Here is a 136,844-nt window from a genome sequence, read left to right as displayed (position 1 = left end):
TCTGTATTCTTCCTCCATTGCGCTTTTCCATAATTCAGCTTAAGGACCATTCTGCTATAGCAAGATTTGATGCATTATTTGCATAACAGACTGGAACTTTACGAATTCTTGTAGATCTTCTTAAGTTTTCATTTAGCACATCAGAATTTACAACATTTTCATTTTCTTCCAATGTTTCATCATTACTTACGGTAGGTGTATCTGTATTGTTAATTATTATGGCTTCTTCTGATGGTACATCATCACTAACAATACATTCACTTAATGAAACTGCAGGAGTATTTTTTGAACTACCAACTGTTATAACTTCATCCTCTGAATAGTAACATTCTGAATCAGAATCATTTTCTTCGATACCAAAATTATCATTTTCTTCGGTTGAGCTAATAAAATTGTTCGGGTTTTCATCGAATGGAATATAATAGACATTGTTGTTGTCTTCACACACATCTTTGAGAAATTTGTCTTCCAAAAATATTGCATTTCTACTAATTGTAATTTTCTTCGTTTTGTAATCAAGAAATCTATATGCTTTAGATGTAGCACAATATCAAGCAAATAACAATTCTTTACCTTTAGGATCAAGCTTCTTTCGTTTTTCTTTTGGAACCTGTACAATAGACATACAACCATTTACTTTTAAATGTTTCAAAGTTGGCTTACGTCCTGTCCAAACTTCTTCAGGTGTAGAATTTTCATTACCTTTACAGGGTAAACGATTTATAAGATATACAGATTTATTTACTGTTCCTTAACAAACTTACTCGGCGTGTGAAAGGCATTAATGAAATTGTCCCAAATTTGCTTTGCTGTTGAAGCGTCTTGAATATGAACAAACAATAAAGTATCCACCAGTAAAATTAGTTTTGATCGAGCCATAATGATTTTCTTAACATCCTCTTCTGTTCCTAATACGGATTTCCACAAGCCTTCCATTTCCAGATAAGCCCTCACAGCAAACTTCCATTGCTCCCAGTTATCACGACCTTTCAACCGTTCAATTTGCGGTAAGCCAGATAACATAAAAATTAAAAATAAATGATATTTTTCTCAAAATTTAAAAATTTGATTATTTATTCGACAATTCAACAAATAATATAAACTTCAAGTCTTCACACTAACATTTTGTTATTGTACGCTTGTTTATAAAAACAAAACAGATCAAGAGCGAGAGCAGCACTAGTGTGTTGTTATTGTCTAGAAACATGAAATTAAGTATGTGGAGCCTGGCTTAAGTTATACTATACACATATCCATGTTTTTAACGTGTTTTTGGAAAAACTCAATGAGTTTAAATACAGCCGTTCACATATTAAATTATCCTGTTTTTTGCTTCGAAATGTTTTTCCTACTTAAACATTTTGTTTTAAAAATCTTATATACCCTTCACCATAATGTTTTAAAAAACAGTCATTACGAATTTTATTACAAAAAATCATAAATTGCCAATTGTAGCCCATTTTATACGATCTAAATTAATCCGGGCTCCACATGCTTAACTTCACATTTCTAGGTTCAATATTATAGAAATTTTAAAAAGTACCTTTTGAAGAACGAAAAAGTACCAAAAACTTCCCTTTTATGGGTTCCCACTTAATCCAGGCTCTACATAATGTTTCTAGGTTCAATATTATAGAAAATTCAAAAAGTCCCTTTGGAAGGTTATTACCTAGTCAAGGCTCTACATGCAAAATTTCATGTTTCTAGGTTCAATATTATACAATATTCAAAAAGTACCTTTTGTAGAACGAAAAAGTACCAAAACGTCAACTTTTATGTGTTGTGGACTAATCCGGGCTCTACATACTTAATATCATGTTTCTATGTTCAATATTGTAGAAAATTCAAAAAGTACCTTTTGTAGAGAGAAAAAGTACCAAAAAGTCTCTTTTTGAAAGTTCTTAAATAGACAAGGCCCAACATACTTAATTTCATGTTTCTAGGTTCAATATTATAGAAAATTCAAAAAGTAATTTTGTAGGACGAAAAAGTACCAAAAAGTCCCTTTTTATAGGTTCTTACCTAGTCAAGGTCCTACATGCTAAATTTCATGTTTCTAGGTTCAATATTATAAAAAATTCAAAAAGTACATTTTGTAGAACGAAAAAGTACCAAAAAAAGTCCCCCTTTATAGGTTCTTACCCAGTCAAGGCCATAAATGCTAATTTCATGTTTCTAGGTTAAAATATTGTAGAACACAACGTAACATCATATTCATTCTTTGATTTGTGTTTATAAACAAGAAACCACAATAACAAAAAATTTACCGTTTGATACTGTGTTTTGTTTTTGTTTGTTTATTGTTTTGTATAAGCATGCTCAAAAAATATAAATTTTTTCATGAAATTTTCAGAGGTGGTCTCGGATTTATACTCATATGAACCGATTGGGCTGATTTTAAATAGCGTTCTATTCGATCGTATTTCCAAAAGAATTATTGAAAATTCGGATCTCGCAGATATCTGGGGTCTTCTGAAAACTGATTTCAACATACACACAGACAGAAAGACGGACATGGCTAAATCGACTCTGCTATCTATAAGGATCCAGAATATATATACTTTATAGGATCGAAAATATATTATAGAAATTACAAACGGAATGACAAACTTATCTCACGAAGGTGAAGGGTATAATTAAGATTTTCACTTAAATTACATTAAATTTAATATTTAAACACAATTATTTATTAAATTAAAACAAATTAAAAATCTATTCAACAACAATATTAATATTTTTGTAATTTCAATTTTTATTTTTGACATTACTTTTTGTTCTAGCTGTGTTCAATTAACTAAAGTACAAAAAAAGTCATTCCTGTTCTAAAAACATTATGTGATTTATAATTAAACATGTCGAATTAAGATGTTTTTGAGCTTAAAAACAAATATATGGGAAAACGAGTAAAATATGAAGTGTTTTTTGAAAAAACAAGATGTGTTTCAAAAAACACGAAGGTATGAACGCAGTATTAGAAGCCAAAAAATAAACTTTTTGGTACTTTTTCATTTTTCAAGAGTTACTTCTTGAATTTTCTATAATATTAAACCTAGAAACATGAAATTAAGTCGGATTTAGGTAAGAACTCAAAAAAAGTAAAATTTTTTGTACTTTTTTTATACCCTTCTCACGAAGGTGAATAAGTTTGTCATTCCGTTTGTAATTTCTATAATATAATTTTCCGACCCTATAAAGTATATATATTCTGGATCCTTATAGATAGCGGAGTCTGTTGAAATCAGTTTTTAGAGGACCCCAGATATCGGCGAGATCCGAATCTTCAATAATTCTGTTAGACATGCTTTCGAGAAGATCGCAATTTAAAATCAGCAAAATCGGTCGGTAAATAACGGATATATGAGCAAAAATCCGAGACAACCTCTGAAAATTTCATCAAAAAATGTAATATTTTTTCATGCTTTGTTAAATAAGCAACAACAACACTGTATATTAGAAAAAGATGTACACGTGTGTGTAGATGTATTTGGTTTTATTCATCTGTGTATTTTGTTTTGTATGTTTGGATGCTGTGGCGTCATTGAGTTGTGTATTTTTTTTTAGTTTTTTTTTTGTGAATTCTGTTCGTATATTTGGATGTAGGTTGGTTTGTGTATTTTGTTTTTTATTTCGTTTAGCGTTATTGTTGTTCATTTTTTGGTTTTGCTTTTGGTGTAATAATAATGTAGTCGGAAAAAATTTATAAAACTAATATGTTTAAAATACACTATGGTGGTGGGTATATAAGATTCGGCACAGCCGATTATAGCACTCTTACTTGTTGTTTTTCAAAAGGTACTTTTTGAATTTTTCATAATATTGAACCTGGAAATATTAAATTAAGTATGTAGATTCTGAATTAGGTGAGAACCGACGGAACTTATAGGTACTTTTTCGTTTTTCAAAAAGTACTTTTTGAATATTCCATAATATTAAACCCAGGAACATGAATTTATGGGTATAGATTCAGAATGAGGTGAGTACCCATAAAAGGGAACTTTTTAGTTTCGAAATTAGGTGAGAACCCAAAAAGGGAACTTTTAATGCTTTTTCGTTTTTAAAAAAGTACTTTTGAGTTTCCCACAATAATGAACCCAGAAACATGAAATTTAGTATGTAGTGCCCGAATTAGACAAGAACATATTAAAGGGGCTTTTTGGTACACTTTTGTACCAACACATTGTGTTTTTAGTTTTAAATAATAATGAACCAATAAACATAAAATAAAGTATGTAAAGCCCGGATTAGAAGAGAACACATCAAAACGAATTTTTGGTACATTTTCATTCTACAAAAGGTTCTTTTTGAATTTTTTTAATATTGAACCTAGAAACATGAAATTAAATATGGGCATTTCCACCGAAAAGTCCACCATGGCTCAAAAACTAAAAGTCATCAACTTCTATTATTTTAGAAAAAGATTAAAATTTTATTATATTAAAGACCCCAAAGCTTTTCTTAACCACTATGATGAAAAATCGGAACTAAAAGTTACAATAATATTTCAGGCATATTTTTGCACCTTTAGTAGCATTTGCTTTTAATAGTTTTTATTATTTTAAAGGCTAGTATTTAAATGGACTTTTATCGGAAAACATTTGTTGAAACAATAGTTATCTTAAAACATACAAATATAAAAAGATAAAGATCCTTAAAAGGCAAATTTTCGGTTTTCTTTCCTAGACTTTTAAATGTCACGTTCGTCACGTTGAAACAGTATTTATCCCAATAACTTTTTAGTTGGCATTCAAAAGTATTCAAAACTTTGAATCTAAATAAAGTTTAGTATATAGAACTCAATTTAAAAGAAAAAAATAATTCTAATTCAATTTTTTATAGAATTTCAAAGTCTATCACGTCACGTCACATTACATAAATTTTCTCAAGTGCAACCTTCGAATTGTGAAATATTGTTATTTAAAAAGATGTGATATTTATGCAATTTATTCAGTTAGGTGATAGTTATGATTTTTTAGTTGTTAAGTGGAAGAAAAATCACAGAAATTCAACAAATTATATTTTTAAAAAATGTATGGAAAAAAGTGATTTTTTGTGTGTTTGTATTATAAGGATGGCGAAATTTTAGTTATATACCCAAGTTTATGAGTATATCAAATGTGCTATGCCCAATTTTTAAAAAAAAATTAGGATGAACGATTTTGTGTATGTCAAAATTATTTGTGTTGAATTTTATGGTAATACAAGCATTTTTAAAAGTTTTATGTTAATTAATGTTAATTCTTATATGTTTCTTATAAGGGAGCTATTTTCAACTAAAATGTTATTAAATAGTCGAAATATTTCTCCGATTCCAAAAACTTTTAACAATGTCCATCCAAAATAAATCTATGGACTAATTAATTTTCAATAATATTGCAAATTTCATCATTGGCAATTTTTTGTCACATCACGCCACGTCACACATAACGGCTTGTACAAAAAAATCTGAAAACAATTTTTAGTTCTAAAAGCTGAAAAATAATCAATGAATACTCCAAATTACAATAAAAAGGGTTTTTACCAAATAGCCAGGTGAAACTCGAAAATTTTTACATTTTTGTCAAAAAAGAAATAAACAACTTCTATTTCTGTCACTTCGCGTCACGCACTTTAACTACTTATATCTTAAGGCCATTGAGATCATTCAATTTCTTCTTCCTACCAGTTATAGAGCTACTGAAGCCCTATATAAAAATAAAGAATTTTTAAAAAATATATATGTGACGTCACGTTCGTCACGATGGAAATGCCCATATGTAGAATAGGAATTATATGATAACCAAAAAAATTACTTTTTGGTACTTTTATGTATTTTAAAGGTACATTTTGAACCTAAAAATATTAAATTTAGTATGTAGAGTTTGAATTATGTAAGAACCCATAAAAGGGAACTTTTTCGTTTTTCAAAAGGTACTTTTTAAATATTCTAAAATATTGAACCTGGGAACATGAAATTAAGTATGTAGATTTGGAATTATGTAAGAACCCATAAAAGGGAACTTTTTGGTACTTTTTCGTTTTTAAAAATATACTTTTTGAGTTTCCTACAATAATGAACCCAGAAACATGAAATAAAGTATGTACAGCCCGGATTAGACGAGAACACATTAAAGGAGTTTTTTGGTACTCTTTTGTTATAAAAGGTACATTTTGAATTTTCTATAATATTGAACCTAGAAACATGAAATTAAGTATGTAGTGTCGGAATTAGGTGAGAACCCAAAAAAGTAAACTTTTTGTTTTTTTAAAAGGTAATTTTGAATTTTCTATAATATTTAACACAGACATATGAAATTAAGTATGTAGAGTCTGAATTAGGTGAGAACCCATAAAATGGATCTTTTGGGTACTTTTTCGTTTTTCTAAAGGCACTTTTTTAACTTTCTATAATATTGAATATAGAGACATTAAATTAAGCATGTTGAACCCGAAGTAAGTGATGTAGAATTTAGCATGTACTAGTGCTATAGTGGTATACGGTGATGACCCCATGCATGGAAAAAATAAGTACTAAGTAATCTCAAAGCTCTGAAAGACAATGGTGTAAGCTTTCTTTTAAGCAAAAAATAACTGCAACAAAAAAGTCAAGTTTGAAAATAGGGGAAAATTAATTGCCAAATATTAAAAAAATGTTATTCTCTTGTTAGAACCAATACATAAAAAGTTACACTCATTGAAATGTTACACTCACTGTATTACCAAAATGTCCCCTCTAAGTCCTGCAGTTCTTAACCGATAAAGTTGAAAATTTGTGTCTGACCTACTATCCAATAGTGCTTACCTTAGTGCAAATTAAGTCAAAATCGAATTTTTGAGTTGGGTCACATCACATGAAATTTTCCAATGTATATATACAGTATGGGCTCGTTTTGCGCAACCGAATGAAAATCCGGGTTGTTGCAATTTGCGAAATGTTGCAGTGACTGACCACTAAAATCCCATACAATCATGCCATTAAATTCTATTAACATGAAATCTATCTAAAAAAGCCTGCATGACCAAAGACTATCCATCCCCAGTTCCTATTCCCTGTTTAATCCTCACCTTTCCCCATCCCTTTCCCCACTTGTAAGGTTGAGGTGGTTGGTAGCAGTGCCGAGAACCTGAATGGCAAACAAGTGGCAAAAGAAGATTATCACTAACAGATCCCCTCCGGTGCCACGACATGATCCTGATGCTACTAACTCTCTGCTTACCGAGATGAAAGTCTCTGAATCCCCTCCTAAACTAACCTGAAGCACCCAAATGTGCTACGAAAAATTTACGGGTACTACTAGCTGAGGAAGACCTCGATATTGGCCTGGTAAAAGAAGCCTGGGTCTCGGACTCTGAAGTCAAGGGGATCCCAGCCTCCACATACAATATTCTATATGAAAGAAATAATGGTAAGCGTTGGTCATGTCTAATTGGTAAATGGTAAAATTAATCTCATAAAAAACTGAACTTGAGAATCGATGAATGAGTATCATGCTGATAATTTCAAAATCCTGCAATAATTGTGGCATGTTAGAATATCTTCGTCCTACTTGAAATTTTTTATTTACTGTAAAGTTGCATTAATTCAATGTATCCGAGACAACCTCTGAAAATTTCATCAAAAAAGACATATTATTTCCATGCTTTGTTAAAAAAGCAACAACAATGCTGTGAATAGGAAAAATATGTACATGTGCATGTGTAGATGTATTTGGTTTTATTCAGCTGTGTATTTTGTTTTGTATGTTTGGATGTCGTTGGCTTCATTGAGTTATGTATTTTGTTTTTTTTTTTTTTTTTTTTTGAATTCTGTTCGTATATTTTGTTTTTCTGTTTTTCGTTATGTATGTATGCTTAGATGTCTGTTGGTTTAGATGCCTTGTGTATTTTGTTTTTTTTTTCGTGTTTAAAATACACTATGGTGAAGGCTATATAAGATTCGGCACAGCCGAATATAGCACTCTTACCTGTTTTAATTTAATATTAATTCGTAAGGTTTTAAATATTAATATATTGCATATTCACAGAAAATTTTTTTCGGCATAAATATTATGAACTCCTTTTATTGAAAAAAGAAAATAATAGGTTTGTTTGAATATATTTCTAGTAATAGAAGTATAACACGGGAAAAATAAAAAATATTCTCAAAAATATAAAAAGTCAACGAACAAAATTCAAGAAAATTTTGTATCATTGTCATTATATTGCAAAATTGAAATCTAATTATATTATTTTTTTTTTTTCAAACAAATCAATACAGAACAAATTTTGTTTTAATACTTATTACTGTACAAAAATAGTAAAAGAGAAAAATATTTTTTTTCAAAGAGCTTACTATATTTTAGATTTTTTTTGTAAACGAACAGAATACGTATTTAAACGGAATCTAGAAGCATTGACTTAAAATATTTCAAATTTATTTTTCTATTTGTTAAAAAAATGTTTGATTTTTTAATTCTTTATGATTTTTAGATTAAAATCGATGAATTTTTCATGTAATTTGATAGCCCTTTTGAAGAATGAATGTTAACTATGGTTGCTGATAATTTCCTGTTTTAGATTTTGTTTTTCAACATTTTAATTTCTATTTTTTTATATAAAATTCGCAAATTTTTGCGATTTTCAGGTTAACTGCCTCGAGCTCGCTTCCCTTTAAAGCTCTTTCGTTACCGACTACTCCCGAATTGGCTGTTACCCATATGATATGAACCTTACCTCTGGAAGAATATTCAGTTAAAGCTTTCTTAAAATTCAATACGGTCTTAGATTTAGTTCTATCTCCTGATATAGCCCTAATTGCGTTCTGGCTGTCGGTAAATATATTAAGCGCTGTGGGTGCAATATTTATTCTAATCCAATTTACGCATTCCGTTATTGCTCGTACTTCTGCCTGGAAGCTTGTGTTATGATTTGGTAAACGGTGGTATATTTCTGCTCTGGATTTTCAATATAGAATCCCAGCCCCACTTTATCCCCCAATTTAGAGACACCCATGTAACAACGGATTCCTACTAGTATTTGCTCTAATGTTCCGCTTGACCAAGACATTCTATCTGGGATCAGCGTGTCTGGTGTTCGATCAGGCACATCCGATGATTGTGTATAACCTTCCAATGTGTCCAGTATACATTGATGACGTGTCCTATAACCGCTTTTGGCCAATTCACCTAAAGTAAAGAGCCGTTCGGCTGTAAGCGCCGCCTCATATCTTAAATATGTTTCAATGGGTGGAATATCTAGCAACGTTTCCAGAGCCTTGGTTGAAGTAGTACACATGGCATCACTTATACCCAAGCAGCATATACGCTGAACTCTCTGTAGTAGTTTGATATTGCACTTTTTGTCTAAAGCAGTCCACCAGATTATTGAAGCATAAGCTAGAATTGGTCTAATTACACTTTTATAAAGCCAATGTGTCATAGTAGGACTAAGACCCCATTTCATGCCTATAGTTCTCTTACATATCGCCCATCACCGATGTGCTTTGTTGATCCTATCCTCTATGTATTATCTCCATTTTAATTTTCGGTCGAGGATTACACCTAAGTATTTAACTTTGTATGTCACTGGTATTTTCTTGCCCAGGAAGCAAGGTTCGGTATACGTAGAAATTTTTGTCTTTGTTGTGAAAAGACAGATTCCCGGTTAGGGTCCTTAGGAGGCTATTAACCGTGGTAACCCAGAGTAAAGGTGACAAAATGGCACCCTGAGGTATACCGCGAAATACCTTTTTCTGATAATTATATCGTACATCTCGCAGCTTATCCATCTATTTCTTAGCATGTTGTTGATCTAGTTACGGAGCACCCGGTCAACATAAAACTAGTCTAGGGATTGGATAAGAGTATCAGTGTGCACGTTATTTAAGGCGCCTTCGATGTCAATACATACCGCCAGTGTATATAGTTTGCTATCAAATACTGCACCACCGATCGTCCCTTTACATAAGCATGCTGCTTGAATTTTAGGTCCTTTTCGGGTAAACAGCTTTTTTTAACCATACTATAGACTATCCGTACCAAGTTTTTTTAAGTAGGAAGGACGTAAGACTTATAGGTCGAAAAGTCTTGCACGCAGTAAAATTCTGAGACATATGTACGGAAACCAGTACCGCTTCCATTTGTAAGAGTGCCGGGAAAATGCCATCCGGCCCTGCAACTTTATAGGGAGCGAAGCTCTTGATTGCCCCTTTAACCATATCAGATGTATCTACAATTTCCGTGTTAGCCTCCCCTTCCTCCAATATCGGTTCATCTATGTTATTCGATATGCCGGGTGGGAAATGGGAGTCCATTAGGAGATTCATTGTCTCCTCCATAACCTCCAGCCTCGTGCCCGTGACATCGACTAGATTTTCTTCTACCGAGTCGTTGGATTTATGGCACTGCAGGGTGCTCATCAGGCATATGAAGTGTAGTCGTTTTCATCGACACTTTCCTTATTTTGGACAGCATTGCTGTTCTGTCTTTTGGCGAGTGAGTGATTTCCTCCTCACTTTTAGTATTTGACTCCTGCAAATTACCAGTACTGCTAATGTTGCTTTGGGTATCGTCTTAGGTGTTTAAGTGTTCTTATAGGGGCCGGTTTTGACTGCCCTTTCAATCGGCGCTTCGCCAATTTTGGAAAGGGCAGCGGCACTTTCTTTTGGCGAGTCCATGGTACCTTCTGAGGTATTTTAGTGCCCTTTATTCTTGGCAAGACTAGCCATAGATTTCTGGTCGATACCTATTACAAATAAAGTTCCCTCAGGTTCTTCTTTCCTGTAAAAGACGTCCCATTTTTCCACGGCCAGCTCAGCATTTTGACCACCAAGAATTTCCAGTATACGTTTATTACCCAGTTTACTGCACCATCCTTTTATGTAGACAGTGGACTTTAAGAGCACCGGAAACTCGCTCTTCTTTGCCTGTCCTAGATTAGCGCTGTCCCAGGGAGAATGAATACTTTCCACCAAGTTCTTTAGGGTGCTAACACATTGGTGAGATGCCATCCTCATCAACATTATGCCCATGCTGAAATCGCTCTCAATTGGTTGTTTGCCCTTGTTCAACAGATCTTCTACCTTACTCTGTTGGTCTATTGGAATATTGCCTGTCGGATTACCAGCATCGTAAACTGCATAGCAGAGATCGTCCCGGAGACTTCTTCTGGCAACTTTGGCGTATGATGGCGGCTCTTTTCCTTTTCCACTGTCTAGCCTCTCTTTCCTCGCATTTCGGGTTTTCTTTTGAGGTGCCCGTACCTTCGAGAATATCTTTCTTGGCGTTGTCACCCTTACTCTCAGGATTCTGACTTGAGGTTCCCTTGAGTGAAGTATGGCTTGGCTTCGAATGTGTATTGGAAGACGGGGAGCTCTTTTCCTTCTTAGGTTTATTTTCAGTTGTGAACTCTTCGGGAGACTTGATCCTCTTTGCCTTAGATCTTGTGATAAAGTCCTATTTTTCCTTTGGAGTGTCATTATCATTGACTAACTATGATTTCCTGAACATCTTTTTCAACTTCCTCCTCTGTGCTCCAGATAGTTATAGGTAATTTAGCTATGCTATCACTCACCTGTTTCACTTGACGCATTGTCCGCCATAGAGGCCAAGGTACCCACCCCCGTAGTAGTATTTTGCTCACGATTGCAGGATGACGGCGACACGTGACTCGCGAGCGAATCAACACTTGCCGCCGGTACTGGGTTATTTAGGCCCTGCACCGTAACTTTCATCTTTTTATTTTCCATGTTGTTTTTTTCCAGTTTTTTTTGGTCTGCGGGGAATATAATATTCCCAGGTGGTGGACAATCTGCCCTCCCTAAGCTTGAGTAAACTCAAACTGGGGGAGGACAGATGGTCCATCACCACCCCTATCCGCCACCCAGGGACGCGCTCGATAGGAAAAACAGGAAAACTCCCCCGAGTTTTCCCGTTTGCACGTACTATTTTTTGGCATTCAGGAACATTACATTCTTTTCTAATATTTCTTGAAATTATGTTTGATAAAAAAATAAGAAGGAAAAATTGAATTCTTATTAATATTTTATTTATAATAAAAAATAGATATTGAAATATAACATTACCTTTTATTTTAAATAAAGTTTTTATTCATGTTGACATCTTAATTTTTGTTTCCTCTTTTTAGTATTATTAATTTTTAGTATTATTAAAAAAACAGAGTTGCATCACTAAAAACTATTAGATTCTGAGTAGATTTTGACGAAATCTATTTACAAAGTAGTTTTATTTGTATGGGAAATCTAGTTAAAATTAATTAGATTTGGCTCGAAATCTTATAAGTAGGGTAGAGATTATACGCCATAGGGGCACATCGGCCAATAGCGAATTACTTGAAAACTGAGTAATCGATTTTGTCCTATTATCAAATTTTGTTTTCGTTTATGGATTATCTATCATCCCTGAACATTTGAAACATTAACTTTACATATGATGGGAGGCAGACATGATTGTTTTTCAAAGGGCTGTAAAAATATTTCACTGAGTGAATTTTTTGTGCTAACTTTTTTAGTTTTTGTGATAGAAAAAATATATTGGTCAGTATTAGAACGTCATTAATAGAAAACAATAAGACATAATATTTTTGATAACATAATTTGAAGCCCGAAAAAAATTGAAACTAAACCCCAGAACTGCCCATGGGGAACATGAGCCAAATATATGTAATGCTTGTGATGTAGAACAAAATTTGGTTAAAATATACAAAAAATCAGTAATAATTTGTTTTAATTTGTAATGCTTGAAATGTAGAACAAAATTTAGTTAAAATATAAAAAAATTAGTAATAATTTGTTTTAATTTTTTGTTAAGTTTTGTGAAAAAAACAATAAATATCAGGTTTATTATACTTTGTTTAATAAATTAAAGTATTATACAGCAAAATAAGTTTTTATTTTTGTAATTTTTTGCTTTATTTTACTAATGACAAATCTGCCCCATCCCCTTGGTGCATTTACCACATGGATGAGGCGGTGTCGCCGTTTTTGGTCAGTGCGGAAAAGTTAAAAAATATGTACATGAGGATAACTTAGGAAAGATTGAAAGGAATAAAACTAAAGCCTACATATCTAAGTATCCAAACCAAGAAAAAAATTAAGAATATGTATTGTGGTTTTAATTTGAGGTCGCCTCAAAAAAAGTGGCTACGTTCCCCCCTCTACCCTACTGGATTTTGTGTATGTGAAAATGGGGTATAAGCACTATAAAAATATAAAAAAATGGCGTTTGTATTCTTCATAAATCTTGGAATTGTAATAGATTTAAATCTTGGGATCAAATGTCTCAAATGGAAACATTTGAGACATTAGAAAACTTATTTCTACAAATATTTGATCAATTAGAAATGTATTAATATAAAAGTAGCTGGTGGAGGGAATTTAAGATTCGGCTCAGCCGAATATAGCACTCTCTCTATCATAAAGTTCCTGGATATTTTTACTGGAAAGAACACACCTATTATTTCACGGTTTTACCATTTAACACAATCTCAATTATAAATTGGAAAACATAAATTTGCTCTTTATCTGTCTTTTTTTCGAATTTTATTTATAAACAAAAAACAAAATTTCATTTAAAAAATGTAAGCAAAAAACTTAGTTGATTCACTGTATGTAAAATTTTACTATCATACATACATACAGTGAATCAATTAAGTAATTTGCCTATGTAAAATTATATAAATTTAAAGAAAAAACTTTATCTGAACAATTATTTTTAGAAAATAAAGCAATTTGTTTTTTATTTTTATTTTTTAATAAAATGTGAACGTATTGTTAATTTTTTAGGTCAATAAAGTATGCTTTTTAGTTTTTTTTTTGTTAATTTTTTAATATTGCTGCTTTCTTTTATAAAATTTAATATTTTCATTACTCTTATATATTAGAATAAAATTTTTTAGATATTTTAGTAGTGAAACGACTAAATTTGGACATTTTTTAACCTATTTATTATCCTATATACCTAAAGAATTTGTCAATATTTGTCTTAACATGAAATGTATCGTTTCTTTGATTAAATTTCGAAAATAATAACTAATTTTGAATAATCTAAAGATTTGGACCTAGAAAAAATTTTTAGTGAGGTATAAATTTATAAATTATAACAAAAATAATCTGGGTTTTCATTTCATTTTGTCATCATTTTGAATTGATAAACCAAAACTACATTACGGATCTATTCGGGGAGTACTGTCAAAAAATATACAGAGATGTCACTTTTAACATTTGAAAAAGTCTAAAATAAGTTTTTGTTTGATTTTGAAATTGTTTGGTGAGAAGAGGTATATAAAATACAGCTGAATTCGATTTGTGCGAAAGAGAGGAAAATAGCGTTTTGCTCGTGACGTCTCTGTATACCCGTGGTACTATGTAAATTTTATTTAGAATTGTAGAATATTGATTCTTATTCAATAAATCTAACACTAAGTACCATCCTAGCCATTCTAAGGACTATTACATGCTAAAATATTGATTTTCAACCTCAGATTTTAAATGCTTTATTTTATGAATATGATACAGTAGGCATATTTGGATCTGGATAGTTATTCTTGATTTGGGTTCTAAATATATGTATATAAGTGTATGTATTAGCTGAAATATATTGCTTTTGTTGACCTTAGGGTATGATAACCACCTCTATTTTAAAATATCTAAACTAGGTATTTTTCTGTACAAGAAATCTAAGGTCTGTTTAGAGGTCTAAATTTAAACATAGTGTTCCTCCTAGTTCGTATAAAACTAAACCCAACCCTTTTACAAAATCTCTATTTTTAATTGGAAAACAAAATTCTCTTAAAAAAAGGTAAGCAAAAAACTTATTTGAATCACTATATATTGATATTAATATGATCGTTAAGGTAATATTTGGAAGAGTGTCTTTACTGAAGGGACCATGTATGGGGGTGGTCAGTTATGAGCCGATGCTCATAAAATTTGGTAGAACGATTTTGGTTCAAACGAAACTTGTTTATGTCAAATATCATAGCTGCACTCGTATTTTTAAGCCAGTAATAAGCGTTAAAGTAATTTTGTGAAGGGATCTTATAAAAGTTTAGAAAGCGATAAAATATATTTATATAAATTATGTTCATGTTGAATATTATCGCAATAGATGCTTCTTTTAGACAGTTATGACAGTAATTTTATTAATAATTTTCAGAAGGGCACCTTATATAGGAGGTAGGGTAAATTATATTTTTACAAGATATTGAGGTTCCTATTAAATATGTTCATGTCGAATCTCATTACTATAGATGCTTCTTTTAGACAGTTATGAGCGTTAAAGCCATTTTCTGAAGAGGACCTTATAGAGGGGCTATGCGAAAACGTTCACCAACATTGGCCATTTCCACTTCCATTTAGACTCTATCGTGTTTTAAACAGACAGACTGAAGGACATAGTTAGATCGTTTTAGAACTTTATAAATGCTTGGCTGTTTTCAATTTTTAAGGGTAATGTTTGTTCCATGAATACTTACATAATTACTCAATTCGCACTCTGAATGACGATAGCCAATTACCCCGTTTCTACGATGGTTAGGTTAGGTTATTATTTTGCCATTTTTTTGGAATATTAGTATTTGTGTATGATACAAAATACGTTTGTTATACTTTTTAAGAAATTAAATTATATATTTTCTATTTATTTGCATTTTTTGTAATTTTATTTGTATACAACCATTGAAAACAAACAACTAATTTTGATAAATACTCGATAAAAATTAGAGATGACATTAATTTTGTACTTTTAATTATAAAAAAGTACTAATTTTGTTTAGATTAGTAGTTTAAAAAAATTAAATTTCCACGTCTGGTAAATTGCCGTCGTTAACAATTTCGGTCGGCACAGTTCTCTTTACATTGCACGTTTTTACCTTTCTTTGCAAAAAACATTAATTTATTTTTGTATTGAATATATATTTTAAAAAAGAATTTGTTGATATATATACATATATGTAAATAAAATTTATTGAATGAGATATAATAAAATATTTAAACTTTTGTATATAATTAGAAAAAACATAAATTTGTGTGTGATAATTGTGTATAGAAAAATAAAAAATTCATGTGTCTTGTCAATTCAAAATATTGTAGTAATATACAATTTTCCAATGTAGAATTGGAAAAAAATAGTTTGAGTGTATTTTGTGAATAAATTTCTTGGCCAATTTCTTTTCCTAGAACTGCCTTTGATTCCAAGAATATCTGTATAACTACATCTATAGTTATTGTTGTGATTGATGTGTGTCGAGTGCAAAAATTTACCACTAGCAATTTAATAAGGTCAGTTAAGCATGGATACATAATATTCTCTCTAACAGTATATAGATTCATTGAAAAAAGAAAAAGGTTCTAAAAATTGGAACAGAACTACCTCATTTAGGAATTGCAAGAACATTAATGTACTATCTACATTAGTACATACATGCATACATACGTACATACATATGTTGTATGTGCATACATATGTAATTCAATGTCATTGCCATGGCACATGTTCACACGCATGTTGCTTTTCGTGTATATTTTTATAGTGCATGAACAATAATAATAAAGGAAGTAACACAAATAATATTGACCTGTTTAAAATATCCTAATATTGCATCAACAACCAAATCATTCGGAATGTTATTCTTTAAAATAGATTTTAATAACTTAGAAATATAGATCTCTAAAGATAAATATCATCCGTAATAACGATTGCTAATAATCTGAACATAATTTCGTTATTAGTTTCATATTTCATTAGTTTCATATTTAATTATATTACATCAAAAGAAATGCCACCAAAAATTAGACACCTCCAACCAAAATTATCGATTTTATAGCAAAAAACAAAAGGCCCTTTCTACACAAACATTAAAATATTTTTTAATTATTTAAAATTCATTTTTACAATCGAGCCTATTTAATTGGCCATATATGTATGATTGCTTAGTCTAACAATTAATAATTATTATTTTAATTATAGAAATTTTGGAAAGATGAGAACAAAAATATTAAAGATATTATGAACAGCATTAACGTTGTGAGACTAAAGTCGCAATTTGCGACTTTGAAGCGACTTTTTTCGCTTCTTGCCACTTTTTGCCCCTTTTTTGAATAAGACACATTTTGATATTATATACGATTATATACTATATAAACTTACAATATTTTTTTTATTCGTTATAAAAGTGCGGATGACAATGAAATTATGTAAACAATTTTAAGGAACCAAAATGTTTTTGTAATAATAATGGATTCTACCTCCCATATAAAGATTCCACCTGACAATGACTTTAACGTACATAACTTGCTTAAAAAAACAGTATAGAAACTAAATTTTACATAAAGACTTTACAATTCGTAAACAACCTTCTTACATTGTATAAGCGGTTGTATCATGTATGCCTTGCTTTACTTATTTAAAAAATCCATAGAATTACTGCAAAATTTAAATTTTTGTAAATTTTCAAAAAGTAGTAAATGATTTTTTTAATAATAAGAGATCTTTTGATTTAGTATTCCTTAAAAAAAAATATGTAATTCATTGTTCAATATTATTATAAAATATGGGTAAAAAATAACATAAAAATTGTTCGAATTATTTTTTATTCTAAACCGGAAGAATAATAGAGGAAAAACTTTTGTCTATTGGCTTGAAAAACATGTTTAAACATGTTTAAACTTTAAAAATGTATAATCCCCAGAAAAACAAGTACTGCATTGGAATTCGACAAAAAATCATTTTATATTAACCGAAATTTGTTTTATCAAATTTTGTGATTATCTGTTTTTAAATTGACACCTTTTTCTCCAATAGAAAATGAAATTTACGATAAGTACATTTTAAAGAAACTAAAACAGATGAGCCAAAATTTATAAATTATCTAAGAATTTGCGGCTAAGCCATGGGCTCATAAATTTTCTAAAAATTTTATGTTTTTACAAGTAAAAGATGTTCAACGAGTTTATTTAGGCTTTTATACAAATTTATTTTTGTCTATTTCTTTGTTATAGGAATGAAAGAGCCCATGTATAGTAAGCAATGGAGGTGCAATTTTTCAAACATATTCTGAGTTGGTCAGTATTTGATATTCAAAATTGGCGAATCGTCTAACTAGAAAAATATTTTAAGAATGTACTTGATATGCTGAAACCTTAAAGGTTGGTTTATTAAAAATTTATTTCTCTTCTCAGCCTACGTTTATTCTATTTCGAAAAGATATTGTGACGATAATTACAGGGGTACAACAACAAATTTTGGGTCTTCAAATCTTTTCCAAAAAGAACAACGGAAAATGAAAGTTGACAATTAATAGGCCCAATTTGCCCAAAGGGTTTTCAATTTGTTAGGTTAGGTTAGGTTTTCACAGGTAGTCAATTTCGGCTTTACTTGGGTCCATATTGATCCCTTTGTAAAAAAGGGAAGTAGAGATAGGGAAGAGTGGAGGAGCAGAGGCAGTTGTAAAGAAGGAGATGATGTGAAACGAGAAAGCCAGGGCAGATGCCGTGGATGAATAGTGTGAGTAATAGGATTCACACCCATTTTGACAAATTAATGAACTCTAGAAGACGTTTCAAATGAACGTTTGACAATTCGGATAGATCACCAAAATAGGTCGATCCAAGCGTCCGAAAACGGGCCTCCGCCAAAGCAGGACAATCGCAGAGAAGATGAGTAATAGTCTCTTCTTCACTCTCGTTTTGACAACTTCTACAGTAATCGTTGAACGGGAGACCAATGCGTTTAGCATGGTTCCCAAATTTACAGTGGCCAGTGATTATCGATATCAGCCTACTTAACTGCGGTCTTTGGAGACCAAGAAGATATTTAGACCTGTGAGGATCCATTTGTGGCCACAGTTGATCTATATCCATTCTACTAAGCATAGTTCCAGCTCTTGCCAAGGTGTCAGCAATACCATTGCCATACGAAATCCCATGTCCCTTTACCCAAATTAGGGAGATGTTCGAATGTCTCGCCATCTCATTGAGAGACGTCCGGCATTCATGGACAATTTTGGATGTGGAGAACACACCAGTTAGGGATTTAATGGCAGCTTGACTATCGGTATAAATTCTGATATCCCTGTTGGATATGCGATAGTACCTTAGCCATTTTACCGCCCACCTTATCGCCGATATTTCAGCCTGAAGGATACTACATTCATCATTAAGTCGGAAGGAGATCTTCCTTCCAAATTCCTCAATGAAAATACCACCACCAACTCCTTTCGTCGTCTTGGATCCGTCTGCATACACTCGGAAGCAATTATTCAGACTCCAAAGAGATATAATATTGGAATTTTCTCACAAGAGACGGTACCGGAATACAATAATCAACAATAAACTGATTATTCGGTATAAGATCTATGATCCTAGCATGGCCTATGGAGCATTGTTTCCACTTGTCAGTTACACTCAACCTGGCAGCAGTTGACATAGCCAATTTCCTTGCAAGGAGATCGACGGAGAGCCAGTTGAGCATAGTGAACAACGCCTTCGAAGGAGTTGTTCTGAAAGCGCCTGTGATAAAAAGCGCAGTTGATCTCATTACTTTTTCCAGTTGTTGTCTGACTGAAGCCTTTTCAAGCGTCTGCCACCAGACAACAACCCCGTAAAGCATAATAGGTTTAATAACTGTCTCAAAGAGCCAGTGAACATTCATTGGATTTATGCCCCAGCATGTTCCTATGGCCTTCCTACAAACATATATCTTTTTATCAAGGATAACGCGCTGTCCGAGAGATTTAATACTTCGCCGTTTAGGCAAGGAAGAGGAAATAAAGAAATCTTGTATTTGTTAGAGAATAGAATAGAATTAGAGAATAGCACAAGTTCCGTTTTACTAGGATTTACACTAAGACCACATTCGACGCTCCACGAGCTGATGATCCTTAGTTCTTGTTCTAGCCTATGAGATATGGTTTCGAGATGATCGCCTGACACCGATACCGCAACGTCATCAGCATAGGCGACTGTTTTATAGCCAAGAGAGTCTAGTTTAACCGGAATATCATTTATAGCCATGTTCCATAAGAGTGGAGATACCTCTTGAAGCTTTTATAGAGACTACTGTATCACCTAGGGAGGATTCAATGATCCTATTTGAGAGAAGATTCTCGACAAAGCCCACGAACCTACCAAGCCCTGCCCGAGATAGAGATTGGCAGATAGAAGCAGGATTTACGTTATTAAAAGCGCCTTCTATGTCAAGAAAGGCAACCAGTGAATAATTTCCATACCCCATGGATTTTTCAATATGACCAACTAGAGTATGAAGAGCCGTCTCAACAGATTTGCCCTTCGTATAAGCATGTTGAGAGGCAGAGAGGAAGGATTTATCTACCGAGGTCCTTATGTGGATATCGATTATCCTTTCCAATGTTTTCAGCATAAATGATGCCAGACATACAGTGAATCAATTAAGTAATTTGCCTATGTAAAATTTTATAAATTTTAAGAAAAAACTTTATCTGAACTATTATTTTTAGCAAAATAAAGCAATTTGTTTGTTGTATTTTTTAAAGAATATCTTATATTTTAATTTTCTACCATAAAAAGTAAAAACGTTATATTAATTAACGAGATTTTTGATAAAATGTTAACGTATTGTTAATTTAATGGGTCAATAAAGTATTTTGCTTTTTTATGTTTTTTGTTCATTTTTTTAATATTGCTGCAAAAGTCCACCGAGGCTCAAAAACTAAAAGTCATCAAAAATAAAATTTCAACTTCTATTATTATAGAAAAAGATTCAAATTTTATTATATTAAAGACCCCAAAGCTTTTCTTAACCACTATAGTGAGAAATCGGAATTAAAAGTTACAATAATATTTCAGGCATATTTTTCCACCTTTAGTAGCATTTGCTTTTGATAGTTTTTATTATTTTAAAGGCTAATATTTAAATGGACTTTTATCGGAAAACATTTGTTGAGTTAATAGTTATCTTAAAACATACAAATATAAAAAGATAAAAAAATCACATTCTTTGCCGGGCACTCGCCGTGTCAACATCGTTTTCATTATTATCGGTGTGTTAAAACGGGTGATTGCATACTTTTTATTGGAAGGCCGCTGGGACGCTTTATTTTTGCTTAATTTTGATTGATAAATTTTTTATTTTTATTTATTGATTTGGACTTGTTGATAAAATCTTAAAAGAGTGAAGAGACTTTCGGATTTCAACATGAATGGGGTTGACCCCCCAATCATAATCGGTTCAGGGAATTTGATCCCTCATATGGAAAACCTAAACCTAGTAGAATGAAGAGATTGAAAGCTGACGACTTTATACCTTTGCCTAGTTTTATTCCAAAAGATGACCATATTCCAAGATATCTAGTTGCTTCTGCGTTAGCACAATCGGACAACTCGGAAACTAAGCCATTAGCTGCTTATAATGTCTTTCAAATTGAAAAAGGCTTATCTCAACAGATTTGCCCTTCGTATAAGCATGTTGAGAGGCAGAGAGGAAGGATTTATCTACCGAGGTCCTTATGTGGATATCGATTATCCTTTCCAATGTTTTCAGCATAAATGATGCCAGACATACAGTGAATCAATTAAGTAATTTGCCTATGTAAAATTTTATAAATTTTAAGAAAAAACTTTATCTGAACTATTATTTTTAGCAAAATAAAGCAATTTGTTTGTTGTATTTTTTAAAGAATATCTTATATTTTAATTTTCTACCATAAAAAGTAAAAACGTTATATTAATTAACGAGATTTTTGATAAAATGTTAACGTATTGTTAATTTAATGGGTCAATAAAGTATTTTGCTTTTTTATGTTTTTTGTTCATTTTTTTAATATTGCTGCAAAAGTCCACCGAGGCTCAAAAACTAAAAGTCATCAAAAATAAAATTTCAACTTCTATTATTATAGAAAAAGATTCAAATTTTATTATATTAAAGACCCCAAAGCTTTTCTTAACCACTATAGTGAGAAATCGGAATTAAAAGTTACAATAATATTTCAGGCATATTTTTCCACCTTTAGTAGCATTTGCTTTTGATAGTTTTTATTATTTTAAAGGCTAATATTTAAATGGACTTTTATCGGAAAACATTTGTTGAGTTAATAGTTATCTTAAAACATACAAATATAAAAAGATAAAAAAATCACATTCTTTGCCGGGCACTCGCCGTGTCAACATCGTTTTCATTATTATCGGTGTGTTAAAACGGGTGATTGCATACTTTTTATTGGAAGGCCGCTGGGACGCTTTATTTTTGCTTAATTTTGATTGATAAATTTTTTATTTTTATTTATTGATTTGGACTTGTTGATAAAATCTTAAAAGAGTGAAGAGACTTTCGGATTTCAACATGAATGGGGTTGACCCCCCAATCATAATCGGTTCAGGGAATTTGATCCCTCATATGGAAAACCTAAACCTAGTAGAATGAAGAGATTGAAAGCTGACGACTTTATACCTTTGCCTAGTTTTATTCCAAAAGATGACCATATTCCAAGATATCTAGTTGCTTCTGCGTTAGCACAATCGGACAACTCGGAAACTAAGCCATTAGCTGCTTATAATGTCTTTCAAATTGAAAAAGGCTTAAATTTTATTTCACGTGATTACTTGGAAATGCGAAGTGGTGATCTAATGATTAAGCCAGCAGATATGAAATCAGCTAAAAAGTTCCTGAAAGCAAAATATATTGATGTTGTACCAGTAACAATAACTATGCATAAAGGTCTTAACTCTACTCAAGGACGAATTTTTTCAAGGAAGATCATTGATATTTCTGAAGAGGATCTTTTAAAATCCCTTGAAGATCAGAAGGTGATTGAAATTCGCAAATTATCAAGAAGAGAAGGCGAGAAGTACATTCCAACGGGAGCAGCTATATTAACGTTTGACTTAATACGCCGACCAGAAACATTGAAACTTGGATGGGAACGAGTGCGAGTTGATGAACATGTGCCTAATCCAATGAGATGTGCAAATTGTCAAAGATTAGGTCACACAAAGAAGAGATGTAAGAATATTGAATTGTGTAAAGTTTGTGGGTTTACTCCACCACATGATCCGTGTACCAGAAAATACTGTGTTAATTGTAACAATGAAACTCACACATCATTTGACTCGTCTTGCCCCTCCTTTTTAAAACATAAATCTATCAATAAAATTAAAGCTGACAAAAGGTGCACCATACGTGAGGCTTGGACAATATTTAATGACAACCCTACAATTCATACCCTGAAACCTTACAATAAGAGAGCTCCAACTTATTCTGAAATTTTGGCCAATGGAACAATAGTTACGAATAATCAAAATTTATGCAAAGACAACAATGACGCCTATTCATCTAACGGTATACAAAAGACAGCAACAACCATCAATGCAAATTCTTCCAATAAAATTAACAATTCAGAAACCAACTCTTTATTTTCCAATGATAACAACATCACTGATACAAATGCATCAATTTCCAACATGAACAATAATGACATTAAGGCAACAAATCAATCAACTTCCAAGGGCGAAAATAAAATTCCCGTTACAAATTCCTCAACTTCCAACAATGATAATAAGATAAAAACAATCAACAATAACAACAACAGCAACATTACCAACAACAACAACATCACCAACAACAACAATGGCACATTAAACCCAATTACTTCAAAAGAAGACAGCACTTCAACAAATATGATTACCACTAATATTGATTTGACAACAGAGGACTTAACTCATCAATGGCAGTTATCTTCAACATTCGGAAATGTCGGCATATCGATAAATGATGATAAGGATAGTGCTAGTGCTGGTAATGTATTGGCTACTATCGAAGATGATAATGGAATTACTACAAATGAATGTCAATTAGGAACTCCACCTAATGGGACTTCAAATGTTACCAAATTAACACCATGTAGTAGTATTTTTGGAAAATTTACAGATCTAAACGTATTAATAACACCCGGAACATATAAGAGAACTTTGCCAAAGAATAAAGAGGAGAACAAGAATGAAAGTTGCGAATAATTAATTTTTTTAACCGTCAAAATGGATATTGGACTGAACATTATAGTTTTACAGTGGAACATCCAAGGATTTATAACAAATAAATACGCTCTGGAAAATCTAGTTTCTAAACATAAGCCTACAATTATCGCACTTCAGGAAACACACATTGTGACAAGAAATTTGAAATTTTTACACCTTCCCGGCTATAGAATTTTTCACCACAACAAGGCTCGCGAATATGCTAAAGCAGGTATTGCTCTTTTAGTTTTGAACAATTTTCACGTTACCCAGCATATTAAATCTTCTGGCGAACTTTTGTTTCAAACGATTATGATTAAGGGTAGTACCAATTTATACATTACCAACATTTATAAGGAATGTGAAATAGTATTGACAGACCAAATGATTAACTCTATAGGAAATTTTAATGATGGACACCATTTACTTATTGGGGATTTAAATTCACAGAATCCCATTTGGGGTTCTCAGAATTTGTCACCTAGTGGAGCTCTCTGGGAGAATTTTGCTGATGACTCTGGTCTTGTGATTCTTAATGATGGCTCTCTCACAATTCTTAATACGAGGAACACATTGACTGCTATTGATGTTTCAATGGCAAGTTCTGATTTCGCTCCCTATCTATCTTGGACAACATTAAGTACACCGGAAACTGGGGATCATTTTCCCATAAAGATAAGCAACAATGACCAGACATACAGGAAACGCTTTCATCCAAGATTTCTAGATGATAAGGCTGACTGGTTTCGATGAGGGTAAATAGTATTATGATGGAATTCCCTGAATCTCCGAATGTTAATAAGGAAGCAGCTCAAATTAAGAGAATTATTCGGAAATCCGCAAACGAGACAATACCACAGAGTAAAATTCCTCGTTTAAATAATTCCCCAGCTTGGTTCAATTCCTCTATTGCAAAATTGATCAAGGATAAGAATAATGCATTTAATCTCTTTAAAACGCATAGAAGTCAACAGAATGCTATACAGTTTAGAAGATTGTGTGCTTTAGTTAAACGGGAGTCGAAAATGGCAAAGCGCCGAACATGGAGTAATTTTTTAAACTCTCTCAACCCGATGTTGGATGTTAAGACTCTATGGTCTAGAATAAGGGGTATTAGAACAGAGAAAAGATGCAATTTTTCATCGTTGATCAATAATGACGCTGTTATTTCTAATCCAGTTGACATTGCGGATAAATTTGCTCAAGTTTGGTGTGCAATTGGTTCAGACGACAATTTTGATACTAATACCATAATGAGAAAACGTACTTATATGAATGAATTTGAAGAGTACATATGCCACCAGAATACTTTTCTTTCTGATGAAATTTCCAGGGATGAACTTGGACAGGCACTTAGCAATGTTAAAGGAACTACACCATCTATCGATAGGATCACATATTCGATGATAAAAAATGCTCCTGAATCCCTGCAATTTCGAATTGTTAAACTGTATAATGAAATTTTGCAAAATAGAATATATCCACATGATTGGAAGGTTGCGCTGTTGTCACCTATACCGAAACCAGGGAAAAACCCAAATGGAACAGAAGGTTATCGACCAATATCATTAATTCCTGTATTATCGAAATTATTGGAAAAGATAATGGCTAGAAGGTTTTGGCGGCATACTAGAGGTAAAATTTCACAAATTCAACATGCATTCTTACCCAAATATGGTGTCCATTCATTGACACATGAACTGGAGAACAAATTACATCAGAATTTATCGAAAGGAAAGCACAGTATGGTACTATCTGAGGACATTGAAAAGGCGTTTGATCGTGTGGTTTCAATATTTGTTCTTGATGAGTTGCGTGATTGGGGTGTACCACTACCAGTCATTAGGTTTATCTATTCGTTTTTGTGTAATCGTCAAATTAGGGTGAAAATTGATGGACACTTATCACAACCATATAATCTGCATAATGGCGTACCCCAAGGGTCACCACTATCCGTGGTTCTTTTTAACATATATGTGAATTCTTTGGCCAGATCTGTTCAGAGTATGCCTGGAATAGATTTTATTGGTATATATGCAGATAATATTTTTGCTTTGGCATCAGGAAATCATGATACTGTTTCTAATAATATTAGATTATTGAATGTGAATATACAAAACTGGGCTTCTTTTCGTGGTGCAGTCGTACCAGAACGAAAATCAGATTTGCTGCATATATGTAGAAGAAGGAATTGTTCTCCACCAGCTATACAATTTGGAGATATTCAATTACAGTGCAAAGATGAACTAAGAATCCTTGGTATAATGTTTACGAGTAATCTATTGTGGAACTGTCATATTAAATATTTAATTGCCAAACTGGGTAAGATTAATAACATCCTGAAATTAATATGTTCTAAGAAGAAAGGCCCCCATATTGAAACAGCTATAGACATCTGCAGATCTTTGGCACATGGTTTAGTCCAGCATGGTATAACGGTATATGGATGGACTTCGAAAACTAATATCGGAAAATTGAATGCTGCCTTGAATAATTGTTTTCGAACAGCTACCGGTCTTTTGAGAGTAACACCTCTACCATGCCTTCGAATTGAATCAAAATCACCAGATTTTTACACATTGCTTCATAGAAGATCAGTGAATATGGCGGCTAGATCTATTACAGATCCAAATGATGGTCTGCATGAAATATTCTGGCAAAAAATTGATTCTGGTCAGAAAAGAAATATTTGTGGAATAGATAAGATAATTTTTTTATTTAAAGGACTTGGAATACCTTTACCATCTAGGCCAAAGGCAGATTTTGCAGAAAACCGTCAGCTAAGAATAGACTTTAGTTTATCCTCTCACAGAAAATCTAACACCAGTCCGGACATTTTTAAGAAAATGGCAATGGAAAAGATTTATAATTTTTCTGCTAATGTTGAACTGTATACGGATGGATCCTTTCAAGATGGAAGAACATCGTACTCAGTGGTTTAACGCCAACCCGATTCTAATTGGGTGGTGGTCAAACAGAGCCAATTACCTCCATATTCTAGTATTTTTTCAGCTGAGCTTGCTGCAATCATTGCAGCAATCGATCATGCTGTAGAAAATAACCAGAAGGCTGTGATTTGTACTGACAGCTTAAGTGCAGTAAGAGCTCTATATAACGGCAAGAATGGGTCTTATTGTAACATTCTAAACAATCCTAATATACATCAACCATTGCTTATTCTGTGGGTGCCTTCACATTTGGGTATAATTGGAAATGAACGTGCAGATAAAGCTGCAAAGGAAGCGATTAATATGCCACTGATAACGGAAATGCCATGTTTCAAAGTTTGTATTACCAATATCTATAAACATACCCAATTGGATTTATTAGAACGGGAATGGATAAATTGCAGCATAATCCGTGTATTTCTAGGCCCATTTACCATCATGAGTATTCCAGGCTGCAGTGTATCCTGCTCGCCCGGATTAGAGTAGGAAAGTGTTTATTAAACTCCCGCCATTATTTTGAAAATTGTAGTCCTTTAAGTTGCTGTCATTGTGAAGTGGTTATCAATGTCCCTCACATTCTTGTGGATTGTCCTGTATCCAGATTGTCGGAGCCACTTGAACTTATTTTGGATTGTTCTAAACCTCGGCAAATTAATAGAATTTTAAAATCTTTGGCTAAACATAATATAATGGATATATGATTTTTTTCTCATTTTTAGTTTTAATTGAAATTGTAATAATATACTTTTAACTTTTGTATTTCAGATAACTTTCTTCATAACTATATAAAATGAACCTTCTATTTATTTGTATTATTTTAATGAATTGTAATATCAATTTTAGTATTATTCTTTTCCCATTATGATTAAATGTACATATCTTGATAGAACGCGCAATATGGTCTTGATACCCTGCGCTTTTTTTATATATTTAATATATTTATGTATTAAGTATATTTTTGATAGATAAATAAATAAAAAGATAAGGATCCTTAAAAGGCACATTTTTGGTTTTCTTTCATAGACTTTTAAATGTCACGTTCGTCACGTTGAAACAGGATTTATCCCCATAACTTTTTAGTTGGTATTCAGAAGTATTCAAAACTTTTAATCTATATCAAGTTTAGTATATAGAACTAAATTTTAAAGAAAAGAAAAATAATTCTAAGCGGGGTTATTTTTTATAGAATTTCAAAGTCTGTCACGTCACATTACATAAATTTTCTCAAGTGCAACCTTGAAATTGTGAAATATTGTTGTTTAAAAAGATGTGATATTATTATTAAAAAGTCGAAATATTTCTCCGATTCCAAAAACTTTCAACAATGTCCGTCCAAAATAATATATGGACTAATTAATTTGCATTAATATTGCAAATTTTGTCACATCACGTCATGTCACGTCACGTCACGTCACACATAACGGCTTGTACAAAAAAATCTGAAAACTATTTTTTAGTTCTAAAAGCTCGAAAATAATCAATAAATATTCCAAATTACAATAAAAAAGGTTTTAACCAAATAACCAGGTGAAACTCGCAGATTTTTACATTTTTGTCAAAAAAGAAATAAGCAAGTTCTATTTCTGTCACATCACGTCACGCCCTTTAACTAGTTATATCTTAGGGCCATTAAGATCATTCAATTTCTTCTTCCGACCAGTTATAGAGCTATTGAAGCCCTAAATAAAAATACAAGAATTTTTAAAAAATATATATGTATATATATATTTTTTTTTATCTCTTTAAAACGTACGACCGTCACGTTCGTCACAATGAAAATGCCCATATTCGAATAACATTTTTTAGATATTTTAGTAGTGGAACGACTAAATTTGGACATTTCTTAACCGATTTATTATCCTATATACCTATCAGAATTTATCAATATTTGACTTAACATGAAATCTATCGTTTCTTTCATTAAATTTCGAAAATAATAAGTAATTTTGAATTGGATACATGATATATTAGATAATCAATGGATTTGGACCTAAAACAAATGTTTTGTGAGGTATAAATCGATATATTATAATAAAAATAATCCGGGTTTTTTGTCATTTTGTATTGATAAACAAAAACTGCATTACGGAAACTCCATCTATTTGGGGAGTATTGTGTAAATTTTATTTAGAATTGTATAATATTGATTCTTTTTCAATAAATTTAACACTAAGTACCATCCTAGCCACTCTAAGTATGGGGACATCACCATATACCACTATAGAACTATTACATTCTATTATTACATTCTCTCTATTACATTCCCCGACAGCCGGTTCTACGTACCGGAATGACCCGAAATTCTTCGGCCAAGGGCTGTCAACCTCAGCAACAACAACACATTTTTATCAACGGAGCAACATCTTCCGGCATTGCTGCTCCGTATCCTATTGGTCCGTGCCGGAATCGAACTAAATCCCGGACCATGGTTCTGTACAGTTTGCCAGAACCGGTTGCACCATATGTCCACCCAATTACGGTGCAACGCTTGTTTGGGCTGGTGTCACCTCAGAAACTGCTCTGGACTAAATCATCATCGGGAGTGATCGGAGACTTTTGTCGCCCCATGCTGCCAACAACAGCGACGAAATTCATTGTCATCATCGACTTCGTCATCGTCGTCATCATACGCCACATCGCCGTCAGTCGTTCGTTGAGTTTAGAGACAAATGTCCAAAAACCCGTAGAGTTAACAGGGGTACCACAGGGCGGTGTCTTATCCCCCTATTTTTTAATTTCTACCTCTCTAAACTCCCCACACTTCCACAAGGTATGGAAGTGATATCTTATGCGGACGACTGTACCATTATGGCGACGGGCCAAAACGTTGATGAGCTATGCGATCGAGTGAATGGTTATCTCGGAGAAATACACAACTTCTTCACTGGACGTAACCTGAAACTATCACCAGCGAAATCTTCAGCTACACTTTTCACCACCTGGACGAAGGAGGTAAACTTGAAAATAGGCGTCGTAATCGATGGAAACCAAATTCAGACTGTGAACCACCCAAAGATTTTGGGGGTCACCTTTGACAGCCTGTTTACTTCCTCAGCTCATGCCACTGCAATTACGCACAAATTGCGAAGTAGAAACAAGGTCCTCAAAGCGCTAGCCGGCAGCACCTGGGGAAAGGACAAAGAAACCTTGTTGGCTACCTATAAAACAATTGGCCGATCAGTGGTCAATTATGCTGCTCCAGTGTGGTCTCCATCGCTGAGTGATACCCAGTGGAGAAATATTCAAAGCTGCCAAAATGCCGCCCTAAGGACTGTAACGGGCTGCATGCAAATAACCTCAGAACACCATCTACATGAGGAAACGAAGGTTCTCCCAGTCAAGGAACATAATGTCATGCTGACTAAACAGTTCCTCCTGGGATGTCACCGGTGGAGTCATCCCAACTTTAACATCACACCGTTGGATGCTCCCCCCAGGCATGTCAGGAAGGACCTTCGTGTATACGAAGAGAGCATAGGAAGTTATGTTCAGGATCCCTTAGATCGGACTTCGTATACAGCTGCTTTGAACGACATTCATAGAGACGCCATCAATACCGCGGTTTCAGGTTACCTCATGAATGTCGTTCTTGGAGGTCGCCCACCGCCCATAGCAGAAATAGAGAAGAACCTGCCGCGGAAAACAAGAGTTGCTCTGGCACAACTGAGATCGGAATGGAGCAACAGGCTCAACGCCTACTGGTCCCGCATAGACCGTGCCGTCCCCAATATATGCCCATCTTGTGGACAGGGTCCCCATGATACCCACCACATATTCAACTGTCCAGCCCACCCTACTTCACTTAGCCCAATGGATTTATGGACTAACCCCATTGAAGTAGCCCAATTTCTTGGCTTGGACCTAAATACAGAACCCCCGGATTAAAATTGTATAGTTTAAGCTGTTACAACAACAACAACATAGAACTATTAAATGCTAAAATCCTGATTTTCAACCTCATATTTGAAATGCTTTATTTTACAAATAAGATACAGTAGGCGTATTTGGATATGGATAGTTATTCTTGATTTGGGTTCTAAATATATATAAGTGTATGTATTAGGTGAAAAATATTGCTTTTGTTGACGTTACGGTATGATAACCACATCTATTTTAAAATATCTAAATCAGGTATTTTTCCTGTACTACACGACAGTTCACTTTACATTGGTTCAAAGCAATCTAAGGTCTGTTTAGAGGTCTAAATTTAAACATAGTGTTCCTCCTAGTTCGTATATAGATTTTTAAAAAGATAAATCAGGAGTCCAATAGTTTTCCTTGGATACAAGTCTCCCCTCTTTGGCAGTTAAAGTTTTTGAAAGAGCACTCAGTGCGTTTTTTCTAATAATTCTTTGGATCATTTCATCTATTACTCTATTTTATATTTTTTAATGTTATTGATTAAATATTTCATAATTATATTTTATTGATTTACACTTGTTCTAGAAATCTAAACTAATTTTTTATAACGAATTTCCTTTAAACATTTGAAGGCAAATAACATCACAATTTCACCCAATGTGCATATGATTTTTGCAAATCGCAATTGAAAAATACTTAACACTCTTCCTTTTAACAATAAAAGAATAAATTAAAAAAATAATTAAAAAATAATTTGAAAATCCCAATGAAATTAACAGGAATTCTCAATATGCAAAATACTTTATTGACATGCAAATTCTGATGAAAAATAATAAAATGCAACAACAAATGCACCAAAATTTGTATTTTAATATTTTTTCTAATTTTTCCCATTTTACACAATCTCTATTTTTAATTGGAAAACATATATTAATATATAGGCATTTTAAACTAAGCATTTTTCAGGAAAAATTTGTGATATATAACAAAGAAAATTTGGAGCAGACCTTCTCTGATTTTGATGAAATTCGGTACAAATTTCTTTTCATTCATACAAAATTAAAAGTTCTCCAAATAGAACCCTGCGGAAATCCAGTTATAAGATTTTTAATATTGCTCAAGTTTTTATTGCAGTCCACGTACTAGGCCCGTTCCAATAGAAATTAGTATAGAAGTTTACAAGCTTTTGAAGAAAATGAAAATGAATTTATATTAAATATTAATATTATTATTAAATATTAAAGGTAAAAAGTCAACTATAATAGCAAATAGTACGTTTCACTATTAAAAAATTTGTTTATTTTACAAAAATAAATGGTGCTGATAGAAATAACACAGAAAAAGTTCAATATTGTTCTTAAAACAACTAGTTCTAGAACGGTTTCAGATTCTTTGGTCCAAATTTCGAGCAATATTTAATTTTTTTGCAATTTAATGCGTTCCAGCAGGTGTTAACGTAACTTAAATATCAAAGTAATTTGACCAACAGGAAAAATAATTTAAAGCTAAGTTAAATTTAACACAAAAAGTTTTGGAGACAATACGATCTAACCCAAAAAAAGAAAGTTTCAAAATAACTAAATATATATTTTTATTTTTTACCTTTTTATATGTTTATTTTGTGAAAAAATACGAAAAAGTGTTTTTCAACATTTTAATATTATAGGCCACATTTTGACTAAACATACTTTTAATTTCCAAATAATAACCTATCTAAAAATCAAGATGAATTTTAAAAATTTTTATTTTTTTTTAACTTTTTGTGTTTAATTTCAATACTATTTTACCAGTTTGTCAAAATACTTAAAAACTAAAAAAGTCAACAATGTAAAGTATTTTTTTTTTTGTTTTCATTATCTGTATATTTTATTTAAGTGGTAGAGTCTATTTATTTACCTGTTGATTTTTATAATTTTTTGGCGATAGACTTTTTATTCATATTTTAAATATACATATAAATTTCATGGATGAAAGAACATTTTTTACGGATCAATACGGATAAAACCAAGGTAATGTGCTTTGGTATTAAGGATACTACGCTTTTTAATATTACAATTGAAACTATTCAAATTGATATTTTACACGATATGCGTTGTCTAGGTAATATCCTAGATAACAAATTTTCTTTCAATAAACATATTAATTTATTAGGCTCTAAAATGAATTGTGTATTAAGAAAATTATATAGTTAAATTACAATTCCCTGCAAAAATTAAGATTTCAATAACACATGCATTTCTTTTCTAGCTAATTATGGTATTGAGATATTTTCGGCTACTAATAGAACAAATTTTGGGAATGTAATCAGAATTGTAAATAGGATAATTATATATGTATATAGTTTGAGAGTGTATGATCAAATTACTTTACACATTAGATTGTTTTTTGGACTCTTTTTTCAACATATGTTTGTTTTAGATTACTTTATTTATTTTATAAAATAATTTCAACAAAAATACCACCAAATTTTTATAAAATGTTTACGTTTTCAAGATCTACTCGTTTACCTATAATTATTATACCTAGAATCTGTCGGTATTTGAAAAGTCCTTCCTAGTCAGAATTACTAGAATATGGAATACACTTCCTGCACATCTAAAAACATTTACTTATGCTATAAATAAAGCTAAAATATTTTTATTGAACACTTGTCATAACTTTTTAAATATTGTTCCTTTTTAATTTTAGTACTAAATTATATATAAACAAACTGTACATATGTTTATAATCTATTGTATTGTACTTTTAACCATATATGGCCCATTAGGGATCGGTTAAATATTGAATAAACAATAAAAAAATTATAATGGAAATTCCTGTCGAGGCACAAGTTTAGGTTATAATAAATTTTTAATTGGGTATATGGGCATCGAAATGGGGAAAATTAAAATAAAGAATAGTCCACAGTTTTAAAAATTACTAAATCATACGGAAACTTAAAAATAGGGTCAAAATAAGTCAAAAACATATGACTTATAAATTGGATGATCATTTAATTTTTAAAAATAAACCCCATCAAAAAATATAGTTATGAGAATACAATTCAAACCTAATCTCTTTGTATTTCGACAAATTTTAAAACAATACTGAGACAGGCGAAACAAATGAGCCATTGTACTGCTTTGTGCCTAAATCCTCTGAAAAGATGGATATCATTTTTTTTCAAATATTATATTAAATTTAAAAGGTGACTTGTAGGTCCTTTTCTTTAAACTCCTCAGACTTTTTGATATAATCCATGTCAAAGTGTGGTACTTTTGCTTTATATTTTTATACCCTTCACCTTCGTGAGAAGGGTATATATATAAGTTTGTCATTCCGTTTGTAATTTCGATAATAAAATTTATGACCCTATAAAGTATTTATATTCTGGATCCTTATAGATAGCGGAGTCGATTAAGCCATGTCCGTCTGTCTGTCTGTCTGTCTGTCTGTCTGTATGTTTGTTGAACTCAGATTTTAGAGGACCCCAGATATCGGCGAGATCCGGATTTTCAATAATTCTGTTAGACATGCTTTCGGGAAGATCGCTATTTAAAATCAGCAAAATCGGTTCATAAATAACGGAGATATGAGCAAAAATCCGAGACAACCTCTGAAAATTTCATCAAAATCTGAGATATTTTACTCATGCTCAAACAGAAATTGCAAAAACAAAGTACATAATCATACGGTAAATTTTGTTATTGTACTCTGTTTATAAAAACAAGGCAGAGCGAGAGCAGCAGAGCAAGAGCAGCACTAGTGTGTTGTTATTGGCTAGAAACTTTGATTAAGTATGTGGAGCCTTAAGTTAGAAGCCATAAAATGGAACTTTTTGGTACTTTTTCATTTTTCAAAAGGTAATTTTTGAATTTTCTGTAATATTGAACCTAGAAATATGAAATTAAGTATGTATTGTCTGAATTAAGTGAAAATTCATAAAAGGCAACTTTTTGGAACATTTTCATTTTTAAAAAGTACTTTTTAAGTATTTTATAATATTGAACCTAGGAACATGAAATTAATTATGTAAATTCGGTATTAGATGAGAACCCAAAAAGGGAACTTTTTGTTGCTTTTTCGTTTTTAAAAATGTATTTTTTTGAGTTTTCTATAATATTGAACCTAGTAACATAAAATTAAGTATGTAAAGTTCGGAATTAGACGAGAACCGGAAAATGTGAACTTTTTGTACTTTTTTGTTTTTTTAAAAGGTACTTTTTGAATTTTCTATAATATTGAACCTAGAAATATGAAATTAAGTATGTGGAATATGAATTAGGTGAGAACCCATAAAGGGGAACCTTTTGGTACTTTTTCGTTTTTCAAAAAGTATTTTTTAAATATTCTATAATATTGAACCTAGGAACATAAAATTATGTATGTAGATTCGGAATTAGGTGAGAACATATAAAATGGAAGTTTTTAGTAGTTTTTCGTTTTTCAAAAGGTACTATTTGAGTTTTCTATAATAATGAACTTAGAAACATGAAACTAAGTATGTGGAGACCGGATTAGACGAAAACAAATCTATGGGAAAATTTTGAATAGTCTCGGGACCTATTTTTAGAAATATTTTGAAGAATTTAATAATCATCCATTTTAAATGTCAAATTTTTTGACTAATTTTGCCCTATTTTTTATGTTTCCGTATGAATCAGTAAAAAATCCTAAAAAGGCAGCAGTTCTTTACATTTTCGCTTCTTTTGTGTCATGTCTGACAGACTTTCAACTCCAAGCGCCCGGGAAATGTTGCATCAAATGGTGGTCACCTGCCCTGCCTGACATAAAAATCCTCATAATACAGTGTATTTAATCAATTGTCCCGATAGGTCACCTATTTCACCTAGCCCCAATACAACTGTACACAAATAGGGCTTTTGAGCCCATAATTATGTTAAATGTCTATCTTTATAAAATTTGCACATCTTAGTTTTGTGCAAGTTTATATGTTACTAGTGATTTTCGAAATGATCTAGCTTCATTTGACACTAGCCCCAAACAAAGTCCCCTTCAGAGAATGATTTAAACATCAATAAACGCAAGTAGCACCATAAAATTGTGCCTTAATAACTTTAATGTGAACATAAATACCTCTGCCAATATTTATAATGATAGTCTCACAATGAATCCTTCTTTTAGAAAATAATTTTTTGTCAACTGTTTTAAGCGCTTAAAAAATGCAGTTAAAAAACTCAAAATATGGTATAAGACAATTGGTCGCTCTCTTCTTAATTATACTGCCCGACGGACATCTGACGCTTTTGTAGCAACATTCAACACCTTATACTATCAGGCGTCAACAGACTATCAACTGCAAGCGCCCGAAAAATGTTGAATCAAATGATGGTCACCTGCCCTGCTTGTCATCAAAGTCCTCTTAATACAGTGTATTTCATCAATTGTCCCGATAGCTCTACAAATTTTCGCCCCATAGGCTTAGCTCACTTTTCCACCCACAGACAAAAACTCAAATAATAAGGTATTATTCTAATCTTAGAAAGAACTATCGGCAACAGTCGAACTGTTACGAACTATCAAGTTCACCACGTCTATTCGCAAACCCAAATACATACCAATAGAGTATCTGCAAGTGTAAATTTGTGCATTCCTGTATATTTGCGGTCGAGGAAGGTCCCTAGATACTAAGTTCCTTCTAATAAATTCAGTCCAACGCCGTTTAATTTCACCAATATAAAACTAACCACTATAAATGCATGGGTTCGTATTTGAAATAATAGCACGTCATTAAAATAAGTGCTTTGTACACAATATTTATTTTAAAATGCATTATTGATAGTATTATGAATTAATTTTATATATATTTAAATAAATGTTTTTAGTGTGATATTGTTAAAAAAATATATATGATAACACAATAAAACATGTATAACTTTTTTCGAATACTTTAAAATTTATAGTAAAAATACCCAATATACATAATCATTCAGCCAACTTGGTATTTTCTTTTCTAATTAATCAAGATGTTAAAATGAACTTAATATTACTACTTTTAACAAATATTAAATACACAAATCTAATAAAATTAATGGTATTTTTAATATTTTTTATCTTTTGAATCCTAAGAGGATACCAAATTATAGTGAATTTTACAATTCTTATAACAGGATTTTACATAAGTGAATTGTGTGCAATTTTTTATGACTTGACACTTATGACAAATTTATAAGAATTTTGGCATGTATTTAAAAAGCATTAACAAGAATATGTAGAAAAGAAATCATGATCATATCCCTTCTTCTTGAACAACTTCAACTTTATTTGGGTCTATGAGACGTTGTATGGTCTTTAATAAAAAAGACGACAGGCTGATTGGCCTGAAATCCTTAAGTTTCCAGTGGAATGCTTTAACGTCCATAGGGATAAAGGTTACCCTGACCTTCCTCCACCTTCTTGGAAGATATACACTAAAACCTGGTTTTATGCGATTAATTCGTTTCGCATAATTTTACGCATTAATTCGAATACGCACAAAACGATACACTAGCTCCATACAAAATTTATTCCCTATAAAATCAAAGAAAATCGCATAAAAAATGACCAATAATTTAATTCTTTACTGAAACCATTAAAAAATTACGAAAAATAATTGTTACAAACAATAAAACATTACAAATTCCAAATAATAAAGTATATGTACAAAAGTCATTTAAAATAAAAAATGATATTTCTTCATGTACCAAGGGTTTGAACCATACTTTATAAATATATCCGAACCGGAACTGGTAAAAAATTTGTTGAGAATTTTTTTTTTGGATGTATGTGGACCAAAATTTTTCTCAAAATTATTTTTGCAAAGAAAAATTTTAGAATTTTGTAACCGCACTAATTCAAATTCGCATAAAATAAATACGCATAAAATGAGGTTTGAGTGTATATTTTTCGTTTTAATTTTTACTTTTCTATGCGTAATTTTTTTAAATTTAAATAATCAAAATTCACCTCAGAAACAGTTTTAACGTTAAAATGCAATATCTCTCGATGCTATTAGATTCTGCGACTGAAAATTAAGTATACGTATTTCGGCAAAAAACTACCATTGGTTTGTAAGGAGATAACAGTTCTGCTTCGCCAATACCGCCAGTATGGTGTTCACCTGTCTTATGACCGATTATTTGCAGATATTAATCCAAAGATTAGTATATAAATTTAATTTTTTCTTTAAAAATACCGCAGAATTTATCTTTTTTTTTAAATTTTAATAAGATAATGTATTTTATGTTAATGTTCTTTCAAATATTTGCGAATATGTTTACAATTTGAGAATAAGTTACTGCCCTAATATTCATAATATTCACTTGTACATATTTTACAGCATGCACTTAAACTGCAACGCTGAGCATTTGAGACAAATCGGAAAACATTAACCCGCTCCGAACAGTCTTTTAACCTTGAAATGTATTTCGCGAAATTACAAAATAAAACAGTTTTTTTGCTTTCCTTAAAACCTAATAAATAACACATAACTATTTTTGTCCGAGCAACGACGTTATTACTAACAAACATGTTTTCTGTAAAAAAAATATACTGGTTGGTATGGTAGTGTTCTAATCTTTCAATAAATGTAGGATTCATTTTATATAGATAATAGCTGTGTATTATAGGCTATCAAATTCAAATTGATTTGATTTTCTGATATTAGCAAATTTTTAACAGATACAAAAGTAGGTAAAAATTTTAAGAACCAATTTTGAACATTATTGTAGCCATGTTTTGAAACGAATTCTAATGTAAATAAATGAATATAAAAAACTATGTAAGTTTGAAATTATGTTCATGAATATGTGTTATTTATTATATATTTTCTGTAGAAGAAGCTGAATCAAAAAGAAAAAAATCATACGTAATATACAAAAACTGTTTATCAAATTTAATGAACAAACCAAGAAAAGGTGATATGTATTCAAAATACAACACAGAAAGTGAATTTCATCAACGTCGTAGTTTTCAAGTTACGGAGAATGATTCATATTATGTTCTCAATGGAAAAAACATAGTAAACGATAGTTCATTTTCTCAATCATTAAACGCTAGTATTGGAAAGGATGAAAATGTTATGAAAATGCCAAAACGATTTCAACAAGAAGTATTTAATCAACAAATGACATATGATTATGAGAACGATCGTGGGCTAGAAGATGACTTTGATTTGCTTCCGAAGTCTCCAGTTTCTAGATACAGGACTTATAAGCTAAGTTATCAGCATCACAATGATCATCATAGAGTGAGCGAATATCAGCAACATCAAAAACAAGAGCATCAATACCGTCAAGGTCAACAGAGTTTACAACGTGATAATCAAAATGATCAAAGTTACCACTATCATTATGCGAAAAAAAGTGCTTATGAAGATGTTTATGGTAGCCAAAGTATACCACCGTTCTGTGTTCATCAGAGTTCTGTTAACAAACTCTTCAATAACAATAACAATGATAATAATTATTACAAAAAATATGGTGACCGTTTTATTGGAGAAAAACATGATCATCAACCACTGCCAACAACAGAATGTCTTCAACTGAAATCGTAATATTTAAAATTGATTTAATTTTCTATATACATACGTACATACATATGTAGTACATATTTTGTTTACCACAATTTTTTGTTTTATAAACATATTACAATACAATTAAAATACCATACAAATATACATACATGCAATACAAACATACATACTAACAACAATATTTATGATTTGATATTTAACTTTAGATATTTTATTTATTTATTTATTTATTTATTTATTTATTTATGTATTAATATTATTATGGTATTATACAAATGCTACTATCCACAAACTAACACAATTATTCCAAAGATATTTGATTTAATAATAACCTATGAAATTTTCGATGTATTCAAATTGTTTGGACGATTCAATTAAATAAATTTAATTAAGCATTTTTTTTATTTTTTGTAGTTCGGATAAATCCTTCCCTAAATTTGCGGGTGAACAACACTACCAGCACTACTACTCTTATTTCTATAATCAAAATAGTCCTAGTTCTAAATTAGTGAGTAGTGTGGGGCGTGGCAGGAAATTGCCTATCACATCAAGAATGCCATTTTCAAAGAAGAATGTACATTCTGCCGAAAGTCAATTAATAGCCAAATATGACTTAATATCTGTCGAAGCCAACAATTTGGTGCCGAACAATAATGATTGTGAGAATACGCCCCGTGCGAATTATAATTATGTTCTTAGAGAAAAAACTGCGAACAATAACAATGAAATTGATGCGTTTGAGAATGGAAATTGGCATTTTGAGTCCAATGATGTGGCGCAGGTTAAAAATGCTGGAGGGGATTATTTAGACCTAAAACCGTTTGATGTTCATGAATATAATTCTAATAGTTTTTGTAAAGAGGATTCTAAAACAACCTTGTTTTTAGAACAGCTAAAAAATAAACGTAAATTACGAACCAACTCTGGAGAGAATGGAGCAAATTTTGGTTATAATAGTCAAATTTCAATTGAAGAAATGGATAACGTTGTAGAAAATGAAAATGCTTCAAATGTATACGAATCAGCAAAAAGACAGCAGAACCAACAATCTATAAATGTAAAAGATGAGACCACTCATAGACACGTCAAATTACCTGTGACTCCAACAAAATCAAAGGGTAATTTTAGACATCTAATTTATATAACGAGTAAAAAAACATTTTTTGCTCGGATCAACTTTTTATAGTGAAATTATGATACATTTTAACGTCAAGTATAAGTATTTAAAATATTATTAAACTATTTTTAGTGTAAGACACCGCGCATCATCGCCAAAATTTGAAAATTGTTAAAAAAATAGTCTAACCCCCATTTTCACCAAGTTCAGTTGTAAATAACCTGTTACTTTTTCTTTTAACCAAAGTATCAAATTTAACTAAAAATTTTAAGTTATATTTAACTGAAAAAGTGTTTCAGTTACTCAAGTACATGCTGACAGAAATTATTATTATTATTATTATATGTTAGTAAAATTGAAGCAGACTTTTAGGAAATATATTTACAATCCACTTAAATATGGTTTTCTATTAAAAACTCGCTAGGACTTAGTCAAAAGTACCTTGAGGAGATATAAATTACCACAAGTACCAATGTACCAAAAAACCGAAAAAGTGCTAAACTGGTCAGCCATTTGACTAAGAAGTAGAGTCTGACCGAACTCAAAATTTCGTTCGGTACCGAACTCAAACTTCGGTAAGTTTGAAAGTTCAGCCGAACCCGAACTTTTTTCTTAAATGAAAAACGCATTTATGATTCAAAAGTAATAAATTTATAACATTTAAAACCAAAATATGAACATCCGAAAGATTTTTTGAAAAAGGTCTTTATTAGCAATTGGGCCAATTATCAACTAATTTCGAATCCCAGAGAGTGATAAATTTCTAATAACAAACTATTTTTGTGAAATGCATATATCTTTTTTAACGATTCTTTGACAATGATATAATTCTCTGTAAGAGCACGCAGAGAAAAACATGGCTGCGGTTAAAATAATGATTGTAGTATAAACATATTATCGTTATTGTAACAATTTTAAAATATCATATAATGATTAAATACCGTCAAAATATTGTATCACGATATTTTTGTATTTATCATAATATTGTTATACATTATCATATTATGACCCAATGTGATCACAATTTCGTTTTTAATGTGTATCGAAATCAAAATAAATTTTATCTCTAGTTACAAGCAGCTAATTTTCCCTTCTTTCGGTTTCATTGAATGAGTGAGCTCTTTAATATCTTGTAGTTCAGTGGAATGCAAAAATGAACATTTGAACGCGTTTTCTATTTCGAAAAAAAAAGTTTATAAATTTTTAATTTTTTTTAAATTTTTTTAATTGATTCCATGAACAAGTTCTAACATTTTTCCTGGGAAGTTACATCAAAAAAGTTAATTTATAACAGTTATTTTGTGACTGTTAAAATAAAAATCCATCTGAAAAAGTTATTTTTCAACCTAAAAATAAAAATTCAAATGAAACTTTAAAAAAAGAGTTTTATTTTCCGTCATAAAAATATATAAAAATTTCAGAATAATATAAATTGAATAATAACAGTTACAACCAACGTTTATTTTTTTATGTTGCCTATAACAGATCTGGTGTAACTTTTAATGATATTTCTTATAAGACGGCAATTTTTTCGATTTCTATAAATTTGATAACAGTTATTTTAGGTCCTTGCTAATGCACGCTGAATACTACTATTGTTGAAAAGTAATATTTAGAGAATGGCCGTACCCTACGTCATCCTCAAATAGGAGGAGTTATTAAAATCAATAAGATGTGCGGATCAACGCCGTTTACTAAAATATCAATGTCATCGGCAGGGTATTATTACGACCAAATATCTACTAATTTAGAACTTTATGCGTGAGCTAAACAGCGCAAAAAGGAGATTTCCATACTCTTAAACTTTAGTTTAACTGGCTGAGACGAATAGGTGATTTCATGATGTAAAAAGTAAGGTGGGAGCATTTCGGCAACAAACACAACAAACACAATAATTTTTTGTTGTCTAGAGTTGGGTTTTGTCAAAATGAAATTTCTAAAATTGAAAAATAATAAATATTGGAAAGAAATAGTTCTTGTGTATTTCACAATATTACCTACAAAACCGTCGTTACATTTAGCTTGTATCTGCAGCAGGACAATGTTTTAAAGCTTCTTCATTTGAATTTTCTTATTTGAAAACTTTTTATGAACATTTTAATTCATAATTTTAAATTTAATTTTTTTCGTTTGAAAACACAAATTTAATTTTTATGTTAGAATAAAAATAAATAAATTATTTTTGACAAAACCCAAGCACTTTTACAATAAACAAATAAAAATCAGCTGCCTTGATGATTTCACCTTACTTAGTGCATCCTGGGTGATTTTAAGAGTTAGCTAAAGTTAAAATTAAGACAAAATCCAATTAGGCTCACAAAACAGCGCTAATGTCTTCCATTGTGCTAAAAAATTAATTTCTTCGCTTTTTTAATATTGGCAGAATTAGTTCTTGTTCTAATATGGCAATTGCTTTTATTTTTTATTGATTGTACACAACAATTAAAAATAGTTTCATTTATTTAATAACTGACGTTTTATTTCAAAATATTCAATCCAACTGAAGTATGATAAAAAGGAAAATTATAACATAAAGTTGAATAGTAGTCATTACAATACTTCTTATTAATATCAGAGTTTCATTGTCCAAATGTATTGTACAATTCATGTATTATGAAAGCTATTATTTGGTTTATTTTTAATTTTAAATGGGCTACGAAGAAAATTACAAATTACAAATAAAAATTCAAAAGAAAACTAAAAAATAATTGGGTTTTTTGTAAAAAAAAGTTTTAAACAAATTTTTAAAAGCTCAATACATTTCAAACTACAATTAATTTTAAAATAATACTTTGTATTAAGTATTTTCATATAAATGCATTTTTAATCTGTGGTGGCGATGCGCAGAGTCTCTGTCTATCGTGTAATACAATGAATGATAGCATGTTTAAGATGTATAATTTATACAAATGTGGCTTTGATATCCTAAAAGTAATTTAAATAAATACCTACTTAATAATTTTGAAGATTCTAACTGTAATAGTTTTCAGATATTCAATTTGTTGCAATTAGCCAATTAATCCGAACGTTAATAAATATTTGAATGTAATCGATGAAAATTTTTAAAAATAACTCCTGAACTACACAAATCTCTATCGTAAAAATTTCACTAGAACGGAGGAACTAGAACCTTATTCCTCACACCATGAATTGTTATAATTTTTAACACGGGGCTGTCTGACCCATTTGACATTGAAATATACACTATGACAGTTGACTACATTTTGGAAGTAAAATATTCAATTTACAAGATTTTAAAGACAATATCTTTGGCTTTATTATGAAACCAAACATTTTGTTACACTTTAAATAGTTTCAGAGTTATGGGCAATTATGTGTATCTACTTTTATGAAACTTTAACTTATTTTTCAATTTTCAAATCGCGAATAGAACATATTATATATGTGTGGAAGGTTTCATTAAAATCGGAGCTTCATTCTCCCAATAGTTTCCCAGATTTGTATACGAAATTTTGTATTTAATTCATACAGAATGTGGCAAGCCCTATTGAATGTCAAAGTTCTTCATTAATTTGAAGATTCTAGCTTTAATAGTTTCTCACATAAGTGAATTTTTCTATTTAATTCATATGGGGACTCATAGCACCTAGATAAAAGTCCGCCTTTTTCCTTCAAAATGTTGAGATGTATAATAAACTTTTTCTTGCAAAATATGAAAATCTTATTTTATTAGTTTCCCAGATAAACGAAATTTTGTATTTATTTCATATGGGAGGTGCCAAGCCCCCATTGAAAGTCACATGTTCCAAGGTTTCATTTACAATTTATGTTTACATGGATGTTAAAGTTACTCGTGCAAATTTTTAAGATTCTAACTGTAAAAGCTTCAAATATAGACGAATTTTTGTATTTTATTTAAAAGTGGGCGGATTAATGATAATCCTTGAAATTTCAACATAAAAAGTAGTCTATATAATTGTTTTTTTTTTTTTGGTTGTAAATCTATGCCACACAAAAAATTATGATGATAGAATAACGTTAACAGGTGCCACAACGGCTCTGAATTTTCCAATTGCATTAAAAAGAGGAAAATTTCGATTCCTTTCAGTTTTTGCTCAAATTTGGCCATGTAGTAATACATTTTGCACCTTTTAGTAAAGGAATTATCTGGACTATATATAATACTTGGAAAATACTTTATTTAAGATGTAGAACAGTAGATAAATAATACTTATTCCAAAATGTGATTTTCCCGAAATCCGCTGAATTCAAATCGCAGGTACGGCTAATCCGTAAGAAATATTGATTTAGTTTTTTACCGTTTAATATCCTTATCTATTTTACATAAATAAAATGTAGAAATTTGTGTTATAAACTGAAAAAAAACCCTGTTAGCGATATCCTCTCAGCCTAATTTTTTGCATGACATAGTTTTACCACCCAAAGAATTGTTCTAGAGGACGGGACGGGCAAAATTCGCAACTTAGTTTTTGGAGCACTCTAATGTACATACATATATTTTAGGTAATACTTCAGCAAAAAAATGTTCACCTCCACCAAAAAATCGCCGAGTCTTAATTTACAATATTCAAAGTCCACGTCTATCTCGTTTATCAACATCTAATACTCGATTACAACGATCTAAATTTAAAATTCACAATGAGACAAAGGACTATAACAAAACTGCAACAGGTGCAACATCGTGCGAAAACAAAAATGATGCTGATTTTATTCAAGTACTTAATTCTGTAAGTCATAAAAAAAACTGTGATAGCAGCAAGCAAAGTGATGGGAATAAAAATGATGATCACCTTAATGGAAATAACGACGATGACAACAGTGATGTAGACGATGATGATGATTTTGATAATGGTACATGAAATATAAAAAAATTCGTTATGCAATGTATGATTAGGTTTCTGATCCTTCTTTAGTTTCAGATTTTGGTACCAGTAGTGACTCAGACATTTCTTCAGATTCTGAAGAGGGCTATAGGTCGTACGCTTATAAATTAACGCATTCATTGGATGTCGTGTCTACTTCGCCATCGGTAGAATCTTCAATAAATTCTGAATCTGAAAGTTTAGATAACCCTGATGCTCTTTTAGTACCCAGTTTGTTTCCGAACGTACCACCGTATTTAGCGTTTTCTTCGAACACCAAAAAGGGTCCCGAGGTTCCCAGTGATCTCTATAGAATACTTAAATGGAGAGTCACAAATGTTATGCCGCGTGTAGTACGCTCGATTTTAGCGAATAGTGGGATGCGTTTATTAAAAAGTAATTACTATTTTGTAATTGTGGTTACATATTTATGTATATTGCAATCCTTTTTAGAAACAAATGACTGGATGGGTGTCTGGGGAAAGCATATGAAATCGCCGTGTTTTAAAACAATCCGGCCATACCAAAAAATCAATCACTTGCCAGGATCTTTCAAAATAGGACGAAAGGATTCTTGTTGGAAAAATTTAGTCAAATTAATGGCGAAGCATGGAAAGAAGGACTTTGGATTTATGCCCAAGTAAGTAATGCGCACACGTAATAGTAATATAAAATTTAAACTATTGAAACACATTTGTATCGCATAACAGAACCTACATTATACCAAATGATTTAAAACAGTTACGAAAAAGCTGGCCAAAATATGCTCAAAAAAATGTTAAATGGATAATAAAACCACCTGCGAGTGCAAGGGGTACAGGAATTCGGGTAGTCGATAGATGGGCACAAATACCTAAACGAAAACCTCTCATAGTGCAGAAATACATTGAACGCCCGTTGCTAATAAATGGAAGTAAATTTGATTTACGTTTGTATGTTTTAGTAACATCTATTAACCCATTGCGAGTTTACATGTATCATAATGGCTTAGCCCGATTTGCATCAGGTATGTAATTAATTTATTTAAATGATTCATTGTTTGTTGGTACATATGTATAAGGAAATCCTGGAACTATTTTTAGTTTTATTAATAATTCATCACAAGATCCTTAATCTCCTAGTAATGTTGTATAGCCAAATGTTGTACGGCAAATAAAATATTGAAATATTTTCAAAAAATAAACATATTTTCCAATTGTTAAAATAAAAATGTCAAATTGAAAAAATATAACATACCGTTCCAATTTTTGTTTATTTCGTAGTTAAATTCTCTCAACTATAGTTAATTAAGTAAAGAACAAAGTATAACAAGTAGTCCGACTCTTTGACAGCAGTACCTTACCCTAAGTGAAAAAGTACCTAACTCTAAATATGTGTTGTAACAAAAATTTATATGTGTTTGTGCATTCTGATTGTGCAGTTCGACGGTACAGTCCCAAACTGACCACTTCCCCTACCACTTGTGGTGGCCCCTAGCCACCTGACTACCCAGGTGACCGACATTTTTAACATGGTCTTGTCCTACGAGGAAGTCAATCGTCACTCTACACCCTACAAAGAGACAGTAAAGAGACGATTGCCTCCGCTCTCGCTTATAAAGGGGACACTAAAGTGACGACTGTCTTTCGATTCTCGATTAAAAAGGGTAAATTCGTGACGAATACTATCATCCAGGTGGTTAACTATTAGTGGAAATTACTGTCTTTTTCGTATGCATTGACTCTTTGTCGAACTGCTGGGAACACACAGAGTTTTATAAAAAAATTACAATTTTAAATTTGTTTGAATTTTTAATATCAAAAATTAAAAATCTGTTTGTAAATTAAAATTCAACAACAACAAAAATGAAATGTCAATAAATAGAAAAAAATATTTTTCTACTTTAAAAAAATATATGTAGATTTTTCTGGATAGCTGAAATTTTGAGTACGAACCTTGTTGATAGGTTAATAATTTCATCATATGAACGGGATATAAGATGTGACATATGTCACCACATGCGACTAGAATTATGCACGAATTAACATACATAGTATTTTTTAATGCAAATTAGCTTACATCAGTTCATGTACTTCATGATAACATAACAGGGCATAAAATTTTTGTAAAAGACATTTTTTTTAACAAATTATTGCCATGTGTCTTTAGTATGTATGTATATCTTTTATGACATGTTACGAATGTGCAGTATTTGAAATGGTTTAAACTAAATAAGAACTAACCCAATCATGAAAATATATCAACATGATTTAATAAAAAGTGCTAAATAAGCTCAATAATATATTGGAAATTAGGTTGCTAGTTGGCTTGTGTTTCACTAGAGAGATTGTTATACATATAGTAGTATCAATGACGTATATACCATTAATAACATATTTGTTTTAATTTTATTGCAGTTAAATACAGTGACAAATCAGATACATTAAACGACCGTTGTATGCATTTAACCAATTATAGCATAAACAAATTCTCATCTAACTATTCTAAGAATGAAGATGTCAACGCCTGCCATGGCCACAAGTGGACGATAAAATCGTTGTGGACATATTTGGGAAGCCGTGGTGTTCGTACGGATCTGTTATGGTCAGCTTTAAAAAGTTTAGTTCTGCGTACAATTTTAGCTGGCGAAAATTCAATTAATAATATGATAAGAGCAAATGTCGAGTCAAAGTACAGTTGCTTTGAATTATTTGGTTTTGATGTTCTCTTAGATGCAGATTTAGTTCCTTGGCTATTAGAAGTCAATATTTCACCGTCATTGCATTCTGAGCTACCGCTAGATTCACATGTAAAGGCACCACTTGTCCAAAGTGTTTTAAATACTGCTCTATATAATGTAAGAATTTATTTCATATGTGCGTAAATATGCGAGTATGTATCGTATTATATACATATGTATGTATGTATGTATTTATGTATGTATGTATGTATGTATGTATGTATGTATGTATGTATGTATTTATGTATGTATGTATGTATGTATGTATGTATGTATGTATGTATGTATGTATGTATGTATGTATGTATGTATGTATGTATGTATGAGTTAAATAGTTCAAAGCTTAAAAATATATTTTTAGATACCACCTAAAATTCCTATCGAGCGACAAAGAGAAATTGCTATGGAAATGTCATTGCCACCAGGACCTATTTGTTACGATAAACGGATGTATATTAATTATTTATCGCGAGCTGAAAAAATTAAGCATAATACTTTCACACGTAAAAGTATGGAGGATCGTGATGAGGTATTTATCATAAATAAATTAATTTTATCATTTTATGCAATTACCAATCGAGAAAAACTTATGAAGATATTATAAATCCATTTGTTTTTAATACAAGTTTAAAATCTCAAATGGAATTAAAAAACGACTTCTTTAAAACTATTTAATCCCAAATTGACATATAACAATTTCAAAACTACTTTTTTTAAAAATCATATTTATAATAAAAACAAATTCTATTTTATTTTTCAAAAGTACGTTAATGGTATTTTGGAACATTTAACGCCGGATGATGTACGATGCCTCGTAATTGCGGAAGACGAGTTGGCACGCTGTTCTCCATTGGAACGCATTTTCCCTACCATTGACACTTACAAATATTTAAAATATACTGAAGCACCTCGGTACTACAATCGTTTGCTAGATGCATGGGAATCACGTTATGCCAATAATCGAACTGAAGGTATTCATCTATTACGCCAATACTGTGAAGATCAATATCATCTTCAAGTGCCTCAAATACCAACTAAAAAGGTAAATATATAAACAGCGTTTACTTATTAGATTATTTTATTAATATAAGTATATAAACATCAGGAAAACACTTAACTAAATATACCCAAATAACTATACATTCACAATTGAGGTTATATACTTATGTATGTATATATTCACTCACTTATTAACATTGTTTCATACATATGTTTAAGAAATACTTAGTTATTATTTTAATTTTACATACACAACAACATCTGCATTTATACTTGCTATCTAATTGAAAAATATGTATATTCAATTCTATGTATGTATATTTATTCATTTTTGAGGGATGTTGGCGTGCTATTCTGTCTTTATTTTGGCGCTGTCGTGCCTTATATTATCGTAAGTTATTTCTTCCGCCTTAGATAGAGTTTATAAAAGCCGATGACAGTGGATTTATGAATGTATTAACACATTTGCGTTATAATATTGTACGATTGAATTTTCCAAATAACCACAAACACAAATACTTATCGCAAATGTAAAAATGTATTTAAAATATTAAATATTAAACAGAAATTTTTTAATTTATATATGATTTCTAGTAAACGGCGATATTAATACTATTTCTAAATTTAAATTAAGATAAATAAGTAATTTTTACTTGTAGATTATGAACTCGTATTTTCAAATCGTTTCAATTTTTTGTGGTTGTTAAACATGTAATTAAATAAGTATATCAAGTCTGTAGAAACAGAAAACAAGGATAAAATAATTATCCTATTCGGTAATAATTTTGTACATTTATGTACGTACTTTAGAAAACTCTATAGCATGTCTTAATTGTACTATCGGCCATAGCCATAACATGTTGCTTTTACGACTAATACATACAATATGAATATTAAAAATAAATTAATTTAATGTATAGAAAAAAATTACTATTAATTTTTTTAAATGTAATCGTGTTTTATGTAGGTTGTCAGTAATTTTATATGTATTTTAAATATATAATTATAGTTATTTATATATCTTTGTGTGTTGCAATAATATTTTTAACATATATAATTATGATATTATTTATGTGACTTATGATATATACAGACAAAAATTCTTTATTAAAAATTCAGGAATAACTATGAATGTATGTTGAGTTTCAACAATGCACTTTGGTTCAAAATGGCTCTTTATTTGGTCAAAACGATTTATTTTGATGTCTCATATTAATCAATTTTCTAATGCTGTCTTATAGGTCATACTTCGGATCTACAAAAAATGTTTTTGATTTTTATCAACATAAAGATACTCTTTAATAACAAGCTACTAAAAATAAAAATAATGCAAAAATACAGATTTTTTGAAATTATTTTTTCGAGTTAAACGGAAGAATAAATTAAAAAATTGTATTGGAAATGAAAGTTAAAAGAAATGACTATAATAATTAACGTAAAAAGCTGGATATATTTAAAACATGAATGTTTGGTGTAACCTCCTAAATCTTTTTGGGATAATCCATTTTTGATATAAAAGGGTGTTTTCTTTAAATATAATGCAAATATTCCAACATTTGACATTATTGTAGAATAAAAATTTAATGTTAGTTGGTAAATTATGACTATTATAGTATTTTATGGAATTAGCCGCAGGAACAAGTACCAGACTTGTATTTTACTAGGATGGCGTGTTGTTGTTGTTGTAACAGCTCGACTGTGGCCGATAGTTCTTTCTTTGAGGAAAAAACTTTCGGTTGATACAGCTGTCGCTGAGTTGACAATCTTTGGCCGAGTATGACTCGGGTCGTTCCGGAGCGAAGATCCAATTGTCATGGGAACGAGGATGGCGTGTCATAATGTCCAGTGACATAATGTCCATAGAACTTATGACACACTATAAAGCGACATAATGTCCATGGACATTGTGACACTTTTAAAACAGAAATGTATTGGAAATTTGTTTAAAATTTAAGAAGGCACACTTTTATCCCGAAAAGAATTGCTCCTAAATTTGGTGTATGTTACATTTTGGACTCCTATTAAAAGTGTTCTGGAAAGCCGGGCTCGGGGGTTTCAAACTCTGGGGTATTTCGAACACCGGCTTCGCTAAATTTAACCTTTTTTTGATAAATAGACTCTTTGAAATCCATGGACTTTATGTCCCATTGCTAATGGACATTATGGCTCAATTTAGTGTGTCATAACGTCTATCGACATTATGACACACATCTTTTACTAGTATCAAAACCACCTACAACCTACATCCAAATATACGAACAGAATTCACAAAAACAAAATACACAACTCAATGACGCCAACAGCATCCAAACATACAAAACGATATACACAGCTACACACACTTGTACATCTTTTTCTAATATACAGTCTTGTTGTTGCTTATTTAACAAAGCATGAAAAAAATATGACATTTTTTGATGAAATTTTCATAGGTGTCTCGGATTTTTGCTGATATCTCCGTTATTTACCGACCGATTTTGCTGATTTTATATAGCGATCTTCTCGAAAGCATGTGTAACAGAATTATTGAAGATTCGGATCTCGCCGATATTTGGGGTCCTCTAAAAACTGATTTCAACAGACAGACAGACGGACATGGCTTAATCGACTCCGCTATCTATAAGGAATATTACAAATGGAATGACAAACTTATACGGTGAATCAACTAAGTTTTTGCCTACCTTTTTTAAGAGAATTTAGATTTTTTTTCATAAATGAAATGGTAAAAAACATGTAAAAAGTAAATTTATGTTTTCCAATTAAAAAATGGAGATTGTGTAAAATGGGAAAACCAAGAAAAAAATATTAAAATACAAATTTTGGTGCATTTGTTGTTGCATTTTATTATTCTTCATCAGAATTTGCATGTCAATAAAGTATTTTGCATATTGAGAATTTCGGTTAATTTCGTTGGTTTTTTTCAAATTATGTTTTAATTCCTTTTTGGAATTTATTGTTTTATTGTTAAAAGGACGAGTGTTAAGTATTTTTCAATTGCGATTTGCAAAAATCATATCCTCATTGTGTAAAAATGTGATGTTATTTGCCTTAAAAATGTTTAAAGGATAATAATGAGGCAATTTCGATATAAAAAATTTGTTTAGATTTCTAGAACAAGTGTAAATCAATGAAATATAATTATGAGATGCTTAATCAATAACATTAAAAATATTAAATAGAGTAATTGATGAAATGATCCAAAGAATTATTAGAAAAAACGCACTGAGTGGTGCTTCAAAATTTTTAACTACCATGGAAAACCATTGGACTTCTGATTTATCTTCTCCAAAATCCATATACGAACTAGGAGGAACACTATGTTTTAATTTAGACTTCTAAACAGACCTTAGGATGGAACCAATGTAAAGTAAACTGTCGTGTAGTACAGGAAAAATACCTAATTTAGATATTTTAAAATATAGGTGGTTATCATACCGTAACGTCAAAAAAAGCAATATTTTTCACCTAATACATACACTTATAAATATTTAGAACCCAAATCAAGAATAACTATCCAGATCCTAATACGCCTACTGTATCTTATTCATAAAATAAAGCAATTAAAAAAATAAGGTTGAAAATCAGGATTTTATCATGTAATAGTTTTATAGTGGTATATGGTGATGTCCCTATGCTCAGAGTGGCTAGGATGGTACCTAGTGTTAGATTTATTGAATAAGAATCAATATTCTACAATTCTAAATAAAATTTACACAGTACTCCCCAGTATAATGGGGTTTAAACATTTTTCTAGGTCCAAATCAATTGATTATCTAATATATCATGTATCCAATTTAAGATTACTTATTATTTTCGAAATTTAATCAAAGAAACGATAGTTTTCGTATTAAGTCAAATATTGATAAATTCTTATAGGTATATAGGATAATAAATCAGTTAAGAAATGTCCAAGAAATGTCATTCCACTACTAAAATATCTAAAAATGTTATTCTAATATAAAGGTGTAATAAAATTATTAAATTTTATAAAATAATGCAGCAATATTGAAAAAAAAAATAACAAAAAAACCCTAAAAAGCAAAATACTTTATTGACCTAAAAAATTAACAATACGTTCTCATTTTATCAAAAATTTCGTTAAATAATATCACGATTTTACATTTTATGGTAGAAAATTAAAATATAAGATATTCTTTAAAAAATACAACAAACAAATAGTTTTATTTTGCTGTAAATAATTGTTCAGATAAAGTTTTTTTTAAATTTATAAAATTTTACATAGGCAAATTACTTAATTGAGTCACTGTATATACTCTTCTCACGAAGGTGAAGGGTATAAAAAACAAAAATGCTGTAAATGCAAACAATGCAATAATTCCAAATGAAAGTTTAATGTATGTACTTATATAGAAATCTGAATGCAACTGGACCTTAACAGTTATTCATCCATTTTATGTAAAATTTTTGAAAATTATATTTTAATAATTTTAAAATTTTGTTAAAAAAAGTCTTCAAGTGGTGCTTCAATTTTAGTAGTCCATTAAAAAATCAGCTTGTTGTTGTAACAGTTCGACTGTGGCCGATAGTTCTTTCCTGGGGAAAACATTTTCGGTTGATAGAGCTGTTGCTGGGTTGGTAATCTTTGGCCGAGTATGACTCGGGTCGTTCCGGAGCGAAGATCCAATTGTCGTGGGAACGAATCCCCTTTTGTTGTTGTAATTGCTTGAACTATAAAATTTGTAATCCGGGTGTTCTATATTTACGTCCAATCCAAGAAATTGGATTAGTGATAGTTTCAGGTTACGCCCAGTGAAGAAAGTGCGTATTTCTCCGTGATAACCATTCACTCGGTCACATAGTTCATCAACGTTTTGGCCCGTCGCCATAGTGGTACAGTCGTCCGCATCTTGTGGAGGTGTTCGAGTTTAGAGAGGTAGAAGTTAATGATGACGATGTTAACGACGATGGCATTAAATTTCTTCGCTGTTGTTGGCAGCATGGGGCGACAAAAGTGTCCGTCCATTCCCGATGATGGTTTAGAACAGAACACTTCCTTAGGTGACATCAGCCCAAACAAGCGTTGCATCTGAATTGGGTGGACATATGGTGCAATCAGTTTTAACAGACTGTTTACTTCAATTCCGGCACGGACCATCATTAAATTAGGTTAGAATAAATAAATTTCCTAACTATTGAAATATACTTTAATTTATAACAAAATAGATCTAGAATACCCTAAAAATTTTGGCTAATAAGTGGTCGTCTGAACCAATGCGCATTGTAATAATAAAAATCAAACCTAAAAATATTTTCACTCTTTTAATTTATTTTTTGACATTTAAATTAAATATATTATATTATTTTAAGCACATTTTCCATATAAAATACCTACAATAAATAATCAATAACTTTATTGGGCATTTATGAATATAGGGGTAAATATGCATATCAAATATAGTCCAAGGAAGTTAGTAGGAATTTAGCAGAAAGAGATAATTTAGATAGCTGAAAAATGTTTGCACTTTGTTCACCGTGTGCGATAAGCGAAGTCAAAAGACATAATAGTTTGTATGTATGTACATCTCGCTAATAATTTCAATAGAAAAAATTATTTTTAAGTTTATATTTCGTAAATTGTTGGCCAATTACTTGAATAAATAAATGTAACTTTCACATACATATTACTATAGGAAAAAGTGAAAACTGTATATGTATTACCAACACTTAAGATAATTCATGTTCAGCTCCAATAAGATTTCCAAGATGTTGTATAAAAATAAAACAAAAGTGTCTTTCAAATTTATTAGAAGAAGATCTTTTTTAATTTAAAGCAAAATATTACCCCTTTTTAATGTCAAACGAAACAAGCATAAATTTGGTGACAAACAATATTTAAGGGGTTTACTCGTTAGAATTTTGCAACATTGTTGCAATAAAAAGGAAGCTTTAAAGAATTCTAACGTTGTTATAAATATTATTTCAAAAAGGTAGTTAAATCAATTTTAACTTAAACTATCGATATAATTTAAAAATATAAATTTTTAATGAATAATATACCCCTTGGTCATAAATCATTTCATTATAGTAATTTCATATAATTTACCATTTATCAAGAAATATATGTATCTAGTGTAGGCTTTTGATAACGAATTCTGCTTATTGAAACAAATTCTTTATTTTATTGGTTACCCTACATAGTATTTCGAAGGCGATGACAATATTTATTTCATACCAAGTGAAAGTAAATCAGTATCAGGTGGGTGTCTCTCCCAGAAGAAAATTCTAACTAATTACACAAACCAATAAACAGTGTTATATTTTTAATATTGTGTTATTTATCATATTGTATTAAAGGTTAAACCAATTAATTTTTGTTATTATAATAGCTTAATAACATTAGTCATAAATTTTTTTAAAAAAGTCACGTCATATTTGCTTAAAATCAAAACTATTAAAAATGATGTATAAAAATGCTATAATTCCATATAAATTATTTTACATTATTTAATATAGAACTCTATTAGACTAGGAACGACTCCTCTTATTTTTGCAAAAAATCGGCTTCAAAATAAAATAGTTTTAATACTAGAAACATACAATTAGATATCATAATCATTTTTTATTTAAATCAAATCTCTTTAATTTATTGATTTTACTCTTATACATTTGAGACTAATACAATATGGAATAATCAAGAGAAACATCATGTATGAGAATTTTTACAAACCTTACGATCAATATGTACATATATCAAAATGTACATATTATATACATATGTATGTTTATACAAAATATTATTATTAGTTATAAAATATTCACATTAAATAAAGCTAATGTAACTCGTATAACACTAGCCGCATATTCTTTCTTTTTAATTTCAAAATAAGAATTTAGAATTATGTATCGTGTTAAGAATTAGAGAAATCTAAATCATACAGAATTTAAAAATTAACAATGTGACCCAATTTTAACTTAACATTTTTAATTCACGAATTTTAATAGATAAAATAATTAATAATTTAAATAATTAAAAATACTTTCCTTCAATTTGGCATTTTTTTAACTATCGTCTCGCATCGATATGTCCAGATTTGTTTTAGAAAAAATATAATTGAAGTCTCAAATTCTTGTTTACTAGTAATGTAGACATAAACGGCAAAGTGTGAAGATCCAAAGATAGAGAAAATAAAAAGAGAAAAGAGAGAAATAAAAACCTACATATTTATCAACTTTGGAGATGTTTCATCATGGAAATTTATACCAAATCGATTCCAAATGATGAATTAAATTGTCCTACTTTACAATTTATTAATTAATGACCAATAATTATGTAAGTTAGTTTCCATTCCAGATTAACAGCACATAAATATGAACTTATATTGTTGTTTTGTAAACATATGCATATTTTTCCGTTAGGTTTGTTGAAAATCTACATACATATTAATATTTCTAATGTCACGTTCTCACGAATGCAATAATTCGTAATTTAGTCTTCAATTACGAACCGAACTGCTGATTCTCAGGTAAATACAAAATTTTACAATTCTTGCACAAAACCAAGCTTTCTGCAAAATGTTCATACAAAAAGAAACGTCAAATTAAAATGTATTTGTCCTCAATGTACTTTACATCTTTTTAATGTACTATACATCTTGGCAATAAATTGGTAATACTTTGGCGAATGCTTGAACCAAGATAACTTTACCGGTCATAAAACAGTTCCGCGGCGTTGCGTTATCGGTAAAAAAAATAATAGTAACAGCAGAGCACCAGATTGCTTGTGGACTCTAGTAACTCTTATCTTCTGTACGATTGTCTGGTCCTTAAAATAAATTTAAGGTTCGACTTATTTTTTATGTTCCTTGTTCGTACAAGGAAAGACAATGAATTACGAACAAATATGTAACATTTCTCAATTTTATTGAAGAAAATAAAAATTAAAGATGTACATTTACAACAAAATACAAATAAGCAGTAAATATTTATTTTATATTTTTAAAGTAATGCATTTTTGTATTATTTTTTAACACAAATATTTCAATGAAAAAATAATGAAATGGAGGTTAACTGTCGCATTACGAATCTGCCGTGAGAACGTGTTAATTTCAAATTGTAATTCATTAGTTATGGCATACATTAAAATAAAAAAAATAATTGGTGATTTCTATAGTTTATCCATAGCTGTATGACTCTAAAAACTATTTGAACAGTTTTTTAATGTATTTTAAAGAAAGATTATATAAATGCAGACAAACGTATGTATTATATACATACCTATAATCATACATACATATTTACATTTATGATATATTCATATAATTTTTTGTATTTATTTATTATTCGATGCATAATAGTATAAAAAACAAATAAATTGAATTGTACAAGTTCATGATTACTACATATTCGTTCCTTGTACTCGTGTGTGTATAATTACATTTCATTAGCTTTTTTCCCATGTTCTTTTTTCTATTTCCTCTTTCCTGTAAATGTTTTCAATTAAAAATGAATTCTTTTTCTAATTGATGATTTAATTCATACTTGTTTATATGTAATACTTTTACAGGATTTTTTGGCAAAATTTCTGAGATGGATATTAAAATCATAATAACTGCAATCGTATTTCTGACAATCGCTTCCGTAACGTTGTGCGTAATTAGTTATTTTGTCATTAAATATACACCCACGTAAATAAATAAATATATTTAATAATCAATACACAAAGTAAATAGAGTGAATGAACTAATCGTATGCTAAATTAAATTATACATTTGCATCCTAGTAATAACAAATTTCTTTAACTTTACATCGCACAGTGTACTTTTTTCGCAGTTCAGTGATCAAAAATGTATTATTTAAGTTTTAAGTTTTAAGAGAGAGTAACATTCTTTCATGTGTTTTGGAGTTATACAGAACTTGTCTGTGAGTCAACGTTTAATTTCTTGGTGCTCATTAGCTGTCGGATTGTTATACCTAAACCACTATATATATTTGTGCTAATGTTTGTAACACCCAAAAGTAATACATATATACTAATCGGCTCGCTATCACAATTTTCAAGGTAATTTAAAGAAATTTTTACATACTTTTCTTTTGGTCTAAGACCTGATTTTTCTAAAGATCGGGTCTTATTTGACAAACCGCCTTCAGAATATGATTAAAAGGTCAAAATACACTTATAAACTATAACACGATTAAATTCTGCATAAATACATTTAATGGGCCTAAGTTTCTATACCAATATTTATAAAGAGAGGCCCATATTTAGCCTTACTCCCAAATAAGTCCTCTTGTAGAAAATCTCTTTTTTTGAATAAAACGTAAAAATATTCCGGAATCAAGGTAAACAACTAATTAAATGTTTTATTTGTCCAACTCATGATCCATGTCGTAAAAATAAATTTTTTTGAAAGAAAAACAAATCAATTAAAAAAAAGTTACGACATACTACGATACAAGCGTACAACACCGATTGCGAATTGGATAATTATTTCAATTCACATTTTTAACGTACTCACTGGTGTACGGTATCATATGAACAGCTATACCTGGCTATACATTTTGATCAACAAATAACAGATTTTAGTAATTTTTTCCAAAACTACAAACATAGAGATTGTAATTAATGTTTTTCTTACATGCTCAATTATATCTTTTCCCCATAAATTAATGACATTTTTTTACGAAGATTTAAGATTATTACAACGAAATTTTCCATATTTTTGTGACAAGAAAAACCATTCATACATTATAAAATATTAAATAAGAGATTTTTAATAGTTTTTGATAAAAAAATAAGCAGGATCATAAAATTAAAAAAAAAATTCGGCCTCTTTTTAAATCGAATTACATAATCCAATGAGTAATTTTTTGACTTTAGATGACTCTACTAACTATAGTATTCAAACGATTAATCGTCGTTCGGTTAATCGATTTATTTTTAACGATTAATCGTTCGAATAAATGAAAATTGTCAAATTTAAAATAAAGAATAATCCGAAAAATTTCTATCAATTAACCGATTAAGAAAAACTCACTATTTAGTAGTAAAATTACTATGTATTTTCTACAAATTTAATATTTTTATAATAAATTTTCTTCTTTTCTTAATTTCTTAATAAATTTTCTATAATGAAGAAAATTTATTTGATGATTTTTGAAAAGAAATCATGGAAATAATTATATCGCTTTTATTTATACAACCAGTTTTTTGGGAACATTGTTGTGTTCTTAAGTATTTCTTATAAGTTTTCAGCAACAGTTATAGTTGAACTAGTGTTCAATGGAACGTATGAATTCTAGAACTCGTTGAATATCTTAAAAACAGTAATGTCTTTACATAGAAAAGCATTTCACATAAACAGGATTTCTAGTATTTGATAAAAAAGTGAACAAAGAATTGAAGTGAAAGAAGTGAAAATAATATTTTTGTTTATAAACCGTGCCAAAGTTAAATAATATAGATAGAATAATATATATAGAATGTACAGATTCCCCGTTTTCATTTGATACCAATATTAGTATTATAAAATGCATATAAATATTTTAAATATTCGTTTGTAGTCCTTTTAACTTTAAAATCCTTTTATAAGGACATAAAAATCGGAATACGCAATTTTATAAGAGGAATTTATTTTCACATGCTTATCAACTTTTCCATATGTGAATGCTTTTTTCAAAATTGTTACAGGGTGTATATGAAGAAAATTATTATTAAAAGCAATAATAACATCTAGTTTCCTTTTATTCGAATAATCGAATAATTTTTAATTATTCGATTAGTAACCGGCTAACGTAAAACCTCAAATAATTATTTGTCGAATAAACCGAATAAGACAAAAACCCGAATAATTGAATACCCTAATACTAACTCACAAGCTGAAATATCAAAAATAAAAAGGGCAATAAATAGACATAGATACTATCGGGTATCTAAAAATAATAAGTAAAAAATAATTATTTAGTTTTCATAATAAAGGATTTGAGTTGATTTGTACATCGCCTCCATATATTTAAGCAAATATGCCTTATATGAGCCGATCCTTATAAAATTTGGGGGATGAATTTACGGTATTTATGCTGAATTTCACTGTGGCACCACTAGTCTTTTTAAGCGAATTGTGGACATTAATGTAATTTATTGCAGAGGGTCTTTGTAGGCCCGAATGCAATAAGTTCTTCAAGTATAGTATAAATCTAGTTGTGCCGCTTTTTGTTGAGATACGAGTATATTAAACAGTATTAGTTTAATGACTAGGTTTACAAGCCCTGGTTTACAAAGTGAAATAATGGACTGATCTTAACCTTTTTCAATATGCTTTGTACCTGGGACAATAGAAGATTATATACCAAATTTCATTAAATTATCTTTTAAATTGCGACCTGTAGTTTGTTACCCTGTAACATAGACGGACGGCCATAGCTAAATATACTCAGAAAAGTATTCTGAGCACACTTTAAGGTGGCTATATGACCAATATTATAGTGAATTACAAACATCAGCACAGATCCAACCCCCACTAAAGTGGAGTAGGGTATAAAAATCGTATGTTTTTGATTACCACAAAAGGGTATACTGTACGTTGTACTATTAATTAACTAATAGTCGCTTAACAAATTAAACGACTAAATTGGAAATGAATAACATAAAATGTATTTAACAATGTACCATTTTTTTCATAGACAGTAAGAAATAATTGTACCTCCAAATTAATTGTACTATCTTTAAATATTAAAAAATTAAATAAATTTTAATAATCGTTAGGAATTGAAATGTGATACTAACCGAATTGTAAAAACCCATCTGACCACAAAAATCGAAAATATTATTACGATCGAAATTTGATAAATGATTTTAGTGTGAAATGTATTCATTGAAAATTGTTTTTGAGTAATTTCGCCTCAGAAAAATATAATTTAACTAGCAAAAAGTACCAGACACCTGTCCGCTGATTTTTTAAGCGAACGACCATAAGCTTTAAACTGCTTGTGTTTCTTATCTACTTAGGGAGATATGAGGTTACCGAATTTAGCCGTTTTTACATTCGAATTTCCGTCTTAGTGGATCTATTTGGTGGGAGCTTAAAAAGTTTAGATTGTGGGATGATGAATCAGTCAGTCCGTCAGTAACATTAAAATTGTATATAAAAATAGATTAGAACAAACACGGTTCCTTGGAAAGCGAGGGAAAGAAAAGTAAGCAGAAAAGTGATGAGTGTTTTCGCTTCACTTAAAATGTACATATACATATGGATTTTTGGTTTTTCTTATGTAACGTTTGCACAATGTTTTGTTTGGTTTTATATTAGGTCTGTCAGTCTGTACTCTTAAAATTAGTAATAAGTAAATGAACGCTTTACTAGTAAAAACATTTAAAACAACAAAAAGTTTTACTTTTTAATCCGTCTATATGTTTACAAATGTTGTTTTTTAAATTAGAATTAAGTACATTTGGATAATTGGATAATTATTATTACTAGTACAAATTAGAACTTTTAATAGTTTGCAACGAGAGAAAATATCCATGCTCTTGCTAGTTATTACTATTTAAATAATATTATTATTTTTAATCATTTATATTATAAATAACAAATAAAAAACTGAGGTCTTGTCTTGTCAATATCTCTGTAAAAAGTTAAAAATTAGGAAATATTAACAGACTCCAACAGTGATCCACAATCAGTTGAAATTGTGTCGACTAAAGCATTAAATTAAATTAATGAAATTTAATACAATTTTAATAAACCTATAATCAACTTAAAATTATAGGTTTTTATCGATAATACCAAATAGCAAAATTTCAACTAAAGAAGGGCTGATTTGTAAACTATAATAAGGTTATTAATCACATTTAAAAATGCGAAGTATTTCTTTAAAGAAAAAAGTAGACAACAACAAGCTAATGTAAAATTCATTGAATTTTTCACCAAAATTAGAATTACTTCAAATGAAAATCTATTTCTTCTTCTTGTTATTTAAGTACTTTTTTTCTTATTTATGCAATAAAAAATTATGTAATTTTTAAAACTAATGTATCATTTCGACTATTAAGGTGAACGATAAAACGAAAATTTTTGTTCTGTAATTATTTATCGAAATTTGGTATATTTTCGAAAGTTTGGTCAGGTGAAAGGTAACTAATAAATTTGAAAATGTGTGTTTATTTAAATAATAGGATTTAATAAAAACGCATACAAAAAATTTCCAGAGATATTTGCACATAAAAACATTGACACATCGAAATATTCACAAGATCGAAATGTGTTTGCCATAACTCGGAGATTATTGGTTCAATCATATAATAATTTTTCATACTTATTTATATCAAATTGAGGGGCAGAATTAACATTTTTTGAAAATCTCAAATTGGATGGAAATGGAATGGAAAACAACCAAACATTTTACTTTTTAATTTTAATTGTATGTACATTTATTCGACCGATGGCGTCAAAGTTTTAATTTTAAAATTAATCCATATTAAGTGTAAATCCATGATGATATAAGGTAAAATCAATTCTACAAAAATAACAAAAAGTTGTATACTAGCAAAAAGTGTAAATGTTGCTAGAGTGGCCTTTTGAATATATACCGTAAATAACGAAAATCCATGAAAACTGTTTATGATATTCATACATAAACATTTAACCCCAGGAAAAATTGTATTAGTTCTACAATTAGTTCTAGAACACATGGTTTTAGTCTGAACTCGTTCTAGTTTGGCGTTGAGACCAATGATGTTTATTTGAAATTGTCACTTTAGAAACTGGTTGTGAGGAAGCGTTATGGAGTCGACACTCGTTCTTTTGAACGCTTCTGGAATTAGTTCTTTAATCAATGATTTTTGTTTGAATTTATCAACTTCGGAACTAGTTCCATGGAAGTTTTAGAGAACGTATAAACAAATACGTTTTTGTTTGAAATTATTAAGATTAGAAGCAATTTTGAGAAACTGTTGAGTAATGTTTAACTATTGTATCAATGTTATTTACAAAACTTACATACATATACATATCTTACGTAATATTTAATACTAGAGTTCGCCCCGCGGCTGAAATTCGACATTACATACATATGCTACAAAAACCATATTTTCGTAGTTAAAATGTCTGTCAAAAACTTCTTTCAATTGTTATTATCAATGAGTATAACTTACTTTAATCAACGTATTCTTTAAGAAAATGTGTGGATTAAACTAAAATAATCCTGAAAGAAGAACAAAATCTAAGTTTTGAAATTTTTTGAACTTTTTTTAAAAGCAAAATATTACTTCTTTCGATTTATTAATGTTCATTAAAATCTATTCAAAACTTACAATATGATATTTTCATTCCTGACTATAAAATTAGTAAACTATTTTCTTTAATACTGTTTGAGTTCTTCATCCTTTGATTTTTGCTCATTCTTATCCAAGTTCTTTTAAACGCCCACCAGTTTTAAATTAAGACCTGTGTTTAACAATTCCTCCAGCAATCACACATGCCCCTTCATGAACAGTTTGTCGTAAACAATCTCGAACCTTTCCAGCACTATTCCTTTGTAGCCTACAGAAGTAATCATTTTAACAAAGGTTATTCATCTTTTTTAATTTATTCCAAATTCATTACTTCTGATGTCATTAAAGTTTGTAATTATTGCTATAAGAACTATAACAGGATTCCATCGCGATCGAAAGTAGAATTATGTCCGTTTTTTAAATGTCCATCCTTCAGTTTAATATTGTATAAAATATCCCATATTACACTTGACAAAGACTTCTTAAAAAATAAATTTTAATGTATTTTAATCGAATTTAATAGTAGATATTCTATGAAGTTTTACTACTATAGGCCTTTAAGCAAAGAGCTTTAAGAGTAAATACTAAACCAAATGGGCAGCCATTAACCCAGAAAACATGATTTGTATTTGACCAGTTTCATCTTTTTTCTATCTTTATAAAACATACATACCTATGTACATATAACCATACAAACTACAGTTTTCACTTTACACTAATATTTCTTAAACCGCCTTTTTCCTAATTGGTTAGACTAACACAAAACAATCTTCCCTTTAAATCCTCACAGTGCTAAACATGCATATTAGCGATATACTGATTCATTTATCTTTAAAATAAATAAAAACTGACATTTATGTAGAATTATTGTCCCACCAATGTTTTTCCAGGTCAAACACCAACATCCTTTTGTATCACACATCATAATACATCATTATTACATTCACAATTTAGCAAAAACAATAAAATCTTATTTTCAAAATATTATAAAAATCGTATTAAAAACAACAACAAAAATATCACTGCCAAATAGAAACAAGTAAGAGTGCTATATTCGGATGTGCCGAATTTTTTGTACCCTTCACCATAGTGTATTTTAAACATATTAGTTTTATAAATTTTTTCCCGACTACATTATTATTACACCAAAAGCAAAACAAAATGAACAACAGCAACGCTAAACGAAATAAAAAACAAAATACACAAGGCATCAAAACCAACCGACATCTAAACATACATACCGAAAAACACAGAAAAACAAAATAAACGTCGCAATGACGCCAACAGCATCCAAACATACAAAAAATACACAGCTGAATAAAACCAAATACATCTACATACACGTGTACATATTTTTCTAATATAGCGATCTTCTCGAAAGCATGTCTAACAGAATTATTAAAGATTCGGATCTCGCCGATATCTGGAGTCCTTTAACAGACAGACGGACAGACAGACAGACAGACAGACGGACAAGGCTTAATCGACTCCGCTATCTATAAGGATCCAGAATATATATACTTTATAGGGTCGGAATATTATATTATAGAAATTACAAACGGAATGACAAACTTATATATACCCTTCTCACTAAGGTGAAGGGTATAAAAACATCAACAGAGAAGTAACCTGTTTTCACACTCTCTCTCTTTTCTAAAATGAAAAAATGCAGTGTTGTTTTGTTTTCTATTTTTTAATTCAAGCACATGTTTGTGTGATTGTGTATTGGTAGAAACTTCAAATGCTTATATTTAAAAAATACTGAACCGATTTTGATCATATATAGATTCTGCAGTGAGGCTCGCCAATCTGTATTAAACAAAAAAATTAAGAAAATCGGTCAAGTAATGGAGCCGGAAAATGTTCCCAATCGTTTTGGCTTTGCGTATTAATATATTTTTTGTAAGGATATACATACGTTACAAGCAGCTAACTTTCCCTTCTCTCGGTACCATTAAATTAGGGATATCATTAATATTTTGTAGTTGAGTTGAATTAAAAATTAAATTAATACCTATGCAAATAAATGATTTTTTTGTGCATCTGGCAACTGGAAATTGTACATTTTGATAGTTGTATACAGCTTTCATTAAAAAATCAGCTGTTGAATTGACTTTACCTTATAAGTGCACCCTAGTAGAATCCATATGTCTAATTAAAAGCCTGTAACGCGGACAGGGCGCCAGTAGTTGTTCAATTAAAAGTTCGAAATAAATTATAATTTTAAAAGAAAAAATATATGATTGGTCTAATAGATCCTGATTTATTAAAACAAATATTTTTTGTCTTTTTCAAATTGTTTATGTTTTCAAGAGTTTGTAGTATGTTAATTAGTTTTATGATGTTTTCCAATAAAAATATGAGTCTGTTAACAGCTGTTTGTAAGCTGGACCATTTATTTTCATTAATTTAATGTATTTAATGTTCATCCATAATAAAATATTAACAAACATTTTTTCGTTTCCTTGTTTTTATTTCCCTTCAATAAAATTTTGCTATTGTGTAATTTCCGTAAATTGTTGATTCACAAAGTTGACTGCAAATTTATTTGGGAAACGTCATAATAATAGACAAGGCCTATTTTGTTTGTTGATAAACCAGCAAGAGATTAACAATATTGTGCCAAAAATGCCTTAAGAACATATAACACATTTGAAGAAATCTATTGGATCCGTCTCAAACTCGTCATATGATATAAGTTATAGAAATAAATTTTTTCTTATGGTATTGAGATCCCAAACAGTAAAATAAATACCGCAATTTTATTTCCTTTATATAGTATTGGAATAGATAATGCAATATTATATAAGCTATTCCTATATGAAAATGTATTTATCGTTTTTTTATGTGTGCTTACAAAATATTTTTTCATTCAAATATAAATTGAAAACAACTGACGGACCACAGATAATGAGAGGTTGATTTGTTACTCAGTCTTGATTTTCCATAAATATTTTTTTATTTCTATTGAATTAATTTGAAATTAAAACTGTTAAAACATATACATATTTGAAGGAGATCAGGATCCATCAGATTTATCAAATTTGTTTATACGAAATACATATGTACATATGTGTGTGTGTGTTTTAAAATTAAAATTAGAAAGTGTGAAATAATTTTTTTAATTATGAAAAATTTAATTTGTATACCATTGAATACATACATATGTATGTAATATTTAAGTGGTAATTCTGCTAATAAATCAAATTATTTATTAACTATTTATTATAATAGTAGAAAAATTGCATGATCAAAACTTTTCTAAAAAGGACCACCATTAAATAATTAAGATTATAGTAGATAGTAAATTTATTTCAAAATGTTTTTAGTCAAATTTATTAATTAAAAAATTAAAAGCAAAATAAACAATAATTAATATTTATTTATGTTACGTATATTTATAAGTCTAAATAAAATGCATCGGTAATACTCTCTTATGCCAGGAACACAATTAATAAATAAATAAAAGTTATAATAAATATTATTATTTACATTTATAATATACATATGTATGGTATTTATAAACATACATACAAAACACATACCACACACTACAAATTTAAATGTTGAAACGTAACTGTATTTTAATGACAAAATTAAAAGTAAGTGCCTTAGTTGTATAACAATTTTGATTAAATTAACTTTTGCGTTAAATTTTGCATGCTTTTCATTTCGTGGTTTTCATCTCCTTTTATATTTTTATTTCAATTTATTCTTTAAGACAGTTTTTCTACATTTACTTTCAATTATGAAAAGCGTATAATAATAAAGAATAATAAATATTCTATAATATGTTAAGGAAGAGTCACTATGATAAATATAACGGGCGCACAAATATTTTATGTAAATTTTATTTTAGTAATAAAAATAATCTGTTCATATTTCACAAATTAACAAATATATAAATTGAAAGACTTTTAAATGTATTGCTTCTTTTCTGGATTCACAGAGCGACATGTATTCCTTAGTTTTTTTCATCGTGTTTCTATTTTAGTTCCTCCCATTTTTACTTACTATTTGTTGCTACTATTGAATCTTCCACAAACAGTGCCGGGGAAAATAGCACTATGGCCATTATTAGACTTTCAACTTGATTTCAACTTGTTTATTCTTTTTTAATGAATGAATATAAAATAAATCTTAAAACTAAATAAATTGAAGTTTTTAATATATTGTTGCATGGGCTTTGTTGGCAATAACCGCAGCACTTCAATTTGGCATTGAATTGTCTAAGACCTCACATCATTTCTTCGTAATTTTTTTCCCACGTCTCCTTAATTACTTTTCATAGCTTTTCGTTGTTAGTAGGTTTTACTTCTTAACTTTTAACGTCAGCCCAATAATTTTCAGGTCTGGCGACTGAGCCGGCCACTTCATAATATTAATGGAATGGTCTTTGTCTTGTTGAAAGACCCATAATAAAGGCATTTCCTCTTCAGTATAAGGCAACATCCTCTTCAGTATAAGACAACATCGATTTTTTTGTGTATACAAGGGCGTTTCGAATCATTTTATTTGAACAGTTCAGTATTTGTCTTATTTCGGCATGTTTTGCTGTTCGTTTGTCATCCAATTGGTAGTCTGGCCATTTGATGTTGTATTGTACCCCAGGACACTACAGTTTTATAGGCGTATTTTCGTCCTTCTAGTTATGTCTAAAACGCCATAACTTATATAAACTGTTGAAAGCCACTCTCGTCTTATTTATCCGATTGTTTATATCGTTCTCAGAGCCCCCATCTTTGTCTAGAATACATCCGACGTAACAAAAGGATTCGACGTCCTAGATAACCTTTTAATATAATGTGAGTGGAGATGTGTTCGTTGAGCCGATACCTACTGCTGCGGCTTTAATAGTGAGTTTTTGGAGTTTATCCTCGATATCGGAGAAACGATGGGTCAGTAAGCATAAATCATCCGCATAATCTATATCGTGGAGATATTCATTTAAAATTCAGTGAATACCACGGGGGATTAGATATTAGTTTGTCTCATAACAGAATCAAGTAGAATCAGGAAAAGTGTAGGTGACAGAACACAGCCCTGTTTTACGCCACAGGTTGTTTGGAAAGGTTGGCTCTCATGTCCATTTAAACGGACTAACGGTTCGTTCTAAAACCAGCTTGCTCCTTACGTAACAATGGTTCAATAACTGGGCTGATCCTACCAAGAATTAATAGCGACATAACCTTGTAGGTCGCCTTTTTGTGTATTGTTATAACTACTCCTTCCTTTCAAGAATTGGGTATCGTGTTAGTGACCCATACCCTTCGCATTACCGGCGTAAGCGATTGCGCTGTTGGAACGGCTCCATACATTAATAGCTCGGTGGGGATGTTGTCGGCGCCGGCGGATTTCCGTTCTTTAAATTTTTGAGGATCATAAGGTGAATATTTCCCGTATCTGGCGTTGCCTAGATACTACAAGGATATCTGGAGCTGATCAAATGGTAGTAGGAGTGGACGAGAAGAAACGCTGCCATCTGTTAAGTTGTTGGTCAATGGTAATATGATCATTATCATCTTTTATCTTAGCCGTTGTCCTGGATTGTCTGCCATTCAGGTATCTTATATTATTGTACACATCTCGTGAGTTACCAGTATTTGCGGCCTTCTCGATATTGTTGGAGATATTATCGTAAAAATTTTCCTAAACCACTTTGACCATGATCTTGACTCTACGATCGGCGGCTCTATAATCGGCTTTGAGCGCTAGTTTTTCGTCCCTAGATTTGGCACGGTCAACTTTGTGTTTAATTCGTCTACGGGACTTAATCTGTTCACATCATGGTCTGCTCAACCATGGTCCATATTTTCGCCTTCTGACACCCAGAACGGATTTGGCGCTGTCCATGCATATTTGGGCTATATCCTGCCAATGGTACTCCATATTCGATTGAAGGCGTTCTACAAATACGTTGTTGTAGGCAAGAAGAGTATATAGATTAGAAAAATTCGACATGTTGTGCTGGCCGAAGTTTAAAGATCCCAACTAATAATTGGTGATCGCTAAAAATTTTTGCACCTCGGCGAGTTTTCACATCCAATAAGCATCCAACAAATAGTTTATTTATTATAATGTGATTTGATTCCGCGTTTGACCGTCGGGTGACTCCCATGTATATTTATGAATATCCCTGTGAGGGAACTTAGTTCCACCGATATATAGACATTGACGTGCACAAAAATACACCAAGCATTCACCGTTATCGTTCCTTAAGGTGCCAAGTCCGTGTGTTCCCAAACGTCTGAGACCCTCTTCTTCAATCCGTTAATTGTCCGCCACTGCTTACTGTTCGCAGTTTCTCATCAAACTAAGGAGTGAGATCGAAAAATTCTTAACATACATATATGTTTATAAAAAAGAAACCACTAAACTTACAGCTTTATTTTTTTTATTTGATTCAAATTATTATTATAATTTACAAAAAAAAAATATTTTTATAGTTTTAATCACTAGTGATGAAATTTTGAGCCCTTTTCGGAAACCCTTCCATTAATGTTTTTATAGTGCTTTCTGTCACTTTGCATGAACATGTAGTCCATCTCCGTTTAAAATCTACCACACTTTTGGACACCTTTTTTTGTACTCTTCAATTCTCTTTTAACAAGAGCCCAATATCTCTCCACTGGCCTTAGCTCCGGGCAGTTTGGAGGATTTGCCTCTCTTGGTACAAATACCACATTATTGTTCTTGTACCACTCAAGGGCTTGTTTACCATAGTGACAGGATGCCAAGTCAGGCCAAAAATAAGTGGACACATTATAAAGTCTTATGAATGGAAGCAGCCTTTTTTGTAAACATTCCTTGATGTAAATTTCCGTATTTATAGAGCCCGTTGTAACAAATGATTGGCTTCTTTTGCCGCAACTGCATATTGCTTGCCATACCAAGAACTTTCTGGGAAATTTTGTCTGCTTTTGGGTCCTAAACTTTTCTTCAACATTCCCTCGATCATCAGCAACATAAAACTTTTGACCTGGAAGTTGCGAAAAATCTGCCAGAACATACGTATCGTCATCCATTATGCAGCAAGAATATTTTTTTATAAAACTTGACTTCAATTTCCGTGCTCTGTTTTTGGTCTCTAAATTTTTAGCAGCGTTCCTGTCAGGAACTTTTTGAGCCTTGTATGTTTTTAAACCTGCATTAGCTTTAACTTTTCGTACCAAATAGTCCGAGCACTGAGCTAACCGAGCTGCTTTCCTACCGGATGTGTTGGGAGCTCTTTTGAAAATGCGTTCTATTTTTTTGGCTTTAGAAACATCATGTGGACCATTCCTTCTACCTGAACCAGGTTTTCTATCAACTGACAAGTTCTCCCGGTACTGTTTAATAACATTGGAAACAGTTTGACGGCAGACCTTTGTATGCTTGGCCAACTTTTTGTAAGACCAAGTTGGGTTTAGTTGAAAATATTTAATAATTTCAGTACGCACTTTTTTCTGATCACTCATTTTAATCAGATTAACAAAAAATTAATATAATTGACATTACACATAATAACTGACATGTTTTTCAAAGGTAACTAGATCAAAAAAAAAAATCAAATAATACTTTGGTTGACAAATGTAATGAAAAACGTGTGTTAAGAATTTTTCGATCTCACTCCTTATATAATAGAGTGCTCCACTATCCGCAACCCTATGGGCTTTTATATTTCATTTCTCCAAGGAGATTCTAAGAAATGAAATATAAAGTCCCGGACGGGAATACTCAATAGAAGGCTATTTTTACCGGCATTGTATATAGCCAATAATGTGATGTCTTTTTCTTGTTTTAACATTTAGATGCAATTATCTGAATTCAACTGCTTAAATTTCAATAGATTAAGTTTTCATCTAAATGTTTGTATCATTGTCTTCCAGACTATTTAAGTCTATATAATGCTTTCTTTAACAAGTAAGATTTGCCTTTATAATCAACAAAAATTCTTCAATTTCATTTGGTATTTCATATAGATTTGTTTTTCATTTCTACTGTTTAAGTATACTGTAACAAAATCAAGTTGGTATATATCTAATTTCAATTTTACAGACAAAGCCATTGCAACTGGGGCAAATGTTTCATTATAATATATGCATGGTATTTGAGTAAATAGCTTTGTACTTTTCACGTAATAGCAACTTGTAATCCAAAACCTTTTTATATTCTGGGTAGTTGACTATTATCCAGGTATTGTTTTTCATTAAAGCCTTTTGATGTTCGTTATCTTCAACAATAGCAAATAAAATTCTTTTATTTCACTTTCCCTGTATACTTCTGGTTCTTCTGGAGTTAATTGATTAAATTTCATCTTTCCTTTGGTGTAAATTTCAATTCAACAGCATCTTTGTCTTCATCATTTAATTTATTTTGAAAAAATCTTTATATTTATTTTCTCGTTGATATGTATTACTCAAATTTACATCTCTTCCACAAACGATGTTTCTGTCTTCTACATTCCATATTCCAACAAAAATTTCTTCGATTTCGGTTTTAGATTTTATGAGCATATAAGCTGTAGTATCAATATTTCAAAATAATTCATGGTTAAATTTCTTCCTAGCATTTAAACTTCTTGAGGGACATCTGTTTCGAAAGTGATTTGCAGTCAGTACAGCTTCAGCCCAGAAACCTGGACTTAGACCTTATTGTATCATCTGGCCATTTCAACCAGTGTACGATTGTTTGTTTCGGCCACACCATTTTGTTGTGGTGTGTATTCAACAGTAAATTGATGTTTTATACCTTGATCTAAAAAAAATTTAAATTCGTTCTTGCATTCTGTTCCATTATTATATCGGATTGGCTTGATATTCAAATTTGTAATATTCTCCACCATATTCTTAAATTCTTTAAGTTTTGCAAATACTTAACTCTTTTTCTTAAGAAAGTATGTTTCGCACCATCTGGATTTGTCATCAATTAAGGTTAAAAAATATGTTGAACCACCAATGGAATTTACTATCATAAGGCCGCAAACGACAGTATGTAGTAAGTTCTAATAATTTGGTCGATATTGAGTTTGACCTTCTGAATGGCTTTTGGGTTTGTTTGCTAAGTTTTCTTGTATTGTGGATTCTTGGGTTGCTTTAAAATGTAAATCTTTAATTCGTATTGCCATCAATTTGATTGCAATTCTAAAATCATTAGTAAGACATCAAAAATTTCTAATTCTAGTTCATTTATTTTATTAACGGTGCCCAAAAAATTGTATATGGTCTCTTATGTCATCACCATTTTTTATTTTGAGTAATATTAAATTCTTTAGTGGCACTGCCTTTCTTGCGGGTGCTTTTGATTGATAAATACCATGTAATTTATCTCACACATCTTAGGATGTTCTGTAGTTTTTCATTTGCTTCAAGTTAAAGCCATCAACTCATTGGTTGAAATTAATAGAATTAGGTCTGATTTGGCTTTTGCATCTTCGGATTCCCACAAACTTACAGTTTCTGGATGACAATGGTTTTAAAAAACTTCCATTTACGTATTTCCATTCATAATTTTTATCAGTAAGGCTTCCACTTGAATTTTCAATGTGTCAAAGTTACACAATGGTCCTATTTTTAAGCCAGAATAACTCATTTATTTTACTACTTTTTCTAATTCGTTTACATTTATATTACTTTGTATTCAATTCTTTTCGCGAGGCCCATAACCTATGATAAATATCACTGTACAAAAAAAAAAATTACAAGGCCCAAGTTTTAAGGGGTTAAAATGTCCCGCCAAAATGGAAAATTTAAGCAGAAGGTCAGATATAAGACACAACAAAAGAGAGCTTAGTGATAATTTCGTGTTTATTTAAAATTTAATTTTAGTACCAAAAATTTGCATGAAAAAAATGCTTCAACATTAACTGAGCCCTTCGACTGCTATCCCAAGTGCATACAAACTTTTACAAAACTTTTTCGCCTATATCTATTCAACTTTAATATAGGACTATTATGGCACACATAGCACGTAGCCTCAAAACTGCATTGAATCGAGAGTTCAAAAATAAAACTTTAGTTTAAAAACAACAAAACAAATTAATAACCTTTGGACCACAAAATTAACCCATTATAACAAATGCGACAGCAGTGCTTCGGAGTCCACAGTTCATCCGAAAAAAAATTCTAGCTCAAAATACATTTTATAAATGTCTTCAACTTTACTATTGAAAAAATTAATTTTATATTCCGGTATAGTATGTTTACCATAGATGTAGCAAAACAAATAAAATGTTTCCAAGCAATTAGGCATTTTTGCCAAAACAAATCATACAAAAATTTTTATTTTTGGTTGTTTTTTAAGTAAATCACTCAAACAGTATGTGCACCGCAAGTTGACAGAGACTTATAATAAAATTTTACGGAGAATATTTTTGTCGAACATTTTAACCTATAAAATGACGGTTTTAATGGTGTTTGATCTTATTCTAAACGTAGAGCAAAAGAACATATCTTGAGAAGTTAGAGGGTTAACATGTTCAATAAATAAGTTCTCCGTTTATACCTAAAATGTAAGGGTCACATGGTTTCTTATGCCGATTAACGATAAAAGTTTTAGGAAATTTTAACCAAACCAACAAAAATGTTCTCCGTAATATATAGGGTCACATGGTTTCTTATGCCGATTAACAATAAGAATGTGCCAGAGTTGGACAATTTTAACGCCGCCTCAAATGAAACTCAGATGTAAACTTTTAAAACACCGATAAACGTGTCTTGTTTTTGAGTCTCCTCTATCAAAATTTATAGGTCGGACCTTGTAATTTTGAAAAAAAATTGATTTTGTTGAATAGTGTAATGGACGCACAAATATTTTATCTATTTCATATACATTTTATTTTAGGCATGAAAATTATTTTTTCATATTTCAAAAATTAACAAACATATAAATTCAAAGATGAGTTAATAATCCGCCTACATTCGCCTAAAATAGAGTTATGTTTATTCCATTTAAGTAGAAATTAAACGATTAACAAAAATACAAAATTAAAACGGTATTGTCATTGCGTATTCTGTACATAACAATTGACCGACTCTCAATGACAACGCATCTAATCGTTGACCATTAAAAAAAAATTAATTACAAAACAAAAATAATAAAAACAGGGTTGTCATTTCAGTGTTATCAACTTTACATACCTAAATAAAAAAAAATATAAAATTCATATACATATATCCGAAGTCTAATTCAAATCGGACTATCGTAACCCATAAACTGTAAAGATCAAAGGGAATTCTCATTGTACCATATCGAAATATAATTTCTTTGTCAGCAATATTTAATAAAACTGACTGGATTTTTTTGTATAAAGCAAAATTAATCCTTTTAGGCACGTGGGAACAACTTTACACCAAATATTTGGAAAAAACGCTATACTTATGTATTGTTTCTAGATAACGTGTACATACATACATACATACATACATACATACATACATACATACATACATACATACATACACCCACATTGAGACGCACTGACAGATTTTTTAAAATAAAATACATCTTCTAAACTATGAAGACATTTTATTAGACTATTGTTTTTTAAAAACAATTATTATGACATTTATCCTATTAAAGTAATTAATAATTCAAAAATTTTAATTGTTATATCAAGAGTTGAATTGCTACCCATTCCACTCAAACCTCGCTTTATGCTAATAATTCGTTTCGAAAAAGAAAAACGCAAAATTCGAATTTGCACAAAACGATACATTATATTCATACAAAATCCACTAACAACAATATAAATTGCAAATAATGAATAAAATATTTAAACATTTTTAAAGGAAATAAAATGTACAAAGTAGTACATTTTTGAGACCTTTTTTGGATGTAGTTGTGAGCTTGATTATTTATTACATATTAAACTAAATTTATTTACTTTATTTTTATTTACTTTATTGTACTTTTCATAACAAGAGAACATTTAAAATCCCTGAACATTTTTAATTCTCTATAAAATGGTTTGCAAGTTTTTTCTTTTATTTGAAAAACATACTAGTTCTAATATAAAAAACGTTATTGTTTGATAGTTTTCGATGGTTAATTTAAGTTAATATTTTGTTTTTTATTGTAGAATAGATTAATTAATTGTTATTGGATTCTTTTTTATTATTATTTCATCCTTATCTAAAATCCACCCGTCATTTCCCTGCCCTACCAAATATCTCCACAATCCTACATCCTTACTTCCAACACATAACTGCTCTTCAATTGTCACATACTAATTTAGCCCCTAAACTATAGGACTCGAGCGATGATGAAAAATCGACACACCAGATCAGCTCTTACGATAGCAGCTTCTAGCAATAAATGGAGAGAATTGCGGCGTAAAATACAAATTGCCCACATCAACAATATGATTTCATCAAACAATACCAAATGCAATGACCTGCTATTCGAACATAATAAAAGCGAAGAGGATGAAATGACGGAAGAGGAAGTTACAAATGAGATATAATGCCAGCAAATTACTGTAAACATGCTACTTCTGAGGTAAGTCACAAATCCATATCAAAACCGTACAATTATTTAATTTTAAACTTGGATAGTGATATGCATAAATATTAGATATTTAAGATATATTTTAGAGACACTGTAGTCTCTCATAAGTATTCGAATTTAGGTATTCTATGGAAAGAAACTAAATTTAATAATATTTTTTGTATGTAAAATAAATAAATACATTTGTTATATTATCTAGGCAATCCTTAGGTTTCAAATCACAATTTTTATAACTTGAAAAATCTAAATTTACATAAATTAAATAACTTTTTTTAAAGGAAGTCCATAAAATTTCCACACAAAAGTATTCGAATTTTTCCTGTATTTCACATTTCATCATATTATACGAAACATAAATGCTCTTACCACTGAGCTACTGATCTATTGTTCAAATAAAGATCTAATTGTTGTTTTGGATAGCATGTAGTTTTTGTAACATTTTTTATATTCATTATTTTTTATGCTGCTGGTTATTTTAAGCACTACCTGTGACTATCAAAGTGTTATTTTTAAAACATTTAATTTATTTGTAATTTATTTGTATAAACTTCATGCGAAAATTTATTAAATATGAACTATTGGCACTTTTCGTACTGAAGGGCATATACCATCACCATCACCATGATGTGTTAATCTGTATGCATTTTATTACAAAAAATTAAAAAATACCACTTGTAAATAGAAAAAGTGCCAGAAAGTCTCCCTTTATATGTTCTCACTTAATTCGGACTCTACATGGATAATTTTATACTTCCCTAAAAAAAAACTTCCAGTAGAATTTACTCCATGTACTAGAAAAAGACATGAAGAAAATTTGATTTTAACACAGACATGTCATAGGAGGGATGTCCTTTTTATTTGTTTCCAAATTCACTACATCTGAAGTAATTCTCGGCAAGTAGTTTTTATGTTTTTTTTATGTTATTAGGAAGTGAAATTGTGGTATTATAGAATACAACTAATTTGACTTAAATAATATTAACATACACATAACGAACCGGAAGATATAGTCTGAAACTATAAATTTAATGGATAAAAACTGCTTTGTTAGTTTTTCAAAGGACTTAAAGTTTTAAGAAGTACATTTTTAAAAAAATATTTAAAAATACTTCTACTGATCAAACAATGCCAAATTTGATGTCAAGCTAACAAAAAGAGTTGTAAAATATTTTATGTTATTTAAAGTTTATTCTGTCAGGATCAAAAGATGTATAAAACAAAAATAATATTGAAAATTTTAATAGATTTTTAAGGAAAATAATTTTAAAAGACATTTTTGACAGATTTTCATCCTAACAGTATAAAATAAAAATAATACGAAATATTTCCCAACTCTTTATGTTAGCTTGACACCAAATTTGACATTGTTTGATTGTAAAAGTATTTTAAAATATTTTTTGAAAAATATACTTTTGAAAGAACACAGGATCACGAAATGAAAAACTAAAAACGCATATTTTTCCCCTTAAATGTATAGCACCAAACATATATCATCCGATTCTTGTAATTGTACCTTCACCTTCGTAAGAAGGGTATATATAAGTTTGTCATTCATTTCTATAATATAATTTTCCGACCCTATAAAGTATATTTATTCTGGATCCCTATAGATAGCGGAGTCGATTAAGCCATGTCCGTCTGTCTGTCTGCCCGTCTGTTGAAATCAGTTTTTATAGGTCCCCAGATATCGGCGAGATCCGAATCTTCAATAATTCATTAAGACATGCTTTCGAGAAGATCGCTATTTAAAATCAGCAAAATCGGTCTATAAATAACGGAGATATGGGCAAAAATCCGAGACAACCTCTGAAAATTTCATCAAAAAAAGCCACTTTTTTCATGCTTTGTTAAAAAAGCAACAACAACACTGTGAATGATGTACATGTGCGTGTGGAGATGTATTTGGTTTTATTTAGCTGTGTATTTTTTTGTATGTTTGCATGCTATTCTGTTCTCATGAAGGTAAGTGGGTATAACAAGAACAAGGAGATAAGTAATATGTTGGTAATACAGCTCTGATATTTATTTGAGGGTGGTAATACAGTTTGACGGTGGTATTACAGTACAACGGTTAATATTTCTTTCTGCTACAGTTTATATTTGTTTGTGTGTGTGTGTTATGTCTGACATGTGTGCAGAGATACAAAATAAATAAAAACTGTTTTCCTCCAAAATAAAATTAGTTTAATTCAAAAAATTTATGTACAAAAAATATACCTTCAATTAAAAAAATGGATTCGTTTCGCTTGTTTAACGATTATTATTTCTGTCTCCGTATAGTGTTAATAAACATTAAAAGAAAGATAAAAATGACGCATGGTATGTAACATGCAGCTTATAAAGTGCAAAAAGTTTGGAAAGCGTAAACACTTGTTTTCAAACGTTTATTGTTTTTGGGGTATATAATATATTGTATTTGAGGAAATTGAAACATGTTTAAAAAATCGATAAAACTGAAGTAAAATGCTTCGTATTTTGTTAATGTTATAAAATAAGTTAATGTTTTGATACATTTCGGCATAATTCGGTATAACCAAAACGAATGTATGTCTAAAATTGCAGACCACTAGCTTGTAGGTGTAGTAATTTCACACAATTTAAGATATATCTTCTTGTTGTTGTTAGAGATCTAAGGACAAATTTTCTAGGAATAGGCGAAGATTTTTTAAAATGTGACATTCATAGCTACCTAGCAAAAATAAAACGAAGTACTTCCAAATGAATAACATTTATCACTACTTTAAAAGCAGCACTAAGTGAATTTGTTTACCTTCTGCGGAAGTGATGTTTATTTACTTCCAAAGAAGCGAATTCAATTTTGTTTAAAATTGAAGGTAATTTTTTTTGAACTGAATTTTTTTTAATTAAACCCATTTTAGTTTGGAGTTGATTGATAAATGCGTATAATTTATTTATTTATGTTAATATTATTTAAGTGAAATTAAAACAGAACATAAAAATTGCTTCCTAAAAATGACTACAGATGTAGTGAATTTGGAATCAAATAAAAAGAACATGCCTCCTATGACAAACTGAATTTGTTTAATATATTTTTTAACTTTATTCAGGGCTCATAGGGGAGTAGGGGTAAATATGGGTCTATCCTTATCAATGTTGGTAGAGGAATTTACGTTTATTTTAAAGTTATGTAGAATTTAATCGTGTTATTAGTTTTTATAAGTAAATTTTGACCTTCAGGTCATTTTGTGAAGGGGAGTTTGTATGGGTGCTAGGATCAGATGACATCCGACCTTAAAAAAATTGGTTGTTGTTGTTGTAGCAGCGAAACGTGTTAAGTCGGTGTGGCTGGGTTGACAATCCTTGGTCGTTGTTCGTTGAACTCCGAGTCGTTCCGGTGCGAAGAACCGATTGTCCTGTTTTTTTAACATTTCAAAAGGGCGTAATAACACAGAAACAAAATAGGAAATAAAATTAAAACATAAGTGTTAAAAAAATACGTTTACTTACATATGAACAAATTCTAAAATTTTTAAGAATTGGATTAAGTTTTTTTCTGTGTTGGAGTTGGATAATAATTACACATGATAAATATGAAAACGTTTATTATTTTAAATAATGCGAGCATTCAGCTCAGAAGTACTTTCTGAATCTGATTAAGCCCCATACAACCGTATCCCCCTTATAAGGCCATTGCGCTTATAATTATGTTAAATCTTTTATTATGTCAACAAAAATGTCGACAAAACTTAGTTTTATAGAAATCTAAATGATACTACCAATTTTTGTCGGTACTTAACACTAATGTTTTAATTTTATTTCCTATTTTGTTTCTGTGTTATTACGTCCTTTTGGATTTCAGTTAACGACATGTGTAATTAAAAATCTTTTGCGTAAACATAATCAAAATGCAGAATAGGGATGTATTATTTTAAAGGTATTTGTTAGCTAATGTGCATAATACAGAACATATGTATGTATATTCGGGTGTGCAATGAACAAAATTTTGGTAAAAAATACGAGAAAAATAAAAAATATTTTTTTGAAAATGTCTTAGTTCCTTCCCAACCAAAGATTGAATATTATACTGAGGTTAGGATAATTAGTCGATAGTAGTGAACTGAGACCACTTTCAAAATAATTATTTTATTTTTCTAGTGTTCAGTACATTTACAGCCTGTTTTTCGTAAATGAAAATGTGTCTACCTTCATAAAAATAACGAACGAAAATGGTTTTACGTTTTTTTAACATAAAAATAAATTTTCACGTGAGTGACAACAAAAGACCTTTATATTTTGGTTTTTGGAACATGAATTCGTTCGTAAAAAACAACGAAAATAATGTCAAAATCCGAAATAAAATATGGCCCCTTGAACCTGGAAGCAATTTGCATGACAAACCATTACTTTTCACTTTATGTTATACCCATATATTGAGAGGTATTCCCAAATGAGATTCTTAAAAAGACTGTTCATCGGGACACCCTAATGTATATCCTATGTTGTTGTTTAATTTTTTTTGTCATGTTTTTCATTTCGTAGTATATAGGCGACCTAAGTCCCCTGTCAAAGACTTCCGGGTGAGAATTTATTAGTAGAAGTTCAAAAGGTACTATATAAAAAATTTATTTTTTTGGACGTTATTTTTTGTGTGTTATAAATGGGATTTTATAAACTAGTGAATGAAAATATCAGTTAATTAATTTTTAGGAAAATATATTTTATCTTAAAATATATTACAAGCACGTCTTTCTTTATTTTGTAAATGTTTCTTTTTTTACATATTTATTCGAATAATCTATAAATATCTATAATAATCTAAAGTATAAAAATTAAATAAATCCGATATGTTCATATTATAATTAATTCACAATTTTCTTTCTTATTTTCAGTGCTACTACTATGTAAATTAATGTGTTCTCAAAATTCAGACTGACCAAAAAGATCTTAATATATTCCTTTAAAGTCGTCTTATAAATATTTAATAGATGTTACTCTTTTTCTATTATGTACAAATAGTCGTAAGAGATGCTTTGTTCCCTCCAAAATGTTAAGATCTATTAAATATGACAATATACTCATTCGTAAGTTAATTTTTATTTTTTTCCAAAATGTAGAAGTCTATTGTTATTGAGGCAAATGTTTAAATTGAACTTGAAATATTTTATAAATAGTAAACAAATTGGAATGTAAATTGTTTTAATAAAAATTTTAGTAAAATTGTAACTAATATACAAATGTAAATCTGTTGTTTTTATTTTGTTCAGTTAAAGGCCCCTTCACACAATCGCATTTTAAATATGTAAAGTCTAATGAAAAAGTAAAATGAAACTCCAAACGTATAACAATCAAGTAAAGGCCCAACTATAATGTGCATAAGCTAGCTTAAGTCAATAATGTCAATACCGACGAAAATTTTAGGTGGCTATAATATACTTAGGTGCATTTTAGGGTATTCAATTATTCGGGTTTTTGTCTTATTCGGTTTATTCGACAAATAATTATTTGAGGTTTTACGTTAGCCGGTTTATAATCGGATAACTAAAAATTATTCGGTTATTCGAATAAAAGGAAACTGGATGTTACTATTGCTTTTTACAATCATCATCATATTACACCCTCTAACAATTTTGAAAAAAGCATTCACACATGGAAAAGTTGATAAGCATGTGAAAATAGATTCCACTTATAGAATTGCGTACTCCGATTTTTATGTCCTTACAAAAGGATTTTAAAGTTTAAAGGACTACAAACGAATATTTAAAATATTTATGTATATGCATTTTATAATGCTAATATTGGTATCAACCTGTCTCATATTATTGGTATTTACCTGTCTCACTTAGAGATAAAACGAAAAAGAAGTTAAATTTTAAAAGGTTTCATTTTCGACTCAAAAACTTTTAACTACTTTTTCGTGACAAATTTTCTTTAAGATTTCCAATTCTTTCTTGATGATCTTGATGATTTGAAATAAATTATATTATTTCGAAGCAGAGGAACTCAGCTTCATTTGAAATTAATATTAATACCAAGTTTTTAATATAAATTTGGAATTCCATCTTTTGAAATCGGATTTATTTTAAACTTTAAAGTCCTTTTACTGGAGCATAAGAGCTGATTATGAAAAATTGAGTACACAGTGTTAATACTAATTGTCCACAGTTTCCAGCACGCATAGATTTTTTATGTTTGAAAATAACTTTTGCACGGGTTATAAACAAAAATATTATTTTCACTTCTCTCACTTCAATTCTATGTTTACTTTTTTATCAAATACTAGAAATTATTTCTGTTTATGTGAAATGCTTTTCTATATAAAGAAATTACTGTTTTTATGATTTTCAACGAGTTCTAGAATTCATAAGTTCCTTTGAACACTAGTTCAACTATAACTGTTGCTGAAAAACTTATTAGAAATATGGACTTAAAAAACTGGCCGTACAAAAAAGGCGATATATTATTTCCATGATTTCTTTTCAAAAATCATCAAATAAATTTTCTTTATTACAGAAAAATGATTAAGAAATTAAGAAAATTAAATTTATTATAAAAATATTAAATTTTGTAGAAAATATATAGTAATTTTACTGCTAAATAGTGAGTTTTTCTTAATCGGTTAATTGATAGAAATTATTCGGTTTATTCGTTATTTGAAAAATGACAATTTTCATTTATTCGAACGATTAATCGTCAAAAATTAATCGATTAACCGAACGACGATTAATCGTTTGAATACTCTAATGCATTTAAAACAATTAAGCCCCATTTACATATTACATATGAAATAAATTTTATTTTTCCTGATTCCGTAAGAATATGCGGTTAACGTCGCTTTTGCTTCAACAAATAATATTTTACGAAGCTCTTAAGTACATAATAGTCTGTCACATAAGTTTTATATGTATTCCCACTGTTGCTTAAGCTGACTTAAACTAGTGTATGCATAATATAGTTAGGGCGTTTACCGTCAAACCGTAAATTAAAATCTTCCTTATAAGATTTTTGTTCGCATTAATATTGTTTATGTTGAATTTCATTGCTGCACTTTTTCTGAAGGGACCTTATATGGAAGGGAGGGGAAAATAAGAACCGATCTTCATGTCTGTATAGAATTTCATCGATATACTCGTATTTTTAAGGCAATAATGACAATTACAGCTGAATTACAATTGGAACCTCTGTCGGTAATTCACGCAAGAAGAGCGAGCGACGAATTAAACTTATGAGACTGTTGACAAACCATTTTTTAAGGTTTAAAGAAAAAAACATATAGTAGTATATAGGCGAAACTAATTGTCAAGGACCTAAGTGCCTGATAAGACCTAACTGGTGAGAATGCACAGTGGGGCAGAATGGAAATCTTTTGGAAATAAATCTGGCATTTCTAAACGGCTGATCCGATCGGGATAAAATTTGGCGTGAGCGTAGCGAAGGAGTATTCGAGTTTTGAAGATGATCCCCGCAGATGCCCCAGGGACGGAGCTGTGGCGGCTCAAAGTAGGGTACCTACGACATGTAAAATTTTTAAACTTGTGCCTTTTTTTGTTTTTCACCCAAATACAAAGATTTTTATATTTTCTGAAAGCGCTCGACGAGATCTTGAAAAAACATGCTACTTATCTCTTATAATATCCGAATTATAGGCATTTAAAAATTTTGTGATACAAAATTTACCATACCTTGGTCCGCCTTTTTTTTGAATACCGGGCGTAATTTTGGACCAAATTTTGGAACAACAAAATTTCCAATAATATACAAAAAATTTCAGATCAATATCATTTACAGATCCAAAAATATACGTTTTTTAATTTAAAAATTCAAAAAATTTTAGTTTTTTGCCGTTTTTTTGCAAATAGTTTTCTAAAAGGTATCTTTACGCAGAACGCTTTGGCGTAAAAAATTTGTCCTATTTTTTGAAAATGTTACCACTGCGTCCTTCCGAATATGACCTATTTTTTATCAAAACTTCAACTTTGGGCGACATGTTTTAAAATCCCAAAGCTGGGATCAGAAAACTGAAAGCAGTTTTGGAAACCTCAATATGTTTTCTATTTACTCCATAAGTATTTTCCCAGCCCTGAAAGAAATGTGGACCCTATGGGCAAAAATGTAAAAAATCCCATTTTTGGGATTTTCATTCCTATTTTTGGGAATTGCGGGATGTCCTTTGACCTTTTCAATTTTTTTTTTTGCATTTTCTTATTTGAAATGACAAATTTAACAAGCGTTGAAGATTTCATTGAGTTTTGTTCATAAATGAAGATTTTGTCATATATAACATATTTGTTAAATTTCTAAAACTATGATTTATATCAAAATTTGAATAGGGTCGCAGATAGCTACAACAATTTAGTCCATATTTATCCCTTAATATCTTTTTTTGGTTAGATATGGAAATTCTCGACCCTTTACAAAAAATTTCAAGCCAATATCTCAATTACATTAAATAATATGTTCATTTAAACCTGTGTCTTTTAATTTCATCTTTTTCATATTTTAGCATTAAGTATGACAGAACATACATTTGGTGTTGAATAAAATATTTGGACAATTTTTAAAAATTATTTAGTTAATTATTTTATTAAAGACTATAACATTGTATGTACAATAATCATATCGGTATACATATCCAGAAGGTAATATAAGTCCTTTAAATCTTCCTCGTTTTGAGATATAGAGTTTCATAACAAATCCATCTTTTTCGCATAGTTGAAAGAACAGGATCGGAAGATAGAAGTAAACTATTAAAAATATCTTCATTCTGTGATTGTCTGGAGCATCGATTCCTCGCTTCCTGGGCTTCTTCTGTTAACTCTCCAAGTGGAAGAATATTCGATTCAATTATTATTTGACCATGACACAATACTTTGTGTACTGTTGGTGTTAGTTCCCTCCATGGATACAGAGATACAAGTAATTTAGAAATTTCAGATGTATATTCCCCAAATCGATTTCCATTCATTGTTTAGCGCTTTGAGGACCTTGTTTCTACTTCGCAATTTGTGCGTAATTGCAGTGGCATGAGCTGAGGAAGTAAACAGGCTGTCAAAGGTGACCCCCAAAATCTTTGGATGACCGGCCAATAGTTTGGTTTGCTGCCGGCTAGAGACTTGAGTACCTTGTTTCTATTTCGCATCTTGTTGCTGATTGTAGTGGTGTGCGCGGAGGACATAAGGAGGCTATCTAATGTGACACCATGTATTTTGGGAATGATTTACCCTCGGAATTTGTTCGTCATCGATTTTCACGTCCATTTCTAGCCATACTTCCTTAGTCCAAGTGGTAAAGAGAGTTGCTGAGGATTGGCGATATTTTTTAATTCCTCGAATGGAAAGATCACATAGGTAACTGTTTATGAAACCGCAAAGGTCATCAATACTATTGCCGGTGTAAGATATTATTTGGGCGCCGTCCGGGGGTGTCGGGATTTTAGACATGCAGTAATTAAACAGGATCAGGGAAAAGACTCCACCTTGGGGTACTCCCTGTTTAATTCTACGATATCTAAAATCTCTTGTTCCTAAACTCCACAAATGACTGCCGTCAACACATGTAATTCACAAGCCTGATATCGGGTGGTTCATACAAGTGGTTCCTCGAAAAGCAGCTTTAACAGTTACAACTTGTTTAAAAATTCGAATATAGCGAAAAATTTCGACATAAGTTTCTTATAATCACTGTGCAAAATTTTATTAGGATCAGTCCATAATTGAAAATCTATATAAAAAATTTTATGAGGATGGGTCCATGATAGACCCTACCGCCCATATAAGGTTTCCTTCAGAAAATTACTTTAACGCTTATAATTGGCCTAAAAATACGTGTATATAAATGAAATTCGACATAAGTAAGTTTTATTCGAGTGAAACGAGATTTGATTGTGGGTATATAAGATTCGGCATAGCCGAATATAACACTCTTACTTGTTGATTTTTATATGTTCGGCGTTCAGAGACAATAAAGTCCGTCAGTTTGTCAAGCTTAATAATTATGGGTAGATATTAAAAATCGCATAGGTATACTTGTTCTTAAATTCACAGTACTGCATAGTATCAAAATACACGTACACTATTGTTAAAATATTAAACAAGCATGTGCAGGATGTGTAGGTTCGAACAAATGAGTTATAATCACACACAACTTGCTTAACTTAGAAACGGAATATTACTCGTCTCGCTCGTTGAGAGTCGTGTAGTGTTTGATATAATTAGGTAAAAACATCTTAATGGCAGCAAAAACATCTACAAATCTACGAGTGATCAGTGTGATCAGTTCGAACTTTTACGTACAAGCAGCCTTTATTCATTGTAACCATAGTACCTTCGCTACACAAACCTCTTAACAAGGGCGTAAAAAAAACAAAAATCTTATTTAGTTGTTTCAAAGCATTCAACAATGCATGTTGATATCGTTTTTTTTAATTACAATTTATTACAAATTTTTTACTAATTATGAAATACATATGAGTGAACAAATTTTTAAATATTTTATAGCCATTGATTATTCGCATTTTGTAAATTAAAAGTAAACTCTAAATTATACTAATTATATTTTATTCTTGTAACAATGCGTTTGTTAAAATAAACAAAAATTTTATAAAATCATTCATAAGTTGTCTCGAAACATTTCGAAACAAATCATACATTATTCCGATTTGTTTTTTACTCTTAACTCTATTGTCTCTGTTTCTTTTATATTTGTTTGCTTTTACACATGTGTTTTTGTGTGTAGATGATTAACTGCTTTTCAAACTTTGGCCGCACTACAGACAGTATTCACATAATAAACGAGTGAATTGTAAGTCATTTTTTACGCACTCGTGCAGATGTCTAGTAGATATAGGTTGCCAGTACGTATAGTTCAAGAGACCAGCACTACAAATTGCTAAGTCTGGCGAGCTTGTGCAACTACCCATAATTCTGATGTTAGGGTGATAACCTGCAGGTAAACTGTTGACTTACGGAATGTAAATGTTGTATAGCTCAATTTCGGCAGCACCTGACCTAACCGCTATCCCTTGGTATTCGATGTATGGATCTGAGTTATTGAAGTCAGGCGAAGACGAGGGAAGAATAGAGAATACATATGAAAAAAGTTGGTGTGGTTGGTTTGACAATCCTTGGTCGTTGTTCGTTTAACTCCGAGTCGTTCCGGTGCGAAGAACCGATTGTCGTGGGAACGTAATCAGCAGATTGTTTAAATTGGTTGGAAACAAACAAAAGATGCAAATAAATAAAAAATATATAACTTAATTTGTTAAAATAATGTAAAAACGTATTTTTGAATACACACACTCTAATATTCCAAAAAATAATGAATGAAAAATCAACATGCCGATGAAACGTCAAAACGAATTACGAATGTGTCGTAGAAACGGGTTAATTGGCTGATAGTGGAAACATTAATACTCTGGCTTCTCTTCAGTTGTCGAATAAATCTTTCGCCTTTTACTAAAGATTTCCGTGGAGAGGAGCACTCTAATGAGTCTAAAATAAAATTTTTGCATAGTATTAATCATAGACCCACACTGGGCCCTTATTAAATTCTAAGACTAAGATTATATGTTACTTTTATTACGATCTTTGGCGATCCTCTCATTATTCCCTTATTTTTATTGTGTCATTGTTAATGAAAGATATTAAATGAAATAAATATAAATAAAACGGAAAAAATATGTCTGTTCCCTTTTTTATTTAAAACAATTTTTTTATCATTCCTTCTTATTTCATAAAAAAATATTTTAAACAAAACATCATTTTGCTTATATTTTTTTCCATATAGTAGTACATATAGCCGAAACTGAAGGGATTTTCAAAGAAAATTTTTTATTCTCTTCACACAGACGAGCTCTGAGAGAATAAAACAAACTTGTGAGAACTAAACGCACTCACTAAACATCAAATTTTCTTCGCAAAATTGCGAGGATATTATTACTTATTAGTTTTCTATCACTTAAACTTAATGTTTTTTTTTTTTATTTTTTTTTCAACACTATTCATTTATTTAAAACACCGAAAATATTTTACAAACGAAAAAAATATATTTTTTATTCTTTGACATTTTATTTTATTTACATACTTTTTTTAATTCAACAAAAAAAAAATAACAAAAAGACGTGTTTATAATATGTTTTGATATAAAATATCTTTTCAAAAAATAAATAACTAATATTTTCATTCACTGCCATATAAAATTTCATTAATAACACACAAGGAATAACGTCCAAATAATACATTTTTTATTTAGTATCTTTTGAACAACTGTGTTTATTTTTGTTCTTCTACTAATACATTCCACAGTGGGGCAGAATGGAAATTTTTTGGAAATAAATCTGGCATTTCTAAACGGCTGATCCGATCGGGATAAAATTTGGCGTGAGCGTAGCCAAGGAGTATTCGAGTTTTGAAGATGAACCCCGCAGATGCCCCAGGGACGGAGCTGTGGTGGCTCAAAGTAGGATACCTACGACATGTAAAATTTTTAAACTCGTGCCATTTTTTTGTTTATCACTCAAATATTTTCTGAAAGCGCTCGACGAGATCTTGAAAAAACATGCTTGGACATACTACTTATTTCTTATAAAATCCGAGTTATAGACATTTAAAAATTTTGTGATACAAAATTTACCATACCTTGGTCCGCCTTTTTTTGAATACCGGGCGTAATTTTGGACCAAATGGACTTTCTTGTAAGTTAGACAATAAAATTTCCAATAATATACAAAAAATTTCAGATCAATATCTTTAATTTAAAAATTCAAAAAATTTTAGATTTTTGCCGTTTTTTTGCCCAAAATGTGTCTTAACTCTTTTATTAATAAAATAAAATTTTCTTTAAGAACATATAACAATTTTATAGTTTTCAAAAAGGTATCTTTACACAGAACGCTTTGGCGTAAAAAACTTGTCCTATTTTTTGAAAATGTTGCCACTGCGTCCGTCCGAATATGACCTATTTTTTATCAAAACTTCAACTTTGGGCGACATGTTCTAAAATCCCAAAGCTGGGATCAGAAAACTGAAAGCAGTTTTGGAAACCTCAATATGTTTTCTATTTACTCCAAAAGTATTTTCCCAGCCCTGAAAGAAATGTGGACCCTATAGGCAAAAATGTAAAAATCCCATTTTTGGGATTTTCATTATCATTTTCTTATTTAAAATGACAAATTTAACAAGCGTTGAAGATTTCATTGAGTTTTGTTCATAAATAAAGATTTTGTCATATATTACATATTTGTTAAATTTCTAAAACTATGATTTATATCAAAATTTAGTCCATATTTATCCCTTAATATCTTTTTTAGTTAGATATGGAAATTCTCGACTCTTTACAAAAAATTTTAAGCCAATATCTCAATTACATTCAAAAATATGTTCATTTAAACTTATATCCTTTAATTTCATATTTTTCATATTTCAATATTAAATATGACAGAACATGTTTAAATCTTATATTTACCTATTTTCTATTTGTTTGCTTATTCTTATAATTGAAAGGTTCTATTATGCTTAAATTTTCAGAAATTTATAACTATTTTTTACCAAATTTTTTCGACAGATCATTTCGTTCTGTTTCGTTTATGATCATGTAGGTAAAAATATACAGGTAATGATAATTTCGATTCATTCACTAATAAGAAATATCAATGACTGAATTACAGGTTATAGTAATATAGTCCAAAATGTTAATAGGTAGACAGTTCGTAATTTTTTACTTTGGAATACCTGTATCGGAAATGACAAGAATAGGTATATAAATAAACTTCTCAGATTTTAAGTACCATATTTAATAAATCTACAATGAAGATTACATTAAAGTACGAAGAGTTGAGTTCCGTTTTATGGAGTATATCTTCAAAAGGGCCAGAAAGAATTGAAGACATTTCAAATTATATAAAAACTACATATAGTAGAAAAGTAGACAAAACAGGCATATCAAGGATCTGTAAATGATATTGATCTGAAATTTTTGTATATTATTGGAAATTTTGTTGTCTAAGTAACAATAATTTTTAAATGCCTATAACTCGGATATTATAAGAGATAAGTAGTATGTCCAAGCATGTTTTTTCAAGATCTCGTCGAGCGCTTTCAGAAAATATAAAATCTTTGTATTTGGGTGAAAAACAAAAAAATGGCACAAGTTTAAAAATTTTACATGTCGTAGGTACCCTACTTTGAGCCGCCACAGCTCCGTCCCTGGGGCATCTGCGGGGTTCATCTTCAAAACTTAAACTCGAATACTCCTTGGCTACGCTCACGCCAAATTTTATCCGATCGGATCAGCCACTTAGAAACGCCAGATTTATTTCCAAAAAATTTCCATTCTGCCCCACTGTGCATTCTGCAAATTTGGTGCAATTAGAATTAAAGAAAAATACATTAAATTGCTAATATTTTTACCCAAAAAAATAAATAGTATTTAAAAATCGTGCTTTTAAAACTATCTATTTTAGCGAAAAATTTATATTTTTCAATTTACTTTCTTATGAATAGATGCTCATTTGTTTAAAACAAATGAAGCATCCATGCTTCATTTGTTTAAAAAATCAAATGTTTTAAAGATTTTAGTTTTATAGGGCTCAAATCTTTAAAAAAATGCATTGCTTTGGAAGAAAATGATACACATTTTTTTTTGTCTTTTAGCACGTGGTGATGTCCGTATACCTATGTATGGACAATTTCATATCAAATGACCCAACTCAAAATATCGATTTCGAAAAATTTGCTAGGTCCAATAGGTGAAAAGTCTCACGCATTTAAATAAAACCCTGTATGTCCAAAATGTCCAGATTTGACCGGCAGTTCAGGACCGATAGCGCTGTGTCTGTGTATAAGTCTTATTTATCCAAATGTTTTAAATCTAAGTTTACTATCGTTAGCTTAGTACGCAAACGTAACAAGTCTACTTTTAATAGAAATTGAAATGTGGATGCAGAATAAAATTACCTATTTTTATTTTAAAAATATACTATATACTATATATTATAAGTATATGTATAAAGAGCTAAACAGCTATTTTAAACGCATTAATTAGACATATAAAAAGACTGTTATCAAACAGTTGGACTACTTGTTATACTTTGGTTTAGTTGAAGAATATAACTGAGTAAACTGTCATGGAATACTTTATTAAAATTAAGTAAAACAAGTACACGTTTAACACGTTTTTTCTTTCTAAAATTTAAATTTAAACAATATTTTAATTGTATTGTCAAACTTTTCTATTTTAGTTTTTTTTGTATATTTTATTTTGATGCTAGGAATATTTATGATTTTTAGGGCGGGTTTTACTGATAGAGATAATTTTCATTCTTTGGTTAAACCGGGTTTAATAGATGTTTCGTGTTTTTCAGTTATCAATAAAGTTACTTATTATCTTAGTTTAACTGAGTGTAATTGGCCAATTAAACTCAAGTTATAAGTGAGAAAACATAATTAACAAAAACAATAAAATAATGATTTCGGAAGAACAAAAACTTCATATTTTAAGTAAATTGCAATTTTTTGATTTGTTTTATTTATTATTGTTTTAAATGTTTATTAAACATCTTTCCAAAATTTTCAATTTTACAAAAGTATTGTTTGCAAAAAACAGCTGTTCATTGTTTATGTTTTTGAGTGAAAAGTTGGCAATACTAACAAAGTTAACTGAACTTAAGTCTAAAAGTGAAAAACACAATCATCGGTTAAAGTCCGCCTAAATTTGTTCCGAGTTTATTCTAACAGCAAGTTAAGCCTAGTTTAACTGAGGAGTAAGAAAACCGGCCTTAAATAGTCAATAAAATTTTAGACATATAATATTCTGTTTCTTGACAATTAATTATATGTATGTTCAAATGTGACTATAAAGTGATATACTTATTTGTAAATGCTGAACGCATTGTTAAAGGTAAAGTATTCCTTTGATTTTGTGTGTAATCGATTAATAATTTGATTGTATTAATTATCTACTTAATTGATTTTTATAAATTCTCCACCAAACCGTTTAATAAAAATTAAAATTTGTATTCATTTATTGATCAAATAATAAATGAATACAAATTTTAATTTTTATTAAATTTTTAATTTATACAATTAATGAATTAATAAATTTTAATATAATATTCAAGTTTCTTGGCAATTTATGAAACACTTTGTTTGTTCAATTATGACAGTAAAGTGAAATTTTTTATAAATGCTCAACACATTTTTAAAGATTTAGTATTCCTTTAACGTTGCGTGTAATCGATTAATAATTTGATTTTTTTCACAATTAATTGATTTTTTTCAAATTAATTGATTTTTAAAAAATTCTCCACCAAACTTTAATTCATATGATTAATGAATTAATAAAACAAAAGTTTTATATTTATCAAATATTTAATTAATACAGTTAATGAATTTATTAATGTTAAATTTTTACTCAATTATTGACATTAATTGTTCTGATTAATTCGTTATTTGAAAAAAATATATATTTTTTACAAATTTGGTAATTGATATCATCATTTTGGTTATAGAAGCAAAACTTGGTTGATACGATTATTTTTATAATTGAAACTTATTTTCAGTTTTTCTGTATATGAAAAAACTACGTTAAAGATGTTAAAAATATAAATTGATTTATGGACTAACCCCATTGAAGTAGCCCAATTTCTTGGCTTGGACCTAAATACAGAACCCCCGGATTAAAATTGTATAGTTTAAGCTGTTACAACAACAACATTGGCCGGTCAGTGGTAAACTACGCAGCGCTAGTGTAGACACCCAGATTTAGCCACATACAATGGAAGAAGCTCCAAAGCTGTCAAAAGACAGCCCTTAGAACGGTAACAGGCAGCATTCAAATGACGTCTGAAGAACACCTGCATAGAACACAACATCATGCTGTCAAAGCAGTTGCTAGTGGGATGTCAGTTAAGTTTTATACATTTACTTAAATTAAAAAATGTTTATTGGATATAATTTGTGTATTTTCCATATAATATCAATTGAAAGTTAAAAACAACTTTAAGGTGGCGTCATAATATCCATGGACGTTATCGCAAACCAAACAGTATCATTGTGTCCACTGAGGTCTTTCATGAGAAAAGTGGCATAAAGAGCATGGATTACAATTAGTCCATTTATCATGATATTCCAAATACACCGGAGTTTATAACCCCTGCAAATTCCGATACAACATGCAGCTAAGTTAAAAGCAATTCTATCCAGGATAAGACTACCACTTTCTTAAATCCTACCTACATTTTCCAATACATTTATCTTTTAATATTGTCACAAAGTCCATGGACATAATAAAACTATTAGAAGTTTATTATTATTTTAGCTAAAAAACCTTTGAAGTTTTCTGATGTGAAAAATTTATTAAATTTATCTAGGATAATTTAAAAAAATAATAATAAAAATTAAACAAATAGAGATATGAACACCAAATTTGAAAGAGATATACTCCATTCTAATATCTTTTTTTAAAATATATTTTTGGGAAAATAAATATTATAAAATTTCAAGGGTTATAAAGGATAATCTTTTATAAGGATATTTTTTATATATTTTTATTTTTAAAAAATAAAACGAAATGCAACATATAAATATTAGATATGTCCTCTTTCGATTGATACCCATATTGTTAAAATAGGGTGATTACAATTATTCTAATATTCTACCACTAATTTTAAAATTGTGAAAAATACTGTTTGACGGTGTTATTAAACAAAATAATAAAAACAACATTAAGTCTCCATCTAAACGTTCATTATTTTAATAAGGTCATTTAAAATAGAATTGAGAAAATTTCCTGCGTAATATCCCCTCAGCTAAAAGTGCTCTTAGTTGGACCAGGTGCACACTAGGAAACTTTTGTTGAGAAACTTTTTCTTATGTGGTAAGTGATATTTTTCAAAATAGCAAAATTTTATTGAGTCTAATACATCTTTATATCGTGAACTGCACATATTGCATTTGTGTTAGTAATACTTTAAAAAATGAGCAAATTGTTTAATCTTGTCTGCTACATTTGAGATTCCGATAAATTTATGGCTGTAAATAACTGGGCAATTTCATTCGCATAAAAAGCCATGTTGTAAAGAATGATACTAAAATAAATATGAATCCCATAGAAGTGAGCAATAAACGATTAAGATTCGTTTTTCCCGGAGCATGTGTCTGATCCATTATAATAAATCCAAGTCCTCCTATTGTAAAAAGAAAACTGCTCGCCAATCCTTCCATAATGTACTGCCCATTGACACGATAAGGCATAAAGGCTACAGGTCTTGAATGTCCATTTTCGTCTACAGTGGCGCCAACGCTTGGTGGTTCCACAATAACATCATATATGATTCCTAAAAGCAAAAAAAAAACAATTTATAGAAAACATGCGTCTATGTAGTATTAATTATTTGAAAATTAATTGTAATCTAAATCCAAAAACGATGCACATTGGGGTCTCTTAGAAGTAATCTTGATATGAAGTTAATTATTTAAAAGTATTTTTTTTTTCATAAAAATTAAATATGCCTGAAAAGCTATACAACGATAAACTATCATTAGATTTCGGAAAGTTTGAATATATTTAAATGCTTAAAACATGGTTTATATAAAAACTTTAAATTATGAAACAGAGAACGAATGTAACTTTAAACAAAAACGTTGTCAAAACGACATACAGTGAATCAACTAAGTTTTTTGCCTACCTTTTTTTAAGAGAATTTTGTTTTTTGTTCATAAATAAAATTCGAAAAACAGGTAAAAAGTAAATATATGTTTTCCAATTAAAAATAGAGATTGTGTACAATGGGAAAAATTAGATAAAATATTAAAATAAAAATTTTGGTGCATTTGTTGTTGCATTTTATTATTTTTCATCAGAATTTGCATGTCAATAAAGTATTTTGCATATTGAGAATTCCGGTTAATTTCATTGGGGTTTTCAAATTATTTTTGGAATTTATTGTTTTATTGTTAAAAGGAAGAGTGTTAAGTATTTTTCAATTGCGATTTGCAAAAATCATATCCTCATTGGGTGAAAATGTGATGTTATTTGCCTTAAAATGTTTAAAGGATAATATTGAGAAAATTTCGATATAAAAAATTAGTTTAGATTTCTAGAACAAGTGTAAATCAGTAAAATATAATTATGAAATGTTTAATCAATAACATTAAAAAATATAAAATAGAGTAATAGATAAAATGATCCAAATGATATGATGACGCACTGAGTGCTCTTTCAAAATCTTTAACTGCCAAAGGGAGGCGACTTGTATCCAAGGAAAACTATTGGACTCCTGATTTATCTTTTTCGAAATCTATATACGAACTAGGAGAAACACTATGTTTAAATTTAGACCTCTAAACAGACCTTAGGTTGCTTGGAACCAATGTAAAGTGAACTGTCGTGTAGTACAGGAAAAATAACTAAATTAGATATCATACCGCAACGTCAACAAAAGCAATATTTTTCACCTAATACATACACTTATATATATTTAGAACCCAAATCAAGAATAACTATCCAGATCCAAATACGCCTACTGTATCTTATTCATAATATGAGGTTGAAAATCAAGATTTTAGCATTTAATAGTTCTATAGTGGTATATGGTGATGTCCCCATACTTAGAGTGGATAGGATGATACTTGGTTAGATTTATTGAATAAGAATCAATATTATACAATTCGAAATAAAATTTACACAATACTCCTAAAATAGATAGAGTTTCCGTAATGTAGTTTTTGTTTATCTATACAAAATGACCAAAAACCCGGATTATTTTTGTTATAATATATAGATTTATACCTCACAAAACATTTTTTCTAGGTCCAAATTCATTGATTATCTAATATATCATGTATCCAACTCAAAATTACTTATTATTTTCGAAATTTAATGAAAGAAACGATAGATTTCATGCTAAGTCAAATATTGATAAATTCTGATAGGTAGATAGGATAAAAATTCGGTTAAGAAATGTCCAAATTTAGGCGTTCCGCTACTAAATAAATTTTATAAAATAATGCAGCAATATTAAAAAATGAACAAAAAACCTAAAAAAAGCAAAATACTTTATTGACCCAAAAAATTAACAATAGGTTCACATTTTATCAAAAATCTCGTTAATTATTATAACGATTTTACTTTTTATGGTGGAAAATTAAAATATAAGATATTCTTTAAAAAATACAACAAACAAATTACTTTATTTTGCTAAAAGTAATTGTTCAGATAAAGTTTTTTCTTAAAATTTATAAAATTACTTAATTGATTCACTGAAGGTCCATAAATAACAGCTTAATTACAATTGGAACCACAATTGCTGTCGACAATGAGTTTTCATACATTTAGAATGGTTTTATTTTTATTGCGATCGCTGGAGTTTCTCTCATTATTCTATTATTTTTTTATTGTAGCATTACCTTATATTCAGAATATTTTGTTAAAAATCTTGCAAAATTGCGAAAACGGGCTTATTATGATGCGTCTTTTTCGGCATGTTGGATTATTAATGATAGATATTAAATGAAATAAATATAAATAGAACGAGAAAAATAATATGTCTGTTCCCGTATTTTATTCAGAATAATTTTTTTTATCTTTTTTTTACATCCTTCACCTTCGTGAGAAGGGTATATATAAGTTTGCCATTCCGTTTGTAATTTCTATAATATAATTTTCCGACCCTATAAAGTATATATATTCTGGATCCTTATAGATAGCGGAGTCGATTAAGCTATGTCCTTCTGTCTGTATGTCTGTCTGTTGAAATCAGTTTTTAGAGGTCCCCAGATATCGGCGAGATCTGAATCTTCAATAATTCAGTTAGACATGCTTTCAAGAAGATCGCTATTTAAAATCAGCAAAATCGGTCTATAAATAACGGAGATATGAGCAAAAATCCGATAGAACCTCTAAAAATTTCATCAAAAAAGCCACATTTTTTCATGCTTTGTTAAAAACAACAACAACACTGTGAATTGGATAAAGATGTACATGTGCGTGTGTAGATGTATTTGGTTTAATTCAGCAGTGTATTTTTTTATGTTTGGATGCTGTTGGCGTCATTGAGTTGTGTATTTTCTTTTTGTTTTGTTTTTGTAAATTCTGTTCGTATATTTTGATGTAGGTTGGTTTTATTGCGTTATTTTGTTTTTGTTTTTCTGTGTTTTTCATTATGTGTGTATAGATGTCTGTTGTTTTAGATGCCTTGTGAATTTTGTTTTTTATTTCGTTTTGCGTTGTTGTTGTTGTTCATTTTGTTTTTCTTTTGGTTTAGTAATAATGTAGACGGGAAAAATTTAAAATTTATAAAGCTAATATGTTTAAAATACACTATGGTGAAGGGTATATAAGATTCGGCACAGCCGAATATAGCACTCTTACTTGTTATTTCATAAAAAATAATTTTTAACAAAACCATTTTGCATTGATTTTTTCTTATAAATGTCAAAAAATGTGGTCTGTCGACAGTCGCTTAATTTTGTATGATATGTCGACAGCGATTCCAATTGTAATTAAGCTGTAAAGCTACGGCAGTAACTACAAATTCTCTCATATTTCTATTTATTTCTCATTTGTCATTTTCTGACCGATAACATAAAAGTTTGACCTACCAAAGCCAAACGGGTTGGGGGTTTTAATAATATAACCTGGTACTTTAAGTTATCACAGGAATTTTTCATCCACTAGACCCCAATTTTTTGCATAGTGTTATTTGTTCCAAGAAAAAATAAAGAAAATACAAACCATAGAAGACCAACTCAAGCTTAACCGCGAATAAAAGAGTTTTCTCTCTTCACACAAAGCTACCAACTCAAGCTTTACCGTGAATAAAAGAGCTTTCTCTCTTCACACAAAGCTACAACAACAAATTCAATATTTGAATATATTTTCTTTTTCAAAATCTTTTTTTTTCTAATTTCAAGGTGAAGAGCATCATTTTTATGTAGTAAACATAGATATGCATGAAAATTGAAAAATTTAAGAATTTTTCATTTTAACAATTATATAAAGCATGCAAAATATTATCATGCTTTTATAAATACAATCTACAATTTAAAATGTAATAATTTAAGAAAATAATGTAGTAAGAGCCATGTATTATTATTTCGACCGACTTTATGCGTGTTAAAAAGCTTTTATACTCTAATGCTATGTTTCCACTGAGGCGTTTTGAGTAAATCTAGTTGATTTGGGCAAAACTAGTTGAAATCATGTAGATTTCCCATACATTTTTGACACATCCAAATCTAGTTAATCTACTAGATTTGATTTAAAACATGTCGAAATAGTATTTTTCGAACAAGATTTGTTTATGCAACACTGCGATGTGTCTAGGATAAGCAAATACTTCTTTGGGCTATCCATTTAAATTGAATGTTTTCATAAAAAAAGTGAACAATTAATATCGAAGTGAAAATAATAACAAATTATAATTTTAAAATTAGTGACATTTAATAAATAAATTTATTTGTTTACAACTGCAATTTTTTATTTTTAATATGTAATTTTACATAAACGTAACTTTATTGTGGATATGAAAAAATAAAGTGACAGAATTTGTTCGAAAATTCGAATATCAAAAACGAGTAAGCTCAGTGAAAACACCTTGAAGAGGTTTAGCAAATCTAGCAGATTTCAAGCCAGTGGAAACATACCATAACACTTATAAAAAATCCTAATTATACATATTTAGAGTTTTTTTTTGACAGCTGTTAGCTTTTAGTTAGTTAGCTTTTTTCCGGGAAAGTTGACCTTTTACGATAATATTCTATTCTACAAATTCTACCAATACATTCTAAGCGTTAGGTACCGAATGACAAGCCCTAATTTCTTTATATTCTTTCATACAAACCTTTGAATTAACTTCAAAAATAAAAATAATAATTTATATACAGTGTCTCTCATAAGTATTCGAATTTAAGTATAATGTGAAAAGAAACCAAATTTAATAACATATTGTGTATGCAAAATTAATAAATTAATTTGTTAAATTGTCTAGACAGTCCTTAGCTTTGATATCACGCTTTTTAAAATTTTAAAAATTCACATTTACTTAAATTAATTTAGCTATATTTAAAAAAAGTCCATAAAATTACTTCACAAAAGTATTCGAATTTTTCCTGTATTTCATATTTGACCATATTTTACGAAACACAAAAATTAGAATCGAATGGTCTTTTTGCTTAAAATTGTTTTAAGGGGTTAGTAACAACCGAAAGGATATATTTTTGGCCCATTTGGTCCACAATTTTGGGGTATTTGTACCATCTTTTTATATAATATAACGATTTTTTACCATTTGCCATTTTTTTCTATTTTTTTAAGAGATAAAACTAAAATTTTATATTGGGATTTAATGGATTCCTTGAGGTATCTAAAAATAATAATTTTTGTTATAAGCATCTGTTTTTAAACATTCCAAGATATATTTTTGGTATAGTTCTTCTGTTTCTAATTGACTTATCTGGATCTTAAGACCCTTTTTGTACCACTAGGATCAATATTTTTCGACAAAGTTGGCTAGTATATATAATTATAGATATTAGCATTAATATATTTTAAATTTTCAAGACGTCGTAGCGGTGTACAACTCCAAAACATGCCCTAACAAAACGTCATCCTATACAGTAGATTTACGTTTTTACTACTCATAACATTCATGATTATGTTGTCCATTACAACAACACTGTATGTTCAAAATTTTGGGTTTATTTTAATCATAGAAGATAATATTTAAATAGATATCAATATTTTTTAGTTAGACCATAATTATATGGTGACATTCAGCCTTGAGGCCATTGGTTATAAAAAGAAAGAATCCACTATATTGAATGGCGTTTCTTCGAGGCATGCTTTGGAGTTGTACACTTCCACAATATATTAAAAACTTAAAACGTATAACAGCTGATATCAAAAACAATATATAGAAGACAAGTTTCCCCGAAAAATGTTGACCCTAGTATTATGAAAATGGACTTGAGTTCCAATAAATTGAATTAGCGATAGAAGAATGATTCCAATAATATATCTTGGAACGTTTAAATACAGATTCTTGCAATAAAAAATATTATTTTTAGATACCCCAAGGGGTATATTAAATCACAATAACAAATTTTGGTTTTATCTCTGGGAAAAAGGAGAAAAAATACAAATATTGCCAAAAACCGCCATTTTATTGATATTACTTAAAAAGATGGTACAAATGCCCTAAAATTGTGGAAAAAATGGTCCAAAAATATATCCATTCGGTTGATAGTTACCCCTTAAATTAATTTTTAGGAAAAAAACCATTCAATTCTAATTTTTGTGTTTCGTATAATATAGTCAAATATGAAATACAGAAAAAAATCGTATACTTTTGTGAGGTAATTTTATGGACTTTTTTAAATAAAGCTAAAATAATTTAAGTAAATGTGAATTTTTAATGTTTTATAAAGCGTGATATTAAAGCTAAGGACTGCCTAAAGAATTTAACAAATTAATTTATTAATTTTGCATACAAAATATGTTATTAAATTTGGTTTCTTTTCATATTATACTTAATTTCGAATACATATGAGAGACACTGTATGTATGCATGTTATGTCTTTTTTCAGATTTCAGATATATCTTAAATTTACACATGTTAAGTTACCTTTTTGCAGATATTTTTTTAGTGTAATCTTTAGTAAAAAACAGAAAAAAATTAATTTTATGTACCAAATAGCATGGAAAAACGATATTATAAGGAAAAGTGCAATTTAGTTTTTCTCTTTCGCAAAATATAAAATTTATTGTTCGCTTCCCAGCAAAAAACGACGTGCAAAAAGTTGTATATGGGCTCAACTAATAATGAACTGTTTCATATTTAGGGGTAACATAAATAATTTTAACATTAGAGTGTCATTGGTGAGCATGGGTTCGTATTTGGAATAATAGCACGTCATTAAAATGAGTGGTTATAACCAGTGAACATTCGATGATTCTCATGCAAAATTTTCATTGGTGCACTATATTTATTTTAAAATGCATTAAAATCCGTTAAGCATTCAGCCAACTTGGTATTTTCTTCTCTTATTAATCAAGATGTTAAAATGGACTTAAAATTATTGTGTGAATTTTTTCATGACTTCACTCATTACAAATTTATAAAAATTTTGGCATGTATTTAAAATGCATTAACAAGAATACGTACAAAACAAATCATGAACATATCCCTTCTTCTTGAACTTCAATTTTTTTTGCTGGGTTAGTAAATACTATCGTTTCCGTTTTTAAAGTGAATTTTGAAAGTATTTGTAATGTTTTAATAAACTAAATGTTAAAAAGCCCAACTTTCTATGACCGATACGAGAACGATATTACTTATGAAAAATGATAATTTTTTTACCTAGGCGACATTTTTTATCCATTTCGATTTTGTTATATCATGTGATTTATTTGAAAACTTCTATTTTTTATCCATTTAATTACTTAAAAAAATTATGTACGTATGTATGTACGTATCAAAGACAGTATATACATATAAGTTCTATTATAAAACTTAAATTTTATTAATAATTTTTCATTCAAAACTGTTTTCCTCAGAAATGAAAATTAATATTAAGTTCTATTTTTTTGTTTATTAAATAAAACTTATATCTCAAGTTTTAGTTTTTGATCAAAATATTCTAATACTACGGACATTATATTTTTTGATGTAATGGGATTCATCCATGGAAAATTTGGGAAGTTAAACTCTTAAAGCCATTAGTATCTAATAGAGAAAATGGCATTTTAAGAAAAATTAAATGCCAATTTCTTCAATTTCTAACAATTTCTTTTTCATATAGATCCTTATGACAATTATACAAATGTCATTTGAAGTTGGAAATATAAATTCCCACAAAAGCTTTTTTTTACAAATTTTGCAAGTGCAAAAAATATGTAACAATTCATTCATATTGTCATCATAAATTTTATTATACAATTGTTAAATTGACAACTTTTTTAAATTTTTAAAAGAGAAAATTTACCAACATATGTCTCCTAAGCGAACATATCCCAAACTTAATCTTAACTCTTCTCAATAACATCAACATTAAAATGTTGGCATCTTTTTGCCTCTTTTAAAAATTAATTATTGAACAAATTAATTTAAATAATCAGTAAAATATGAAAAGATAAGTAAAGTAAGAATATCTTATATTTTGATATTCTACCACAAAAATGTAAAATCGTGCTATTAATTAACAGTATTTTTGTTTAAATTTGAACGTATTGTAATAAAGTATTTTGCTGTTTAGGTTTTTTGTTATTAAAACTACAAAAACTAGTAGGCCTGTAGATATTCTTATTTGTACGGATTTATATCATCGTATAATTTTACCGGAAGTACAGCAAAATATATTAGGGTCATTATTGGCTCAAAAAAACTGTATTTGGCTGGATTCTGACAGGACCAGCCAATCCCAGGGACTTTGAATCACATATCGCAAATTTACAATACACTACGTGGTCTAACGCTTCTTAACTTTTGTTTGACTATCACTTAAAATGCTCACAAGAATATATTTACGTCTACTTTAATATACATACTTAATTTAAATACATCACTTTGTGGTTGGGTCATTTATGACCATGACCCTCTTTAAGGGGCCCAGTTCATGGTCTGCTTACAACCATTCTCTCTTTGAGAGCAGTATGTAGTCTGCGGAAAACTACATCCCTTAGACTTTGTTCTATGGGAACCATTATTTTACCAGCCCAGTCTGGCGTGATACTTTTGATCACTTGTTATATGAAAAAAAAAAAATAACAAATAATAAATCTATAGATATAGATCTCAATGTTAATTGCAACACTCTTTAGTGTTGCAAGGTGGCCGGCAATGTTCAAGTTCGATTTATGGGTTACACTTGTTTTGATAGCATATGCAAATACTATTTTTTGCGACGTTAGAATCTTAATAAGCTCCACTTTATTTACAACTTTGTTGGAAAATTCTAACGAGTAAACCGTTAACGGTACCTAAATATTGTTTGCCACCAATTTACGTTTTGTAAAGTAACAACATAAGCACTACGTGCTCTTGGCATTATTACTTCTACGAGGTAAAATAATAATAAATGCAGAGAGATCTACGTCTCATTAAATTTGCAAATATTTTGTTTTATTTTCATAAAATCTTGGGAAATTGTGGTGGAGCTGAACAAGCATTATGAAGTAAAAATATAGTAGCCTTTGTTTTTAAAAACAACTTCCAAGTGTCGTGGGACCGTTTCGACCAATTTATGGAATAGTTCTGGCGTTATTATGTCTCATTCTTCATGCAAAACAACCGTATGGTGATTTAAAAGTTGTTCTTGTCAATAAACCAACAAACTTTCAATGGAGTTTATTTAAGTCCAGACATTGACTCCATTAAAAATTTGGCGAAAGAAGATACTTAGTGTTGTAAATGATCAACATTTTCACGTACCAGGTCGTGTGTTTTGGATCGTTTTTCTGTTAAAAAATAAATTGAATGGGTTGTAGCCCCATTTTTAGTGGTACTAGCATGCAAAATCTGTTCTAAAATTGACAAGTAGACCTTCTAGTCTATAATTGCATTAATAAATTTTTACCGTGGACGGACATAGAACCCCAAAATATGACAGACCGATTTGGGTCCTTTACAGTTGGTTGTAGCCCCATTTTTAGTGGTACTAGCATGCAAATTCTGTTCTAAAATTGACAAGTGGACCTTCTAGTCTAAAATATGACAGAGCAATTTGGGTCCTTTAAAGTTGATTTAAACTTAGATAATTCCAAGGAATCTCCAAACTTTAGCCATATTATTTGACGACCATCTGAGCCAAAAATATTATATTTGTTCTCACCGTCGAAGATAACCTCCTTCCAGAATCCAATATTCCTACTTATGAGTCTATTTGAGGAGTCTATACACTTAACATCGATAAACTTCGATATAGGGATGCCAATCGGGAATAATTTTCAAAAATCCCGGGATTCGGGATTTTTAAATGAATTCCGGAATCCCGATATCGGGATCCCGGGATTATCAGGATTTGTAAAATTTTCAAAAAATCTTAATAATTTACCGACAAAAATAACATATTACAATATGAATACATTAAGTATGTCTTTACTAATACAGAAAGCTTTCATATAAGTATTTTGTGAAATTTTTGGAAAACAAATTAATTCAAAGTACTAAAAATAATAAAATAATTATTTAAATAGTGCTTTCTAGATCAGCGCACAGTGGTATAGGAAAAAAAGAGTGAAATAATTCGGTAACTTCTAAACGGTTAAACCGATTTTAATGAAATTTGGTATGCACAAAGATGAGGTATTGTCGAATTTAGGTTTTGAATTTGGACCTTTTAGGCCAACCAGCGGGGGGTCCGCACTATAAAAATGTCATCTTAGCAGTAAATTATCTCTTTTTATTCGCTTAACAACAAGTTTATATATCAAGCAGTGAAATAATTATGTACAAATCATGACTGAGTCCAAAGTTACAGGCATTTTAATTTAAAAAAAGGCTATTTTTGGCATTTTTTTGGGAAAAAAGTATCTTTTTCTTGACCTGTTTTATATGACCCAATATGTTCTTAATCATTTTGTAACGGGTTTCGATAACCCCGCCCCTGGTATGGATATAATTGGCAAAAAAAAAACAAAAAATCCCATTTTTGGGATTTTTTAAAACTTTTTGGGAATTCCGGGATTTCTAATAAGAAAATTCAATTTTTATTTAACTTTGGATTTTAAGTAAAAAATCTACCTAACTGTAAAATTTCATTAAAAAATATTCATAAATAAAATTTTTATTGCAATTTGAAAAATTTGTATCTTCGCAAAAACTGAATAAAAACATTTTTTATTTTATTTTTTTTTTTAAGTATTCCGCGAGTTTTTTAATTTTCAAATATTATATACAGTTTTGAAAAATAGACAAAATTACCTTTCCATTGATATATAACATGCCTACCTAATGTTTTTTAAGTGACAAATTAATTAGAGAAAAGTCAACATCATTTAGAAAATTTACCTAGTACTATTATTTTCATCAATATATGTAACAAATTTAAGAGTTAACCTTATGGATGAAAAAAATAGTGCTAGTTACATTTTCTAAAAGATGTTAAGTTTTCCGAATTTTTTTTAAATCGGAACTCAAATGAAGAAATACGATCGTTTTAAAAATTTAACATAGCCGAGGTGTCCTAATTTGAGGACCCCCCGTCGGGCCCCTGGTTGGCCTATAAGGTCCAAATTCAAAACCTAAACTCGACAACACCTCCTCTTTGTGCATACCAAATTTCATTAAAATCGGATTTATAAATTACCGAATTATTTCCCTCTTTTTTTCTATACCACTGTGCAGCGTTGCGCGTTCATATTGTTCTAATTACGAAGATTTTCGGCAATTCACACATACATAACCCAATCATAAATAAAACTCATAGAAAGAGCGTAAAAATTACAAAAATTATCTTTAGTTGCTTGACAGCATTCAACAAAGTAGGTTGATGTCGCTTTGTTTCAGAAATTGCAAACAAAATTTATAAAAACAACAACATTATTTGCAAACAAGAGAATATCTTGCAAAAAACTCATACACTCTAAAAACTTTTTAGGAATGCATAATAATAAAAATAAATGAAAACTATATTTTTAATACTTTTTTAAACATTTTATATAAAAATATTTAATCTTTGTGAAGAAATAAACAGTTTTATTTTCTTTGGATATGTTTTATCTGTAAAATTTACCATTTTACTTCTTTTGAAACTTGATCATAACAAGCGTAATTAGGAAATATTTTTTCTAAGTGTTTTTAGTATTTTCTCACCACTACAATAACAGTTTCTCTTTCTGCGCTTGGCTGTTCTAGATACACCACTCATGTGAGCAACCATCTTGAGCTGAATATCGGATATATGGTTTTTAATGACCGCTAGGAAAACACTACAAAACTGTCTATATCAAGTATAGCCATCGTAGTTCCATCTTTTGCCAAGCTATCAGCAATATTATTTCCAGTTATATATCGTGTCCTATTTCCCAAATAAGAGAATTATCATCTCGCCATTTTATTAACAGGTTGACTGCCAGTATAGATTCTGATATACCCATATCCGATAGTATCAATGCCTATTTATTATCCTTTTTATACCCTACACCACTTTAGTTTAGTCGGGTTTTCCCCGATTAGCTCATAATTATGTTTAATATACTCGTATATCGAAAAAAAGCGGCTCAACTAAATTTTATACTAGCCTTGAAGACCCAGTTGAATTTAGGTCTCTTGTGACCTAGCACCCCCTCCCCCTTCAAAAAATTACTTTTATGTCCACAATTCGCTTAAAAATTCATCCTCCAATTTTTATGAGAATCGCCTCAAAAAGGGAGCTTGGGGGAAACCCCCATATAAAGCATATTTCAGAAAATTAGTTTTTTAAATATATCGGAGGCGAGGTACAAATCAAGTCAAATCCTTTATTATTTTATTTTTTTATTGCCCTTTTTATTTTTGATATTTCATCTTGTAAGTTAGTAGAGTCATCTTAAGTCTAAAAAATTACTGAACGAATAATGTAATTCGATTTAAAAATAGTTTAAAATTTTATGATCCTGCTTATTTTTTAATCAAAAACTATTAAAATTCTCTTATTTAATATTTTATAATGTATAAATTTAGCGGAAAAACACTTAAACTTTGGGATTTTAAAATCCCGAAAATCCCCGTTCGATATGAGCGGTTACAACCTTGGTACTTTACCACAATTTCGACACTATTTTTTTTACAGGACTGTCCTGAGTTCGTTGTTAATATTTGGAGCTGATAGATGAAGGTTCCTTCGGTATTTCCTCAGTATTTCCCTGCCGTCCTGTATTGTCAGCAGTTTTGGACTACTTGATAATGGTAAATACTCAATGGATTTCTTTGTTCCATGCGTGTAATGATAAAATATATTGTCGATGGGAATCTATCAAACATTTTCTATATGTATTTAATTGATCGGCCTTGATTATATTTAATTTGAATTGATCAACTCTTTTTCTTTGAACATTTTAAGCGCTTACACATGAAGGATTTACAACATAATTATGATATTTTCCAAAAAATATAATGTTAAACATTCCATATAACCACTACCTTCATAATGGGATAATTAAGGGGCAATAAAACACGTGTTCAAGTATTCCAATAAAATTCTTAGAAAAAATTCGAATTATTTTTCTTGTGTTTGGTAAAAAATAATAAAAATAAATAAAATTTCATTAAAAAAATTAAATGTTATTATTATTTTTTATGTAGCATCATAAAATAACACAGTAATTCATAAAAAAAAATAAATTCGAATATATATGTGAGACACTGTATATGGTTTCTGCACTTTCTTTCCCTTTCATTTTTATGTAAATAATAATAATATCTAATGCTTATTCTGAATACAGAGCTGCAACACTAAAGATATGAAAACCAACATTTAATGAGCACATATTAAATGTTTACTACTTCTAAAAATAAATCTACTTAAAAGTTGCCAACAGTAAACAACATACCTCCAATCATATAAGCTTATGTAAAATTCATTGGTTTTTCACCGAAATTGTACTTCAAGTAGTTTATTTGTAGAGAAATTTTACATTTTTTTCCTCTCTTTTTTAGTAAATAATGCTAACTTTTTTCTGTGTAAATTCTAGGGATGCCAAATCGGTACTATCTTTTAGAAATCCCGGGATTGAAAATAGCAATTTTTCGGGATTACATGAATTTAATTATTTTATATATGAAAATCTTAAAATCATTATGTTTGTATAGAAAATGTTAAAGTTTGTTGAAATTTAGCAGACAGAAGATGTATTTAAAATAAAGAAATGTAATTCATTATAGTTTTAAATAAAAACATTCATAATTTCTGAAACTTTTTAACTACATACTTCCTTATTAAAATAAATATCAAGTTCCAATGTTGAACTTAAGCTCTTTTAAAACCTCATACAGTTCCATGCGAACTAACAATTATAACAGAGTTTTATTCAATTAATTGAACATCAATTTGGAAATTTTTCTTTTAAAAAATATCTGGAATTTTCATGGTTCCAAATTTTCATTCACTTATCACTCAAGCTCATACAAAAAAAAAAAACAAATAAATTTTGTAAAGAGATAAAACTTTGCTTTATTCATTCTTCCATGATCCTATTAGTAATGTTTTTTATTTTCGTACAATATTGAGATAACAAGAAAAACTTTTTTTCATGCATGTAAAATTTGTTCTGTTGATAAATAAATGTAAAATATCGAGATTGAGAATGTTCGTGTTTTTGCATGTAAGAATAAGAATATGTGCAAAGACTGGTAAAATAACAATTTTGTGCTTTTTATGATGCGTTTATTTCTGTTTTTTGCTCGGTCCTACTTGTTGTTTTTTTTTTTCAAAAATATGTTTGTTTACTTAATTTTATTTGAAAAGCATACACAGAAGGATACTTCCAAATAAATTAGAGTAGGGTAAACAAGATTGTTTTGTTGTAGACAAAAAAAATTTTTGATCCGCACCGAAATAGGAATGGGTATAAATCTTGCGTTCTAATCCAGCTGATTTTAAAAATTTGTTTGTACTACATGATAGTACTTTTCCTTGTGACTTCAACAAAGGACAAAAAATTATCCGTTCTTTTAGGGTCCGGGAGTTATGGGCCTCCAAAGTTTTGATGTTAACTTAAAGATAACAACAAAAGAAAGACAACGCAAAATGAAACATCTATAGATTAAACCGTTATGCCAAATCACTATTTGTGCCTAACAACAAAAAAACAAAATATTTTTCTACTACATACATACCTATTGAATGCAAAAGAATGAGATATATTTTTATTTTTTCATTTTTGTAAAGTAGCAAAAATTAAAAAATAAAAATATATCTCATAAGAATATAAGAAACAAACTACAAAAAGTTCAAACATATATTATTAAAATAATAACATTAATGAGTATATACTTTAATGAGAGTGATGAGAGGATCTCTAAAATTTATACATTTTTTACTTCTCACAATTCATATACGAGAATATGTATATACCTTAATAAAAAAAATAAATGTTTACTTTTAAGAATGCTTAAAATGAAAACAATTCTTAGCTACAAATTTTGCAAGAGTGTGTCAATTTATTATAAATGTTTAAATTTATGTATTCATACATGAATTTTTCTGAACCCTGTGAATTTTACACAAATATATGTACATTAGTTTTATTATTAGTTTTAGATCATAACATTTCGTAGTATTTATTGAAAATTTAAATTCAAAGCAAGCTAATTTAACTTTACTGATATTAATCAGATTTGTAGAAAGTTTGAAATGCAAAAACTTTATAAATAAAGTTTGTATATGGGCATTTCCATTGTGACGAACGTGACGGTCGTACGTTTTAAAGAGATGAAAAATATATATATACATATATATTTTTTAAAAATTCTTGTATTTTTATATAGGGCTTCAATAGCTCTATAACTGGTCGGAAGAAGAAATTGAATGATCTTAATGGCCCTAAGATATAAGTAGTTAAAGAGCGTGACGTGATGTGACAGAAATAGAAGTTGCTTATTTCTTTTTTGACAAAAATGTAAAAATCTGCGAGTTTCACCTGGTTATTTTGTTAAAACCTTTTTTATTGTATTTTGGAATATTTATTGATTATTTTTCAGCTTTTAGAACTAAAAAATAGTTTTCAGATTTTTGTACAAGCCGTTATGTGTGACGTGACGTGACATGACGTGATGTGACAAAATTTCCAATGATGAAATTTGCAATATTATTGCAAATTAATTAGTCCATAGATTTATTTTGGACGCACATTGTTGAAAGTTTTTGGAATCGGAGAAATATTTCGACTTTTTAATAACATTTTAGTTGAAAATAGATCCCATATAAGAATAATATAAGAATTAACATTAATTAACATAAAACTTTTAAAAATGCTTATATCACCATAAAATTCAACACAAATAATTTTGACATACACAAAAATCGTTTATCCTATTTTTTTTAAAAAATTGGTCCATGATTAGGCATAGCTTCCATACAAAGCCAACATTTGATATACCCATAAACATGGATATATAACTAAAATTTCGCCATCCTGATAATACAAACACACAAAAAACTTCCAAATGTACAACTACTGACCCTTCTGATGATAATACAATAATCGGTCATAACGCCCATATAAAGCCGATATCCGAAAATAACTTTTTTCCATACATTTCTTAAAAATATAATTTGTTGAATTTCTGTGCTTTTTCTTCCACTTATCAACTAAAAAATCATAACTATCACCTAATTGAATAAATTGCATAAATATCACATCTTTTTAAATAAAAATATTTCACAATTCCAAGGTTGCACTTGAGAAAATTTATGTAATGTGACGTGACAGACTTTGAAATTCTATAAAAAATAACCGTGCTTAGAATTATTTTTCTTTACTTTAAAATTTAGTTCTATATACTAAACTTGATTTAGATTAAAAGTTTTGAATACTTCTGAATACCAACTAAAAAGTTATGGGGATAAATCATGTTTCAACGTGACGAACGTGACATTTAAAAGTCTATGAAAGAAAACCGAAAATGTGCCTTTTAAGGATCTTTATCTTTTTATATTTGTATGTTTTAAGATAACTATTAACTCAACAAATGTTTTCCGATAAAAGTCCATTTAAATATTAGCCTTTAAAATAATAAAAACTATCAAAAGCAAATGCTACTAAAGGTGGAAGAATATGCCTGAAATATTATTGTAACTTTTAATTCCGATTTCTCACTATAGTGGTTAAGAAAAGCTTTGGGGTCTTTAATATAATAAAATTTGAATCTTTTTCTATAATAATAGAAGTTGAAATTTTATTTTTGATGACTTTTAGTTTTTGAGCCACGGTAGACTTTTCGGTGGAAATGCCCATATGTATAAAACTAGCTGAGCTGAATTTTGTTCTGCAATAATCAGAACCGACAAACAAAGGACAGGACACGGAACAGGACGAACGGAAAAGGTTGGCGGGCAACAAACGCTCTTTCCGATATGTCAGATCGCTGAACTCTAGGGATCCTGGGACTCTGACTACCCGAGAAAAGCGTTTGCGGCATACCTACCACATACAGAAGTATGAGGTAATGCTAAATACTACTGTTGTGGAGGTCAGGCCAGCCATGACTAAGACGGAACCAAACCAGAGCAGGCATGTGACCACATCTAAACATGTGCCCCATGCCAGCACTGGACCGAACACGATCACCGTCTTGGAGAATACTAACGTACAGCCATCTTCATCAAAGAAGACCACGTCAGGACCAAATACAGGTGATGACCAATGTGGCATGACAAAGTCTGCCAGCGCAACGCCCAAGGCACTATCTGCATCTTCCTCATCTCGAGCTACAGCGACGGTCACCAAAGGTCCAGCAAGCAGGCCTAGTCTGATGGGAAAATGACTACGGACAGATGGCTATTTCTGGAGGAGAAGATCTTGCGGGCACTAGTTGACAAACTCCCACGCAGTGAGGATGACTCTTTTACTGCGTTCGACAGCGCCAAATGATCAAAGGGTGTCAAAATCATCGGGTGTGGTAATGAGAAAGCCCTAGGCCTTCTCAAAAACTGCATCCGTGGAGTTGGCGAACCCTGGCCCAACGCGAAATCGTCTCACTGAACCAAGTACCTTTTCATACGACGGTGAGAGTGAGGGTTCCTCCTCCTATTCCATACTAACACTAATTAAGCGTCAGAATAAGGAACTTGTACTGACGACTGGACGATAGAACGAGGACGCACGAGGGACAAGGGAGAAGGTAAGGATCTCTGGATCAAAATTGGTACAGAATCCCGCCGACTCCTTCGTTCCTCTCAAGGCGTCATAAAATACGGGCTCAACCATCTTCGGTTGATCTTGCCCACAGAGAAACGCAGTGATGAATCCAAGCGGCCTGAGGGTGGTACAGATTAATCTGCACCACTCCGAAGCAGCAACGGACGACTTGCTGTGCTTTATGGACAAGGTAGTTAACCACGTGGCCTTAATCCAAGAACCCTGGCTTGAAGGCCACTAAAGTTCTCTTCTCTCCAATCCCTGAAGGTAAAATAAAGAGCTGTATTTTGGTCAGGAAAGACATTAAAGTTTTTCTTCTATCTAATTACAGTTCTGCTGATTTAACGGTAGTTGCATTAGAGCAACAGGGGCTACCAACTCTAATTATATCATCTGCGTACTTACCGTACGACGAAGACAATCCGCCCTCTCGTGCGTACGCACACTAATAGAATGGTGTAATACAATGTTCCATGATCTTGTCATGGAATGTGATGCTAATGCCCATCATACTTTGTGGGGGAGCTCGGATATTAATGACATGGGTGAGTGTTTACTTCAATACCTTCTAACCACTAACCTTAGTGTTTGCAATAGGGGTAATAGATCAACGTTTTTCAACAGGATCAGAGAACAGATCATTGATATTACTTTGGTAAAGAACACTGACTCAGTCAGAATTCTTGATAGGGAAAACCCCTTTAGAAATCCTGGGAAAACCGACTGGGTCAAATTCGGTAATTTGATTGATACCATACTTACTACATGGTACACAAGAGTTGGACCCTACTTGCTTCAAGTAGGGTGCGGCAGGTTCCTAGGAAATTCCGGCAACCATGATGGAATCCTAAACTAATGCATCAATGCATCAATCAAGGCTCTTAACTCCAATGTCATTAAGATGGAATGTCTTTTCAATTGCATTCAATCGTTGGCACAACTGACACAACATCACGATGAGTTGATATGGGTTCCAGGACATGAGAGCATCCGGGAAATGAAATATCTGATGAATGCGCAACCAAAGGGTCGTCCCTGGACTTAACCCTTACACTCCTCTGACGACCCTATAAAAACTGATAGATGAACGGGCTATGATTAAGACGAAACTCAGGTGGTCAAATATCACCACTTGTAGAATATCGAGACTGCTCTGGCCCACTCTGACAACAGATAGGACACTCTTATCTCTTGGTAAGAACTCGATTAGGCATCTATTTGGTATAATAACTGGGCACTGTATGATTGGACATATGTCTGGGCTACCCAAATCATAGCTACTTTAGAAGCTGCTTAGACGTAGAGGAAGTGGAATTGGTACAACACGTTCTATGTGACTGTCCAGTCTTACAAGAGCACAGACTACTCTATCTGATTAGAGTTTTTTTCCATGATCTAGACTGTCTCAGAGATGCGTCACTGATAACCATGATCGGTTTTATTTAAAGCACCGGCTGGTTTACATGATCATAACCATGATCGGTTTTATTTAAAGCACCGGCTGGTTTACATGGAGACCGAAAGAACCAAGTAGTCAACGAAATTAGGAAAGCTAACCATTGAAATCTTCCCTTGAGCAGGAATCGAAATATTTTGTGGTCAGATGTAAAAAAAATCTATTTATTTTATTCTGATATGATCTATATAGCTGTACGGTGACGTTTCAACATTGTATTTTGTTCCCAATGCACCATGAAGATCATTGGGCTATGTTTTCTTGTTTGGAACATAGTTAATATCCCATAATTATAAGGAGATTCCTATTCCTATTGTGTTCTTAAAAGCGCAATATTTTTAAATGACTCCATATTTCTTGCTCCAAAAAGAGGTGTTATTTCTTATTTTTCTTCTCGATATCTACAGCAGTCATTTAAATATATAGGAGCGATTTAAATATATAGGAGCAAAAAACATTAATTTTATTAAATAATGCAGCAATTAAAAAAAATTTATAAAAAAAATACGAAATACCATGGTATAAATATATTAGAAGGTAGTTTCAATTTGCCTTAATGTCAGTCTGATTAACCATCTGACAAGAAAGGCGATTTGAAGTTTATGTATAAAATAAAGCTACCATATTCATAAATATTAATCCCACATTTCATTTTAAATATTCAAACTTAAAATAAATAACAAATATTTTAATTCAAATAAAAAAAAAATTTTAACACAACAAAAAATATTTTTATAAAAATGAGCTGTCTTTTTCCGAAATGGTGAAAAATTAGATGAAAATTATACTTATGTAAATGTACTTTCGGAGGGGGGATTATATAAACCAAATTCATTCTTTATGAACGAAATAGAAAAACTGAACTCAACATTCGTTACTTTTAATGGAAATCAGTTAAACACTAAATTAAATTATATGTACACTTTGCTAAATATTAATAACTCTAAATTAGATGTAAAGATTGTAAAAAGATTTTTCTTAGGCAGAACATTTTTCCGAATTCGGCATTTAAATCGTTATTTAAAACAAAATAAATTTATAAATGTAACCAAAAAAATGAAAAAAGTTATAACATAATTAACAACATTTTTTTACTTAATTGATTATAATTATTGAGATAAAGTTAAGTAAGTAAAACATAATAAAAATCATTATTAATTCCACTAAAGCTTAATTACATTTTGATTTAAAAAGAACGCATTGCAATTAAGATTCAAATTCAACAGCCACTTATATATATCGTTGTACATCATTTATGAATTACACATATGTGTTTAAAAATTTCTCAATGTATTTTACACTTTTTCTTAATATGGCAACGCTCTTTTGAATATTTACACAAATAATAAACTTCAAACATCTCCTTTCTTGTCAACAAATTCATATTGAAACAACCTTCTATATTTTTAAATCATGCGAAATACCTACTTCATTGACTAAAAAAATTAATAACACGTTCACATTTTATCAAAAATCTCGTTAAGAATATCAATTTTACTTTCTTCTGCAGACAATTAAAATTCCTAAAATTTTACCTAGCTAAATTACTTAATTGATTCATTCACTGTATTCACATTGTGTAGATTTCTTGTAGCCGGCTTAAAATTTTTTTATTCAAAGCCGTGACAAGCGAAGATTTCCTGAATTTGTTAAACGGATATCAACCTACTAATATATGCCTAGGATGCATTTATTATATCATGCATAAGTCCTTAGAATTTAGAAATTGTGGAATATAAATAACTAATCATCATTGTTCCTTACCTCCAGTCACCAAAAAGTATGATACTAAGATACAACAGAAAATGAAGAAGGGAGATGGTTTTGGAATATGTATACGAAGTTTAATATTTGGAGGCACCAAAATATTAAATGGTAGCTCGTAAATACTTTGTAACATTTTTATTTATATCCTGCGAAATTTAAATTGTTTACGTTCACAAAAACGCACTGAAAATTGGTTCATGCACACACAGAGCCCTGCGCCGACAAATATTAACGGCGGCTGACACTACATATGTCGGCGGCGGCTTAAAATCGACTTTAAGCCGGCTAAGTTTTCAACTACGTTTAGTTTTTAAATTTTCAACGATTTTAAATAAAAACGGAATCCGAGAGATTAGAAAGTGGGATTTGGAAGCAAATATATTGTTGATAACAGCAAAACAGAGCAAGCTCAAAAGTTTTGTGAGAATATATGCAGGTATGAATAAAAAATTCTTAAAAATTAAAAAAAGTTTTACGAGGATCAGCCGATATTTAACTATATCCTCCATATAAAACATCTTGCAGAAAATCAGTTTCTAAAAAAATTTGCATTATGAAAAAGATCAATAACGTAAAAACAAAACAAATAAAATTGTTTATTTACTAGCTATACCCAGTGTGCTCTGCTACCCTAAGAGCAATATAAATAAGAAACTTGACGATTTTAATCATTCTAACTACAACGGTTTTCCTGATATACAATTTCATGTTTCGATTTCAATATCATAGAAAACTCAAAAAGTACCAGTTGGAGAATGAAAAAGTACCAAAAAATATCACTTGGTACCGGTGTTTCGAAAAACACCCCATTAGCATATTTAGTGTTTCTTGAATAAAATCAAATTTCCCGTTTTTACCCCTTTTGGTACTTTTTTCCTTCCCATTAACGAAACAAAAAATCTGTTCCAAAAAGTTGCAACATCGTATTGGGAGCCCGTTATTATGTATTCATATGTATAAGACTTATACCAGGGTACACGAAACAGGTATATGCATCACTACAACAATACAAAAACAACATGTATTTTGTTTTTGTAATTGTATGAGTTTAATGTCAAAATAAATTAAAATATTTTTTGATGTTTGTCTTTTAAAAAAAATTCTTAATTTTATTTCAAAAAACATGCAGTGATCTTAAATGGAATTTTTTGGGATATGCATGTTTATATACTTATATTAAGGTGGATGCTATTGGTAAATGTTACAGAGGAGTTGGCAGAGGACCTGACAAAAGCAAGATTTTGGAATAACCTGATTTGTGCCACGAAATTTGTATCTTTAGCTACAAAAGTTTGGCAAACGAAAGTGGGCGAAAACGGGCGCAATACTAAAGATTGTTGATATCTGAATTGGCCTGATTTGTGCCAATAAAGTTGTGTTGTGGCTACCAAAGTGCGGCTAAAGACAACAGCCTTCTCAATGTGCGCAATACGGGGGATAGTTGATATCTGGAATGACCTGATTTGTGCCATTAAAGTTCTATTCTAAACGGATGAAGTTTGGCTAAAGACAGCGGACCTCAGAAAGGGCGCAATGCGGAAGATGGTTGAAATGTATTTTTTGTGCAAACAATATTATTTTTTTTTTACAAACTAAACATTTTAAATTTTTTTATTATTAAAATTTTATTTTGTTTCAAATAAACAAAAACAAACATATTTTGACAGAGAAGGTATGCAAATAAGAAAACAAAAAAATTATCACCTGTTCGATTGCATATACCTGTTTAGTGTACACTGACTTATACTATAACAAAGTAAATTAATAAAGTAGCGACACGAGTTGTTGTACAACAAACGTCTACAAAAATTTGTTTTGTTCGAAATACTCACTTGTCAAAATTTGTTTACAAAAATGAACCAATAATTAATAAAAAAAAGGCATTATTGTTGTACTTTTCAAAAATAAGTTGTTATTTATATTAAAAGTCACAGAGTTTTCTTTATTTTTTAAAATTTGGAACATTTTTAAAAATATTATACACTTAAAATACACTTTTTCACATTAAATACAACAAATTACTTAGAAATTTGTACAAAAGCAAGCGTTAAAATGAAAACAAATATTTTTTTTTGGGTTTTGATTAGGATGGCGGTGCATCAAGCACTCATATTGCCAGGTTATCACACGTTTGTCCAGAGAAAACCCCACCAACCGACCTATACCTTCATATAGGAAGTTGGAGCATCCGGACTTGATTTCATCAAAAGTATTAATGGTCTCCACCAGTATATATTTGAGTTTAAATGGTCTCCACCAGGTTATATCGTGAGTATTTTATGGTCTCCACCAGTTAAAAACGTTTGAGTATTCTATGGTCTCCACCAATAAAACATAACCTCACTTGAGGTAATACGAAAGCACGAGGTTCATGTAGACAACATGTAACTTTGAACAGTTACATGAAGTAATACATTACACCAGTGCGAGCGAGACGCAAAACTGTCGAAAGCCAGGCAACAAACACAAGCCTGAACGCGTTTAAGAAATAATCGCGATGACGCGAGAGTTGTTCCCCAACTCAGACCTGAATTACGACTCGAAAACAAATATGGCAACATAAACATTTTTGACAAGTAAGTCCACAAATAGCAAGTTTAAAAAAATAGTCAGCTGTTCAAATGAGTCTACTTTATAAATTTACTTTGTATTATAAGTTAATAAACCAAAAACAATGTTTCATAAAAAAGTACCAAAAATAAATAAACATTCATTCGTAATTCAGCTCTGGGTGGAGGAAGACCGTCGTGCGTCGTTGCCATTATCGCTTAAGGGTAATCAGGCCGTCCTTTTTGCTCTGCCTTCGAGAGTTTTACGTTTCAAACAGCATTGGCTAATGTGTGACGTCAGATAACTGTACCGAGTTACAGTTTTTCTTGAGGTGCATAATTGGCCATGTGCAATCGTGTTAACTTAACCTAAGTTTTTAATTTGGAACATAAGAGCTAGTTTTTTCTAGCTAAAATTGGTGATGGCGTTGTATAATTTTAATTACTGGCCAAATAAATCTTAGTTTTCGAAACTAAGTAACTTAAAGAACAAACAAACAATAAATAAACAATTGTCGTGTTATGAAGGATTCAAAAATATTTTTTTTTAATGTTCTCTGGTTTAAAAGATACATTGGGTGCAAAAGAAGTACCAAAGGGGCCGAATTTGAAAAAATTACCGGATACCTGTCCGCTTTTTTTAAGAAACGACGATAAGCTTTAAACTGTTTTTGTATCTTTTACAGTTTATGAGATATGAGGTTACCGAATTTACCATTTTTAACCCCCTAATCATTCGAATTTCCAAAAATCCCGTCTTAGTGGATCTATTTGGTGGGAGTCCAAATTTCAGCTCTTTAGCTAAAACCGTTTAGGCTGTGCGATGATGAATCAGTCAGTCAGTAACGTTACGGCTTAACAATTGTTTCTTGTAAATATTCGGCCACCATAGTGTTTGGAGACAATAAGAGCTTTACTGAAAGGCACACCAGACATCGCGCTCTATTATGGGTGTGTGTTAGTGATTCTGCTGAGATAAATGGTATAATAATAAGTATGTATCCCAAGGTTACCCCCTAAATGCGGCAATCAGCTTCCGTCCATTGCCTCTAGGTGATAATTACCATGTCACCACAAGCCGACCGACCACCACCCGACTAGATGAATAGGGAGGTATACAATTTCCACTCTCTTGTGGGCATTTTTCCAGGAGACCATCATGACGACTCCTCTTTCTTGAAAATATAGGCGTTCTTTATAAACAAATAAATAATTAATTAACACCATTACTTACATTTTTTAATCTTCTAGATCTCACAAATATGCCAAATCTAGATTGCATAAAATGTAAAGTCGAAAGTCGTTTCAACTATAGAACCGTACTACCAAGGCGAATTCAGATAAGGTGGTGGCAGTTCTGCAACAACAACATTTTCCATGCATTTTGTTTTTGCTTTTGGTTTTTGTAAATGTCAAAAACCATAAGTTCGGCGAATTCATTTGATGAAAAATTTTTGTAAAATGTTTATAATAAAAAATGAAGATAAAGATATTCAAATTTATGAGGAAAATAAGATAGTGGACCACGCAATCGCTTCAAAGGGCAGACAACCAATAGAGAGCGTGAGCTGCGAGTTCAGCATGGGCGCGATGTTGATGAGATTGGCATCTCACCAATGTGTTAGCACCCTAAAGAACTTGGTGGAAAGTATCCCTCCTCCCTGGGACGACGCTAAGCTGGGACTGGTAAAGAAGAGCGAGCTTCCGGTGCTCTTAAAGTCCACTGTATACATAAAAGGATGGGGCAGTAAACTGACAAGTGAACGTATACTGGAAATTCTTGGTGGTCAAAATGCTGAGCTGGCCGTGGAAAAATGGGAAGTCTTTTACAGGAAAGAAGAACCTGAGGGAACTTTATTTGTAATAGGTATCGACCAGAAATCTATGGCTAGTCTTGCCACGAATAAAGGTAGGGCTTACTTCGCCTCTAAAGCTGTCATATCCAAAATTGGGAAGGTGCCGATTGGAAGGGCTGTTACAACAAGCCTCGAAAAGAACACTAAAAAACCTAAGAACACAGCATCAGTAGCAACTACTAATAACGTTGAGAAGTCAAATCCTAAAAGCGAGGAAGTTACCACTAACTCGCCAAAAGAAGGTACAGCTGCCATTTCCAAAATCGGAGAGGCGCCGATTGAAAGGGCTGATGTCAAAACCGGCCCCGATAAGGACACCAAAACATCTAAGACGGTACCCAAAGCATCACTAGCCATTACTGGTAATTTTAAAGAGTCAAATCCTAAAAGCCAGGAGGAAATTCCTCACTCGCCAGAAGACAGAACAGCAGTGCTGTCCAAAATTGGGAAAGTGTCGATTAAAAAGACTGCTCTTCCTATGCCTGATAAGGACACCGCAGTGCCATCAATGGTACCCACTGCATCAATAGCTATTTCAGGTTACCCGGAGGAGTCAAATCCAACGAGTGGGGATGTGATCACTAGCTCGCTGGAAGACAGTTTAAATGGATGACAATGATTGAGGTTATCCAAATAAACCTCCATTGGAGCGAGACATCTACTAACGCTCTGATGGCTGAAATTAACACAGGTAAGATACATATAGCTTTAATCCAGGAACCTTGCAACAAGGTTTCTGCATTAAATCACGTAAATTTCCAACTTTTTTACGCTGATACAGGGTCTCGACCGAATTTATGTTTTCTCCTCTCAACAGTATTCTCCACATCGGATGCAACGATACTGAAGCAAGGTCGTGGCAACATATACCTTGCATCTGTTTACCTGCCTTTCGATTCTCCGACACTATCACCAACGTCGGAGCTGATGAAACTGGTCGAAGAGGCACAATGGCAAAATAAGAAAATTGTAATAGTTGGGATGCCAACTCCCACCATGTAGCATGGGGTAGTACAAACACCAATCGCAGGGGACAAGCTCTTATAGATTTCCTTAATACTAAAGACTTGATCACATTTAACTTAGGTAATAAAGCTACCTTCGTCAATCGAATCAGAGAAGAAGTACTAGATATAACTATCGTTCAGAAGAGCTTATAAACGAAATTCAGGATTGGAGAGTTTCGGACGAGCACTCCTTTTCTGACCATCGGTACATAAGATTCAAAATACTACGGCCGCCCCCAAAGCTGATAAAGTTTCGGAATAAGTCTAAAACTAATTGAACAATGTTCGGTTCCTTACTAAAGAACCGTTTATGTCAGAACACTTTTCAATGTCGAAATAAAAAGGACATAGACGCCAAAGTAGAAATGCTCACAAGTTCCACCGATATTGGAGGAAGGGGAGGTTAACACGGAAATTGTAATTACTTCTGATATGATTAAAGTGGCAATCAAGAGCTTCGCTCCCTATAAAGCTGCAGGGCCGGATGGCATTTTCCCGGCACTCTTACAGATGGAGGAGGGACTGGTTTCCGTACATCTGTCTTAAATATTCACTGCATGCTTGAAATTCACATAATAATAATATTTATTTAGTAATATTTATACCTAAACCAGGAAAACCTAGCTATTCGACACCTAAGTCTTACGTCCTTCCTACTTAAAACTTTGGAACGGATAGTTGATAGTATGGTGAAAAGCAGTATACCCGACAAAGACCTAAAATTTAAGCAGCATGCTTATGTAAAGGGACGATCGGTGGAAACCGCTTTAAACTAGGTTGTCCACTACATAGGTGCATCCTTTGATAGCAAACTATATACACTGGCGGTATGCATTGACATCGAAGGCGCCTTCAATAACGTGCACACTGATACCCTTATCCAATCCCTAGACCAGTTTTATGTTGACCGGGTGCTCCGTAACTGGATCAACCACATGCTAAGGAACATATGGATAAACTGCGAGATGTACGATATAACTATCAGGAAAAAGGTATTTCGCGGTATACCACAGGGTGGCATTTTGTCACCTTTACTCTGGGTTACCACGATTAATAGCCTCCTAAGGACCCTAACTGAGAAAGGACTTAGACCTGCTATGCTATGCTATGTCGTAATACTTTTAAAGGGAAAGGATCCAAATTACTTGTGTAGAAGAGCTTAGGTGGCTCTGAGCTGGGCTCAACCGAGAGGCCTCAATGTTAACCGGCAAAAACGGAAATCTGTCTTTTCACAAGAAAGACAAAAATGTCTACGTATACAGAACCTTGCTTCCTGGGCAAGAAGATACCAGTGACAGACAAAGTTAAGTACTTAGGTGTAATCCTCGACCCGAAATTAAAATGGAGACACCACCTAGAGGATAGGATCAACAAGGCACATCGGTGCTGGGCGATATGTAGGAAAACTATAGGCATGAAATGGTGTCTTAGTCCTATTATGACAAATTGGCTTTACAAAAGTGTAATTAGACCAATTCTAGCTTATGCTTCAATAATCTGGTGGACTGCTTTAGACAATATCAAACTACTACAGGGAGTTCAGCGTACATGCTGCTTGGGTATAAGTGGTGCCATGTGAACTACTTCAACCAAGGCTCTGAAAACGTTGCTAGATATTCCACCCATTGAAACATATTTAAGATATGAGGCGGCGCTTACAGCCGAACGGCTGTTTACTTTAGGCGAACTGGCCAAAAGCATTAGAGCAAATACCATTAGGAATCCGTTGTTATACGGATGGCTCTAAATTGGGGGACAAAGTGGAGCTGGGTTTCTATATTGAAGACCCAGAAACAGAAATATACCACCGTTTACCAAATCATAACACAAGCTTCCAGGCAGAAGTACGAGCAATAACGGAATGCGTAAATTGGATTAGAATAAATATGGCGCCCACAGCGCTTAATATATTTACCGACAGCCAGAAGGCAATTAGGGCGATAGAACTAAATCTAAGACCGTGTTGGATTGTATGAAAGCTTTAACTGAATACTCTATCAGGGGTAAGGTTCACATCATATGGGTACCAGACCACTCGGGAGTAGTCGGTAACGAAAGGGCGAATGTAATAGCTTTAAAGGGAAGGGAGCTCGAGGCAATTAACCTGACAAACGCAAAACGCAAAAACTGAACTAAAAATATGGGTGAGAGAATCCCATAAGACCTCTTGGAATAATGAAACATTGGGTAGAACCACGAAGATCCTATGGGTGATCCTGATGAAAGCAAGATCTCCTCAAAATGAGCAAGTCTGAAGTTAGTATGATGGTACGTATTCTGAGTGGACACACAGGACTACAAGCACATCTATGCAAAACTGGACGTGCGGATTCAGACGAATGTAGAGCATGTGGAGAGGACAGTGAAACTCTGGAGCACTTTCTTTGCCACTACCAGGCATTCGTCGAAGTTAGATCCAAGTATCTTGGAAGTGATGTTATTCCGGAAATAACATTCCTGACTAACACTGATTGACAGATTCTTAGGAATTACGTTCAGGAAACTGCGTTTTTTGCATGATAAGGAGCGCACAACAGGCCCGATAGTGTCCTAGGTGTATTTCTTTGGATTTGATGTAGTATACATACTCCAATCGACCTACCTACCTACCTACCATGTTTGAATGCTGTTGGCGTCATTGAGTTGTGTATTTTATTTTTGTGAATTCTGTTCCTATATTTGGATGTAGGATGGTTTTATTGCGTTGTTTATTTTGTTTTTGTTTTCTGTGTTTTTCGTTATGTAATAAAAGTAGTACATATGTTAAAAATACACTATGGTGAAGGGTATATAAGATTCGTCACAGCCGAATATAGCACTCTTACCTGTTTTTTTTATAAATACATACCAAACAATATCCACAACATATTTTTTATGTATATTTTCTTTTTTAAAACATCCACAAAACGAAACGCTATTATTTTGTTTCTTATTTAGTTCAAAATTATCGTAATTGAATATACATTTTAGTTCATTTAGGTGATGAATAGTGAAACTAGAGCCCAATTTAGAAAGAGGAAAAGAGTTTGATATGATCAGGACTTATAATCTCCGAAACAGCGTAGAATTAGAATACCCATAGTCAATCTTTCGAAAATTGCTGCTCGAAATAATCAAACTACAGAGCCCACTAATGTAGGTAACAATAATGTGAGTGGAGCACGAGTCACTGAACTTTACCACATTAATCCACCTAGTGTAGAGTTAAACGCAATGCCAAGGACTAGTCAAGTGCAGATAGGTCAAGCGTGTTCAGAAAATAGTCAAAATAGAACTCCTTTATCAATACCAGCTCTACCAACTCAATCTAATTATAGTAATTCTGTGTCACGAGAAATGGCAACACAAATCAGATTCCTCAAGCCACTGGTATTCAATTTAATTATGGCGAGAATATAGTCGGTAACTTACCATTTATTGTTAGCAATCAAGCAACCACTGGTTATAGTTTCGGCAATAATAATGTTCCAAATACATCGTCCATACCAAATGTAGCTGTACATAAAGAGTTACATAAAATGTGGATACGAATAAATAAATGGGGTCTCATTGATGAGAATAACTTACGTATGAGCGTAGTAGAAGAGTTAGAAAGAGACTTCCATTTCTTGTTATCAGGTCCAGCCAAGGATTGGTACTGGTTATTTGTCCAAACTCATCTCGGTGTTAAATGAAGGGTTGAAGCAAGCATTGCTGAGTCAGTACCAAACATCTAGGTCAAACTTCGAAATAATGCGTGATCTAGTGGAAAGAAGGCAAAACTTTAATGAGTCTATAGATCATCCAAAAATCAATAAAACATCTAAAAATCCCAACAAAGAAAATTAGACAGTCCTCAAACAGATAAAGATAATGAAAACTTAAAAATACACAAATTACCGATAAAAACTAGGCAAAACTATTATGATTATGTGAGAGCACAAATATTTAACACCGAAAAACTCCGAAAACCTTTGTCACAAAGAATTGTAAATATTAGAGAAAAGTACAAATGGAAACATGAATGTAAAAGAACGATTGTGGATTCTGTAATGAGGATAGATAAATTAAAAGATAATCGTATTTATGTAAAAGTACAATTAGAAGGCAAAGAAATATTAGGATTATTAGATAGTGGAGCATCTGTGAGCTCATTAGGAAAACGATGTATAGAACTAGTAGAAGAATTGGGTTTAAAAATAATACCAATATTCTCCAATGTGAAGACTGCAAGTAGTCAACACCATAGAATATTGGGTAAATTAAATCTATCCATAAAATATAAATATAAGAAAGATAATATAATTATATATCTTTGTCCTGATTTGGAACAATATTTATACCTAGGAAAAGATTTTTGGCGTACTTTTAAATTAGCTCCAGAAGTTTTAGGCAGTTCAAGAAATTACTAATAAAGAAATTGATAACATGTTAGAATAAAATGTGATATAAATAAGCGAGAATCCGTGGAGAAACAGAACCACAATCGCAAGGAAACCTGGTAAAAATAGATTTTTTTGGACGCGACCCTTACAAAATATAAACGGTATTTTAAGTAGGATTGATGAGACGTATTTTATAAGTAGCATTGATCTTTAATTCGCTTTCCCAGAAAGTAGAATGTATACTGCTTTTACCGTTGCAGGGAGACCTCTATATCAATTTCGGGCCTTTTGCCCTTTTTCTCTGTAACGCGGCACAGGTTAATGGACAAGGTTATACCACAAACTTTGAAGGACAACGTTTTTACCTATCTTGACGACTTGTTAATAATTTCGAATGACTTTGACAAACATTTACAATTACCGGAGGAAGTGGTTTATGTTGGTGATGCTACTGTATGTAGAAAGAAAATAAACAAAATTTTAACAAAGTAAAATAATTATTATTAGTATCGTTTATACTACTTCCCGTAAAATGTGTATTCTTTTTTCTTTTCAGGTACAAAATATAAACAAAAAAAACAACCAACAAAATTAAATCCACCGAGATTGAGCTAGAGGAGTGGTGGCTCCATACGCAATTAGTAGCCCCCCCCTATTTAAAATACAATTTTTTGGGGAAAAAAAAGGTTTTAGGAGTAGTCGACCTCTTCCCAAACAGTGATTTGCCCGTCCCCCCACGCAAAATTTTTTTTTTTTTTTTGAGTCAGAGGCGTGTTTTAGGTGGTTTTTTTGGAGCCAATGGCGCAGCCAGGAGGCTTAAGACCCTCTTACACGCAACACTTTTTTCAATTTTACATAACGGTGTATAAAGCTAAAATTTTATTCAAAACATATATTGAAATCAACTGTGAAAATTAAAAAAATCTGTCACGTAAATTTTGAGAAAAATTTCTGTAAACCTTCTAACTCGTTTTTCTCAATAACAAGTGTTTGGCGTAATAATATACTGACGATATATACAAAATTGCACTTAATAGTAAAATAATTCAAATTCAACGCTATATATACACATCATAAGATTTATTTAAAACATTTTTAAAAATACACAGTAAGCTTCATTAATAAGGTAATGCAAATGATTACAATTTAAAGGAATTACATATTTATAGAGTGATGCTCTTTAAAGCTAGAAACATTTTATTTGCTCAACAAAACCTACAATTGTTTTATTTTATAGAATTAAGAAAACTTCCAAATTATTCTAATTTTGACCAATTTTGTCTTTATAGCTTACAAGGATATTTTAAACACATTTATGATTGCTATCCATTGTGTGTATCATAATCAGTGTTGCCAATTTAGCACTTTTTGTGCTAGATTTAGCACTTTTTAAACTCATTTAGCACACAAAAATGTAATCTAGCACCTTTTCTAGCATTTTTCAAATCTTTTGGCATTTTTTTAGCAATATTTGTAATATATTCTACATATGTTGTTTTCGTCAATGTTAATTGTTTTTTCCATAAAAATATGTGCAATATAAAAATAAGTTTTAACAGGTTGAAAATTCTAAACATTTTTTTCAAAGCAATTTAAATTATCCCAAAAAATCTACAACTAACAATAACTGTTTCAATATAGATACTATAGAGAAATTCGTGCCACAGGACCAGAATATATAAAAAAACTAAAAAAATAAATAGTACATACGTTTCTAGGAATTTTATATGGTATATATCACAAATTGGTTTTATATTTCAATACATGTTTGACAATTCGGATAGATCACCAAAATAGGTCGATCCAAGCGTCCGAAAGCGGGCCTCCGCCAAAGCAGGACAATCACAGAGAAGATGAGTAATAATCTCTTCTTCATCCTCGATTTGACAACTCCTACAGTAACCGTTGAACGGGAGACCCATGCGTTTAGCATGGTTACCAAATTTACAGTGGCCAGCGATAATTGATATCAGCCTACTTAACTGCGGTCTTTGTTGCAAGTAGTAATATACCGCAGAACTGATCTATATCCAGTCTGCTAAGCATAGTACCAGCCCTTTCCAAGGGATCTGCAATACCATTAATAGGTTTAATAACTACCTCAAAGAGCCAGTGAAAATTCATTGTATTTGTGCTCCAGCATGTTCCTATGGCCTTCCCACAAACATATAGTGCCGTAATGGCTTTAGATGCCCTAGAGAGTACGTTTGTATTCCAAGATAGCTTCCTATCAAAGATAACGCCCAGATATTTAGCGCTGTTCAAGAGGTTTAATATTTTGCGTTTAGGCAAGGAAGATGAAATAAAGGAATGTATTTGCTAGAGAATAGCACAAGTTCCGTTTTACTAGGATTTACACTAAGACCACATTCCACACTCCACTAGCTGATAATCTTTAGTGCTTGTTCTAGCCTTTAATATGTTGTTTTCGAGATGATCGCCTGATCCTATTTGAGAGAAGCTTCTGAACAAAGCCCACAACGGACAGTAAGCAACAATAGCCCTTACCAGTGGGTTTCTAGCTACCTCACTGAAAGGCCTCAACAATAGCCCTTACCAGTGTGTTTCTAGCTTACTCACTGAAAGGCCTATTGATGACGATAGTTTGCGCCTGTTTTTGACGTTTTGTCGGCTGGTCATTCGGCATAGAAGAAAGGGTCTCCTCCTCAGATCGTTGCCGTTTAGGCACCTCGGTAGCAGGTCTAACCACTTCTGCCTCAGCTGGAGGATTGGAGCCCTTTAGCCTAGCCAGGAGGCTTTTTGCCCACTCGAGGGACGATTTCTCGTCACTCGTTAAAACATCGTTGGGTTTGGCGCTATGACCCTCAACGATGCGCCTTGCGGCTCGCCGATGAACAAAAGCCCTTCTGGAAGGTATTTTGTGCCTGGGAAGAGTCTAGGGATACATTGGAAGAGCCCGACAACAAGTTCGACGACATTTCCAATGTAGAGGGAGGTGCAGCAGAGGAATCCGACATCGGTGTCGACGATTTCACATACGCACAGGGCAATGCAGAGGTACTCGCCACGACAGGCAGAGGTACCTCACTGCTGGGACTTTTACCCACACCCGAAGGCTTAGTGGGCGATTAAGGTTTACAAGCAGTCAGCTTAGGTCGGCTACTTGCGGTTGTTGTTGTTGCCCCAGATGCTCGCGGATTACTCAAGCCTTTCGGTTCATCACAGCCCGGTTTCGCCGCTGTGGGAATAGGGTCTCTGGATATTTTAAAATCGGGCTTTTAAACTTTCGAATTCATTAATATACATTAATGGCTCTGAAATAAATAATCAAATTAAAAAAAAACATTTTTTATTTTAAAATTCACACAACAAAAATTTTAGCGAGAACTGTCTTATTGGGCAGTTACACCTACAAGTTTTGCTTTAAAGTTTTTCACACAAACTGATAATCAAAATCCATTTGAAATTGCTTCTGTGGCGTAGGCCAAGATGCCATTTTAATTATATTTATTAATTTTATTCACAATATTATTACATTAAATACAAAAAAAATATTTTTTTTTAACAAAAAAAAAAATATCAAAAATTAATTTATTGATTGTAAAATTGAAACAGTAGATGGAAAAAAAATTTAAAAACAAGCTTATTTTCAACTATCCCCTCTCGGGCTACAGTAAAGTTATAACTTGCTTACTCGGTGTACACGAATGTCGGAGTGCTTTACGTGAACACCTACCTTGATGGCCTTATTTCACGGTGGTTTTTTCGTCCACTGGGTAGACTTGACAACGGTCTACCATCGCCCCTGAATCCTCCAATGAAGAACTCAGGTGGCAATTTTTGTAGATGGATTGGGCCGGTCTATGTACAAGCACTTCGCCGAAATACTCGAGCTATCTAATCTCTGACTATTACTGCCCAGTTGCTTAACTTCCGAGTTGTAAAACATCACTTCCGTTTATAACCATGCAGATGGGATGGCCTCTGTTGATTTGCCACGACAAATAGACAGGCAACAATTGAATACTAACCTGACAATTCCCCAGCATATGCCGGTGTCCCATATCGCGACCGGCGTCCCAAAACCGATCGGGTTCAGGTATCTGCTTAGTACACAGACCTGTGTACAACCTGTGTGAGAATTATCCAACCCATTAGGAATAGGATACATCAGTCCTTAAACCAACATTCTCTCCCCACGAATTTGAGTTTAAATCACAGCCACTACGTGGATCCCGAAGGAACCTCAACCAACTGACCAGACAGGACATAGTCCTGAGGGCAACTGACCCCCGGTAGTACCAGATTATGTGGTGCTCTGGTTCGACCTCTTTTCAATTTATGCAAGGACTAAGCCAGGCAGTAGACTGTAACCAATTTATAGTCCCGGCCATATTAGAGGAGTTCTCTGTGTGTATGTTGAAATCAATTTTTAGAAAAAACAGATATTTGCAAGATCCGAATATTCAATAATATTATCGGAAATACGATCGAATAGAACACTATGTAAAATAGCGAAGATAGATGGGGGACTTGGTGTACAGTAAAGTGGCGGCTGCCTTCGCTCTCGACTACGAGGAGTACATTCGTGATGAATGACCAAAAACATTCAAATGGGGTACAACCCGCTGGTTAGACTTTAGTGGGAAATAACTATTAAAACTCCAATAGATGTATAAAATATTTACATTCCGAAGTACAATGGAAAAAAACTAGTTTACTCGTTTTCCTAGGGTGCAGTTAAGTGACGACATACATACCCCACCTAACCACTTGATACACCACTTATAGTGGCCGCTAGCCACCCGACTACCCAGGTAACCAACCATTTTAACATGGACTTGTCCTACGAGGAAGTCAATCGTCACTTTACATTCTTCAATGAGACTGTCAAGAGGTAGTCAAAAGTAGTCAATAGATGGTAATCTCCAAATGGGTTCTTGGGAGTCAATCACATTACTAGCTATTTTACTAGTTATTTTACTAAAAATTGTCAAGTGTCCCCAAGTAGGTTGCCCAATGGACAGGTATTGAAGTTTGGTTAAATAACACTTTGAACAAAAATACTTTTATTTCTAGATTAAATTGATATTGAAATAAATATTTTTAACATTGCTGCTCATTTGTATCTTCAATAAAATCGAACTTTTAAACTTTGTAATTCGTTAATACATATAAATGACTCTGAAAGAATAGAATTTGTTATATTAAGAAAATATTATTTTTTTCGTAATATGTGCTAAGGTTACTTTAGTCTTTAGTCTTTGCACTTAGACAAAACTGATCATGTGTTTTTATTTTTCTCTTCATCTTCAATTCTTAAGTTTATTCAAGTATCCCCTTTCTCGTTTACTATGGGACTGTTAAGAGAAGACTGCCATTTTCTTGCTTACTTGGTGTACTGTAAAGTGACGATTGTCTTCACTCTCGATTACGAAGAGTACATTTGGGATAAATGACCAATTAGGGTGCAACTAGCTAGTTAGACTGTAGTGGAAAATAATAATTTCGTCTCCAAAAGATGTGTAAAATATATACATTCTAAAGCACAATGGAAAAAAATGTTTAAGTGTGCCATCACTCGTTTACTTAGGGTACAGTAAAGTGACGACTGTCTTCACTCTCGTTTACGAAGAGTACATTGGTGACGAATAACCCAATATGTAGAAATTAGGTTCAACCATATGGTTACACATTAGTGTAAACGACTGTCTTTTACGATGCATTGACTCCTTGTCAAAATGCTGGGACATACATCAATGAAAAATAATGTTGTTTAAAACTTAAATACATTATTTTTGGATAAATTACATAAACTAGCCAAAAATTGCAGCGACAAAACTGAAGCACATAACCTTGGACACGTTAAATTTTAGGGAATTTTAAGAAACTGTTAAATATAAAATACTATCTTAACGTTATAATCAGATTTCTCTAATATGGGCTTTCAAGGTCATTTCTCATCTAAATGTAAATAAAAAGATTTATATCATTTTTTTCCATCCGACGTTTCGCAGGTTTTTTCCAGCTTCTACAGGGATAGTTAGGAAAACATTGGTGGGACAATAATTCAAGATAAATGTTAGTTTTTATGGATTTTAGGGATTTTGTGATGGACAAAAACAAATCTTGTTAAACAAAAGATGAAAAGTTTAGTTGGTCATGTCGGTACATAATTCACCGTAATAAATGAATCAGTATATCGCTAATGTGCATGTTTAGCACTGTGAGGATTTGAAGGGAAGACTCTTTTATGTTAGTATAACCATTTAGGAAAAAAGCGGTTTAAGAAATATTAGTGTAAGGAGAAAACTGTAGTTTGTATGGTTATATGTACATATGTTTTATAAAAATAGAAAAAGGATGGAACTGGTTAAATACAAATCATGTTTTCTGGATTAATGGCTGTCCATTTGGTTTAGTATTTAATCTTAAAGCTCTTTGCTTAAAGGTCTATAGTAGTACAACTTCATAGAATATCAACTATAAAATTCGATTAAAATACATTAAAATTTATTTTTTAAGAAGTCTTTGTCGAGTGTTCTATGGGAGATTTTATACAACATAAACCTGAAGGATGGACTTTTTATACTAAAGACAGTAAAATAAAACGCATTTGTTTCTTATAAAGATAATATATACCTGTTCCAAAATATCATTCCGATCTAAAATTTTATTAATTTAATAAATATATTTATTATATTAAAAAACAATTATTTAAAACATCCGATTTTAAAAATTAAAAGTGGTTTTATTCCAAAAAAAATCTTTTTACTTCATTTTGAAAAATTACATAATTTCACTTTCGATCGGGATGGAATCCTGTTAGTTCTTATATAATAATTGCAAAATTTAATGACTTCAGAAGTAATGAATTTGGAATCAAATAAAAAAATGAATAACCTATGTCAGTCTACAAAGGGCATGGAATTGGCAGATTGTTAAACAAAGGTCTTAATTTAAAACTGGGAGGTGTTTAAAAAAACTTGAATGAGAATGTGCAAAAATCAAAAGATGAAGAACTTAAACAGTATTAAAGAATAATTTACTAATTTTACTGCCAGGAATAATATCATATTGTAAGCTTTGAATAGATTTGAATGAACATTTTTGTAGAGAATAATAAATCGAAATAAGTAATATTCGTTGTTTTTGCTTTTAAAAAAGTTCAAATAAATTTGAAAACTTAGATTTTATACTTCTTTCAGGATTAAACTAAAATGTATCACATTTTCTTAAAGAATTCGTTGATTAAAGCATGTTATACTCATTGATAATAGCAATTGAAATAATTTTTTGACAGACATTTCAACTACGAAAATATGGTTTCTGTCAAAGTATAACAAGTAGTCCGACTCTTTGACAGCAGTACCTAACTCTAAGCATGTGTTAGTGAAAAAGTTCCTAACTCTAAATATGTGTTGGTAACAAAAATGTATATGTGTTGGTACATTTTGAACACACAGAGTTTTATAAAAAAAAACAAGTAAGAGTGCTATATTCGGCTGTGCCGAATCTTATATACCCTTCACCATAGTGTATTTTAAACATAATTGATCTTACAGTCTAGTTAATAAAAACATTAAAAAAATTTGAGTCGATTTAAGCCGAATGTTTCGGCGGCGGCTCAAGCAACTAAATATAGTTCGGCGGCGGCTAAGCTCCGACTCGAAGCCGGTCGACTTCGACCTCTGATTCATTGCTGGTAAACATTGACGAGACGTAGATTTTGTTTTTGTTTCTCGTAAAAAAATTGTTTTAAAAAGCACTTGGAAAAAATTTGTGTTAGTTTTAAATTTCAAACTTACATTATTCGCATAAAAATTATTGTACAATAACTCACAATCTACTCTCATATAATTGAAAACGTTTTAAATACTTTTTTCTATTCATCAAAAAATATATTTGCAAAACAAAAGGGAAAATTATTTTATTTTAACAAAAAATGCAAATCATATTTTTTTGCTGTGTATACTTTGTATGTTTGAATTCCAAACATACAAAAAAATACACAGCTGAATAAAACCAAATACATCTACACACACACGTGTACATCTTTTTCTATGTACAGTGTTTTTGTTGCTTTTTTAACAATTTTTTGATGAAATTTTCAGAGGTTGTCTCGGATTTTTGCTCATATCTCCGTTATTTACCGACCGATTTTGCTGATTTTAAATAGCGATCTTCTCGAAAGCATGTCTAATAGAATTATTGAAGATTCAGGCATCGCCGATATCTGGGGTCCTCTAAAAACTGATTTCAACAGACAGACGGACAGACAGACGGACATGGCTTAATCGACTCCGCTATCTATAAGGATCAAGAATATATATACTTTATAGGGTCGGAAAATTATATTATAGAAATTACAAACGGAATGACAAACTTATATAACGAAAGTGAAGGGTATAATTAAATTTTTAAATTTGTTTGAATTTTCAATACCAAAAATGAAATGTCAAGAAATAGAAAAAAATATTTTTTCCAGTTTAAGAAAATTAAAAATTATTTTATGTGGAAACTGCGATGGTATTATTTATAAAAAATACAGATTTTTAATGGATAGCTGAAATTTCGCGTACGATCTTTAAAAGTGGTCATAAGTATTCGAATTTAAGTATAATGTGAAAAGAAACCAAATTTAATAATATATTATGTATGCAAAATTGATAAATTAATTTGTTAAATTGTCAAGACAGCCCTTAGCTTTGATATCACGCTTTTTAAAATTTTAAAAATTCACATTTACTTAAATTAATTTAGCTTTATTTAAAAAAGTCCATAAAATTACTTTATAAAAGTATTCGCATTTTTCCTGTATTTCATATTTGACCATATTTTACAAAACACAAAAATTAGAATCGAATGGTCTTTTTGCTTAAAATTGTTTTAAGGGGTTACTATCAACCGAAAGGATATATTTTTGGCCCATTTGGTCCACAATTTTGGGGTATTTGTACCATATTTTTATATAATATCATTAAAATTACGATTTTTACCATATTTGCCATTTTTTGTATTTTTTTAGGAGATAAAACTAAAATTTAATATTGGGATTTAATAGATTCCTTGAGGTATCTAAAAATAATGTTTTTTGTTATAAGATATATTTTTAGTATAGTTCTTCTGTTTCTAATTTAATTATCTGGATCTTTAGTCCCTTTTCGTACCACTAGGATCAATATTTTCCGACAAAGTTGGCTAGTATATATAATTATAGATATTAGCATTAATATATTTTAAATTTTCAAGACGTCGTAGCGGTGTACAACTCCAAAAAATGCCTTAACAAAACGTCATCCTATACAGTAGATTTTAGTTTTTATTAATAACATTCATGATTATGTTGCCCATTACAACAACACTGTGTGTTCAAAATTTTGGGTTTATTTTGATCATAGTAGATAATATTTAAACAGATATCAATATTTTTGAGTTAGACCATAATTATATGGTGACATTCAGGCTAGAGGACATTGGTTATAAAAAGAATGATTCCACTATATTGAATGGCGTTTCTTCGAGGCATGCTTTGGAGTTGTACACTTCCACAGTATATTAAAAACTTAAAATGTATAACAGTTGATATCTAAAACATTATATAGAAGACAAGTTTCCCCGAAAAATTTTGACCCTAGTATTATAAAAATGGACTTGAGTTCCAATAAATCGAATTAGCGATAGAAGAATGATTCCAACAATATATCTTGGAACGTTTAAATACAGATTCTTGTAATAAAAATATTATTTTTAGATACCCCAAGGGGTATATTAAAGCCCAATAACAAATTTTGGTTTTATCTCTGGAAAAAGGAGAAAAAAAATACAAATATTGCCAAAAACCGCCATTTTAATGATATTACATAAAAATATGGTACAAATGCCCCAAAATTGTGGACCAAATGGTCCAAAAATATATCCATTCGGTTGATAATTACCCCTTAAATTAATTTATAGCAAAAAAAATCATTCAATTCTAATTTTTGTGTTTCGTATAATATAGTCAAATATGAAATACAGAAAAAATTCGTATACTTTTGTCAGGTAATTTTATGGACTTTTTTTAAATAAAGCTAAATTAATTTAATTAAATGTGAATTTTTAAAGTTTTAAAAAGCGTTATATTAAAGCTAAGGACTGTCTAAAGAATTTAACAAATTAATTTATTAATTTTGCATACAAAATATGTTATTAAATTTGGTTTCTTTTCATATTATACCTAAATTCGAATACTTATGAGAGACACTGTATGTAATCTTTCCTTCAATGGTTCCGGTCGAATTTCGACCGCGGGGCGAACTCTAGTGTTATGCATAAGGTGCCAATCGGCCACTCGCAATGACATCCCCATGTTAAATTCAACAGTAATCAACATTGCTAGTGGAAGAAAACGCAATTTTTGTTCCATTTCAAGAAGTTATAACAACTTTATTTGTAAAACGATGTACGTCATCTGGTCCCGAGGCACATAAAATGGAGCATATATTTTCCTGCAGAATAGTATTTAAAATATGTTCACCAGATTTCGGTTTATAAAAAAATGTTGACCAAAATCGGTGTTTTGTCCGAAGATATTATTCAAACGATTAATCGTCGATCGGTTAATCGAGCAATTTTTGACAATTAATCGCTCGAATAAATGAAAATTGCCAAATTTCAAATAACCCATTAAGAAAAACTTATTATTTAACAGTAAAATTACTGTTTACTTATACTTAATTCAATATTTTTATAATACATTTTCTTTGTGTATTAATTCCTTAATTACTTAAAACAATACTTCAGAAACATTGTAAAAAAAATGTTCTGATTTGCCTACTTCTAGAATGGGTTCACGCAGAAACATTTCAGATTACTAAAAAGAAATCTTGAAAATAATGACATCGCCTTTAATTCTACACCAAGTTTTGGTTGTTTTTCTAAAGTATTTAAAAGTTCTTCAGCAATACAAAGTTATACACTAGTTCATTGGAACGTATAAATTCTGGAACTCGTTGATAAATCTTAAAAACAACAAGTAAGAATGTTATATTTGGCTATGCCGAATCTTTTATACCCACCATCAAATCACTGATATATAAATTAACTTTGATTTTTGAATTTTTATTATTATTATTATATATCGATATTAATGAGAATATCAGGGTAACATTTGAAAGAGGTCCATTAATGGGGGCTTTACTATTGACAGTGCTAATTTTTATAGGGAGTAGGGGTACTTATACATACATATATGGACCAATTATCATAAAAGTCTGTTGGAAGATTTCAGTTCCTTATTTGTTTAAAATTTCATCGATCTACTTGTATTTCGAAGCCATTAAGGAGCATTAAAGTCATAAAATATGGTAGAGAGATTTTAAATCAAAATTGTTTTATGTCGAGTTGCATTGCGGTATTCGTATTTTTCGCGTCATTTTCTGGGTGGAATTTATATGGGGTGGTGTTATTATGGACTGATCTTCATAAAAACTGATAGAGAGATTTCGGTTCCTATAGAAGAGATAGAGATAATGGCTTACATAAAACTAATTTTTTGTCGAATTTCATAAATCTACTAGTATTTTTAAGCCAGCACTGAGCAGAAGGGGGGTAGCGTCAATTATAGACCGATCTTTGTAAAATTTTATATCGAATTTCATCGCTTTACTCGTTTTTTAGCCCAGTAATTAATTTTTTGATATGAACATTATATGGGGGTAGGTCAATTAAGGCTCGATCCACATAAAATTAAGTTAAGAGTTTTTGACTGGCAAGGAACTTATTTGAGTCGAATTTTATTACTATGGTCGTATTTTTAAGCCAGTAATTGGTCTTAAAGTATTTTTCTGATAGGGACCTCATGTTGGGGGTAGGGTCAATTAAGGCCTCTTCGACATAAAAATTGGTAAAGAGATTTTGGCTTGTGAAAAACTTACTTCTGTAAAATTTCATCGCTGTACTCGTATTTTTAAGGCAGTAATGAGCGTTAAAGTATTTTTATGGTGGGGACCTTATATGGGGGGTAGGGTCAATTATAGACCGATCCAAATAAAGTTTTGTGGAAAGGTTTTGGATATTAAGATACATACTTATGTCAAATTTCTTCGCTATATTCGTATCTTTACGCCCATAATTAACGTTAAAGTCGTTTTCTGGAGGGTGCCTTATATGGAGGGAAGGGTCAATTATGGACCGATCAACATAAAATTTTGTAAATTTTGACTTGTATAAATCTCACTTCTGTGTAATTTCATTGCTATAATCCTATTTTTAAGCCAGTAATGAGCATTAAAGAAATTTTATCGGGTTACTTTTTATGGGGGGGGAGGGTAAACTATGGACCTTATATGGGGGGTAGGGTCAATTATGGACCGATCCACATAAAATTTCATAGAGAGGTTTTGGTTAGTAAGAAACTAACTTATGTCAAATTTCAT

General features: G+C 30.8%; 4 protein-coding genes and 1 non-coding gene across 9 annotated transcripts; 3 read left to right on the top strand and 2 right to left on the bottom strand.

The window, feature by feature from the left end:
* Nucleotides 1-14: 14 nt before the first annotated feature.
* On the bottom strand, nucleotides 15-966 carry LOC124419439. 2 transcript variants are annotated; one of them, XM_046948946.1, is made up of 3 exons: nucleotides 765-966; nucleotides 574-702; nucleotides 15-502 (listed from the first exon to the last, which is right to left on the bottom strand). In XM_046948946.1, exons 1-3 carry the CDS (start codon nucleotides 934-936, stop codon nucleotides 489-491), a joined length of 315 nt encoding a protein of 104 aa, XP_046804902.1. In that variant the 5' UTR covers nucleotides 937-966; the 3' UTR covers nucleotides 15-488. The 2 variants fall into 2 exon arrangements, with proteins under 2 accessions (XP_046804902.1, XP_046804895.1); XM_046948939.1 differs by having other exon boundaries at nucleotides 15-702.
* A 14,988-nt stretch (nucleotides 967-15,954) lies between these two features.
* Nucleotides 15,955-80,877, top strand: LOC111678548 (tubulin monoglutamylase TTLL4). Of its 4 annotated transcripts, XM_023439935.2 has the most exons (12): nucleotides 15,956-16,252; nucleotides 38,583-39,297; nucleotides 39,695-40,398; nucleotides 44,883-45,230; nucleotides 45,293-45,637; nucleotides 45,695-45,881; nucleotides 45,952-46,247; nucleotides 47,638-48,077; nucleotides 48,322-48,489; nucleotides 48,724-49,002; nucleotides 75,404-75,666; nucleotides 80,526-80,877. In XM_023439935.2, the coding sequence occupies exons 2-11, from the start codon at nucleotides 38,645-38,647 to the stop codon at nucleotides 75,629-75,631; spliced, it is 3,648 nt and encodes a 1,215-aa protein (XP_023295703.2). In that variant the 5' UTR covers nucleotides 15,956-16,252; nucleotides 38,583-38,644; the 3' UTR covers nucleotides 75,632-75,666; nucleotides 80,526-80,877. The 4 variants fall into 4 exon arrangements, with proteins under 4 accessions (XP_023295704.2, XP_046804691.1, XP_023295703.2 ...); XM_023439936.2 differs by lacking the exon at nucleotides 80,526-80,877 and having other exon boundaries at nucleotides 15,955-16,252; nucleotides 75,418-75,626; XM_046948735.1 differs by lacking the exons at nucleotides 75,404-75,666; nucleotides 80,526-80,877 and adding an exon at nucleotides 57,484-57,593 and having other exon boundaries at nucleotides 15,955-16,252.
* LOC124420793 lies at nucleotides 22,367-23,959 on the top strand. The gene is made up of 2 exons (XM_046954940.1): nucleotides 22,367-23,534; nucleotides 23,604-23,959. The coding sequence occupies exons 1-2, from the start codon at nucleotides 22,367-22,369 to the stop codon at nucleotides 23,957-23,959; spliced, it is 1,524 nt and encodes a 507-aa protein (XP_046810896.1).
* A 6,163-nt stretch (nucleotides 80,878-87,040) lies between the features above and the next one.
* Nucleotides 87,041-87,156, top strand: LOC124418590. The gene has a single exon (XR_006940089.1). It is a non-coding gene; the product is annotated as a U5 spliceosomal RNA (small nuclear RNA).
* A 6,356-nt stretch (nucleotides 87,157-93,512) lies between these two features.
* On the bottom strand, nucleotides 93,513-114,909 carry LOC111678551 (putative oligosaccharyltransferase complex subunit CG9662). Its single transcript, XM_023439938.2, has 2 exons — nucleotides 114,686-114,909; nucleotides 93,513-93,964 (listed from the first exon to the last, which is right to left on the bottom strand). Exons 1-2 carry the CDS (start codon nucleotides 114,819-114,821, stop codon nucleotides 93,654-93,656), a joined length of 447 nt encoding a protein of 148 aa, XP_023295706.2. The 5' UTR covers nucleotides 114,822-114,909; the 3' UTR covers nucleotides 93,513-93,653.
* Between the last annotated feature and the right edge of the window lie 21,935 nt (nucleotides 114,910-136,844).

The sequence above is a fragment of the Lucilia cuprina genome, chromosome 2 (assembly GCF_022045245.1).
Source record: "Lucilia cuprina isolate Lc7/37 chromosome 2, ASM2204524v1, whole genome shotgun sequence".
Taxonomy (NCBI): Eukaryota; Metazoa; Arthropoda; class Insecta; order Diptera; family Calliphoridae; genus Lucilia; species Lucilia cuprina.
This window is presented reverse-complemented; position numbering and strand designations above follow the sequence as displayed.

Excerpts from the sequence above, each read along its gene's own strand:
- LOC111678548 (XM_023439935.2), top strand. The coding sequence starts at position 38,645 with ATGAACAAACCAAGAAAAGGTGATATGTATTCAAAATACAACACAGAA. Across the intron at positions 40,399-44,882 it reads GACTCCAACAAAATCAAAGG|GTAATACTTCAGCAAAAAAA; the intron begins GTAATTTTAGAC and ends CATATATTTTAG. Across the intron at positions 49,003-75,403 it reads CTCAAATACCAACTAAAAAG|CCCCTAAACTATAGGACTCG; the intron begins GTAAATATATAA and ends ATACTAATTTAG.
- LOC124419439 (XM_046948939.1), bottom strand. The coding sequence starts at position 936 with ATGGAAGGCTTGTGGAAATCCGTATTAGGAACAGAAGAGGATGTTAAG. Across the intron at positions 703-764 it reads TAATGCCTTTCACACGCCGA|GTAATGAAAATTCTACACCT; the intron begins GTAAGTTTGTTA and ends TACCCTGTAAAG.
- LOC111678551 (XM_023439938.2), bottom strand. The coding sequence starts at position 114,821 with ATGTTACAAAGTATTTACGAGCTACCATTTAATATTTTGGTGCCTCCA. Across the intron at positions 93,965-114,685 it reads ATACTTTTTGGTGACTGGAG|GAATCATATATGATGTTATT; the intron begins GTAAGGAACAAT and ends TTTTGCTTTTAG.
- LOC124420793 (XM_046954940.1), top strand. The coding sequence starts at position 22,367 with ATGAAGAGATTGAAAGCTGACGACTTTATACCTTTGCCTAGTTTTATT. Across the intron at positions 23,535-23,603 it reads AATCAACAATAACAACAACA|AAGACAGCACTTCAACAAAT; the intron begins GCAACATTACCA and ends TTACTTCAAAAG.